This window comes from Pan paniscus, chromosome 9 (assembly GCF_029289425.2).
Source record: "Pan paniscus chromosome 9, NHGRI_mPanPan1-v2.0_pri, whole genome shotgun sequence".
In the NCBI taxonomy this organism is placed as follows: Eukaryota; Metazoa; Chordata; class Mammalia; order Primates; family Hominidae; genus Pan; species Pan paniscus.
The window spans coordinates 83,903,757-84,047,935 of record NC_073258.2 but is presented as its reverse complement, the minus strand read 5'-3'; the positions used below and the strand labels follow the sequence as shown (position 1 = coordinate 84,047,935).

Here is a 144,179-nt window from a genome sequence, read left to right as displayed (position 1 = left end):
TAAGCCCAAAGGTTGAGTCTAAATTGATAGACTCACCTCCCCACTGTTCTTCCATTGGCTGACTCATGCTTTCAGAGAAGCTGGGAAATTAGGGGAGACCAATCAAAGAGTGCCTTTCTTGCAGATTCAGGAAACTAAATGTTGCTTTAAGCACTGTTCTAGAAAATTCCCAGTAACTTTAGAGTGTCCTTTAAGAGCTCTTAATGCTCTGGAAAGTCTCTCAATACCAGTTTTCCAGAGGCTGGACGCTTTGCCGTTGAGTGTAGTGTTTGCAGCACATCGCAGAGGCAGGTCACTAGAGCTAGTGGGGACACATACATCACTGACATGTGATGGGAATCCTCCAGGGGGCAAACAGGCGGGGGCCAGCTTCTGCTCTGAGCAGTCTAAATGGAGCTAGAAACAAGAGCCATCTAGTAAAACATTTCACAGGATAAAGTGCAGAGTCTGTTTCACACTTAGCTGTGTCAGTTCTGTGGAGAGGCAAGTGTTTGTAGAAAGTTTTGAATTCTTCTCTCATGCCCTGGAAAACCAAACACCATCAAAGAAAACAGCCTGCTTCTAAATTCTGCGGCTATAGTTTTTACACTCACCATCCTGTTTTTTCTTTCTTAAATTGCTTCGTGTGATGAGGACACAAATCAAAATAGTCTACCTTTTAGAAAAGATGGCAGATTGTGGCATTTACATCTCATAAGTATCTGATTGCTTAAAGAAAATCATCTAACTGTTCAAGTCAATAAACTTTTACTGAACACTTGTCATGCGCTAGTCATTGTGATAGTGGTGATGATGAAGTGATGTATGGTTCTTCTTTTCAAGAAGCTTTCAGTCTGGTGGTGAAAGAGCACAGACATGAATGATACTTGGAATACAATGGGATCTCTTTTACAGCTGAGATACTTTCCAGGCAGGCTGCAGGGAGTTGGTGCCAGATAGTCCTGGATTCATAATCCCTATTGCTTCTAACAATACAAGGATCTCAACCAGATACTCAATCTCATCCATCATCAATTTGCCTCTCTGTTAGAGATAAACAATGTCACCTCATAGGACTGTTTTGAGATGCGATAGACATCAGAATTGATATATGAGATTTACCAGACTCATACCATCAAGGTGATCTGCCATGACTTGCTTAACCATTGCTCTGTGCCTGATGAAAAAACTTTGCCAGAGTAGTCTCTCTACCACTCTGAATCCCTTGTCCCTTGCTCACCTCCTCAATAGCAACCACTCCCCTTAACCCCTGTATATCACTCCAGAGATATTTTAATATTTAATATATATGTATATATTTTTAAAAATTTTATAAAAATTATACTACATACACTGCTCTGCACTTCACTTTTAAACTTTATTTCAGAGATCTTTCCGTATCAGTACACGCACATCACTTTTTTTTTTTTTTTGAGACAGTTTCCGTCTGATGCCCAGGCTGGAGTGCAGTGGCGTGATCTCGGCTCACTGCAATCTCCATCATTTGGACTCAAGTGAGTCTTGCGCCTCAGACTCCTGAGTAGCTGGGATCACAGGTGTGCATCACCACATCCAGCTAATTTTTGTATTTTTAGTAGAGACAGGGTTTCACCATATTGCCCAGGCTGTTCTTGGAACTCCTGGCTTCAAGTGATCTGCCTGCCTCGGCCTCCCAAAGTGCTGGGATTACAGATGTGAACCAGTGCACCCAGCCTGCATTATTCTTTTTAATGGCTCTGTAGGATTACATTTTATGGATACACTGCAGTTTACATAACCATTACCCTGTTGATAGACATTTTGGCTATTTCCCATCTTTTGGGATGCTTATGTTATGATACTGCAATGAATATTCTTTGTATATATCTTTGCATGTGTATTTCTGTAGGATAAATTAAAAATGCTGGGTCAAACTTTTGGTCATTCTTGATAAATATTAAGAAGTTATTCTCTAGGCCAAACTTGGTGGCTCATGCCTATAATCCCAGCACTTTGGGAGGCTGAAGCGAGGGCAGATGGCTTGAGGCCAGGGGTTTGAGACCAGTCTGGCCAACATGGCAAAACCTTGTCTCTACTAAAAATACAAAAATTAGCCAGGCGTGGTGGTATACACATGTGATTCCAGCTACTCGGGAGGCTGAAGCACGAGAATTGCTTGAAACTGGGAGGCAGAAGTTGCCGTGAGGTGAGATCAGGCCATTGCACTATAGCCTGGGTGACAGAGTGAGACCCTGTCTCAAAAAAAAAAAAAAAAAATCTGTTATCTAAAATGATGGTTCCAATTTGTCCTCCTATAAACTTTGAGAATGTTTCCCCACATCCTGGCCAAAATAATTTATGGTCAAACTTGTTGATCTTTGCCAAACTGATGAAAGCTAATATCTTAGTTTTAATTTGCACATCTCTTATTTTAAGTGAACATCTTTTTCATGTGTTTTAAAGTCAGTTATAGACTGGGCACGGTGGCACACGCCTGTAATCCCAGCACTTTGGGAGAGCAAGGTGAGTGAATCACCTAAGGTCAGGAGTTCAAAACCAGCCTGGCCAACATGGTGAAACCCCGTCTCTACTAAAAATATAAAAATTAGCCAGGCGTGGTGGCACACACCTGTAATCCCAGCTACTTGGGAAGCTGAGGCACGAGAATCTCTTAAACCCGGGAGGTGGAGGCTGCAGCGAGCCAATATTGTGCCACTGCACTCCAGCCTGGGTGACAGTGCAAGACTTCGTCTCAAATTAAATAAAAAGTCAGTTATAGATCTTATGTTCAGAAAGTTTGCTATAACCTAATCCAATCACAGAAAACGTCAGAAGCTGATAGAACGGGGTGGTAAACATGGAACATGCTGTTTGACTACGGAGATGCAAGATGAAGGAGACAAGATCCCTGCAATATAAAGATTGGCCATTAAAATTATTTAGGCAAGAAATGTTGACTCATAATCAGAACTGTGTTTTGAGAAGCTCTGGACAGTGTGGAAGATGGAATGGAAGTGGCAAGACTAGAGGGAGTGAAAAAAATTAGTTAAAAGGTCGTTGCAATCCTGAACTGAGGATTCAGGAAAGAATGAAAATTATGAAACCAATTGGAAAAGCATTGCAGAAGCCAAATCAAAAGAACTTGATGACATAATAAATGTCGGGTAAGGAGAGAGAGAAATTACTTAGGCAAATGAATGGCTTAAAAAGAAAGCAAATACATGGTAGGGAATTTGCTCTCTGACATTACTAAACACCTACTAAGTAAGGGTTTATGTTAGTTATATATACATTTATGTATATGGAAATCAAATGAGTGAAAAAAAACACATTGCATTTATCCAATTTCACACCATCTTTATTAGGGAAATATTATAATCTATTTAAGTATGAAAAAATTAGAAAAGTAACATGTGCAAGATAAAAAAAACTATTAGATTTCTCCAAAACATTCATATCAGAATGCAAAGTCAGACATCTCTAATAGGATAACCAATGATTTTTATTTTATTTTATTTTATTTTAGAGGCAGGGTCTCACTATGTTGCCCAGGCTGGTCTTGAATTCCTGGGCTCAAGTGATCCTCTCACCTCAGCCTCCTAAAGTGCTGAGATAATAGGTATGAGCCACCACACCTGGCCACCAATGCTGTTTATACTAGTTCAAATTACCTAGATTTAAAGAAAACATTCAGGGAGAAAAATTATCTTACATCATGCAGGATGCAAAATGCCCACAACACTTGCACCAGGAATTATTCCCCGAGCTATCAGATCATCAGTTTAATTTAAACATGGCAATTCTCAGAGGAACCCATCATAACTCACAGCTGTCTCTAATTCTGAATTGACCAGGGTTACCCTCTTTATAGAAAAATCACTCTTCTCCTCTTGTCATTTTTCTGTAACTCATTTGGGAAAACACAGCAAATTGTATTAAGACTTTTGATACTGTAAATTTAGTCCTATTCAAATGCTGCATTAAAATGCCTTATCAAGAAGATAATATCTTCATTAAATATATTGATGGTTAAATAGGATGAGGATTTTGAACACATGATTAACATAACTATTAATACTTTGGAAGAGTAGTGGACTGTTGCCCATTTTAAAAAAAGGTTGATTATTTGGAAATGGATATTATAATCGTGTCTGTAAAAGCAGACTTTGTATCATCGCCTATCTTGGATAAATAAAATATTTCTATTTCACTTGTAACATTTATCAACATTTATCAACTTCCTTCCATATGTGTTATTAGTTTTATTCCCAGGCTTTTCAGTCGACAAATACTTTTGTAATGGTAATCAGCTAGTGTTTGCTGAGCCTAGCAAGGTAATTGATTACATAGTTGTTTAGTATATTGTTTCCAAAGCTAGTCATACACTTGATATAATAAATTCCTAAAAAGACAGGTTTTTTTTTTGTTTGTTTTTTTTTTGGGTTGAGCCTGGTGGCTAATGCCTGTAATCCTAGCACTTTGGGAAGCTGAGATGGGAAGACTGCTTGAGCCCAGGAGTTCTGTGCTGCAGAAGGCCATGATCCCACCACTGCACTTCAGTGGGAACAGAGCGAGACCTTGTCTCTAATAATAAAGAAAAAAGTACACATTAAACCAAAATGAAAGTATGAATTGATACCATCATTGCTTGGCCACTTTCTGGCAGACTGGAGTTGAAGGCTGTGAGTCAGTCATTAAGGCACATGAAGAAATTAATGAAGACCATGCAGTGGAAATTCATGAATATTTGTCAATGCTTGAGAATTACACTGGTGCTGTGGATAATATGCTAAAGACCATGATGTCTGTTTCTTGAAATGAGTTGTTGCAGAAGTTGGACCCACTTAAACAAGTGAAAGTGGATTTAGTTTCTATGTACACATTAAATTTAAAGTTTTGAGTTTATTTGGCAACTCAAGGAGTTAATACTAAGAAACAGCTAGTAAAGCAGGAAGGAATGGGAAAGAATCAGAATATATATGAACACAGTCAAGGAAATAACAGAAAAAGGCTGGCAAGCTGGACAGAGGTACATCTTCAACATTTGTAAAAAATGACCTCTGGGAACTGAAACCTAAAAATGCATCATAAAACTGTAGGGACTAAACTCTCCGGTTACTTAATAAGTTAGTAAAAGCTGGGTGCAGTGGATCATACCCGTAATCCTAGCATTTTGGGAGGCTGTGATCCCAGCACTTTGGGATTGCTTGAGCCTAGGAGTTTGAGACCATCCTGATTAACATGATGAGACTCTGTCTCTACAAAAATTAGCTGGGTGTGGTGGTGCACGCCTGTAATTCCAGCTATTTGGGAGGCTGAGGCACAACAGTTGCTTGAACCTGGAGGTTGCAGTGAGTGGAGACTGTGCCACTACACTCTAGCCTGGGTAACAGGGTGAGACCCTGTCTCAAAAAACAAAAAAAAAGTTGTCAGTAGAGGCCTAGCACAGTGGCTCACGCATGTAATCCCAGCCTTTGGGAGGCTGAGGCAGGAGAATCACTTGAACCCAGGAGTTCAAGACTGGCCTGGACAACATAAGGAGACCCTGTCTCTACAAAAAATGGAGAAAATTAGCCAGACATGATGGCACGTGCCTGTAGTCCCAGCTGCTGGAGAGGCTGAGGCAGGAGGATCAGTTGAGCCTTGGAAATCAAGGCTGCAGTGAGCTTTGATGGTGCCATTGCACTCCAGCCTGGGAAACAGAGTGAGACCCTGTCTCAAAAGACAAAACAAAAAACAAGAAACAAACAAAAAGCTGTCAATAAACAAAAAAGTAAACATTTAATTTTTGGTTTTGATGTATACATATTCAAAAAGTATGTCATTTTTTCACAAAATAAATAATTATGTGGCAGTGCAAGGTTTAAATGTCTACTGTATTGAATTCATATGTAAATTTGCTGTTTAAATTTTTGTTTGTTTGTTTTTGAGACAGGGTCTGGTTCTGTCACCCAGACTGGAGGGCAGTGGCATGAGCATGGCTCACTGCAACCTCGACCTCCTTGGTTTAATTAATCCTCCTATGTCAGCCTCCCAGATAGCTTGGGCTAAAGGCACATGCCACCATGCCCAGCTAATTTTTGTATTTATGTGTTTAATTTTTTTGTAGAGATGCGGGTTTCACCATATATTGCCCAGGCTGGTCTCCAACTCCTGGGCTCAAGCGATCCGCCTGCGTTGGCCTCCCAAAGTGCTAGGATTACAGGCATGAGCCACTGGTCCCAGCTACTTGAGAGGCTGAAGTGGAAGGATCTCTTGACCCCAGGAGGTTTAAGGCTGCATTCAGCCATGTTTGTGCCACTGCACTTCAGTCTGGGCAACAGAGTCAGATTCTGTCTCAAAAAAGAAAAAACAAAACAAAAGCAAAAACAAAAACAAACCAAAACAAACAAACAAAAAACCCAAAATTAACTCACAGAAACGTTAATAAGCAACATTCAAGCTAACAATGACCAGTTTGGAAACATAATGAAGAAAATAACTTTATCAACAATACCAACAAAAAAGATAAATGTCTAGAAATACATTGATAAGAAGTACACAAGATCTATATTAAAGTATTAAGTGACACAAACAATTTAAACCATTAGAAAGGTTGCTAAGCCTGAGCCACATTGCCCAGCCAGGAAAGAGACTTTCCAAAAGAGTTGTCCATTTCTATGAGCTTCTCCAGAGAAGGGAGTGAATCTTCATTACTTCCCCAGAGACGGGAGTGGATCTTCATTATCCATGTTTTCTAGGGTCCCTCACAGTACCTGACAAAGAGCAGGGTTTGTGGAGTGAATTGAATAAATTGAATGGCTGACATGGGAGGTAGTGAGTTCTCTACCACTGGAAGTAGCCAGGAAATTGTAGTGAAACTGAGAATGCAACGGGTTAGAGACTCTTGATTATATTTACGGTCTCTTCTAATAAACTATGATTCTTATATTCTAAGATTTCCAAGAAGTTTCCAAATCTTTAGAATAATATGATTAACCTTTCTCTGCCACATATTTGACCTCCAAAATATATCTCCCATCTCCCTACTTCTCTCTACCTCTACTGCCACTCTCTTAGCTCAAGATACCATCTTTTGTTACTGGACACCTAAATGATTTTCTTGATTCCACCTTTGCAGCCAATGTAATCTTTTGATGTTGTAATCAGATTAGATTTAAGCAGGAGGGCTCTCCTGCTTAAAATCTCTTAATAGAAATCAGTGAAATAAAAAACAGGCAGGAAGAAGTAAATTACATGCTGTTTAAAAATTATATAAATTGCTTACCTGAGAAAAACAAGAGAATCAACTGAAAAACTATTATAAACAAGAAGAGAATTTAGTTCAGTGGTTGGATTACACAATTAACTCACAGAATGACTGGTCTCAGTGGCTCATGCCTGTAATCCCAGCACTTTGGGAGGCCAAGGCAAGAGGATTGCTTAAGACCAGGAATTTGAGACTAGCCTGAGCAATATAGTGAGATCTCATCTTTATAAAAATTAAAACAAAAAAATTTGCTAGGCATGGTGGTGCACGCCTGTGGTCCCAGCTACTTGGGAGGCTGAAGTGTGAGGATCTCTTAAGCCCAGGAGGTTAAGGCTACATTCAGCCATGTTTGTACCACTATACTTCAGTCTGGGCAATAGAGTGAGATCCTGTCTCAAAAAAAAAAAAAAAAAGCAAAAGCAAAAACAAAATAAACCAAAACAAACAAAAAACCCAAAATTAACTCACAGAAAGGTTAATAAGCAACATTCAAGCAAACAATGACCAGTTTGGAAACATAATGAAGAAAATAGCTTTATTAACAATACCAACAAAAAAGATAAATGTCTAGAAATAAATTGATATATGCACAAGATCTATATTAAAGTATTAAGTGACACAAACAATTTGAACCATTAGAAAGGTAGCCCTTGGACAGGTGCAGTGGCTCACTTTGGGAGGCCGAGACGGGCAGATCACCTGAGGTCCAGAGTTCGAGACCAGCTTGCCCAACATAGCAAAATTGTCTCTACTAAAAATGCAAAAATTAGTGGGACGTGGTAGTGCATGCCTATAGTCCCAGCTACTCAGGAGGCTGAGGCAGGAGAATCACTTGAACCTGGGAGGCGGAGGTTGCAGTGAGCTGAGATTGTACCACTGCACTCCGGCCTGGGTAACAGAGTGAGACTCTGCCAAAAAAGAAAAGAAAAGAAAAGAAAAGAAAAGAAAAGAAAAGAAAAGAAAAGAAACAGAGAAAAAGATAGGAAGGCTCAACTTTTTTTTTTCTGAGGCAGGGTCTCACTTTGTCACCCAGGCTGGAGTGCAATGGCACAATCTCAGTTCACTGCAGCCTTGACCTCCTGCCTCAGCCTCCCAAAGTGCTAGGATTACAGACAGGTGTGAGTCACTGCACCTATCCGGAAAGCTCAACTTTATAAATAGAATCTATAACTTAAGCTCTCCTAATAAAAATCTAAATAGAATTTTGTCTTGGAATTAGATAAGCTGATTCCCAAATTTATATGAAAAATTAAATAAGAATAGAAATATATATTCCAAAAAGAAATAAGAAGATCTACCAAATATTAAAACATTTTAAAGTTACAATAACTAAAAGAGAAAAGAGTTCAGTGATCCAAAAAAACCCACAAAAATGAAATCAAATACACATAGGAATTTAATCTATTATAAAGGTCTCATTTCAAATTATTGAGGAAAGATGGTTTATTTAATAACTGTTACATAAAAATCAGGATATCCATCTGGGAAAAAAAATTAGCTTAGAGCCGCACTGCATACTCAATGCTCAAAATAAACTCCAGATAAATAAATTATTTAATCATTATTTTTAAAGTACTTATAGAAAAGAGGAGACATTTTAGAATGTCAGAGTGAGGAAGAGGAAGAAATAAGCTGGCATTATTTACAAATGATATAGTTACATACATAGAAAATCCAAAAGAATCTACAGATAAATTATTAGAATTAAAAAGTGAATTTAAGAAGGTTGCTGGATAAAGGACCAATATGCAAATCAGATATATTTCTACATACCAACAACAAACAGTTAGAAAACTTTTTTTAAAAGATACAATTTCCACAGCATCTGAAGTTTCAAATAGGAATAAGTTCACACAAAGAAAAAGTACACAACCTGTACATAGAAAACTATAAATCTTACTGAGAGAAATTAAGGAAGAACTCAAGTTGTCTCTGCAGCCTGTTCCCAGAAGTGCTGCTGCTTGTCGTGAGCATATGGCTTCGAGGTTATGCCACAGAGTTGGAGTGCTGCCCTTGCAGACTCTGAGGGCCCATGGTTCCAGTGGGTGGCCTTGATGTGCTCCATGGCATCTGAAGGTGGTGTTCCTATTGATGATGATGTGTCTGGACTGGAGATGTAGGTCATAATGGCTGCATGAAAGGGACTGGACCCATAGAATACACTACTCCAAAAGGAAGCTTCTGGCACCAAAGAAGACCCTAATTTAGTCTCCTCCATCACCAACAAGTGAATAGTGGGCTGCATCTGTGAAGAGTACAACAGTGCTGTCCTCTAGTTTTTGGCTGCACAAAGGTGAGACCCAGCAATGCCCTAACTGTGAAATCCATTACCATCTGGTGCCCCGCCAGTTGACCCACTGAGACTCTGCACTAAATTGCTCAAAATGTGCTGTAAAGTTTCTTCTTTCCAATAAAGACTAGACATTGAATTGGCTCCTTCTCCCCCAACCCACCTGAAAAAAAAGAAGAACAACTAAATTAAGGAAAGGCTGTACCATATTCATGGATTGGAAGACCCAATGACACTAAAGATACTGCTTCATCTCAGATTATCTACAGATTCAATGCAATTCCAATCCAAATTCCAAGAGGACTTGGTTTATAAGACTCCATAAAGTGATTCTCAAATTTATAGAAACATGAAAAGGACCCAGAATGGAAAATAAACTTTTGAAAAGAAACAAGGTAGGAGTAATTGTCCCATTGAATATCAAGACTTATAAAGCTATAGCAATTAAGTCAGTATGGTAATGTTGCAAGGATAGAAAATACTAAGCCCAGAAATGAACTTCCATAAGGACATCTAATTTATGACAAAAATGACACTTCAGAACAGTAGGAAAAAGTTTTTCAATAAATGATGCTGAGTTATTAGATATCCAAGTGCTAAAAATGAAAAGATAATACAAAAACTCCAGGTGTACTATATTCCTAAATATGAAGGATAGAACAACACACCTTATAGGAGATAACACAGGAGCGTATCCACCTTGAGACGATGAAAAGTTCCTATACATAACCCAAAAAAGCACAATAAAGGAAAAGACTGATAACTTGATTACATGAAAATGAAGAGCTTTATTCATCAAGAGATAGCATTAGGAAAATGAAAAAGCAAACCAGAGTGAGAGAAGATATATGTAACACATATAATCTACTAGGACTCATATCCCTAGTATACAAGAAAAACAGCTACAAATCATAAGAAAAAGTCTAAAAAATCTAATTTTATAAGTGGGCAAACGTCTTGAACAGGCACTTTATAAAAGAAGATATCCAAATGGCCAATGAATGTCAGTATTCAGGGAAATGTTAATTAAAACAACAATGAAATATGACTGTGCACCCACTCAAGAGGACAGACAATCCCAATTGTTGGTGAAGACATGGAACAACAGCTCTCATACATTGCTAATGGGAAGGTAAATTGGTATAACCAATCAGGAAAACTCTCTGTATTAGCTATGGAAGTTGAATATATACATTCCTACAACCCAGCAATTCTACTCCTAGGAATGTACTGGATAAGAATGCATGAATATGTGCATCAGGAGACATAAACAAGCATATTTATAGCAGCACTCAGCATTATTCATAGCAGCAAAAAACTGGAAACAACTAACATCATTATAAACAGTAGAATGAATAAATAAAAGCTGGCATATTTTTACAACAGAACACTACAGTGGAACAATAAACACACAACAACATATTAAGCTAAAGAAGTCAAATATAAAATAATATTACTACATAAATGATTTGATTCTTAAAGTTCAAAAACAAGCAAAAATTAAACTATCATGTTTAGAAACTTATGTGGTAAAATTAGAAAGAAAAGCAAGAAGTTATTACCATAAATTCAGGATGGCGGTTATGTGTTGATGGGAGTGAGGGGGCACAAGGGGACTATGAGGATGCTACCTTTTTTTTTTTTTTTTTTTTAACAAACCCCTGTGTTGAGGGCTGACTGAATAGATCACAGCGAGGGAGCTGCTCGGCTATGTACGAAACCCCAACCCAAAAGCACATTTCTTGATATTGGTGGTGGTTACATGTGCTTGTTTTTGATCATTTATTGAGTTATATATTTTTGTCTGGTCAATTTTTCTGTATATGCATTACACTTAGCAATTTGAAAAAAATTTTTAAAATCCTCTCTCTAGAGAGACAGCAAATATGGCAAAATGTCAACAATTGCTGCAATAAGATGAAGGGAATATGAGTATTCTACTATTCTCCAACTTTTCTGTACATTTGAACATTTTTTTTAAAGTTGGAGAAAAACCTCTTTTGATCTAAATTCTCCTGTGGCCGGTGACCCATTTCAAATCCCTTACCCTTACAGCAAATTCCTTGAAAGTGTTGTCTACACTCTGAATCTCCAGTTTCTTTTCTCCAACTCTCTCCTGAACATATTCCTACCCAGGTTTCATCTCTACTATAGCAGTGAAACTGCTCTTCTCAAGGTCATCGATAACTTCCCCATGGCTAAATCAAATGAACATGTGTTGGGCCGGGCACTGTGGCTCGTTCCTGTAATCCCAGCAGTTTGGGAGGCTGAGGTGGGCGGATCACTGGAGGTCAGGAGTTGGAGACCAGCCTGGCCAACATGTCAAAACCCCATCTCAACTAAAAATACAAAAATTAGCTGTGTGGGGGGGCACACGCCTGTAATCCCAGCTACCCGGGAAGCTGAGGCAAGAGAATTGCTTGAACCTGGTAGGTGGAGTTTGCAGTGAGCTGAGATCATGACACTGCACTCCAGCCTGGGTGACAGAGTGAGACTCTGTCTCAAAAAACAAACAAATAAAAAACAGATGATCATGTTTCAGTCCTCATCTTTATTTACCATCTGCAGCATTTTACATGGTTGCTTTCTCTTCTCCCTGAAATATTTTCCAGCTTTCAGGACATGTGCCTAATTTTTCTTTTACTTTTCCCAATGGTCCTTGTCATTCTCCTTTCCTGGTCTTCTCCCTGACCTTTAAATATTAAAGTGGCCCAGGATTTTGTTCCTGGGCAGCACATGGACACCTCAAACCTTTACTTAAATGTAAGTTTTTCAGTGAAGCCTTATCTGGCCACTCTTACCTAAAATTACAGTCCTACACTTCTTAACTCCTTTCCTTGGTTTGTTATAGTCTCCTTAGCACTATCTAAAATTACTATTTTACTTATTTATTTTGTTTATTTCCTATCTTCCCCACTAGAATATAACTTTCAAGAGGGAAAGATTGTTATGTTTTGTTACTGCTCCATGTCCAGCATCTAGAATAGTGCCTGGCACATATTAGGCACTCAATTAGTGTTTGTCGAATGCATAATGAGTTGTACTTAAAGTAAAATCTATAGTCCTAGTTTACAAAACCCTGCTTAACTTGTCTTCTGCCAACCTCTCTACTCTCCTTTCATTTCTCTAAACCTATCAAGCTCTTCTCCAACTCAGAGGCCTTGCATTTAACCTTTCCCCTGCTGAGAAACCTTTCCTGGCTCTTCACATAACTGGCTTCTCATTCTTCAGGACTCAGTTTAAATATTCTCTCCTCAGAAAGGTCCACTCTGACCACCCCATCTCTCTTTGCATCCCTCTCTGACCAATTACACTATCCAGATACAGTTTCTTTATAGTACTTGTCACAATTTTCTTGTTCCTTATTTGATGACATGTTTTTTGGTCTGCCTATCCTGGTGGAATGTAAGTCTGCCGGTCTTTCTCAGCGATATATCCCCAAGATCTAACACAGGCCTGGAACATAGTTGTTGCTCAATAAATGGCTATTAAATGAATGAATAAAGGCATATGTAAATAAATGAGCAAAACAACTTTCTCAGTGCTTAGGGCAGGGTTTGAATATACATAAAGAACCAATGCCATCACTCTGTATCCAGAAGAAGACAAAGGGGATTTGTTCTGATGCATCAAGAGCTCAAGAATGAAATATTCAGCATTCCTTTAGAGCCAACTGCCTTGCAAGATTCTTTTTCCCTCTAAATAGTCTGACCAGTTACTGAGGTATAAAGAGCAAATGTGGAAATAGTCCACCTGCACCAAATGGATGCATTTGATGTACTAATCAGAGATGGCCTGAAATGGTTGGTTATGGACAATTAAGGACAGCTGGCCTTTGAGATCCTTTAATGTGTGCTTGAAGCAATAATGGCTGTGTGGGAAGAGAAGTGGGAAGGTGGCTTCCTAGTTAGGGACAAAGTACATGGTGTATTCTACCCACTTCTCCATTTATTATTATTATTATTATTATTATTATGTGTACAAGAGCAGGTTTTACAGCAAATTAAGGTCAAGCTTAAAGGAAAAAGAAGACACAAAAGATAAAAATGCAATGTGGAGGCCAGGCACGGTGGCTCACGCCTGTAATTCCAGCACTTTCGGAAGCCAAGGTGGGCAGATCACCTGAGGTCAGGAGTTCGAGACCACCCTGACCAAAATGGAGAAACCCCGCCTCTACTAAAAATACAAAATTAGCTGGGCGTGGCGGTGCATGCCTGTAATCCCAGCTACTTGGGAGGCTGAAGCAGGAGAATCGCTTGAACCCAGAAAGTGGAGGTTACGGTGAGCCAAGATCGCAGCATTGAACTCCAGCCTAGGCAGGAGTTAAACTCTGCCTCAAAAAAACAAACAAAAAAGCAATGTGGAGTGCAGAAGTTGTAGAGGCAGAGCACCCCTATATTGCTTTTGTGAGAAGGAGGATCCATTAGGGGCCAGGCATTTCACTTACATGAACCCACTGAATCTTTGTAATAACCCATCATAGAATGTATGTGTGTCATTCCCATTTAACAGATGAGGGAATGGAGGTTTAGAGATGTGAAGGATCTGTTCAAGTTCACACAGAAAGTGAGTAGCAACCTCTTTGAAATCCTGATCTCTCTGATGCCAGAGCTTGTGCTTTTTCCACCATACCTGATACTCTGCCCCCTCTTCCTCCCAATGAACAGCCCAGAACCCCCATACTATGAAGCCTAAGATGATTGCCACAGTTTCCTCTGCAATGCCACCTTGTGACATATTTCTTTCCATACTAGCATAGTGCCTGGAACATAGCTGGCTCTTCAATAAAAGAATCTATTGAATAAAATAATGAAAGAATGAACATATGAACAAAGAAGATATTTTAAACAATGTGACTTTCCTTGTGAATCACATACTGAGAGTCAAAACACTTAGTTCCTAGGGGTCTTTCTCCCCACTGCAGTTCACCAGGAATGGACATTTCTTCAAGAATAGCACAAAGACCTGGCAAAAGAAGGCTATAGTCATTCTGGTGTTGTGTCTCCTCTGTCCTGCTTTGGGGAGCACTCTGGTTGTAAAGCCCACAGGGTTATCTTCTGATGGTGTAGTAGTTGTCAATAGCAATAGCTAGCACTTATTGAACACATGCCATGGGCTAAGCACAGTGGTGAACCCTTTTAAAAATTTTTATTTAATTCTCTCTCTCTTTTTTTTTTTTTTTTTTTGAGACGGAGTCTTGCTCTGTCGCCCAGGCTGGAATGCAGTGACATGATCTTGGCTCACTGCAACCTTCGCCTGCCAGGTTCAAGCAATTCTCTTGCCTCAGCCTCCCAAGTAGCTGGGACTACGGGTGCACACCACCACGCCCGGCTAATTTTTTGTATTTTAGTAGAGACAAGGTTTCACCGTGTTGCCCAGGCTGGTCTCGAACTCCTGAGCTCAGGCAATCCACCTGCCTCTGCCTCCCAAAGTGCTGGGATTACAGTCGTGAGCCACTGCGCCTGGCTAATTCTCTTTTTTCTTTACTTTATTTAATCCTCCAAAGCCTGAGAGAGAGGCACGTCTATTGTCTCAGTTTCACAGGTAAGAGAAGGGAGGTTTTGGCTTGTCTAAAAATAGCAACTGCCAATTTGTAAGACAAATACTGTAAAGTCTCCTCTCTTTTTTCTCTTCTTTCCTTTCTTTCTTAAGATGTAAAAATATAATCCCTACACAAACTCATTCTTTGAAAATAGAGGCACCAGCAAAAGGTTTGTGCAGTCATCCAAAATTCAGGAATCCATAAGACATTGTATTTTCCCTGGTGAATGTGGTAGGACAGGACTGCTCTCAGAAAGAAATATTGCTTTTATAGATGAGAATGCATTGAATTTTATATCAAAGAGCCTAGTTTGAGTCCTAGCTCCATGAGTGAGTGTGGGTACTGGCCGGCATTAACCTTGAAGAGCCTTAGCTTTCTCGCATATGAAATGGAGATAATACAAATTCTTTCCCCATAAGATTCTACTAAGGGTCAAAAGAAATAATATGATTTGGATAGAGTGAACCAGTCTACAAATGCGGTCTATTCTTCTTCTGTTTGGAGAACTCTCTAAGATCAGGGTCCACCATGCAGCCCCAGTAGAGTGTTCCTTGCCATCCCCGCTACTAAAAGTAACCTTGTGTCCAGGACTGGATACAACAGTGCTGAGATTAACAGCAGCTGTTTCTGAACAGTTTTTAGTTCTTCCTTTTTTTTTTTTTTTTTTTTTTTTTGAGATGGAGTCTCGCTCAGGCTGGAGTGCAGTGGCGCGATCTCAGCTCGCTGCAAGCTCCGCCTCCTGGGTTCCCGCCATTCTCCTGCCTCAGCCTCCCGAGTAGCTGGGACTACAGGCGCCCACCACCATGCCCGGCTAATTTTTGTATTTTTAGTAGAGACGGGGTTTCACCGTGTTAGCCAGGATGGTCTCGATTTCCTGACCTCGTGATCCGCCCGCCTCAGCCTCCCAAAGTGCTGGGATTACAAGATTGAGCCACCGAGTTCTTCCTTCTTATACTGACATTTGTTTGTAGCTGACTGATCCTCCACGTGGAAGAACTGGAGGCAGGAAGTTTTCTGAAGCACAGGACTTGGGTTCCAGGTAGGATACTATATCCAGAGCAATAAAAAGTAGGGTGAAGGAGACAGTGAGTCTGAACATGGCATATTTCTCCATTGACTTATGTCTTGTTTAATGTCTCTGAACAAAGTTTCAGTCTTCCCTCTAGAGATATATACATCTTTTGTTAGAGTCCTAGGTACTTGATATTTTTAATGCTATGATAAATTTTCTATCTTTAAAACTTTAAAAAACTATTTGTAGCGGATATATAAAAATGCAATTGATTTTTCCATATTTCCTTGTATTCAATAAACTTTCTAAGTTTCTAATAAGTCTAATAATGTATATATAGTGGTTTTTAGATTTTGTTTCTTCCTTTTCAATCCTTAATACTTTTTATTTATATGAATTTTGTTTGACTGAGCTGGCTAGGACCTCCAGGACAATGGTAAATAAAGAAGTCTCTTATTCTTGGTCTCAAAAGGATTTTTTTTTCTTTTTTTTTTTTTTTTGAGACGGAGTCTCGCTGTGTCGCCCAGGCTGGAGTGAAGAGGCGCAATCTCAGCTCACTGCAACCTCCACCTCTTGAGTTCAAGTGATTCTCGTGCCTCAGCTTCCCGAGTAGCCGGGGGTACAGGCATGCACCACTACGCCTGGCTAAGTTTTGTATCAAAAGGAAATTTTTCATTCTTTATTAAGTATAATGATATACTTTTAAGAGATACTCTTTATCAATTAAAAAAGCTCTGCTTTTTTAGCCGTATTTTTATAGATACCCATTATCAGTTTAAGAAATCTACACTCAATTTGCCAAGAGTTTTATTTTTAATGAATAAATGTCAAACAATTTTTTTTCTATATCTATTGAAATGACCCTATGTGTTTATGCCTTCAACCAGTTAAGGTGTAAATTACAGTTTTGTTTTTTTTTTTTTTTTTGAGGCAGAGTCTCGCTCTGTCGCCCAGGCTGGAATGCAGTGGCACGATCTTGGCTCCCTGCAACCTCCTCCTCTCCGGGTTCCAGCGATTCTCATGCCTCAGCCACCCGATTAGCTGGGACTACAGGCGCCCGCCACCACGTCCGGCTAATTTTTTATATTTTCAGTAGAGACGGGGTTTCGCCATGTTGGCCAGGCTGGTCTCCAACTCCTGACCCCAGGTGATCTGCCCGCCTCGACCTCGCAAAGTGCTGGGATTACAGGCGTGAGCCACAGTGCCTGGCTGTAAATTACATTTTTAATTTTTAAAAATATTAAATGAAACTTGTATTTCTGATATACTTGGTTATGATATATACTTTGAATTTGGTTTGCTAGTATTTTATTTATGATCTTTGTACCCAGGTTCAAAAGTGACAACAGTCTATATATCTCATTTACTTTGCAAAGTGAGTTTTACCATCTCCATTGTATTTGTGACGTCAAAGAGGTTGAATAACTTGCCAAGGTCATGTATACCTAATTGGTGGCTACGCCAGGCCTGGAAGTCAGGTCTGTCTAAACATGAAGTTGGCTTGTGTCCTCTTAATGAATAAATGTCAAACAATTTTTTCTCTGCATCTATTGAAATGACCCTATGTGTTTATGCCTTTAATCAGTTAGGGTATAAATTACATTTTTTGTTGTTGTTGTTGAGGTGAAGTCTCACTCTGTCACCCAGGCTGGAGTGCAGTGGCACCATCTTGGCTCCCTGCAACCTCCACATAGCTTCCATGAACATTTATATTTATTAAGTCTTCAAAACTCACTGCCCGGCTCCTGAATGTTTCCAAAGCATAGGACTGTGGCTGTGGGTGGTGGCTAACACCTCTAATCCCAGCACTTTTGGAGGCCAAGGCAGGTGGATTGCTTAAGGCCAGGAGTTCAAGAGCAGCCTGGGCAACATAGTGAAACCCTGTCTCAAAAAAAAAAAAAAAAAAGTCATAGGATTGAGGGAAGTAGCATGATAAGCATGATAGCAACAGATAGTCTGGAGAGGCTGTGTTGATGATCTGATTCATCAAAGTCAACAATAAATAATTCATCCGCATTTGAGCAAAAAATATGAACCAAGAGCCTAATTAGCTATCCAGGCAATTCCATAGAAATCAATTTTGCAAGTAAGTATGAAAAAGAGAAAAACATAGTAATATATTCTAGTTGAAAAATATGCCATGAGATCATTTAGTTTACCAAGGGTAATCCAAATAACAGGAATATAATGAGTCAAGCTAAAAATATGGCTCCAGCTAAGTACTGTATGTCCTGAAAATTTGTTAGAGTAAAGGAAACTATGGGTTACATTCAGGCCGACTTGAGGAAAAAATCTTAAAAACACTTCAGCTCTTTGATCTGAATAAACAGAAAACATTGTTAAGGTAGAAGAAGGATTCCCAAGGCAGTGTAAAAAAATGCATTCATACTTGTTATTCTTTTTTTTTTTTTTTAACTCAGAGGAATGTGTTGAACTGATTTAGTAGGCTGTAGAGCATGAGATACTAAAGGGGTCATGTCTCCATTCATTGAGGAGTCCCCAGTGGTGTCTGCAAAAAGCTTTGGAAAGCAGAGTGTAAATCTGTGATTCTTGACATTTTTCACACTTTACCCAAAGGACTTTTACAGACACTTGCTCATAAGTTATCTCATGAAGGTAATCTTCATCTTCCTTAAGTTAATGATGCTTATCGCCCGTTTTATTTTCCGTTATCTAGCAGACACTGTAAACAATTTATCTCTCCCTTTTCTGGGTTCTTGTCAAACCTTGCTGTATTAGTCAGGGTACGCTAACTCTTGCAACAAACAATTCTCACATCTTAATGATTTAACACAATAAGAGTTTATTTCTGGCTCACATCACAGTTCAATGCACGTTGGAAGTAGTGGGAGGAGAGAAGAGCTCTGTGCACCTAATGGTTCTGCTGAATCCTCCGGCAGATGAAGGAAGAATGAGAGCACGAAGAATGGAAAGGAAAGTTTTATGGGCCAGGGCTGGAGGTGGTATTGATCATTTCTTTCCATATTTCAATGGCTAGAACACAGTAATGTGGCTGCACCTAACTGCAAAGGAGGCCAGGAAATATAGTCCTGTGTGCTAAGGAGGAAAAGGAAAATGCTTTGGTAAACTGCTTAGCCTCTAGTCACTGGTATATTGAGGATTAAACAAACGCTTGTAAAGAGTTTAGCTCAGCATCTCTATGCACATAGTGAGGGGTCAATATGACCATGATACACTCTTCTTCTCAGTGAAGTAGGTATAGCATTAATCATTCTCACTTTGGAGATGGGAAACAGGCTCCAATAGGTTGTTACTTTCCCAAAATTGCACGGTTAGCAAATAGCAGAGCTGGAATTAAATCTAAGTCAATTTTCTTAAAAAGTAGAATGTATTTTGTGTGTGTGTGATTTTTTAAAAATAAAATTTTAAAGGCCGGGTGCGGTGGCTCACGCCTGTAATCCCAGCACTTTGGGAGGCCGAGGCGGGTGGATCACGAGGTCAGGAGATCGAGACCATCCTGGCTAACACGGTGAAACCCCGTCTCTACTAAAAATACAAAAAAAAAAAAAAAAAAAAAATTAGCCGGGCGTGGTGGTGGGCGCCTGTAGTCCCAGCTACTCGGGAGGCTGAGGCAGGAGAATGGCGTGAACCTGGGAGGCGGAGCTTGCAGTGAGCCGAGATCGCGCCACTGCACTCCAACCCGGGGGACAGAGCGAGACTCCATCTCAAAAAAATAAAATAAAATTTTAAAATCTTTTTTTTCTCTTTTTCTTACTTTTGTGGAGGTGCATATCTTGGTAGAATGTTTCTTGAAGGCACTTGACAAATGTAGATTCTGCCTTTGTATGGACAGGCCATACTCTCAAAGGTTCAGATATACTTAGCTCTTCTGATTTCCTGGAATATCATGTTGTACCTTTCTCATGTCACTCATAAGTGAATCTGGGCCAAGCATTGCTAAAAATTGTATTGTTTATTCCCACTTTATGGCCACAGGTCTTGTTGCTGAGACTACTGATCTCCAAAGTGGAATGTGCTCACTCTAGAGGTATACAAGATAATTCACTGAAGTGTGATAAGAATTTTCATAGCTTCTACTTACGTTTATCATGAGAAAATTAAGCCCTACTAATCCATATGGATTGAGGTTGGCATCCCCACATTGTCTCTATATTTGACGCTCACATCAGATGAGATACAAATGGAGTTTCTTTCTTTGAGCATTAGTGACATATTGTGGTTCAAAAGGGGATTTACGGATTTTTAAAAACTAACTTTAACAAAATGAAATATTACAAAGTGAATAATTGGTTTTAAAAAATTGCTGGGAAAAAGAAAACCCTGTGAATTGAAGATGATACATAGGATCCCCCACTCTCAAATGGCAGAACCGACACTTTTACTTAGTATGATCCCTTCATCAGTCACATTATGAAGTTAAATACAATGATTAACAAAATCTGACCAGCTGACTCAAAACATCCAAAACTATTAAAAAATCTATTTGAAATACAGTATTAATTTGTATCCACTTAATAACAAGATACAGAAACCTAAGTATATATTTTCCCTGAGATAAAAGTTTATTCATTTTCATTGTATTCCTTCAAAATTTTTGTTTACATTTCATAATGTATATTTTTATATTAGCCCAATAGTGGATGTGTATAACTTATAAAGTAATATACATATATTGGGGGTATATGCTCAAATTAAGTGTACTTAATTTGAGATTATTGATTTAGACAAACAACTCTACCTTTCTCCAGTTGAGAGTTCTAGCCTGTGAACACAGCAGTGATTAGTACCTAATGATCATGCAGTTAAGAATTGGTTGCTATTATTACTATTAGGTTTGGTTCTAAAGCCCAAGAAGGTACAGATGATTCGGATGCAGACATATCATTTATATAGAACCCCCACCATTTTGCCTCAAGTAAACAACATAATCTGTCTCTCTGGAGACAGTTTCTTTGTTTGCAGCTATAAAATTTGCTGCAGTTGTAATGCTGGATCTAAGAGGCTGTCATATTGACTTGAGGAATTCCAGAAAGGCCTCCCTGTAACCCTTTTCTTCTAGTGTGACTTAGGGAAACCCAGAAAGAACTCCCTTAACTCCTCCACCAGCAAAGGCTTCCTTCCTCATTCTCACCTGAAGCCCCATTATTAGCATTTATTCCTGTGAAGGGGACTACCTTCGCTCACGCCCAGAGTTCACCTATTCCATTCTGTTCTCCCAAGCACCTAGTGTAAAACTCAACAACAGCACTTTGACTGTAGGTACAGTCCTTCCTCCATAACTGTGGGGAGTTGGTTCCAGGACTCCCCTCTTTTTTTTTTTTTTTGAGACAGTCTCTGGCTCTGTTGCCCAGGCTGGAGTAGAGCGGTGCTATCATAGCTGACTGTAACCTCAAACTCTTTCCCCTTGAAATCTGCAGATGTTCAAGTCCCTTATATAAAATGGCATAACAGCCTGGGCACCACAGTGAGACCCCATCTCTACAAAAAAAATTAAAAATTAAAAATTAGCTGGATGTGATGGCACATGCCTGTAGTCTCAGCTACTTGGGAGGCTGAAGCAGGAAGATCACTCAAGTTCAGGAAAGAGTTCGAGGTTACAGTCAGCTATGATAGCACCACTCTACTCCAGCCTGGGCAACAGAGCAAGAGACTGTCTCAAAAAAAAAAAAAAAAAAAAGGTATAATATTTGCATATAACATATGACATCCTCTTGTATACTTTATTATTATTATTACTTTTGAGACAGGGTCTTACTCTGTCACCCAGGCTGGAGTGCAGTGGCGTGATTACAGCTTACTGCAGCCTCGATCTCTGAGGCTCAAGTGATTCTCCCACCTCACTCTCCCGAGTGAGTAGCTGGGACCACAGGCATGCACCAACACACCTGGCTAATTTTTGTATTTTTTGTAGAGACAGGGTTTCATCTTGTTGCTCAGGCTGGTCTCAAACTCCTGGGCTCAAGGGATCCACCCACCTTGGCCTCCCAAAAAGCTGGGATTACAGGCATAAGCCACTGTGTCCAGACTCTCTTGTATACTTTAAACCATCTCTACATTACTTATAATACCTAATACAACGTAAAAGCTATGTAAGTAGTTGTTATACGATATTTTTAAATTTGTATTTTTTAGTTGTTTTATTATTTGTTTTTCCCCAATATTTTATATCCATTTTTGGTTGAATCCATGGATGCAGAACGTGAGGCTAGATGGGCCAGCTGTACTTGTTTATGTGTCTGCCTGCCTGCTGAATACCATGCTTCCGTGGGGATAAATGCTACCTTATTCATAGGCTTCAGAATTAGACAGTGCTGACTATATGATCTTAGGCATGTTGCTAATCCTCTCTTGGCCCATGATCTCATCTATAACATAGGAAAATACTTCATAGAGCTGTTGTGAGCATAAAATGAGACAATATTTTTTAAAAAGTTTGGCTCATTTTAGGTGTTCAACAAAAATTATTGCTATTTTCTCCATCCATCTACCCAACACAATAATAAATGCCTTTTGAATGCCTGTTAAGTGAAAACATGATGAATCAATTTATTTTGTTTAAGTGCTGAGATTGTCTTATAAAATAGAAGTTTTCAATGAATAATGACTATTGGATAGGAAAGTATTTGAAGGAAAAATTTAAAAAATGAATAATGACTAATGTTTCAAGAGTGTTTACTACATCTCAGGTACTGTGGTTATACATTTTTGTTTAATCCTCACGACAACCATATGAAGTAGGTACTCTATAACTAAAATCCCCATTTCACGAACAAGAAAACTGAGGTCTAGTAATTTATCTACAGCTGAGTGGTGAAGTCAAGATTAGATTTCAGTTCTATCTGACTCTAGGACCCATATACTTAACTGTTGTTGTATTGCAGAATACTTAAGGTTTAAATACTCAGTTTTCAGCCCTGCTTAGGGCTGGCTCTGTGTTTTATTGCCAAACTCATAACAAGCTGTATATATTTGGATTAGAGCAAACATTGCCTAGGGCTTTCACAAACACCTCATGGAGACCATCCTGTTCCCTCCCCCACAAGACTGTGCCTTCGGAAAAGCAATGTGCTTAGTAGCACCAGGAATCAGATCCTTTGAAGTATACAGCCCATGAAATCAACCTGCCTGGACTTTGGCCCATCTGCCAGCTCTGAGTCAGCTGGCAGGAAAAAGGGCCAGAGGCTCAGATGTAATCAGTTCCTAAACAGGCCCAACTACACCACCTCCACCTTCTTCAGCCTCTCTTATCCTTCCAACCTGATTTCACCACAAGAAACCTGTTTGTGAGGGAGGGCACCACATCTCTCAGAAGTGGTCCAGTGTTTCCCCATTAATGCCTCCCTCATTAACTCCCTGCCATGGACAGCCATACTTAGATCATAAACAACAGAAAAGATTAACGCTAATTAATTCTGGAGGCACTGGCAGTCTATTGGAATAGAGTGCAGACTTTGGAGTCAAATCAGCCAGGGTTCAAAGTCCCAGCTTTCCAATAGCGCTGGGCAAATTGTATAATCTCTAAATTTCAGTTTTCTTATTGACAAATTAGGGAACAAGAATATTACCAGTATTTTAAGGAGTTGTTATAAAGATTAAATGAGAAATATGAATGATGTGCATGTAATGCCCTTGGAACAGTGCCTTTGCTTATAGTAAGCATTCAAATGTTAGCTACAAATGGCGTGGCTTGTGGCAAGTGAACAATGGAGATTCTATCACTCTCCATCCAGAAAGTTTATGTAAAAATTTAAGAGCCCCTGGTGTATAGTAAGTACTCAAAACATTAATCCATTTGATCAACGAACTCCCTGTTTCCCACTTTAATAATAATAGTAAACAACTGGAGTTTCTAACATCACAAACCTAGGTGAGAGTCAGTTTTGCAGTCATGTATAAAAGGGAAACCAGTATTGAAGATTAGGCAAGCATCCAAATAGCTGTTCTGGCTAGACTATATTAGGCCTAAAGATTCTATAGCAAGGTAGGCCGGGCGTGGTGGCTCACACCTGTAATCCCAGCACCTTGGGAGGCCGAGGCGGGCAGAATACGAGGTCAGGAGATCAAGACCATCCTGGCTAACATGGGAAAACCCCGTCTCTACTAAAAATAATAATAAAAAAAAAATTAGCTGGGCGTGGTGGTGGGCACCTGTAATCCCAGCTACTCGGGAGGTTGAGGCAGGAGAATGGCATGAACCCAGGAGGCAGAGCTTGCAGTAAGCGGAGCTTGCGCCACTGCACTCCAGCCTGGGCGACAGAGCTAGACTCCGTCTAAAAAAAAAAAAGATTCTATAGCAAGGTAAGGACCAGGTGGATACTTAGACAACTTTGTAATTTACACAGCACTTAGTTTTCCTTTCACCAATTTGACCTTCACAACTTTATGGGGTAGTTCTCATATCATATTTGGAATTTTTAAAGAATACTTGTTTTACATGTCATTCTCCTCCACTAAAAGACAAGAAAATTTTTTTCCTCATCTTATTCTATCCAGATAAAATTTCATATACAAGGACAATGGTCTAGCAGAGTTTAAAGTGAGTTTTTTTTCTTTTTCTTCTTCTTGAAACGGAGTCTCACTCTATTGCCCAGGCTGGAGTGCAGTGGTGTGATCTTGATTCACTGCAACCTCGGCTCACTGCAACCTCTGCCTCCCAGGTTCAAGTGATTCTCATGCTTCAGCCTCCCGAGCAGCTGGAATTACAGGTGTGTGCCACCATGCCAGGCTAATTTTTGTATTTTTAGTAGAGACGGGGTTTGTCATGTTGGCCAGGCTGGTCTCCAACCCCTGACCTCAGGTGATCCACCTGCCTCGGCCTCCCAAAGTGCTGGGATTACAGGCCTGAGCAACCACGCTTGGCCTCAAAGTGAGTTCTGAATGGGGAGAGGTACAAAAAGAAATAGGAATCATTCCACCTAGAAAGCCAGACATATGCTACCCATGAGATAATTTATCTGTAAAATTGCATAATTTGTACTTCAAAAGACTAAAAAAGATAAAGTATATAATGCTGATCTTTTGGTTGTAGTACATATTAATGAACCTAAAAGCAAATTGGATGGAATTTCCACTCATAAAAAGGAAGACTGAACATGACCATTTGTTAATGGTCAAGAGGCATGGTGTGATTTTCTCAAGTCTATAAAGGACCAGTAAAGCATGGCAGAACCATATAGCACTATAAATTAATGGAACTATGCTTTTAGTCTACCTGGATACCCAGAGATGTTTCCAGGGCTGAGTTCTTGGGTCATGTGAATGGATTACAGAGGGGCTGCAAACAGTTTAAAATTATGGGTTTTACACAAATATAGATGTGGGAATGGTTAGAGTGAGGGGAGGGACTTGGCTGTTTCCTTTTGTGTGTGGCAGGGGAGGGAGGTAACATCCTGGATGTAGCCATAGCTTTTATAAAATTTTTATAAGTCCATGGATCCAAAACGTTAAGAAACACTACTATATGCATGATAAAAATCCCTACTTATTCAATAAACATTCACCAAACACTTACTACATAGAGACATTATGCTGTCTTTGTTCTCATAATGGAGGATAACATGCAAAACAAAAATTCTGAATAATTCCAGTGATTTACGACATGAAGTCATTTTTTTCTTCTTGCTATCAATACAAGCAGACTCCCTTTGTGATGTCTTTCTACCTGCTTATCTCAATGATCTAAAGAAGATCCATGTTATAAAGTGTCTAACACATAGTAGATCCTCAAATGTTAGTTCCTTGCCTTTCACTTATCAATTTAAAGCCACATTTATCTTCTCCCCTTCTTCCTCTCTCTAGTGTTTCTTTTAATTTTTATTGAAATGAGATCCTGCTGTAGGAATATGTTATCCAGAGTCAGAGCAGGAGGCATGGTGTGATTTTACCATATCTATGCACCTATAAAGTACAGCAGCAGTACAAAAGCCCTTAAATAACGTAGGTTAAGTATCAAACGTTTTGACATATAAAAGGTACTGAATGAATAGTGGCTAATAAAAATAAACAACAAAAAAATCAAATCAGAAGAACAGCAGCTGCAGACTCAAAGGAAGTGTGAATAGAAAAAACACTGGTAAGTTTTCACAGATTTCATAGTCATGAAATATGAAAACTACAAGGAAGTTTAGAGTATGTAAGTCATTCTATACATGAGAAGACTGGGGGTCATACAGCTCTATCCACTTGAAGCCAATTCAGATCAGGCTTAACTTTGCTATGCAGCTTCTGACATCAAACTACATGAAATCTGAAGAGATCATAATGCTTGCTATAATTCGGTTATTAATATCCCAAATGTGTCTCTCTAGTTAAAACGAGAGGACAAAACCTTAGGGGAAAAAAACTAACACATACACACAAGGGTTTTGCTTCTAGCTGGAGAACTCTGAAATGGACCTTGGTATATACTCAGTCCAACCTTACTATTTTACAGATTATGAAATTGAGGCCCAGAAAGGGGTAGTGACTTTTTTTTTTTTTCTTTAGATGGAGTTTTTGCATTTGTCGCCCAGGCTGGAGTGCAATGGCACCATCTCGGCTCACTGCGACCTCTGCCTCCTGGTTTCAAGCAATTCTCCTGCCTCAGCCTCCCGAGTAGCTGGGATTACAGGCACCCACCACCATGCCTGGCTAATTTTTTTTTATTTTTAGTAGAGACGGGGTTTCACCTCAGGTGATCCACCTGCCTCAGCCTTCCAAAGTGTTGGGATTACAGCCATGAGCCACTGCGCCCAGCTGGGGAAGCGACTTTTGAAGAGTAAATTACTTATTCTGTATAAGTTCAGTACAGAATCCCAGGTCTGTGGCTCCCAATTAAGATAGATCATTTTTTACATGAAGGTCACCCCTCTACAGGACTCATCTCTTTCTTTGGTGCCCTCTATCTTTGAGAATCTAGGTCTCTTATATTACTCAGAACACACTACCCATATCTATCCTTCCATGCGCATTGTTCCATCTCAGGCCCTAATCTCCTCCTTAAGCCTTCAATCCCATCCTCTATCTAATCAAACACACACACCCTTTACCTTTTCTGAGTCCTAATTCTTTTTCTTTTATTTTTTGAGACAAGATCTCGCTATGTGCTTAGTCTGGTCTTGAACTCCTGAGCTCAGGCCTCAGCCTCCTGGGTAGCTGGGACTACTGGCTTATGCCACAATGCCAGGTGGAGTCCTAATTCTCTTCAACAGTTTAAACTACAAGCTAAGGTACTAATGATCAATAATGGTATAATTTAGCATTTCCTTGCTTATATTTCTACAAGGCTATTTGAAATGGCACTGTCTTAACCCAAAAAGGCATACTTTTTGAATAAGGAATAACTATATGAAACATTTAAAGTGTTTGTTTTTGTTTTTAGACAGAGTGTCACTCTGTAGCCCACTCACAGGGTGGAGTGCAGTGGTGTGATCTCGGCTGATTGCAATCGTCACCTCCTGGGTTCAAGCAATTCTCTTGCCTCAGCCTCCCTAGTAGCTGGGACTACTGGTGCACTCCAGGCGCACTGGCCCAAACGTTACTTTTTGAAAAATAACCATTTTTAATCACAAAAATTATAAATGAGACAGCTCAAGAGGATTTTTTTTGAGGTGATAGAATTGTTTAGTATCTCAATTATGGTGGTGGTTATATGATTCTTTGCATTTGTCAAAACTCATAGAATTGTATACCAAAATATGTAAATTTAAAAATTAACAATATTTTTTTAAAAGAGGAAGAAAGTAATTGCATAGTCTACTGATGCCCCTTAGTTTTCCTGCCCAGAGGCAATCACAATGCAATACTGGTCTTCTAAAGAATCAGCTGGGTGTGGTGGCTCACACCTGTAATCCCAGTGCTTTGGGAAGCCAAGCCAGGAAGACTGCTGGAGCTCAGAAGTTTGAGACCAGCCTGGACAACATGGCAAAACCCTGTCTCTACAAAAACTTAGCCAGGCATGGTGGTACGCATCTGTAGTCCCAACTACTCAGGAGGCTGAGGTGGGAGGATCACTTCAGCCTGGGAGGCAGGGGCTGCAGTGAGCCAAGATTGCACCACTGCACTCCAGCCTGGATGACAGAGCCAGGCCCTGTCTCAAAAAGAAAAGAATTCTTTTTAACGGGAGAAAAAGCATACAAAAATTTTTTTTATTGATACATACATAATAGATGTATATAATTTGGGGTACATGTGACAATTTTATACATTTATGTAATTTGTAAAGATCAAATCAGTGTACTAAGAATGACATTGTAATGCTAGAAAGGTAGTCACTGAGGCAGACTTATTGGACAGATGTTTTTGGAAATGACGACTTTTTAGTCCTTGTAAGCTGATAAATCCACTATTCTTTTCAAGGTAAGGTTGGCACTTATTGGGGCAAATGAAAATGAGAAAATTAGGGAGTAAGGTCTGGAGAAGATAAGTGAGAATTAACACTGACACTAAAATTTTAACATTCAGGGACTAGAGCCAAAACAATAAATACATTTAAAAACAAAGATTGCATAAGAACAAAAATGTGATTGTTTTCAAAGGTTACAGATTTTACTCCAAGGCTGTGCTGAAAAAGCATCCTGCTTGATAGCCTACCTGGAATCAAATATTCTCTCCCCTTCCTACTAATATTACTCATATGTCTAATTCAATTTCTATACAGTTCTTAGTGTTTTTTCAGTTATATGTCATTCATGCCAACATATCCATTTTACCCATTTAATTGATACTGAATGATTACTAAATGTAAAATTAATAGTTCTGGTATTTTATTGCCATTACAATATTTATATTATTCTACTGTAGCTTTTTTGGCTTGCAGATCTATTTTCCACCTCTCCCCGCCAAAACTGTCAGACTCATATTGGCATATCTGTGTTTATTTATCTTGGAATCCCTAGAACCTACCTTGTATATTATCTGACACCTAGTGGATACTGAATGAATATTTGCTGAAGAAACAAAAGCCCTGTTTTAAGCAGAAGGAAATGTGAATACAAATATGGTTGAGCTCCTGCTTTTAAAAGAACTTACAACTTGCTGGTCATGTACAGTCAATATAATTAGTAGGCCACACACATAGGTGGGTAAATAGAGGACAGAGGGTAGAGAAAGACTGAATTTAGTCCGATTACATGGAAACAACTTATCTTAACATTCTATTACAAACATTAGTGCTAGGGTATGTAACAGGAGACCCTTTACTGTCCTTTCATAGACCTGTGCTGATGATAGAAAACCTTACTGGGTGACAGGAAAATAGATTGGATAGATATAGCATATCTAAAAATGTTCTAATTGTATTTTATTTTTAAAGAAACTGAGGATGAAACAGCCATTGACAAGACTGCATATTCTTGGAATCTGTTATCATAAAGAATAAGGTCCTAAAGGAAAACAATTTATTTCACTAAAAAACAAGTCTGACTGGGCGTGGTGGCCAGCACTTTGGGCCGAGGTGGGCGGAACACTTGAGGCCAGGAGTTCAAGACCAGCCTGGCCAACATGGGGAAACCCTGTCTGCACCAAAAATACAAAATTAGCTGGGTGTGGTGGCGCAGTGCATAGTCCTGGCTACTCCAGAGGCTGAGGCAGGAGAATGACTTGAACCTGGGAGGCAGAGGTTGCAGTGAGCCGAGATCGCACCACTGCACTCCAGCCTGAGCAACAGAGCAAACTCCATCTCAAACAAACAAACAAACAGAAGAAAATCCCCTAGTCTTTCTGGAGATATTTCATAGGCTTCTTTCAGAAGATAAACTTAAGTGTTAACAGTAATGGCTTTATGGTCATAGCATTAACTACACGATGACATAAAGCTCAACCATCAACACATAATGTTTTATTCTCCAATACTATGGTCCTCTCCTGATCCTTTCACACACTAGTTCTGATGTACTGAGAATTGAGGACTCCAATTCAGTTTCCTGTTGAGGCGAGGTAGGATTTCATCAAGAAATGTTTTATTTCCTTGATTGTCTGAAACAGTGCACTTTGCTAGTGCAAAATCTGTCACAAAAGAATTGGATAAGTGGGAGGGGGGTGTAAATTGTTAAAGGTAAGCAATCTATCAGAGTTTTATAATTTAACAACTTACTTATCCATTAAGCAATTATTTCATGCCTACTGCTTACGTGCCAAGCAGAAGAAAACAGCATATTACCTACTGGTAACAATAACATGTGGCTGCCAAGGCAGCTTAGTGGTTTATGAGCCAGTCATTTTGCAGCATTGTGCTAAAAGGGAGGGAGAGTTAGAAGGTAAAATGAAGTCGCTTCTTACATGTTATCATCAGCTTTTGGGGAGCATCGTGAATTTTTTTTATTTTTTATTTTTAGTTGAGAGACAAGGTCTTGCTCTGTAGCCCAAGTTGGAGTGCAGTGGCATGATCATGGCTCACTGCAGACTCAACCTCTTGGGCTCAAGCGATCCTCTCACCTTAGCCTCCCCAGTAGCTAGGACACCAGCACGTGCCACCACAACCAGCTAATTTTTAAATTTATTGTCGAGATAAGGTCTCCCTATGTTGTCCAAGCTGGTCACAAGCTCCTGGGCTTAAGCAATCCTCCTGCCTTGGCTTCTCAAAAGTGCTAGGATTACAGGCATGAAAATGTTCATTCATTTGTTCTGTTGTGTACCAACTGTAGTGGATATAGTCAAGCTTGGATATTAAAACCTATACATTCAGGTATTAATAAAGGAGCTACATCCTCCCCCAACCTCATCCCTGATGAAACAAATGAAAATTTAGTAATTTTGAAAAAGTATCTTAGTCTTCACCATGAGAAAAATGAGATCTTCCTTAAATTCACCTTATAGTGTAAATATTTTGATTTTAAATTATATAGGGTAAGGCATCAAATTTTTCACTGCTTAGGTGTCTACAGATTTCAGTCAGGCTTTGGATACAACAGTGAAGAAGACAAGCTCCTATTAAAAAATTTTAACCAGGGTTCTTAATTAGGAGTTTATAGATTAATTAAAGGGGTCCATTACATCTCTCTTTTATTTTGAGACAGGGTCGGGCTCTGTTGCCCAGGCTGGAGTGCAGTGGCGTGATCTCAGCTCACAGCAATCTTCGCCTCCCTGGTTCAAGTGATTCTTCTGCCTCAGCCTTGTGAGTAGCTGGGACTACAGCAGGCCACCATGCCAGGCTAATTTTTTTTTTTATTTTTAGTAGAGACAGGGCTTCATCATGTTGGCCAGGCTGGTCTCGAACTCATGGGCTCAAATGATCTGCCCACTTTGGCCTCCCAAAGTGCTAGGATTACAGGCATGAGCCACCATGGCTGGCATCTATTTTCAATAACTTCTAATAAAATGTAAACATAGCCAACCAATCACAGTAGTTAGCAGTAAATGTGACTGTCACAATTAAACTGATTATTTCCATATCACATTACAATTGTTGCAGATAAGTTGAAATATTTATGCTCACCACACTACTGTGTTGAAATTATAGTAGGGCCACTGCTAGATCTTATTTATTAATAAACCACATATATTTCTATATCAAATTTTTTTGGTAACGATTTCAATATTCTTGGATCCTTTTGTAATTCAATGTACTGTACTTTATATGTTTAAAGGCTTTTTTAAAAAAAAGCGGTCCATAGACTTCACTAGATTGACAAAGAGGTCCATGACACTAAAAAAGTTAAGAGTAAAATGGTTTAGACGGCCATAGCCATCTGTACCTCTAGGGGCCTTATACTTCATATTTACTCAACACATACTTACAGAATGAAATAATTTAAAGTTGGTTGAAATTGTGCCCCCCAAATATTAATACTTTGGTTGTCTATAATAGAGTACTGTAGAGTTGCTTCTTATTCAAAAGCTTCCTTTTTTTTTTTTTTTTTTTTTTGAGACAGTCTTGCTCTGTCACCAGGCTGGAGTACAGTGGCACGATCTTGGCTCACTGTACTGCAACCTCCGCCTCCTGGGTTCATGCGATTCCCCTGCCTCAGCCTCCCGAGTAGCTGGGACTACAAGCGCATGCCAGCATGCCTGGCTAAGTTTTTGTATTTTAGTAGAGATGGAGTTTCACCATGTTGGCCAGGATGGTCTCGATCTCCTGATCTCGTGATCCGCCTGCCTCGGCCTCCCAAAGTGCTGGGATTACAGGTGTGAGCCACCACACCTGGCCATTCAAAAACTTTTCTTAAAAAATCAAATACTTTAGATCAAGTTTTTTCCACCTTGCGGCCCAGGACAGCTTTGAATGCAGCCCAACACAAATTCATAAACTTTGCTAAAACATTGCTTTTGTGATTCTTTTTAAAAACTCATCAGCTATCATTAGTGTTAGTGTATTTTATGTGTGGCCCAAGATAATTCTTCCAATGTGGCCCAAGGAAGCCAGAAGATTGGCTGCCCCTGATTTAGATGAAACATAGAATGGATCATAGTTTATTTCCCCAAAAGAACTTTATTATATGTCTTTCTAGATAAGCAATACTTGCTCATGTGGCTGGACTATATTCTTTACCAAATATCATTTTAAAACCATTTTAAAATATATTTTTTGAGACAGGGTCTAACTCTGACACCAAGGCTGGAATGCAGTGGTGTGATCTTGGCTTACTCCAACCTCCACCTCCTAGGCTCAAGCGATCCTCCCACTTCAGACTTCCCAGTAGCCAGGACCACAGGCACATACCACGATGCCTCTACTTTTTTTTATTTTTGGTAGAGACAGGGTTTCACCATGTTGCCCAGGCTGATCTCGAACTCCTGAGCTCAAGCAATCCACTCACCTCAGCCTCCCAGAGTGTTGGGATTACAGGCGTGAGGTGCCACACCTGGCTCCCCAAAACATATATTTTTAAGAGACAGGCTCTCACAATGTTGCCCAGGCTGGTCTCGAACTCCTGGGCTCAGGCAACCCTCCCACATTGGCCTCCCAAAGTGTTGGCATTATAGGCGTGAGCCACCACACCTGGCCTCTTTGTTGAATAACTATGTACATGCAAACATTAAAAATTTTGGCAGGCCGGGCGCGGTGGCTCACACCTGTAATCCCAGCACTTTGGGAGGCCGAGGCGGGTGGATCACGAGGTCAGGAGATCGATACTATCCTGTCTAACATGGTGAAAACCCGTCTCCAGTAAAAATACAAAAAATTAGCCAGGCGTGGTGGCAGGCACCTGTAGTCCCAGGTACTCCGGACGCTGAGGCAGGAGAATGGCGAGAGCCCGGGAGGCGGAGCATGCAGCATGCACCCCGTCTCTACTAAAAAAAAAAAATACAAAAAATTAGCCGGGTGTGGTGGCACATGCCTGTAATCCCAGCTACTCAGGAGGCTGAGGCAGGAGAACGGCGTGAACCCGGGAGGCGGAGCTTGCAGTGAGCCAAGATCGAGCCACTGCACTCCAGCCTGGGGGACACAGCGAGACTCTGTCTCAAAAAAACAAAACATAGAAAAAAAAATTTTTGTTATCTCTGTCTTGGAATTGCAGCAAGAATAAGGGGTACTGGAGCACAATTTAAATAACAGTGATTTAGGAACTATTTACCTTGGTGCTTTCAAATAAAATTAGGAATTGGATTAGGTGGAAAAATAAACTAGTAGCTTATTAAAAATGCAGATTTTAAAAATCATACATTGTGATGGTTAATACTAAGTGTCAACTTGATTGAAGGATGCAAAATACTGATCCTGGGTTTGTCTCTAAGGGTGTTGCCAAACGAGATTAACATTTGAGTTAGTGGGCTGGGGAAGGCCCACCCACTCTCAATCTGGCGGGCACAGTCTAATCAGCTACCAGCATAGGTAGAATATAAGCACGCAGAAAAACGTGAAGAGGAGAGACTGGCCTAGCCTCCCAGCTTCCATCCTTCTCCCACGCTGGATGCTTCCTGCCCTCAGACACTGGACCCCCAAGTTCTTCAGTTTTCAGACTCAGACTCTGGCTCTCTCTTTTCCTCAAGCTTGCAGCCAGCCTACTGTGGGACCTTGTGATCGTGTAAGTTAATACTCAATAAACTTAATATATGTGTGTGTATATATGTATCTCCTATTAGTTCTGTCCCTCCAGGGAACCCTAATACATACATTGTATAGAAAAAAATGCAGATTCCTAGAACCCACCCTCAGATTTTTAAGCAGTATATTCTGGTTGGGAAACCAGAATCTGCATTTAGCATATATCCCAGGAGATTCTGTTGTTGGAAGTTTGCAGACCACGCTATGGAACTAATATTACAGAAAACCTTGCATTTGGTGCTCTGTTAAATGTTACCTCCTTTTAAAGATATGGAAGGCTTCAAAACCTAAATTTGCCAAAGTAGACATAGTTGCTAACTATCAGAGCAAGAATTCAGAACCCACAACTGACTCTAAAGCAATTCTTAGCTATGCCTTTGGACTTCTTACAGTTCTAACACTCTTTAACTGGGCCACAGTGCTTGTACTTACTTCAGGTATTTGCAGATCAAATCTTGAAAATGGTTATATTGGCTGAGTGTGGTGGCTCACGCCTGTAATCCCAGCACTTTGGGGGGCCGAGGCGGGCAGACCACAAGGTCAGGAGTTCGAGACCAGCCTGGCCAACATAGTGAAACCCCGTCTCTGCTACTCAGGAGGGTGGGGTGGGGGAACTGCCTGAATCCAGGAGGCGGAGGTTGCAGTGAGCTGAGACCGAGCCATTGCACTCCAGCCTGGGTGACAGAGTGAGACTGTCTCTAAATAAATAAATAAATAAATAAATAAATAAATAGAAAATGGTTATATTACTCAGATAATACTTACCTTATCTCAATTTTTAAACTGTCAGTGATAGAAGTAGACAGTTGAAGTTTATATACACATATGCAATATTTGGTATATATAGTATCATTTACTAAGACAGGTATTTTGGTAAAGTTAAAACTGAGGGGATATTGGTTTATAACACCTAAGGTACAGAAAATCATACTTCTCATGATTAAGAGTGGCTTTTTTATAGATGTATTTTCAGTGAATCCTAGTTAAATTTTTTTAGCCTCAAATAAAGTGATCTCACATGTGATAGTACTTAATATATCCATTTAATTCTTATAGCAACCTAGCGAGGAAGATTTTCTCCCTACTTCACAGACAAAACTGAGGCAGAGTTAAATAACTTGCTTATAGTCAACAGTGGTTGGCCGAAGTGTCATTTTAATCCTAGCTGACTGGCTCTGAAGTCTACATTCTAAGTTGCTACACCATACTACCTTTTGGGTACTTATTAAGCATTTTTCATATATTTCCTTAATTTTTATTTAATCTCAGAATGATGAACATGCTTAAAATCATGTAATGTGTTTAGATTCAAACGCAAGATTTTTGTTGCTAAACCCGAACTCTTAATGACTAACAACTTCCCATGATCATGGAGTAACGACCTTAGGTGGCTTTATTAATCATAATGCATAGTAGTATAAATACCGTGTGATAGGCTGTATTTCTATTTTGACTTTAACTAGTACACAAATATTTTAATATAATGTCCCTACCAGGGTTCTAAGATGAATGAATTACTTTCCAGTTATCTGTAAATTGTTAAATGCATTTTAAGTGAACTCTGTCTACCACAGTACCAAGCTATTCTCTAAAAATTTAGTGTTATCTCAAACAAGGGACTATACATAGCTTTTGTGTTTCTACTTAGGTTTAGGCACGTTAAATGGACCTCTATGAAGTTGCATCTCTTACTTGACTGAGCAGATATTAAGTTAAAATTAACATTAGGTTACAGGTGTGTCAAATAGCTCTCTAAATCTGGGTATAATATGGGCCCATGACAATAAACAATTACCATTAAACATTATTTTCATACCTCTCCCTCCCTCCAGCGATAGAAGATTGCTGGACCCAAAGTTTTACATTCAGCAGGAACAGGCAGGTAATGGCTTGGACACAAAATTAGGTTTTAGCCTAAATTTTTGAGATTTGGGGAGTCACACTGGATGTATGGGACTCTGCACTTAAGTTCAAAATGTGTTAACTTGTGGCAGAGTAACAGAACTAGCAGGTCACATTTTGTTTTTTCTTTGAAATGCCTCAGGTTATTTCTTCTGGTGCACATCTTGAGAGCAAATTAAATCACGTTTGGACATACCAGGTTACAGTGCCAGGCTCTAGTAATAAACAACGTCTTTTGACTTTTATTATACTGAATCCCTACCTGTCTTGGTTACTCCCTTCTTTTAACTGAAACAGGGCCTTACTCTTACCCAGGCTGGAACGCAATGGCATCACTGCAACCTACGACTCCTGGGCTCAAGTGATCCTCCTGCCTCAGCCTCCTGAGTAGCTAAGACTACAGGCACATGCCGCCATGCTCAGCTTTTTCTTTTTTTTTTCCCTGAGATGGAGCCTCATCCTGTTGCCCAGGATGGGGTACAGTGGCACGATCTCAGCTCACTGCCTCTGCCTCCTGGGTTTTAAGTGATTCTCCTGCCTCAGCCTCCTGAGTAGCTGGGATTACAAGCACCTGCCACCAAGCCCAGCTAATTTTTGCATTTTTAGTAGAGATGGGTTTTCACCATGTTGGCCAGGTTGGTTTTGAACTTCTGACCTCAAGTGATTCACCTGCCTCAGCCTCCCAAAGTGCTGGGGTTATTGGTGTGAGACACCATGCTTATTCAACTGCTCCCTTTTTACTGACTTCTTTCCATTTATTCTGCCAGTTAAATTTCTCAAGACATAAAGCAGCTTATTTACTGAATTTGATTTATGTTACTGGGTAATGGAATGAGAAGGACTTCAGGTAATGGACGTTAGTTCGTAACTCTCAGAATTCGGTTACTTTTTATGGAGGGCTTTGTTGCCTTAAGGTGTCAGTTTCTTTCCTTGTGCATTTTTCTGTATTGATACAATTAAACCATCTTCATGTAAGTAATCTAATCAACTCAGTTATCTCAGATTTCTCTTCCTCCAGGTAATGTGTATTGATAAACATAGCTGGGCAACAACACAGACAAATCCTGTTCACATTTAACATTCTGGTTCAACTGAGCATCAGTTTTCTCTAACAGTGGTGGTGAGGATCCTAGTTAGGTTTGGCAAGGAAGTATTTATGATACAGGTGTGAAAAGCAAACACCATCTTTCAGAACCAAGTTAATTTATCAAAAGAAGCAGAGACATTATCATTGCCATGTGTTTTTGGAATTAAGAATCATAAATATGCACTATTCTTGGGAGTACAAGTTTGGTTAAATAGGCAGCTATGAAAAACCTGGCAAACAGGGGCTATAGGAAAGAAAAATAATCAAACAAAAATCAATTATTATGTAGAAGAAAACTACAAAAGTACTTCAGAGCTCTTCTCCCTTCCTCCTGACTGGATTTCAGGGCAGGGCAGAATTTTGTGTCCTTGAATTCCTTTAAAAAGTTATCAGACTGAGGTACAGTATGATTTTGGCCCTTAAGTAGGGAAATTTAAATATGCTTATGCCTCTTCTCCTATCTTAAATCCTTACAATCCTGCCCTCTCTAACCCATTATTTCTTGCCTTTTCCACAGCCAAACTTCTTAAAAGTTTAAGTACCTACTTCTTTTCTCATTCCCATTCGTTCACTTGTCAAACCTCTGAAATCTGGCTTCTCCTCACTACTACATTAATTCAGTTTATCTGGAAAATGAGACAATCCAGCAACTCTTCATAGGGAAATACACGGCCAGTTGAAAAGTAACAAAATTTGCCCATAAATTGTCTCAAGAGCAGCAAGAAACAGAAGCAAAACAATTTTAGAAAGACACATAAACATGAATACTGAAAATGGAACAGTCATAGGACTGAAACTCAAGAAAGAGGCATAATGCCCAACATTAAAGATATGCAGAGTAAACAGCTGAAATGGAGACTCTTGCATTTAGACTGCCAAATATAAAAACAAATAAATGTAAACAGTTTATCACCAAAATAACACTTTAAACTGTTGAGAATGCATAAATGTACCATACTACTGTTAGTATTCCATAGAAATAGCACATGACCAGTATGTCATTTAGATTACACATATGGAACATGCTAGTTAGCTGCAGTATTTTAATTGCAATGAAAGCACTCTGTAAGTATCTCTGCAATAGTATACTTTATACATTACCACTTAAAGGCAAATACAAAATTCTTCAGTTGTTTTATTTCAGGATATTTAAAAACTTAAGTTTTCCTGGTTTTCCTATATAAAATACAAAACATTCACAAGGAAATGGCAGAATATGCTAATAATTGAGCCAAGAGAATACACACTGTGCAGTTTTACAGGGACAAGTACTAAGTAACTATAGAAGCTGTCACTTAATACCATATAAATAGCTAGAAGCCCCAGTATACGCCTGTAGTCCTAGTTACTTGAGTGGCTGAGGCAGGATTGCTCGAACCCAGGAGTCTGTGGCTGTCATTTGCTATGATCATGCTTGTGAATAGCCACTGCACTCCACATGGCTAGACCCCATCTCAAATAAATAAATAAATAAAATGGCTAAAAGTTTGGTCGGAGAGGGTAGGGAAGGAGGAAAGCTGTTTTATTTTGGCTCAGTCTTAAAAAAAATGTATCACTTAGGTACCTCAAGGATTACAGTTACTGAATTTTATCTTATGGTGCTGGAGCAGCTCGTCTCCAAGGTATTCAGTTTGATAAGCACCTATGTGTTATATTCATGAAATCAGGAGTTAGGTGTAAGAAAGTGACTTTGATGAACATTCCTTAAGTTTTAACCTTTAAGCAAGTTTATGTATAGGCAGCACCCTTAGATTCTACATCAAATAAGGCTTCATGAATACATGAATACTTCATGAATACATAACTGCATACAGCTGAACATCTCTGCATGTTTGAATTTCCTTAAGTGGCTATATTCATGAACATATTTACGCTCGGCAAGTTTATCTTCATATATTTATCCTTGCAAAGAAACATTTTCGGCTGGGCACAGCGGCTCACACCTGTAATCCCAGCACTTTGGGAGGCAGAGGCGGGTGGATCACGAGGTCAGGAGTTTGAGACCAGCCTGACCAACATGATGAAACCCGTCTCTAATAAAAATACAAAAATTAGCTGGGCATGGTGGCATGCGCCTGTAAATCCCAGCTAGTCAGGAGACTGAGGCAAGAGAAATCACTTGAACCCAGGAGCGGAGATTGCAGTGAGTCGAGATCGTACCACTGTACTTCAGCCTGGGCAACAGACTCCATCTCAAAAAAAAAACAAAAAACAAAAGTTTTCTAGTGCTCCCTTAATTATCCAAACCTGTAAAAAATTGAGAAATAAAGTTAACAGAGGACTCTCTTTTCCTGTTAATCATTACTATGGACATTTGGATTTCAAATCTTGACCTTGGGATATTTACTGCATTTATCTTCAGCAGCATATTAAGCAGCTAAAATTATGTAAATTTGTTTCAAACTCAAGTTGGGTTACTAAGATTAAAACACACTTTTTATTTTCCTGAGTATTGTTAACTAAAAGTAAAAATAAAAGTTTTCTCATTGTCCAGAATGAATTAAAGATTTTCCCTAGAGGACAGGCATAGTGGCTCACTCCTATAATCCCAGCACTTTGGGAGGCAGAGGCAGACGGATCACTTGAGGTCAAGAGTTCCAGACCAGCCTGGCCAACATGGTGAAACCCCGTCTCTACTAAACATACAAAAATTAGCTGGGTGTGGTAGTGCCTGCCTGTAGTCCCAGCTACTTGGGAGGCCGAGGCAGAAGAATTGCTTGAACCTGGGAGGCGGAGGTTACAGTGAGTTGAGATCACGCCACTGCACTCCAGCCTGGGTGACAGAGCAAGGCTCTGTCTCAAAAAAAAAAAAAAAAAAAAAAAAAAAAATGTAATCTGTTAGATCTGTTAGCAAGATTATATGATTATATAATGGTACACTTGATGGGAATTAGGAACATACCGATATATTCCTGTATGAACTCAAGTCACTTAACCAGACCACTTCCTAAGCTGTAAAGAGGAAGCTTTGAATATTAAATGCTTATCTGAAACCATTTGGAAAAGCAAAGTTTATTAATACCACTCTGAAGTATCTGAAGCTCATACTCAATTATTTAAATTAGGAACTTAAGCTCCTCTATTAAAAGGAAAATCTGTATTTTCTTGTTGAAACATAAAATATAAAGCACATTTCATGTGTACTACTGTCTTAAAAATTGAGAGTCCAACATTAAAATTAAACAAGTATTGAACTGCATTATACAAGAAATCAAAATCCTAGAGTATCATGACAAAAAAAATCCACTGTTTAAAGAGTAAAGAGAAACAGTGGTGAGCTTGCTGTATCATTAAAGACACTGAACAGGTAAGATAACTGGATTCTAATTCTGCCCTGCCTTTTGCCATCAATGTACAGTGTGACCACTGGCAATTTTTAATTTCACTGTGTGCATGCCCATTTCCTTATCTGTAAAACATGGGCTGAGGAATTTGTAAGATTTCTCAGCTCTAAAAAGGGGTCTCTGTGACCTAAAAGATACTCTATTATAATATCATTTGTTCAAAGATCATGAATATTAACATCAATAACTTAAAAATTCAAGACTTAGGGCAAGAAAATTTTTATTTTCAGAAAATTCTAAACAATATATTGTCTCTAGATACTTCAGCTTTTAAGTTTCTGCATAACTATCATAATTTTACCACAGCATTGAGCTCTTACTAGGTGTCTCTTAACGTTAGACTTTCTTAATATTAGGTTAAACTCTCATTCTAAGAAATATACAGGTTAGTCAGGATATCATGGTTGGTCCCTTTTTTTTTTTTTTAAAACGGGAGTTTTGCTCTTATTGCCCGGGCTAGAGTGCATTAGCACAATCTCGGATCACTGCAACCTCCGCCTTCCAGTTTCAAGCAATTCTCCTGCCTCAGCCTCCCAAGTCGCTGGGATTACAGGCACCCGCCACCACACCCAGTTAACTTTTTGTATGTTTCGTAGAGACGGGGTTTCACCATGTTGGTCAGGCTGGTCTCAAACTGCTGACCTCGTGATCCACCCACCTCGGCCCCAAAGTGCTGGGATTACAGGCGTGAGCCACCGTGCTTGGCCCAGTTGGTCCTCTTAAGGCTAAAACTGATCTCATCTCCTCTCACTCCCCTCTCCCTCCCACAGTTGCCATGTGTAAACAGTTCACCAGGTAAATTCCTTATCTACACATTTTCAGAATTCATTCATGGGTATAATTAGCAATAAACCTAAAATCTTTCTCAAAGCTTTTGTTATTGTGTGACTTACTGCAAAAATACAAACACAGGATGTAGAGGACTACTCCACCCAACTCTTGTAGACTCACCTATAGTTTTAAAAACACAATACTTGGTTCTAACCCTGGAGATTTCAACAGGGATGGGAAGGTAACAGCCATATACTTTTAGAGCTGTATAGGTTATCCTGACACCTCTACTGAAAAAAACCCTTGCTCTAACAGCAATTGGCTTCATACTCTTAAATGAGCTACCTATAATTTTAATACAAATCAATGTCCTAATTCTCTTTATTATTTTTTTGAGATAGGGTCTTGCTCTGTTGCCCAGGCTGGAGTACAGTGGCTCAATCTCTGCTCACTGCCACCTCCACCTCCCCAGTTCAAGCGATTCTCCTGCCTCAGCCACCCTAGTAGCTGGTATTACAGGTGCACGCCACCATACCTGGCTAACTTTTCTATTTCTTGGAGATGAGATTTCGCCATGTTGGCCAGGCTGGTCTTGAACTCCTGGCCCCAAGTGATGTGCCCATCTCGGCCTCCCAAAGTGCTAGGATTACAGGTGTCAGCCACGTGCCTGGCCCTAATTCTTTTTTGAGAGATGAAAAGCTTTACCTCCTCTAGATATTCCTAATTCCACTTTAACAATATTTTCCTAAGCTGTGGTGTTTCTATGGGACACTGTTATTTTTTCAGAAGCTGGCCTCCCCAACTCCTCAAATATCAATTTTATAAATAAAATTTATAATGAGTGCAGGATTTTTTCATCTTTATGGTCAGATGTCCATTAGATACAAGGATAGAAGAACTTCAAACTACCCAAACACATGACAATTTATAGAAATCACTGTATTCTACAGGTATCACTTTTCAAACACAAGCTTTCTTTCTTTTTTAAAAACAGACATAGTCTCACTGTTGTCCAGATTGGAGTACAGTGACACAATCATAGCTCACTGCAGCCTCAAACTAATGGGATCAAGTGATCCTCCTGCCTCAGCCTCCCAAGTAGCTAAGTCTACAGGCATGCACTACCATGCCCAGCTCACACAGAAGGTTTCTGAGTAATCTGTTGCTCTTTTTCCCTACAATTTGTCTTCCATATAACTCAAACTGACAAGGCTATGGCTTATATAAAGAAATATATTATAAATCAACAAGACTCATGATAAGTTTACATAAGACATGAGAATACACCTGAATCACCAACCGGGAAAAATGATTGAAGAGCTTGAAATTAAGCCTAAGTGTAAATCTCTGTTAAGCTTACAACATTACAATAGTTAAATCGAAGGTTAGAAAGAAAATGGTAGACATTGTTCCTTTTCCTGTACTTACCACCATTACTTAGAGAAGTTTCTGAATAACAACAACTTTGAGGCTTTTTCACTGGTGTATTCATGGATGACACCAACACATACTACTTCTGCTTAAAAATCAAACTCATTCATCTTGACTTGTTCCCAGAAACATGACACAGAAGATCATTTTTCGAAAAAGTATTTTTGTAATTACCATCTGCATACACCTGAGAGACTGTTTCTAACATGTTTTGGTCATTTTTAATCATTCTATCTGCCTTTCTTTGCTATAAGGATCTATTTTTAATTTTATTCACTCCTAACATAGAGGGGAAGTGCATACCTTCAATGACGCAAAGTAACTAGTTAATGTTGTTTCAGAATAATGTGCAAAAGGGAAGGGAGGAAACAGCACAAAGTATATCAGTATTTTTACACATCAGACACCTTCAGGAAGAAAGGACATTTCTCATCTTAGTGTGACACTCTGAAAAAGAACACACAGCACTGTTTCAGTGACACAAGAAAAAAAGTACAGTTCATTTTGAGATACTGTGCAAAATCACTCAAAAGACAATTAACTTTGGTTTCAGTCACTTAGTTAAAAAAAAAATTTATCCATGACCGATGTTACTCTGTAATCTATTGCCAGACGTCAGAAGGCCTATCATCAATAATATCCCACCCCTCCCGCCTTTTCTGAGACACGGGCTTGCTGTCGCCCAGGCTGGAGCACAGTGGTATGATCGAGGCTCACTGCAGCCTCAACATCCCGGGCTCAGAGATCCTCCCACCTCAGCCTCTAGTGTAGCTGCAACTACAGGGGTACACCACCATGCCCAGCTAATTTTTTTGTTTAATGTTTTTGTAGAGACGGTACGGGGTCTCCGCATGTTGCCCAGGCCGGGGTTGGACTCCTAGAATCACGCTATCTCCCCGCGTCTGCCCCCAAAGTGCTGGGATTAAAGGCGTGAGCGACCGCACCTGGCCAATATCCCCTTTGAACATCTGCTTTCGCTGGTTGGTAAAAAAGTGTCATTTTAAATTTAGTGTTACTCCTTCAGGCTATTCCTTCTCTCTTCTTACTTGCAGGGCCAAAGCAACCTCTCTTTCCACTTTGGCCACCTTCCAACAACGATTTCTTCGGACGCCTTTGTTAATCATTCCTGTATGAAAAATCAGTGAATCTGAAGCTTTGGGGAGAGTGAAAGGGGGTTGGAAAACAAACGGCAAAACAAAAATGCATTTCGGAGGACTACCCCAACTCTGTGGGTGGAAGTGGGCTTCTCCGAATAAAGGCGAGGGTCGCCGCCTCGGGTCCTCGCACCTCAACAAAAGACACCAACTCTCTCAACTGTACTGTTAACAGATCTAAATGATACTCCAAGCCCAAAAGTAAACCGACTCTCTCAATCTCTTAGCTAAAAAATGGAGAAGGAAGCGTAGGGCCTCATGCAACCCCTTCAGATGCTGAGACCGAGGCTCACTGGGCCTCTGGATGCCGCTTCCAGTCGGTCCCGCCCTACATCAGTCCCCAGCATGGCCTCCACCCTCTGGTTCCCAGGTTCGTGCCCGCGGCTATCCGACCAGGTCGTCCTCCACCTCACCGTCCCCACTGAACCACCACTTGACTCCTGCGCACCCCTAAAACCTCTGCCCGGCTCCGCGGAATCGTCCCAGTACTCCTAACATGGCGGCCGAGTCCCCTTTGCTCCTTCACTCTGGGCGCTTCCCACTTGGAGCATTTTGGGCATTGTAGTTTCGGGGATTGCCTGGGTATCCCTCCAGGACGTAAGAAGACTACAGTTCCCAGAAAGCACCGCTCCCGAGCATGGCTATTGGGGACGTTTGGACAGAGGGATGATGTCATTGCAAAAGCCCCACTGCATTCATTGTGCTACGGTCTCTCCACCCCCTGCTGCTGCTGGGCTTGCGATTGCCGCTCGCTCCAGCTGAGCTAAGTGTAGCAGCAGCACCAGGGCAGGGACTGACTCCAGCCCTTGGACTCAGGACATCGCAGACCTTCCCTTGCGTGCGTGACTCATTCGCACATCCATTTCTGTTTATGCCTGGGGTGGGGAGAAAAATCCCAAACCAGGTGAGTTGAAGTGATTTATTCAAATGCTTCTACCAAGTTATTCCTCCCGCTTAGTTCTCAAGGCTTTCTTTTGGGAAGCTGTGAGCGGTGGGGAGGTGGGGGGGATTGGGGAGAGGCTTGCAGGCACTGCTGAGGGGAAAAGCTCTGTGCCATTTGGGTCACTGCAAAGAACAACTCCAGCAACCTTCCCCCGCCAGAGGACGGGTGCCTGCCAATTCCCTAGTCGCAACTCCTCTCAACCTTTTTGAGGCGGAGAGAGGGGGCTGGGCTGGGAAGGATGTTGGGGAGTGCTCTTGGAAAATCTGAGGAAGGCAGAGGTGGGGGACTGCAGTCCTGTCACACACGGCCCTAGAGCTGAGGTTTGAGTGGGAAGGGGTGATGCGTGGGGAGAAATGGAGACAGTGATTTAATGTGGTCGCACTACTTTAGAACATTTGAATGTCGCTTGGACGAGCACTAGTTATTAATTTTTAAGATGAACGTGCTTAAGTTTTGTAGGGCTTTATTTTATGTGTGTATGTCTATGTGGTTTGTCTCGCCTTTTCTGCTGATTTGAGGTGACAGTGTCCTTTAATGGTGCACTCCGTGCCAGTCAGAAACATTTCACGTGTCTGGCGAAGGTTCTTTGAGGCTGCTGGAAGCAGCGTTTTTGTTAAATGTTTTCCGTTCTCCGACTGCTGGATTCAAGATTGTTTGGAAGTGGAGCCGACAGATTTGTGCTTGTGTGTTTTAAATTACATTGCATAGGCTCTTTGCCACTGACAATGGTACCATAATGAGCTGCTGTTTCCTGAGGCATAGTCACTACTCACAAATAACGGTTTGAAGAGATCGATTAGGGAAGAGGGGTTCATTTTAACACATTAGAGAAAGGGAAAGTTAGAAGCGCTGTTAACCTTCATTTGCCATTACTGAAAGGTGCCCATGGAAGAGTGATTTTGGTTGTTTTGTTATTGTTTTTTTAAACGAACTGACATTTAACAGGAGAGAAAGCATTCTGACTTACATGATGCTCTTGTAAGAGTTATAGGGATGATTAGGGCAATAGATATGTTACTTTGAGATAAACAGCTGGCTGGCTCCACAACAGACGGGGCCAGTCTTGGCTGAGAGATCTACACCCTTGGAAATGAATGGGCCTGGGGTCAACCACACCCCCTCTCGGAATGTCAAAAGAAGGAGAAATGCCAGAGTATTTGCTTAACTCTAGAATGCTAAACCGTTTCCTAGCTGAGTCAGACATGGGGGAAAGTCTTTACTGGCTGTCTTCTGCTGCTAAGCCAATTTTGTTCATTTTAAATTCAGATCCTTAGGTCTCCAAAGTTGTAGCTGTGTGATATTTCATTAAATGCTGCTTGATGCTGAATGCAAAGGACAGTCCATTGTATGGGCTTTGTAGTAGAGTGATTTATTGGGATGCCAATGAGCAGCTTTTGGATTTGGGAAAAGATCAACAGTTAGCCTTTGCCTCTACGTCTCTCTGTTGATGACGCTCTGCTCTTCTGGACACCCTACCCTTCTCTCCTGTACTTTCATTTCTTCCCCCCACCCCACCCCATCCCACCCACATCTCTTGAAATTCTGTTTATTTCCTTATGTCTCCATTTGCAGTTTACATTTTTCCTTTCTGTTTCAAAACCTCTCCTTTATCACCAGCATATCACATCTCTTTCTCTTCAATCTTAGAACACACTCCCTGGTCCTCCACTTCACCTAGGAACTCCTGGGTGGATGTAGACTATGTGAATATTTTTGCAGAATCCTCTTTGAAGAGAATTTCTTTGCCTTTTCTTTTTCTTGCAGTCTGTGCTTGGCAGGATGAGCAGCAATGAGCCTGACCCCTGGTCTGGTTTGTAGTTCCTGTGACAGACATAATTTAGCCCCAGCAGCATGTGAACAATGAAATGCTGCAGTTGGGCTCATGCCACTTTTCCTTTCACTGGCACCTGCCTATGGATTAGCAAGGTTTTTAAATGCTCTACATGAAATGTTCTCATAATTCCCAAGGAATAAGTAGTCTTCAAGTGGCTTGCCTTATATAATAATTTTTTTTTTCCTTATCCTTGCTGCAGCTGGTGGTGGGAAGGCTGATCTTTCCCCTCTCTTTCTTCCTGTTCCCTGTGGATTGCTGAGTAGCAATCCAGGTGGCCAAACTGCCCATTTGGTTTTTTGAAGATACTTGGAGGACAACAGTTCCCCACCCACCCTGGTTGTTTCTTCTCTGTGCAGGAAAGAAGTTTGTTATTTTATACTCTTCTCTTAATGGGAAGAGTGTGATAGTGGCTATATTTGTTTATGTAACAGCAGTGCTCCTCTAGGTGTGGAAAGTCTAACTGCTATCCATCTGGAGGCAACTAGTGTAACAGGCAGATTCAGAAGCTGTCCTCTTAGACCTTTTATGCACCATCTTCTCATTCCTAATTTTCTTCTTCTGAAATACTTCCTTACTCACCAAAGTTTCTTTTATTGTCCTAGGGAGGAGAAATGGGCTGAATGTAGTGTTAGATTTGGCCTCATCACTGCTGTCTCTGGCACCTTAAATAACTATTCATTTCTTTCTGCTTCGGTTTACTTATTTGCAAAGGGATAATGATCCTTGCTCTTTGGTTTACTGATGTTATAGCCCTCTATAATCTGGCCCCAACCTATAATTCTGACAATTTATATTGATTGAGCAGCTACCATGTGCTAAGCACTGTGGATACATCAGTGAAAACAAATGCTTTCCCTGACCTCATGGAGCTTATATTCTAATAGGGGATATACTTAATAAATAATTGCAAGTGTGATGAATGCCATTTCCAAAAGGGTTGGGTAGGAGTGCCTGACATGGTACTTTCCCCTTGTCTAGGGTTATCAGGAAAGGTTTCCTATAGGAAGTGACACTTCAAGAGACTTGGAGGATAAACGGAAGTAGTAATTCAGGATGGCAGTGGGAGATGCTTATAGTGGGACAAAGGTTTCTGGCAGAGGCAACTTCGTGTTCAAAGTTCAAAGGGAAGAGTGGTGAACCTGAGGATTTGAAAGGAAGTTAGAGACAGAGCAAGAGGAGAAAGACTAGAATGAAGAATGAGGCTGGAGAGGTGGGCAGAGGCTAGAGAGTAGGCAGTTCTTTGAGCTACAGGTGTATTTTGGTCTTTATCCTAAGGGTAATGAGAACCTAGCCTGGCTTTAAAAAACTAGATGAATGGCATATGTAGGATGATATTAAAATATTATCCTGGCTGTTAAGTAGAGGAGATTGAAGGAAAGACTTGGTCAGAGTGAATGTGTAGAGACTAAGTAGCAAATAATTTTTGTCGTCTGTATGAGGGATGATGGTGCTTAGATCTAGGGTGGTGACAGAGGGTTTAGAGAGACACTAAGTTTTTTTGTTTGTTTGTTTGTTTGTTTTGAGACAGAGTTTTGCTCTTGTTGCCCTTGCTGGAGTACAATGGCACAATCTCGGCTCATTGCAACCTCCGCCTCCCAGGTTCAAGCAATTCTCCTGCCTCAGCCTCCCTAATGTCTGGGATTACAGGTGCCCACCACCATGCTCAGCTAACTTTTGTATTTTTTTTTTTTTTTTTTGAGACAGAGTCTCACTCTGTCGCCCAGGCTGAAGTGCAGTGGCATGATCACAGCTCACTGCAGCCTCCATCTCTGGATTCAAGCGATTCTCCTGCCTCAGCCTCCCAAGTAGTTGGGATTACAGGCACCCACCACTCCCAGCTAATTTTTATATATTTAGTAGAGATAGGGTCTCACCATGTCGGCCAGGCTGGTCTCTCAAACTCCTGACCTCAAATGATCCACCCACCTCAGCCTCCCAAAGTGCTGGGACTACAGGCGTGAGCCACCGCACCTGGCAACTTTTGTATTTTTAGTAGAGACGGGGTTTCACCATGTTGGCCAGGCTGGTCTCGAACTCCTGACCTCAGGTGATCCACCTGCCTCTGCCTCCCAAAGTTCTGGGATTACAAGCATGAGCCACCATGCCCGGCCGACACTAACTTTGAAAATTGTAATTGATAAGATTTGTTGATTGATTGGATGGGGGGATAGGGAGAAAAGGGAGTCATGAAATGACTTGAGTTTTTTTCTTGAGCAACTGGGGATGACGTTTTCAGAGAAAGAGAACACTGAATGGGAACCAGGTCTTTTTGTTTTCCGAAGGGAGGACCTTTGGACATGCTGAGTTTGAGGTTCCTGGAAGACATCTAAGATCTTTCACTCTTGCTGTCCATGTGTAGGATGTGGCATGATGGAGTAGAAGAGAGCTCTGGACGAGGCTTTCTCATACTGGGCACTACTTATTTATTAGCTGTATGATGTTGGACATATCACATTTTTTTTTCTGAGCTTTAGTTTCCTCATCTGTACAATGTATTTATTCCAATAATTTATACTTATCCCCGGCATGGAAAACAACAGTATACTCAATTTACTTATTTGTTATAACAGTTTTCCATGCACCATGCTAGGAAAACAACATTGAATAAGATACTGTTTACTTTGGAGGAATTCACTCAGGTGAGGGAGACAAATGTAAATAATCACGTACAAAGAGGTACTTTGGCAATACTAGGCTGGGGGGTAGGGGTGATGGGTGCGGGAGGCATCCACACCTTTGATCCTAGACATGAAGGCAAGCAAAAGCGCTCCAGACTGTGTTTCCAGGCACCCAACAGAATGCCTCACACAAATTAGGGACTCTAAATGTTGGTAGAGTGAGTGAATTAACCTAAGTCACTAAGGGCCTATTCGAAAGCAGGAAATATCAACACATTGGAAGAGGACTGTATTAGTAATAATACAGATGCCAAATGTAAAATGCTTTTAAGAGACCCATTAAAATGTATTCTAGGCCAGGCACAGTGGCTCACGCCTGTAATCCCCACACTTTGGGTGGCTGAGGTGGGTGGATCACCTGAGGTCAGGAGTTCAAGGCCAGCGTGGCCAACATGGTGAAACCCCGTCTCTACTAAAAATACAAATTAGGCGGGGGTGTAGTGGTGTATGCCTGTAGTCCCAGCTACTCAGGAGGCTGAGGCAGGAGAATCACTTCAACCCAGGAGGCGGAAGCTGCTGTGAGCCGAGATTGTGCCATTGCACTCTACTCTGGGCCACAGAGTGAGACTCTCTCAAAACAAAAAAAGTATTCTTGACACTTTCAGCTTTTGAGATATTTTGTGATCACTTTTAGGGAAATTCAGAAATATTTCAGATCTGGTTTCTTTTTGGGCTGAACTTCCTTTATTCAAGTCAGTTTCTCAAAAAAATCATTCTAATTCCACAGAGTTCCCTGAATCAATGGGTCTCAGACTTTTGAATTATATAGATTAGTAAAATTACAAAAAATAAAATTGAATGTACTGTGAACAATAGTTATTCTTCTGTAGTAAATTGAAAATGCCTCCTCACTTTTATCTCATAGAAAATATATTTAGCTTTATGAAAAATTCTCTACATTGGGTTTTCTCATTTTGTTGCAGAAATGAAACATCAGAATAGTATAATAATTTAGGGAACCATTGCCCTATTTTCTTGGCTGTGGTGGAAATGTGATCCATCTCCAAATAAGGGCATTTCCAAGTATGGAGGAATTTAATATGGACCACAGTTAATTTATTTTTAGTTTTTTCCCTATAGGAAGCCAACTTTCGAGAACTAGGTAGGCCTCCTCAAGATTAGCCTAACATAGCAGTTAGCCTTTCATGCCTGAAAGGTCCTCAGGAAGACCATGAACCTTTGAGATCATGTTAAATTGTATACGTATACATATTTATGTGCTGGAGTTCGTATGTACATGCACATATTTTTGTATCAGTACGCGTGTGTCCTTGAGCAAATTACTTAATCTCTTTGAGCCTCTGTTTCTTTGTAAGGTTGTTGTGAGGTTCACATGATGAGATCATGTGTTTTAAATGTCTGACACTATGCTTGGTATAGCTGGTGCTCATGGTAGCTGTTTTTAACATTATTTATCCTTTTAAACATTTTATTTATTGGGTGGTGCTTGTTTAGTATCCACAGTGACAAAATGAGGAAAAAGATAATTCAGTGTAACTACACAACCTGATTCAATGGGAAGTACACGACATCACTGATGTAGAATTTTTGCCGGAAATGCTTAACTTAAATCTAACCATGGGGCTGGGCATAGTAGCTCACATCTGGAATCCTAGCACTTTGGGAGGCCACGGCAGGAAGATTACTTGAGCCCAGGAGTTCAAGACCACCCTGGGCAACATAGGGAGACTCTGTCTTTTCCTTTCCTTTCCTTTCCATTCCTTTCCTTTTCTCTCTTTCCTTTCTCTCTTTCTTTCCAGAGCCTCACTCTGTTGCCTAGGCTAGAGTGCAGTGGTGTGATCACAGCTCACTGCAACCTCTACCTCCTAGGCTCAAGGGATCCTCCCATCTCAGCCTCCTGAGTAGTGGGGACCACAGGTGTGCACCACCATGCCTGACTAAATTAAAATTTTTTTTTGTAGAGACAAACTGTCACTATGTTGCCCAGGCTAGTCTTGAACTCCTGGGCTCAAGTGGTCCTCCCATTTTAGCCTCCCAAAGTGTGAGCCACTGTGCCCAGCTCTTGTCTCTATTAAAAGAAAAAAAAAATCTAACCGTAATAAATAATCAGACAAATCCAGATTGTGGGACATACTGCAAAATAACTGGCTTATGATCTTCAAAAATGTCACGCATGAAAGACAACAAAAATGGAAGGTATGAGGGACGATCTATATTAAGGGAGACTAAAGAGATATGACAACCAAATGGAACATGTAATCCTAGATTGGATCCTGGACTTAAAAAAAAAGCTAGAAAAGACATTTTCAGGATAATTGGGGAAATTTGAATGGGAGCTACATATTAGATAATCAGTAACAATGTTAGTTTTCTTGGATGTGATAATGATTCCATTTGTTTAACCTGACACGTTGTAGATATTGGTATATGATCAGCTGGCATTCCTGAACGTCTTCAGGAATGTCATAGCAAAGCTAGAACACATCAAGGGCTGCTTCAGGAGGTAGTGATTTTCCTAGTCATTTCAAGTATTTAATCAGCCTATGGGCTGGGATACCACTTTTTGGGACATTGTAAGTGTTGTTTTATATCCTTTCTAAATACAATCCTGTATTCTGTGACTGGAAACTTCTACAGCTGGTACTCTATGTGTGACATTACTAGAGGGAGCAATGCAGGAGGAACATTAGCTGTTCCCAAATCGAAGGGAAAAGGTACCTAAATATATATCTCAAATTTGTTTTTTGATTCTAGAATTGACATAAGATTGGCTGGGCGCAGTGGCTTATGCTTGTAATCCCAACACTTTGGGAGGCTGAGACAGGTGAATTGCTTGAGTCCAGGACTTTGAGACCAGCCTGGGCAACATGGTGAAACTCTGTCTCTACAAAAAATATGAAGATATTTTTGTATTTTTTAGCTAGGTGTGGTGGCGCACACCTGTGTCCCAGCTACGGGGAAGGGTGCGGCTGAGGCAGGAGGATCCCTTAAGCCCCAGAGGTCAAGGCTGCAGTGAGCCCTGATCATGAGACCTTGTCTTAAAAAAAGAAAAGAAAAGAAAGAAATAACATAAGATTAATTAAAATTCATTACAGAAAAACACATGGACTGTATAGGGAAAGTTCTCTTTAATTCTACCCACAAAGATAATCAACTGTTAGATTTTGATGTGTATTCTTCTGTCATTTTTCCCCATATGTGTACTAGCAATATTATTATAACACATGTAATTCTGCTTGTTCTCTTTTGCTTAATATATTTTGGGCATTTCCCCCATGTATTTGCATATTGCTCCAACTTACCTGTTTTAATGGTTGTTGGGAACTGTGCTACAGTGAGCCTTTGAGTACCTCATTTTATTATGAATTTGTGGGAATATTTCTGTAAGATATCTTTCAGGGGGCAGAAATGCTGAGTCCAAGGGCACTAGCATTGCCCCCTGATTTAAATTCTTGTCAGCAATGTTGAGAGGGCTAACTCTACATACCTTTGCCAAGTCCATTAGCCACTTGGGCTGAACTCTTTTACTAAGGGAAGCTAGTTGCGAAGGGTGAACAGAACGGGGGCAAAAATTGAACTACGGAGTTCCTGCTGGTATTTGTGATGGTGGTAATAAAGGTTGATGTGTAAATAATGTAGAAATCCCTGGAAGAGAGAAATACTTTATCCCTGCCTGCAACACAGTACAGTGTTTAAAAAGCGAACTGAAACAATAAAGCAGTCAAGAGTTTTCCCCAGAGAATTCTGCAGAAAAATTTTATTTTCTAGTTACGGTTAGTTAACTTCACTAAAATGTGGACGTCATCAACCTTGAAATGAAAATATCTTCTGCTCACTTCCTCTACATCTCAGTCATGCAACCACATTGCAAAGAGAATTTAAGCTCCACTTTTAAAATATCTGAAGCAGGTGGTTAAAAGGCCCGAGTGTTCATTTTTCTGAATTTCAGTAGAAGCAATCAAAGGGCAGATTTTTGGCATTTTTCTTTAGAGAAGCAGGTGTGAGCTTAGGAGTGGCCATCAGTGAGTCACTTTGCCCTAACAGGAACCCTGGGGAAGAGATTGTGAGGATCGCAGCCATGAATTATTTTCACTCTTTAGCCACTGTGGCTGGGTGAAGCAAACAAAAAATTTGAGCTGTTTGCTACGTGGACAACTTATCTTTTTTTTTTTTTTTTTTGAGACGGAGTCCCACTCTGTCACCCAGGCTGGAGTGCAGTGGCGCAATCTTGGCTCACTGCAACCTCCAACTCCTGGGTTCAAGCGATTCTCTTGCCTCAGCCTACCGAGCAGCTGGGATTACAGGTGCCCACCACCATGCCTGGCTAATTTTTTTTGTATTTTTAGTAGAGATGGGGTTCCGCCTTGTTGGCCAGGCTGGTCTCAAACTCCTGACCTCAGGCGATCCGCCCACTTCAGCCTCTCAAAGTGCTGGGATTACAGGTGTGAGCCACCATGCCTGGCCGAGCCTCAGTTTCTTTATCTATAAAATGGGGATTATTGTGGGGCTCAAAGGAGATGTTGTGTATAAAAGGACTTTGGCAAATTTATGTGCACATAAATATATGCTGTTGTCAAAGGGTTCATGTCTCAAACTCTCAAACTGAGCAAGTTCATACTAGTCTTTCCTTTAACTCCAGTGGCCTTTGTAGGCTGAATGACTTTTTAAAAGGAATTCTGTCTCATGTTGTCTAATTGTTACTTCTTCAGCCAGTGTTTGTGTGCTAAATGCAAGGTCCTGTGCTGGGTATTCTGATAGGAAAACAAAGGTGGAACCATCTGAGTGCTTTCCTTGTTCACCACTTTTATTGTAGGAAACTAATATCTTTTAATGAGAGTCTTCATTAAAAGGTGCTCTACAAAGTTGTATTGTGGATGCTGTCTTATTATCTCAATTCTAGGCAGTAGAATTTAGCTCAATTTTTTACATACAAATGAGGAACCAATTTTCAGTAAGGTTAAGTAAACTTGTTTTGTTTTTCGACATGACCTAGCCCTCCCCTCCCACTCTGAAAAATGCAGATGTAGACCCTAGGTAGGCTTTCTGAAACCAAAACTGTACTGTTTCTGTAGCTGCTTCCTGTTCTTGCCTTGCCTTCTGATTGAAAATATAAGCTTCATGAAGCCAGGACCGTCTGGTGGCATTTACTTTCATATGGTTCATGTTATTTTCAGGCACGGGGGAAGAGTTTTCTGTAGACCTTTTGTTCACTGGAGCCATAATGTGAACTGTCATAGCATCTACTGGGTGCCAGGTGGTTTATGTTTTATTTGATTCTTTTTCCAACTTAATTCGAAACCTTTCAAACCTTTAGAGCAATTGCAAAAATAGTACAGTGAAGCCAGGCACAGTGGTGCACACTGGTAGTCCCAGCTACTCAGGAACAGGAAGAATGCTTGAGCCCAGGAATTCAAGAGCAGCCTGGGCAACGTTGTAAGACCCCATCTTTAAAAAAAAAAAAAGAAAGAAAGAAAAGAAAAGAAAGAAAAAAATCCCACCTAAAAAAACAAAAAACAAACGAAAAACATTCCATGTACCTTTTATCTGGATTAATTTGCTTTTGTCTTTACACACATACACACACACGTGCACACACACAGATACTTTTTCTACACCACTTGAAAGTAAGTTGCAGATATCGCCATGCTTTGTCTCTAGGCCCTTAAGCATATATCCCCTAAGAACAAGGACATTCTCCCATGTAATCACAATACCATTACATGGAAACAATCATATTTTTCTGATTTCGTCAGTCATTCCAATGTCCTTTATAACTTTAAAAAAATGTTTCTGATCCAGAATCTTATCAAGACTACTTACACAATACAGTTGTGTTCTTTAGTTTCCTTTAATGTAGCATATTACCTGTATTAGTGTTCTCCAGAGACAGAACCAATAGGATGGATGGATGGATTGATGGATGGATAGACAGAGAGAGAGGGAGAGAGAGAGAGAGAGAGAGAGAGAGAGAGAGAGAGAGAGAGGTGGGAAGAGATTTGTTAGGGCAATAGGCTCGTGTGATTATGGAGGTTGAGAAGTCCCATGACAGGCTGTCTATGAGCTGGAGACCCTGGGATGCTGGTAGCTTAGTTCAGTCCAAGTTGAAAGTCCTTGGAACTGGGGAAGCTGACAGTGGAACTCTCAGTCTGAGGCTGAAGACCCAGAGACTGGGGGGCTGCTGGTGTTAAGTCCTGGAGTCCAAAGGCCAGGTAGCCTGGAGTTGTTGTCCGAGGACAGGAGAGGAAGAGTGTAGTGTATTTCAGCTCCAGCAGACAGCTTGACATATTCGCCTTTTCTCTGCTTTTGTTTTCTCCAGGCCCCCAGCAGACTGAATGGTGCCCACCAACATTGGTGGTGGATCTTCCACACCTGGTCCACTGAGACATGCTTATCTCCTCTGGAAACAGTCTTGCAGACACACCCCCAAATAATGCTTTACTAGGTTTCTAGGTATTTCTTAATCTAATCAAGTTGACACCTAAAATTAACCACCACAGTACCCTTGCCTTTTTTGCCTTTTATGATATTGAAATTTTTGAAGATTCCAAGTTTGTTGTCTGTGAATTGGATTTGTCTGATTGTTTTCTCATTATTAGATTCAAGTTAAACACTTGTGGTGAGAATTCTTCATAGGCAATGTTCTATCCCTCCCCGTGCATCATAGGTGACACCTAATGTCAGTTTGTAACATCACTGGTGACATGAGGTTTGATCATTTGGTTGAGGTGGTATTGCCAGATCTCTCCATTGAAAGGGCACCCTTTTCCCTTTGTAATTAATAAAATTATCTGTGAGGTGATATCTTGAGATTGTTTGAGTATCCTGTTCCTCAATAACTTTAATTCAAAAGTTTTAACATCTATCGATAATCCTGGCCTCGGTCAATTGGTATTCATGAAGGGATGATTTTCTAATTCTCTTTCCTTCTGTATTTATCATATGATAGATTAGCTTTCAGCCCCCAACCCCCCTGCCGCCCTGCTTTTTTTTTTTTATGAGACGGAGTTTTGCTTTTGTTGCCCAGGTTGGATGGAGTGCAGTGGCGCAATCTCGGCTCACGGCAACCTCCGCCTCCCGGGTTCAAGCAATTCTCCTGCCTCAGCCTCCGGAGTAGCTGGGATTACAGGTGTGTACCATCATGTCCGGCTAATTTTTGTAAAGATGGGGTTTCACAATGTTGGTCAGGCTGGTCTCCAATTCCTGACTTCAAGCGATCTGCCCGTCTCGGCCTCCCAAAGTGCTGGGATTACAGGCATGAGCCACTGTGTCTGGCCCCAACCACCCCGCCCCCGCTTTTTTGTTAATATCACTTGGACCCATGATTTCTTTTTCTCACAATGTGTTATAATCTATTACTAATCTTCTTGCCTTTTTTCCCCCTCAACCTTATGCTTTCTGATATTCAAATTGTCCCAAATGTAGCTATTGTGAGCCTATCTTATTTATTTGGCCCCAAAAGCAATCTGATAAAGTAGGCGAGATTTTGCACTTACAAGTGAGTAAATGAAGGCTCAGAAACTACAGGTAACTTTCCCAGGGTCATATACCTTGTTAGCAGAGGTGGCCAGATGAAAACCCAGTTTTGATTAACTCAAGCTGGTCCTGCTACTTGGTTCCTGCTACTCCACACTGCATCCTGTTGGACCATGAACAGAATGTCACTTGCTGAAACCAATTTAAAAAGAAAGCACAATCCTTGCATCATTGTTGCTAATAGCAAATAATTGGAAACCACCTTAAATGTGTATCAGTAGGGAACTGGTTAAATAAATGGGTATGTATACACAAGGGAAAACTATGAAACTGCAAACAAGAATTAGGGTGTTCTCTAAGTACAGATATGGAAAAATCTCCAAGGATATATTAAAAGAAAGAAGGAAGGTGCAGAACAGTATATATTTGTGAACTAAATTGAGGATAAGAAAATATATTCGATTTTGCACACAGAAACCCTGGAAAGAGGCCAGGCACGGTGACTCACACCTGTAATCCCAGCATTTTGGGAGGTCAAGGCAGGCAGGTCATTTGAGCCCAGGAGTTTGAGACCAGTTTAGGCATCATGGCAAAATCCCAGATCTACAAAAATACAAAAATTAGCCAGGCATGGTGTCATGTGCCTGTAGTCCCAGCTACTTGGGAGGCTGAGGCAGGAGGATCACTTGAGCCTGGAAGGCAGAGGTTGCAGTGAGCCAAGATCGTGCCATTGCACTCCAACCTGGGCGACAGAGTGAAACTGTCTCAAAAAGACATTAGAGAAGGCTGCTTTAGCCATTGGTGGCTGGTCAGGAGACAGAGGGATGCTTTAAAAAGATCCCAAGTGTGGGAGCCTACAAACTGGAGTTTGAATTTGTGTTATGGCATTTTCATGCTACACGATCTTGGGCAAGTCATAACTGCTCTGAGACTCAGGTTCTTCATCTATAATAGGGGATGTCTAGTCTCAAAATGTTTCTTCACAAGGTACTTATTACAAGGAAAATAGTTACAAGGAAATTACAAGTTACAAGGAAAATAGTAACTTCACAGTGGAGAAACATGGCAGACACCACTTTAAGTGATCAAAGTTTACACCAGTGATGGGACAAATCAACATCTGAGAAGTTCACAGTATCACTCGTGTGGCATTCCTGCCAAAAATACAGAACCTGATCTAATCAGAAATAGCTAAGGAAATATCTGATAAACCAAAATTGAGAAACATTCTACATAATATTTTTTTTCTGTATTTTTCAAAAAAGTAAAGGTCATGAAAAACAAAGACTGAGGAATGGTTCTAGATTAAAAGTGACTAAAGACACATTAAAAACTAAATGTAACATATGATCCTGGACTGGATATTAGAGAAATTTTACTTTATTTTTTGCCATAAAGGCCATTATTTGGTCAATTGGTGAAGTTTGAATAAGGGTTGAGATTAGATAATAGTATAGGATGAATGTTAATTTCCTGATTTTGATAATTATACCGTGGAAACACAAGGACTGTCCTTGTTTTCTAGGAAATACTAAGTATTTCAGGGTAAAGAAATGTCCATTACAGAGGGAGAATGATAAAGAAAATGTAAAGCATTTGAGTAATCTGGGTGAAGGGTAATTAGTAGTTTTCTTGAAGCTTTTTGTAAGTCTGAAATTAATTAAAAATAAAGAGGTAAAGATGGTGAGAGGGGAGATGCCAATACTTAGAGCACAGGGTTTGTTGCAAGGGTAAAACAAGGCTCAGGTCTCAGCGTGGTGCCTGTCACCTGGTGTGCTTCCCAGTACAGGCTGGCATTGTAGGATGGGCAAAGCCGACAGTAGCTCTTAGCCATCATGTGGGAGCCAAATTAAAATTGGCCTGTGGCATATGGTGACAGTATTGTTCTGAATCCACAATTGGAATTCATGGTCTGACGAATACTTTTCTCTCTTATTTATAAATTCATTTAATTGCAAAGTTTCTAAAAGTACACACATCAAATCACATTTAGTTATCCACTTAACAAATCATCTCAGTATAGTGTTAAATTTATATGAAGTTGTGATTGTCCTAGGAAAGCTAGGGGTAATGGTCCCTTTCCATCTGGGCCATTTTGGGGCCACTACTAGCATTTGGGCAACTATCTCTTACCTTTTCTTCCCTTTCCTCTCCCTCAACCCAACGCCCAGTTTCTGATTTTGTTGCAGAGAGCTATTTTAATTAGCCATGTTAAATGTTAATTGTTTTGGCAGACAAAAGAAACTTGAATAAGCTTTTCCTTCCAAAACTCAAGAACTTTGCTTTCTAAGAGTTAACATTGGCAAGAATGTTTCTGGCCTGGAAAATTTAGGTAGCAACCTGAAAAGGAATTCATGTCCTACAGGAATTGGAAGTTGGGTAGAGAGCTCAATTTCTTTTGAGAGAGATTAAAATATATACTTCTGTCTGAAATAGTAATAAAAATCTATTTTTTCATCTTTTTGCTAACAGCCTCAAAATATGAATGATTAAATTCAAAATAGATTTAGCACTAAAAAGAAAAAAACCCTCAAGCGATCCGGATTTTAAAACATTTCTGAGATATCAGACAATTTTGCTGAGTAAGAAGATCCTTAGTGTAACATTTAAGCCTGTCCCTTTGAAGTGACAAAATTTCTACCTTCTGAGGAGCTATAGCTGTATAACTCAAGATTCCAAATTCAATGATACAAATCTGTACTTACTGTTACTGCTGTGGAACTGTCCTTTTTTGATTATTGCCTGCCACAGATTGTTTGGTCTTAGAATTCTGCATGCTTTTTGCTTTTAAAATTATGGTCAGGAAGCAAAATGGCATGTTTGCAAGTATAGTAAGTTATTTTCATTCTGTAACTTTATAATAATAATATTGGCAAACTTTTTTTTAGTTGATGACCTGCCAAGCACTGTGTTAACATGTTATATCATTTAATTTTGGCAAAAATCACATGAGAAAACTGAATCTCTGAAAACTTAAGTAGCATGCCTAAGATCGTATGACTAGCTAAGAGGCAGATCCAGGACCAGAAATCAAGACTGTCTTACTGCAGAGTCTGTGCTGTGTGATTTTTCTGCTGGACAATTTGCAATTTTATGTGGAAGATGATTCATTTTTTCACCTTATAATCTTGAAAGCTGAGTCCTTTTTTACTTGATAAGTATTTATTGAGAGCCCATCACATGTCAGGCACCTTGAGAACGATTAAGGCGTTCACCTAGCAGCATTATTCACCATAGCCAAAAGATGGAAGCAACCCAAGTGCCCATTGATGGATGAATGGATAAACAAAATGTGGTATTTACATACAGTGGAATATTACTCAGCTTTAAAAAGGAAGGAAGTTGTGACACATGCCACCACATGGATGACCTTGAAGACTTATGCTAAGTGAAATAAAAGCCAGTCACAAAAAAACACATTTTGTATGATTTCAATTATATGAGATATTTAGAGTAGTCAGATACAAAGAAATATAAAGTAAAATGGTGGTTACCAGGAGCTGGGGGCAGGAGAGAAGTGGGAAGCTGTTTAGTGGGTGTAGAGTTTCAGTTTTAGAAGATGAAAAAGTTCTATAGATTGGTTGCACATCAATGTGAATATACTTCATGTTATTGAACTGTATACTTAGAAATTGTTAAGATGGTAAATTTTATGTTATGTATATCTAAAAAACCAAACAGATACACCTTATGTCTTAGTCCATTTGTGCTGCTATAGCAAAATATCTGAGACTGAGTAATTTGTAAACAACAGAAATTTATTTCTTACAGTTCTGGAGGCTGGAAAGTCCAAGATCCAGGCGCCAGCAGGCTTGGTGTCTGCCGAAGGATACTCTCTGCTTTTCTACTCTTGTGCCCTTTGGATGGTGCCTTGTTCCTGCATCCTGCAAAGGATGTGTGGTTACATGGTGGAAGGCACAGAAGGACAACTCACCCCTTCAAGCCCTTTTTGTAAGGTGCTAATCCCTTCATAAGCATGGAGTGCTCATGGCCTAATTACCTCCTAAAGTTCCCACCTCTAAATACAGATGCATTGGGGATTAAATTTCAACATGAATTTTGAAAAGGACACAAACCATTCAAATCATAGCACTCCTTTACTACTTGGTAGAAAGTGATCAGTGAGACAGGAAGGACTGAGAAGTAATAAGTGTTAGGAATGGCTTCCAAGACAGGGTAGATCTGGCTGCGCAGCAGAAGATGGATAAAATTTGTGTGTCAATGAGGAAGGTGAGAAGGGCAACTCAGGGGAAGGGAACAGTGAGCAAAGTTATAGACATGCTTTAAAGTCCAGTCCTTGCAAGGAACAAATCTCCAAGTTCATGGTTCTATAATTGTGGGTGTCCCAGCCATCTTTGCTGTGGTCAGAGACCTGAAAGCAAAGTCTAAACCAGGTTCATGAAGTTGTGGTGTGCTGGACAGGTACTCATTCATGATTCATTTAGTAAACATTTACATAGTGCCAGGTGCTATGCTAGGCACTTTACGTATGGTGGCAGATTTAATAACCCTAACAACTTTGGAGCTATTAATAGCTCCAATTAACAGATGCAGATGCAGATGCAGAAATTGTGACTCAGAGAGAGGAAGTAACCTGTCCAAAATCACATGACGGGTAGGTGGCAGGAGCAAGACTTTTCCTATAGAGCCCATGCTGTGTCCACTAAGCCACACGCTTCTTCTTGCAGGTGAGTGCCAGGTGATGTCTGCTTTTGAACTACAGTCAAAATGGCACCTGGCCGCCACCACTTGCCATCTTCTTGCTGCTTCTGAGGATACCTTACATTTCTGAGGCTCAGCTTTCTTTTCTTTTTTCTTTTTTGTTTTTGAGACAAGGTCTTGTTCTGTTGCCCAGGCTGGAGTGCAGTGGCATGATCACGACTCACTGCAGCCTTAACCTCCCCTGCTCAATCAGTCTGCCCACCTCAGCCTCCTGAGTAGCTGGGGCTACAGGTGCACACCCCCACATCTGGCTGATTTTTGTATTTTTTTTTTTCGTAAACACAGGGTCTCATTCTATTGCCCAGGCTGGTCTCAAACTCTTGGGCTCAAGCGATCCTTCCTCCTTGGCCTCTCCGGTAACTAGGACTACAGAGGTGTGCCACCATGCGTGGCCTCAACTTTCTTTTTTGTTGTTGTTGTTAATGTTGTTTTTCCTAGCCACCTAGATGACCAGGGACAGGCTCAGCTTTCTTGTCTGTGAAATGAAGGCCTGTATTAGACCAGGTTATTTCTAAAGTTTCTCCCAGATCTAAAAACCTAATTTATTCATTCATCAAACACAAGTTTTATATCTATTATATGCCAGATACTGTGCTCATGGGTAGTAGCAATCAAGATTTGACAGCACACTGTTTTTGACTATAAGGAGATTGTAGGCTAAAGAAAGAGACGTAAAAGAGATGATTATCATACAGTATGGTCATATTGCTGGCAGTGTACATAGAGATAACTATTGGAGCATAGAGGAGGGGCACCTGACCCTGTCTAGGATGAGAGGATGTTAAGAGGAAATGACTCCAGGAAGATAATGAAGAAGACCACAAGAACCTCATCCTTCCTGTTGTCCCTATGGTCATAACCATGTTATTTATTTATTTATTTACAGAGTCTCCCTCTGTCTGTCACCCAGGCTGGAGTGTAGTGGAATAGTCTCGGCTCACTGCAACCTCTGCCTCCCAGGTTCAAGCGTTTCTCCTTCCTCAGCCTCCTGAGTAGCTGGGATTACAGGCATATGCTATCACTCCTGGTTAATTTTTGTATTTTTAGTAGAGACGGGGTTTCGTCATGTTGGCCATGCTGATCTCAGGCTCCTGACCTCAAGTGATCCACTCACCTTGGCCTCCCAAAGTGCTGGGATTACAGGCATGAACCATAACACTTGGCCACTTATTTATTAAAGTCATTAAAGCTTTGGCAAACTTTTTATTTTAAGTCTTATGGAAAATTTAGTCATATATGACAGTTAAGTTCCCAGCAATATGTCAAATATCTATAAGGTTTAGAATCTCTTCCAGATTAGAGAAAGATTATAAGGTTAAAAAGGGACCTGTGGGTTAGATTTTTTTTTTTGAAGGCATTTAGGAAGCATAGAGCAGATTAGTAAGAGACTCAAGGGTCCAGAGTTATTGGAGATGCTCACAACTAAAGTCACAGATGGTTATGCTTCAAAAAAGCAAGTGAAATTGCCAAGACACTGGGTAATATATGTGATTTTCTCAAAATTACTAAGTACCGCTGAGTTACTAAGGATTAGAATTACTAAATATACAATTTCAATACTAAGAAATTGAAGTGGAGGTTGAGGGGCAAAAGTTAGGCACTAACCATTAATTGAGCAGCTGTGCTCTGCCCTTTGCATTTATAATTTTATTTGATCCTCCCCACAATCCTGTAATGCAGGTGTTCTTATCCTGGCTTTATAAGTACAAAAACTGAGGCTCAAAGAGGTTGTGACTTGCTTAAGGTCACAGCTGGAAGGAGACTAAACAGTGGTTTAAGGCTCCTTCCTCTACTTCATGCTCCTTCAAAACACTAGAGTTTCTATTTCTGGAGGAACCACCCAGGGTGCAGGGCATAGACGCCTCCCTTCCATCTATGGAGCCCAGGGGATTCATGATAGTTAGGGGAGGCCAGCTCTTCAACTTTTCTAACACACTGAAGGACAGCTCCAGGTCCCTGTGTCTTCTCTCTGAGGTGGTAGATCACCAAGTCACAGGGAAAGTTTTTTTACTAAAACATTAATATATTAATATTGCCTTGCACCTCACTTTCTCTTTTCCCAGTCAATGTATGAGTGTTTGATCTTGGCAATTTGTCTTTTAGAAGTGGCTCATAAAAATCATCTGAGAGAATGCTGATTGAGGTCAGCTAGGTTTGTAGTGGATCCCTTCTCCCTCCCCAACAAAGGAAAACTTCAGCTCATTTGCTCCAGATTCTATCTTTGCAGTTCTGAGAGACCTTGTCAACTGGTTCTTAGAGGCCTTGAACTATAAGATTATGACAGGATCACATGTAAGGCTCAGCACTTCTAATCTGCTGCCTCAGGCTCCTTCTTCTCTCATGGTCCCCTGTGGGCACAGTGTCTTGTCAGGGAATGTTTTCCCAGCTGGCTTTGGAGGCAGGCCAGACATCTCTCTCAGGCCCTTTAGCCCTTGCTGTTAAGTTCCCACACATGGCTGCATGCAACATGGAAAACTAGCTTCCAACATGGGTTGATGAATTATGGCAGTGGGGAAAAGTCTCCTCTAGCCAGGCCATTTCTCTTCCCTGGTATTCCATAGTTTGGGCTATAGCGAAATGGATAGAGGATCCGAGGTCAGGAGATCAGACCTTAAGTCTTGGCTCAAGTCGCAAATCCTGGGGCTGTGAGCACTTGATCTGTTTGAGCCTGTTTTTATTGCTGAAAAGGAAGGACTGATGACAATCCCAGCTTCATGCTGCTGTTCTGAGTCACGTAACTCAATATATAGTATAAATGGGCTTTATAACAAGCCTGTAGCGTGTTTTACAGATGCCAGAGCTTGTTCTTAAAGACCAAATTTGGCTCAAAGAGAAATGTTTCTGGAAATTGAGCAGGAGACCTGCTCTGTCATCACTGGTCTCCAGTTCCTGGCAAACCTGATTATTGCTCAAGGAGGCATTTGTGGCATCATTCTCCTGTTTATTTTTGTAATCTCATTTATAGTATTGTAAATGCTACCAGAAGCTTTGGTGATTGTTGAATATTTATCTTTGAAAACTCTAGCCAGGGTTGTACACTCATACCCAGAACTGTTTACCCCAGAGTAATTATTTGAATTCTTAGAGCTATGTGTGATTCATTTTCCAATAAATTCTGGGACAGCAGAGCTGGCTATGTATGATAAATGAGGTGTATCTCACTTGCTAGATGAGAACTCCTGAGGGTATCTTAGTAGGTAAACCATACGTCAGGGCTATTATAACTTCATACATGCTTCTGAGAATGAAATGAGGGTGGGGAAGAGGGTTTTTTTTTTTTTTTAACTGTAAGTGCTTTATGAGTTTAAAGCTAGAAGCCCTTGTAAAGTGAAAAGGGTCTTTCGTGGACTGTCATCAGTTTGTTGGAATTATTACCCTGTTCTGACAAATTTTCTAGGTGTTCCCAAGACACTTAGGGATCGTTGCTTACTTCCACCTTCTTGCCACTTCAAATGATAGCTCTTCATTCTTCCTGGCTGTGTTAGAACTCTTTAAGTTATGGACGGAAGCAACCCAACTCTAATTGGGGTAAAGAGAGAATGTGTGGGAAGGATACTGAGGTATTTTATGTAACCATGAAAAGAACAGGTACAGCCGGAACCAGGAGGTTTTAGAGCAGGTAACTTCCCTACCAGCCCCCAAATTTCAGTGGCTCAATAAAAATGAAGTTTATTTCTTGTGTGTACAGCAGTTCAACATGGTTATTCCTGGCTAGGCTGCCTTTAATGTTTCGGGCACCCAGGCTCCTTCCATCTTGTGACTCCTCTGTTCTTAGAGCTTTCTCCTTTTAACCTGCAGATGGAGAAGGAGATGGAAGGATCTCACATGGAAGGATTCCATGGGCCAGGTCTGAAAGTGGCTTATATCACTTCTGTCCTCAATCTATTGATTATAATTTAGTTTGTGACCCCATAATTTAGTTGTGACCCAGTAACAACTGAGAAAGGCCTGTTTGCCCAGGAAGAAAACAAAATAGGTTTGGTGAGCACCTAGCTAGTTTGAACCACACAGGGACTCAAAAGCTGTTAAGAGACAGAGTCTCGCTTTGTTGCCCAGGCTGCAGTACAGTGGTGCGATCTCGGTTCACTGCAACCTTTCCAACCCTTATTACCACAGCCACACCAAATGATTGCATTTCATGGAATCTATGTCACCATCATTTCTAACATGTACAACTATTTTATGTACCACTGAGAAAAAGAAAATGAGGTTCCTAATAAACTATCACAAAATGCTAAGATGCCATTATAAAATGCATCCTAGTTTCCAACAAGTCAAAAATGTAAGAAAAAGTATTTTTAGAATTGATGAAGGATCATATTTATCACTTTAAAACAAAGCTCTATAATTTCATGCCTTGGTACCACTGCTCATTTAGTTTTTTCAGTCCATTTAAAAAATACTTGCAGGCCAGGTAACAATGAATAAAACAAATTCAGCTTCTGCCTTCTTAACTCTTACTGCCTCTCCCCTTTTCATTTTCAGCGATCCCCTCTCCTCCTTTTCCATCATCCTGTTGTTATGAAGTACCTGTTGTGTGCCAGACAGTCTGTTGAACAATAGGGCTCAAGAAGGAATATGATGGTTCTTATAGAACCTCAAGGTTCTTACAGTGTGGGTAGTAAGGGGAGCGGGGTGTTGAGAGACGATCATGCAAACAAATGGGTAAATAAAGGGATTCAGGTCCTGTTATTAAAGTCTTTTTTTTTTTTTTTAAGACATGGTCTTGCTCTGTTTCCCAGGTTGGAGTGCAGTGGCTCAATCATGTCTCAGGGCAGCCTCAACCTCCCAGGCTCAAGTAGTCCTCAGCCTCCTAAGTAACTGAGGCTACAGGCATGCACCACCATGCCCAGCTAATTTTAATTTTTTTATTTTTGGTAGAGATGAGGTCTCCCTATGTTGCCCAGAATGGTCTCAAACTCTTAGGCTCAAGTGATCCTCCCACTGTAGCCTCCCAAAGCACTGGGATTATAGGCATGAGCCACCATGCCTGGCCCCATTATTAAAATCTCTATAGGGTACTGTGGGCCCCAAAAGGAAGGGGAATGGCCAATTCTACTTTGAGGAGTGAGAATAGTTGTACCATTCTTATTCTTACTGTTAAAATGATTGTACACTATTAAAAGAGTAATAGTCTCTTTGGATAATTGATGTGTAGTTATTTCCAAAGATGCCTGATAATAATCAATAAGTAGGCCAAGGTGTTTTCCAAAGCCTATTTGAATCACTTCAAATTTTCTATTGAACTTTACCTACAAAAGGCACATGTTCCAGCCTGGGCAACATAGTGAGACCCTGTCTCTACAAAGAATTAAAAAAAAAATTAACCAGGCATGGTGGCGTATACCTTGTAGTCCCAGCTACTTGGGAGGCTGAAATGAGAAGATTGCTTGAGCCCAGCAGGTTGAGGCTGTAGTGAGCTATGATCACGCCACTGTACCCCAGCCTGGGCAACAGAGTGAGACCCTGTCTCAAAAAAAAAACCAAAAACTGCCCCCTGCACCCCCTGCCTCCGCCCCCCAAAAAAACCAGGCACATGTTGGCCTCCTTTTTTTTTTTTGATATGGAGTCTCGCTTTGTTGCCAGGCTGGAGTGCAGTGGCTTAATCTCGGCTCACTGCAACCTCCGCCTCCCGGGTTCAAGCGATTCTCCTGCCTCAACCTCCCGAGAAGCTGGGACTACAGGTGCATGCCATGACACCAAGCTAATTTTTGTATTTTTAGTAGAGACGGGGGTTTCACCATGTTGGCCAGGATGGTCTTGATCTCTTGACCTCATGATCCGCCTGCCTTGGCCTCCCAAAGTGCTGGGATCACAGGTGTGAGCCACCGCGCCCAGCATCTTTTTGCAAACATTAATAAATAGTTTGCAAGGACTTTTATAGTTACAAAACAAGGCGATATCAGATTTATCTTATTGTAGAGGCAGTCTGCCCTTCTTTACATTAATTATCTACCTACTTTAAAAAGTTTCTTTTTAACCATGTGGTTCTTTTTCGAGCTTGAGTGGATGCTCCAGCTCACATGCTCCAGCAGGGAGAAGGGCAGAGCATCTAAGAAAGGTGGAGTACAGCCACTCAGGGCCATGCTGGGGCCCAGCAGCAGGGCTTACAGCAATGGGATTTGGAGAGACGGTGGGTGAGGCTGTTTGGGCCTGGCATCAGCGAGCAGCCACGACAAGACCTTTCCTTAGATGTCGCAGAGCTCAGACAGCATGAACCTAATGCAGGCTCCTTACCTCTCAAACAAGGATGCAGGCTAACATTAAACTCATTTTGATTGGCTAGACAACCCCAAGGTTGGGAAGTAAAGAGATTTTTTTTGAGGTTCATAGAAAGGTCAGCAGAGGGGCCAATGTTTGCCTACCTCCTCTGGCTATTGGAAAAAGAAAAAGCTTACCTACTGAGTCGGGGAAAGAATCCAAATTTAAACTGTCTCTCTTCTGGTTTATGAAGAGCTTAGAAATGAGCATTATAATATTCAGGATTTTTTTTTTTTTTTGAGACAGTGTCTCACTGTTGCCCAGGCTGAGTGCAGTGGTGTTATCACGGCTCACTGCAGCCTTGACTTCCTGGGCTCAAGTGATTCTCCCACCTCAGCCTCCTGGGCAGCTGGGACTACAGGCATGTGCCACCACATTTGGCTAATTTCTTACTTTTTTAGGATTTCACTATGTTGCCCAGGCTGGTCTCGAACTCCTGGTCTTCAGCGATCCTCCTACCTCAGCCTCTAAGTGCTGGGATTAGAGGTGGGATTTTTTTTCTTTTTAAACCTTCTAGGCCAGCATATCTAGAGCAGGGTGCCTGGGGAGAGGGTGAGATTTGTGACTCCATGTCATTACTGGGCATACGGGGCCTTGTGGAGAGAAGTGAGCATCGTTTTATTTTTTGTAGAGACAGGGTCTTGCTATGTTGCTCAGGCCGATCTCAAACTCCTGGCCTCAAGCCATCCTCTTATCTCCCAAAGTGTTGGGATTACAGGTATGAGCCAGCATGCCCAGCCCCAAGTTGCTTCTTTAGAGGAAAGGAGAAAAGGCAGAATCTCTAGATCAACTTTGTGATTTATATGTAACAGTATGACAATGAAGTGTGTGGTTGGAGTGTATTGTACTTGTAAATGGAGATGCTCTACTGAGGGATGGTGGAAAAGCACTCTCAGCCCTTTTCAGAACTCATTGTTAGCAATCAAAAAGAGGAAGACTGAAAGAAAAAAAAAATCCTTTGAATCAGCAAGAGGTTTATACATAGCAGTGATTTATGGGTGAACAGAGGAGGAACATTAAAAGAATAATTGCTGGCTGTTTATTTTGGGAAAGTATGTGTGGTCAAGAGTCGAGGCAGGGAGCTTTATTTTTTCTTTTACCTTGCTCTATCTTCTATTATTGTTAATAGGATCATATATTCAAGACTTTCCTTGGCTTGTTGCCCTGACATAAATATTTGAATTCCTTGTTTTGGTATCATGTATTTTTAACAACAATAGAGGGAAAAAGAAATAATGTTGTGAGCTAAATTATTCTATATGCCTTATTGTGGATGGAATTTATTCTCTTGGGTCCATGGCTATTAAGATGATCAGTTTAGATGGTCTGTGTTTCTGATGGCTCTTTCTAGATAGCTTTATAATTTGCCCAAGGGGTTTGTTCAGGGGATGGCTACATGTATTTTTTTATTTGGTGGAACAAGGTGAGTTTTAATCCTGGTTATCTCAGCTCCAGGCCTTTCCAGGTGCCACCGTCATCCAAAAGGCCAATAGAGTAGATTGTTCCTCTCATTGTGGCGTCCACCCTGGGGGCATTTATTAGGCAGTCACTGGATACACATTGACCCAACTTGCCCCCTTGGTAGAGGATTTAGTTCTTAGGGTTGCTGCTGCAGAATTCATTTATTCAGTTAGCAAATTGTAGTTGAGTTCCTGTTGTGCCTTTGGTATTGTTTCAGACTTGGTACTGCTCTGCGTGAAGAGCCGGAATCACACAATTCAAGGAAACCCAGCAGAATTAGAATGTTAAAATGTCAGGGTTTAAAGGGACTTTAGAGATAATCTAATCCAGAGGCAGCAAGCTGTTTCTATTAAAAGGTCCAGAAAGTAAATATATTAGGCTTTGGGGGCCACATATGATCTCTGATGCATATTGTTCTTTGTTTTTGCAATCATTAAAAAATGTAAAAATTGTTTGGGTGCTGTGACTCACAGCTGTAATCCCAGCACTTTGGCAGGCCAAGTGGGGAGGTTCACTTGAAGCCAGGAGTTCGAGACCAGCTTGGGCAACAAAGTGAGACCCCTGTCTCTACAAAATAAAAATAAATTAGCTGGGTATGGTGGTACACACCTGTAGTTGTAGCTACTCAGGAGACTAAGGTGGGGAGATGGCTTGAACCCAGGAGTTCAGGGATGCAGTGAGCTATGATCACGCCACTGCACTGAAGCCTGGGCAATAGAGTGAGAACCTGTCTCTTAAAAAAAAAAAAAAGTAAAAATTATTCTAAGCTGGGGGTAGAGATATAGGCTGGATTTGGCCTATGAGCCATAGTTTGCCAACCCCTGATCTAATAGATTCCCTTCATTTTACCAATGAGGAAACTGAAGGCCAAAGGGTGGAATACCCCTCCAGCCCTTTTTCTAAGTGGTGACACTTAGAAAAGGATCCCTAGAGGTCAGGCCTACACCTCAGAGTGTCCACTCACCTTGCATATGTATAGCTTTGGTCCCGAGGGAAGTATGAATCTTAATTTTAAGACACTGGGTGCCTATCACTTTCCAGGACGGTGTTTGGGATTAAGGATGCACAATTTGGTACACAAAGCCTTAGCTCTCAGTCAGCTTAGTATATCCCATATATGCCTGGGTAAGTAATGAGGTTAAAGGAAGTAAAATGAAAGATTCAGACAACTACTGAGGAAAGGTGATTTATTTGGCAGTTGCTTTGTTTCACCAGTTTATCTGAGCAGTGTCATTGAGACATATATGAAACCATGTAAGATCAATCATAGAGCCTTTTAATATTCCAGAGCTTGAAGAGATTTTAGGATCACTTAGCTATAACCTCTCATTTAACAAATGACGAGCATGAAACCCAGAGATTTTAAATTACTTACTCTGGGTCACACAGCTAATTATTAGAATCTCAGGGTGGATTTTAGATACCTAGTATAACCACTCAGATAATAACAAAGATTAATAATTATAGCCAACATTTACCTAAAGTTACTATAATATGTATAGTCATATACGTAATCTCAGTTCTGACAGTAACTCAATGTAATAGGTTTACCATACCCATTTTACAGCTGAGGAGACAAAACTTGTACAGGTTAAGTCAATTTTGTCCAAAGCCACCAAGCCAATAAGTGGTAGAGTCAGGATCTAGGCTCAAGTGCTTAACCGTGGCAAGGCTGTTTATTGCAGTTTGACTAAGTGCTTGGATTGTGCTTCTCCATTCATTTGCGACTTCCTGGTGGGCAGTGGGTATGCCCTTTTAATCTGTGTTTTCCTACTCTGGGCTTGGCGTATACAATTTGTTCAATAAATGTTTACAGAGCTGGGTGTGGTAGCTCATGCCTGTAATCCCAGCACTTTGGGAGGTCAAGGCAGGAGGGTCGTTTTAGCTCAGGAGTTCGAGATCAGCTTGGGCAAGATGGCAAGATCTTATCTCTAGGAAAAAATATATATATATGGGCACAGTTGTGGACGCCTGTAGTTTCAGTTGCTTGGGAGGCTGGGTGACAAAGCGAGACCTCGTCTCTATAAAAAAAAAATGTTTACAGAATAAATGAGTAAATGAGTAATCCACCCTTCTTTAAACAGTTGACACTTCCGGTGATGAGTCAATGGGAGTTCAGTGTCTGTGTTAGACCATGTCTAGGTCTGCTGACGGCTAGTCCTTTCATGAGATAGGCTAATGTGCAGATTTGGGCTAGGAAAGCCTATTGCCCTGCAGTTGTTTTTACAGTGCCCCTGAACATTTTTGAGAATTAATGTGTACAGTAAAATTCTCTTTGAACATCAAAGATTCCTTGAAGACCTGATAGCCTGCTTGGTTTCTCTGAATCTGATGAAGTTTGTAGAGATAACTGGAAAATTCTCTCTGTATGTGGTACCTGCCTTTTGCACAGCCATTTTAATTTAAAGCTATAGTTTCAAACTATATTCTGAAGCATCCTGGGGTTTGTGCGCTAAAAAATCCAGGAAATCTGTAAGAAAAATGAGGCGTGGATTTGGCTTTGAGCCCAATGATGCCTAAAACAAATTCTTTGCTGCATTTATTTTTCAGTTCTGATGAACGAGAACAACCAACTCATTAAATGTACAGTATTACATTTTCTTCTCTTTCTTCTCTTTCTTTTATAAGTTGAATGTTTTCTTCTCTTTCTTATATAAGTTGAATGTTTTTCTCATCTGACAATGGTAATACATGGGATTGCTCTACTGGACTTTTTCGAAGTCAAAGATCTTTGAACAGACTTGCAGTGATATTTCTAAAAAAAAAATCTTCCTACCTGGATTACTGTTTTTTATATAGAGAATGGGCTTTGTTTGCCATTCACTCTAAGTGGAATTTTTCTATATGGCATAATAAAGCTGAAGTCCTTAGATTTTATTTCAGAAAGCCATATCCTTTGAATGTAGGCCTCTGGGTTTGTTCACATAAGTCAATATACAGCGTTAATAATTGCTGCATATCACTTGAGGGAAAATCCAAATTAAAGAAGGCTTTCATTAGGTTGTGAATAAACAGATTTTGGTTATATTGGTAAGATTCTTTAGGGATTTTCAGGGGGTAGAGATGAATACAAGATACCCTTCTCATTTGCAGGTGTTTGAGAAATCTCTTAAAATAGAGAAACACAGGAATATTTGTTTTCCAACAAAAAATAATTCAAAGACCTGCCCATGTTTCTTGCCAAAGCTTTGTTCTTTTCAAGTCCCATCCAACCCTACACAAATTTTTCTTCTGATTATATTAGGAAGAAAACCTTAATGGCTGCTTGCTGTTAACATCTACCTTTAAACATTTCTTAACTATTAATGAGTCTTTCATTTAACTATATCATAATATAACCCTGGTTTACTGCACTTTATATCTACTTCCCTCCCCACTCAGCAGTAGTAGTGTTTCCTCCAGTAAAAAGGGTCAGGGGGTGGGAGATGGAAAGGATCTGTTCACTGCACGGTAGCTTGCTGTGTTATGGGGTAAATAGAGGTGTGTGGTTTTTTTTCTATCTAATTTTTTATTTTGAAAAATTTAAAACAAACATATTAATACAAAGGACAACCAAAAAACCCTTTACTTAGGTTTACCAATTGCTAACATTTTGCCACATGTGATTTATCTTTCTTTATAAATGCATATTTACACTAGGGGGTAGGGCAGACATCATGATCCTTTATCTCTAAATATATCAGTATTCTCCTAAGTGTAAGGGGGATATTCTTCACAATACCATTATCATGCCTTAGAAATTTAACATTGATTCCATTATGTCATCTAATAGAGTCCATATTTAAATTTTGCCTTTGATCAGCTAGCTGATAAACAAATCATGTCAAAACTTAGTGGCTTAAAACAACCACAGTTTATTAGTGCTCATAATTCCACGGGCCAGTTGGGTGGTTCTTCTAATGTGGATTAGGCTCAGCTGATCAACTGGGCTCCTTTATACCTCTGGAGTCAGCTGCTGGACTGACTAGGAGCTGGCTGGTCTAAGTCGGCCTCAGTTTGGATGGCTTTTCTTTGCTCTAGAGGGGTCTAGAACAGGCTAGAACAGGCTTGTTTCCATGGCTTATGGGAAGGTTCTAAGAGAGTGGAAGAGTGCAAAGCCTTTTAAGGCCTAGGCTTGGAATTGGCACAGCATCACTTCTGCAATCTTTTGGTCAAAGCAAGTCACACACTCCTCTTGATGGGAATAACTGCAAAGTCATATTGCTCAAGGGCATGGATACAGGGGCATGAACAATCACAGCCATTTTTGCAATCTATCATACCCCTATTGTCCAAATACCGTTAATAATAATGTTAATGTTGTAATGTTAATCATTATAACTGTCGGTTTGTTTTTAATCCAGGATCCAAACAAGATTACACATTAAATGTAGTTGTTTTACCTCTTTAGTCTCTAAATCTATAGGAGTCTCCCTGCTTATTTGTGTTTTATGATATTTTTAAGATTCCAGGTCTGTTTTCTTAACAATATCTCACAATCTGAATTTGTATAATTATTTCTGCATGATTATATACAGGTTAAATATTTTGGGCAAGAATTCTAAAGCTGAGGTTGTATATTTCCCATACCATCACAAAAGGAGGCACATAATTTTAGTTTGTCCAGATCATTAGTGATGCTAAGTGGAATCACTGCCTAAAGTGGGGGCTGCCAGATTTTGCAGTCATGAAGTTGCCATTTCCTAGAGAAAGATTTGTGGGTTTTTTTGTTTTTGTTTTTTGTTTTTGTTTTTTTTGGAGATGGAGTCTCGCTCTGTCACCCAGGCTGGAGTGCAGTGGTGCGATCTTGGCTCACTGCAACCTCTGCCTCCTGGGTTCAAACAATTCTCCTGCCTCAGCCTCCCGAGTAGCTAGGATTACAGGTGTGTGCCGCCACACCCAGCTAATTTTTTGTATGTTTTTTTAGTAGAGATTGGGTTTCACCGTATTGCCCAGGCTGGTCTTGAACTCCTGAGCTCAGGCAATCCACCCACCTTGGCCTCCCAAAGTGCTAGGATTACAGGCATGAGCCACTGCAACTGGCCTAGATTTGTTTTAAGTCTCGACATTTGGTGTTAGCATCCTTCCAATCACATCAACATATATTCATTAGATACCTATTGTATATCTAGTCTGATTTAGTGCTATGGGGATCTAAAAGAATGGTAAGGCGTGTTCCCTGCCTGAAGGAATTTATAGTTTTCTTGAGTTACTCTTTAAAAACTGAACAAATAGTAGAGGAGTGGTGATTCGAAGTTAAAAACTAATTTTTTTTTTTTTTTTGAGACAGAGTCTCACTCTGTTGCCCAGGCTGGAGTGCAGTGGTCACTGCAACCTCCACCTCCCGGGTTCAAGCGATTCTCCTGCCTCAGCCTCCTGAGTAGCTGAGATTACAGGCATGTGCCACCACACCTGTCTAATTTTTGTATTTTTACTAGAGACAGTGTTTCACCATGTTGGCCAGGCTGGTCTCACACCTCTAGCCTCAAGTGAAATCTACCCAGCTCAGCTTCCTAAAGTGCTGGGATTATAGGCATGAGCCACTGCACATAGCCTAGGTTAAAAACTTTTTTTAAAAAGTTTTAAAGTTAAAAAGTTTATAAAAACTTTTTTTTTTTTAGCTTAATAAAGTTCACAAACTGAACACGTCAGGGTAACCAGTATCCAGATTAAGAAACAGAACATAACCAACATCTCAGTAAGACTGATTTTTCTGCAGCCAATTAAGCCGACCTAGTTTCTTTCCTCTTTGGGGCCTGATGTTCAATAGCTGCAAACAGCAGCTTCCTTGGTAGTGTATGCAGCCTGTTTCTTGTATGGGTTGCTCTAAGGGACCTTGGAGACAGCCCTTTCTAATATATGTTTATGTCTCTGACCTTGTACTGTCCCCAGTGTAGGCTCCAGACAGTGGAGGTGCCTTTGGAAAGCCTCAAGGAGCCTTGATCAGGGTTCATACTGGCCAAGTTGTCTTGTCTATCCACATCAAGCTATAGAACCAGGAGCGTGTGATTGAGGCCCTCCACAAGGCCAAGTTCAAGTTCCCTGGTCACCAGAAGATCCACATCTGAAAGAAGTGGGGCGTTTCAAAGTTCGATGCAGATGATGTTTTTTTTTTTTTTTGAGACAGTTTCACTCTGTCTCCCAGGCTGGAGTACAGTGGTGTGATCTCAGCTCACTGCAACCTCCACCTCCTGGGTTCAAGCAATACTCCTGCCTCAGCCTCCTGAGTAGCTGGGACTACAGGCACATGCAACCACGCCCAGCTAATTTTTGTATTTTTTTGGTAGAGATGCGGTTTCACCATGCTGGCCAGGGTCGTCTCAAACTCCTGGCCTCAAGTCATTTGCCCACTTTGGCCTCCCAAAGTACTGGGATTACAGGTGTGAGCCACCGTGCCCAGCCAGTGCAGATGAATTTGAAGACATGGTGGCTCTGGTATGAGAAGTGGCTCATCCCAGATGGCTGTGGGGTCAAATACATCTCCAGTCTGGGCAAGTGGCAGGCCCTGCATTCACAAAGGCTTCCACTGTGCTGCTCCCTCCTAATGCCCACCAATAAATCCTACTTCCTGTCCAGAAAAAGAAGATTCTGATTTTTAACTGTATAGAACTTACATCCAAATGGTGGTTGTCCTTTTCAATGCCAAGTTAGGAGTGATCCAAGAAAATCAATATTATTTTAAGTTCAAAATAGTGTTATTCAATTTTTTTTTTTTTTTTGAGACAGAGTTTCGCTCTTGTTGCCCAGGCTGGAGTGCCAATGGCGCACTCTCGGCTCACTGCAACCTCTGCCTCCCAGGTTCAAGCGATTCTCCTGCCTCAGCCTCCTGAGTAGCTGGAATTACAGGTGTCCACCACCACACCCAGCTAAGTTTGTATTTTTAGTAGAGATGGGCTTTCTCCATGTTGATCAGGCTAGTCTCGAACTCCCGACCTCATCAGGTGATCCACCCAACTTGGCCTCCCAAAGTGCTGGGATTACAGGCCTGAGCCACTGCACCCAGCCCAAAATAGTGTTATTCAATGTGATCACTCTCTGTACTGTATTCAAGGTTGATTCAGAGTAACTTTTCACCATGTCCATTTGTCAAAATCTCTTTTCTTTCATTTCTGTCTTAGAGCAGAAGGTGACTTATTTCCCAAGGGTAGCCTTTCACTTGTGTGTTGTATCCTATTCCCTCTTGACGTGCTGGAGTCTGGTCCTCCTGTTTCTTTCTTACATCTTCTCCATGTATCTTCTGTCTTCAACTTTTCCTTTTCTTTTGGCTCCTGCTCCTCACCTTATACTCTTATTAACAGTCTTGCTGCTTCTCCTCATCAGACTACTTACTTTTCTTACCCTTTCCCTCCTTTTACTGCCAAACTTTTTAAAAGACTGCCTCCTCTTCCTCTTTAACCCATTCATCCAGTTGCCCTTTGAAACTTGGTTTCTTTCCCCACAGTTCCAGAGAAGTCCATTGACAAACTCCTACTTATTAAGTCGGCCATTTTTTCAGCCTTTCTTCTTTTTGATTTCTGCTTCCTGTGGAAGTCTTACTCATCTTTTCTTTGAGACCGCCTCCTTTCTCAGCTTCCATTGTTGTGTGCTCTTGGTTATCTGCCTACTGCTCAGAGCTCTCCTCTAAGAGTTTTGACTTCCCCGAGAATTTTGACTTCCCCAGGCTGGAGTACAGTGGTGTGATCTCGGCTAGCTGAAGCCTCAACATTCCAGGCTCAAGTGAGCCTCCCACCTCAGCCTCCCAAGTAGCTGGGAACACAGACACACGCCACCACACCCAGCTAATTTTTGTATTTTTTGAAGAGATGGAGTTTTGCCATGTTGCCCAGGCTGGTCTAAAACTCCTGAGCTCAAGTTATCTGCCTGCCTTGGCATCCCAATGTGCTGGGACTACAGTCAGGAGCCACTGCGCTTAGCTGAGAATGGCATTTCTTAGGACTTTTTATCGTGGACTAAGTGTTGTTATGTTGGCAGTTTATTTGCAGTTTGAAGATTGTGGTGTTAATGGCAAACTCTCAATTAAATTGATGGACATTTTCTGTAACCCTAGCTTCTTGATGTTGTGCCTAGCAGGAACTCAAGAAATATTCATTGGAATCATTCATTCATTTAGTTATTTATTTATATATTCAATAAATATTTACTAAATGACTAGTTGGTAAAATGAATTGTTTGTTAATTCAACAGTAGGTAACTTTCCTTCAAATTATCTAAATATGGTTTTCTTTGTCTTTTTCTTTCAACTTCGTCGAAGTTTGTTTTTTCCTAATTTGCGCAATTACTAATTATATGACTCTTGGATAAGTTACTTTACCTTTAGAAATCAATTTTCTGATTTTTACAATGGAATAATAATAGTGGCTACTTTCTGGGTTGTTGTAAGGATTGGATTTTTTTAAATGCACATAGCACATGCGTAGCATATAGTTATGGATCTGTAGTAATAGATGTTAGCTATTTTTCTTCTTCTTCTTTTTTTTTTTTATTTTTTTTGAGATAGAGTTTCTCTCTTGTCTCCCAGGCTGGAATGCAGTGGTGCGATCTTGGCTCACTGCAACCTCTGCCTCCCAGGTTCAAGTGATTCTCCTGCCTTAGCCTCTCAAGTAGCTGGGATTATAGGCGCCTGCCACCATGCCTGGCTAATTTTTGTATTTTTAGTAGAGACAGGGTTTCACCGTGTTGGCCAGGCTGGTCTTGATCTCCCGACCTCAGGTGATCTGCCTGAGGCCTCCCAAAGTGCTGGGATTACAGGTGTGCGCCACTGCACCCAGCCTCATTATTTTTCTTAATAGAATGTATCAGGCATAAGGCTTTGGTCCTCACAGTAAACATCTTGAGGTAGGCATTGCTTTCCCCCTGTTTCAAAGAAATGAACTGAGATTCAGAGGATTTAAATAATTTGCCAGAGGACACAGCGCTAATCAATTGCAGATATGGGATATCCAGTTCCATAGCATATGCCTTTCACCTACACCAAAAAGCCTTTCAGCATCTTGTTTGACACTTAGAAATGAACTAGGAGTCACTTTATAGTGACTAAAATTAGCTAACGTTGTTCTCATTTGCCTTCTGAGAGGTAGGACATACCAAGGGAGTTCTGCCCTGTTGGAGAAACTCCAGTCCTGAAGGTTAGATTAATTAAGATTTTATCTTAAAACCACAGAATTCCAGAGTTTAGAAGGATTTTATGTAGCATTTTCCCTATTCAATTACTGAATTCTCTCTCTAACCCTCTAGTCAAGGAGTCATCTGTTTTTTTCTTTAACCCTTCCAATGACAGAGAAGTCATCATTCACCCTCTCCCACTCCCAAGGCAGCTTATTTCACTCTGACCACGAGACAGCCTTCCTTATGTCAGACTGAATTCCTTTCCTGTCTGTCTTCCGCACGTTGGTCCCAGTTTGGCAGTGATGGCCACATGAAGTAAGTGGAACCCCTGTTTCCTAAGGCATCCTTTCAGATTCTTGCACTTTACTCTCTATCATAACCCCCAAACACTTTATCTTCACCAGAGTAGCAGCTTCAGGCCTTTAATTCCTAGCTTCCCCTTGAACAAACACAACTGGGGTCCACTTTTTTTTTCTTCTTAGTGTGATATAGTTGGCTATCTCACGAGCATTTTGCTTCTCCTCCAGTCTCTCTTAATACGTGGTACCACTCTCTACCCAGTTGTTCAAGCTAGAAACCCAGGAGTTTGTTCCCTTCACTATTCACATACCGTTCATCAGCAAGTATTTTCATTATTTTTTTAAAAATTCATTCGGCTGGGTCCAGTGGCTCACACCTGTAATCCCAGCACTTTGGGAGGCCGAGGTGAGTGGATCACATGAGGTCAGGAGTTCAAGACCAGCCCGGCCAACATGGCGAAACCCTGTCTCTACCAAAAATACAAAAATTGGCCAGGCATGGTGGTGGGCGCCTGTAATCCCAGCTACTAGGGAGGCTGAGGCAGGAGAATTGCTTGAACCCTGGAGGCAGAGGTTGCAGTGAGCCGAGATCACACCACTGTAGTCCAGCCTGGGTGACAGAATAAGACTTTGTCTCAAAAAAAAAAAAAAAATTCGTTTGTCTTTTTATTTTTTTAAATTGTAATTAAATTTCAAAGTTTTTATTTATTTATTTTTTAAAAAACACTTAGTATCACCTCAAGTATTTTCTTTCTTATTCCCAAATATAAAATCCTCTCCCCTACCATTATCTTGGTCCAGGCCACCATTATCTCTCCCCTATTCTTAAGTCTTGCCCACTCCCTACACTCACTTCTCCACACAGCAACCAGAATTATCTCTTTAAAGCGCAAATCAGATTACACTATTTCCCTGATTAAAACTCTTCTTTGATCTCCCATTGCCCTTTGGACAAAATTCAAAGTGTTTTCCATGGTCAACAAGGCCCTGTGTCATCTCAACCGTTCTTTTTTCCCTGTTGCTTACCCAGCCTTGGTCCCTGTTCTCCTTTATGTTCCTTGGACACGCCAAGCCTTTTCTGGTAGCCAACCCTTGCACTTCTTGTATCTATTGCCTGCACTCTTTTCCTAGCTTTGCAAATGCCTGGCTCATTCTCATCTTTCAGGTCTCAGCTCACATCTCACTTTCTCAGAGAGGCCTGATCCCATCAGTCCTCTAAGGCCCCATCTCATCATTCTGTAATTATCTATCTGCATTGTCATCTATCCTCATGAGAACAGTAGTTCTTTGGTAACTGGACCTACCTTACGTTAACAGTTGTATCCTCTGTAGGTGTCACAGTAGCTGGCTCATAGAAGGTGCTCAATAACTATCTGAGGAATAAATGAATGGACTCATAATTGACTGAAAGGGTGTTGGAGTCATATTAAAAATGAATTTGAGGCCAGGCCTGGTGGCTCATGCCTGTAATCCCAGCACTTTGGGAGGCCGAGGCAGGAAGATCACTTGAGGTCAGGAGTTCGAGACCAGCTCTGGCCAACATAATAAAACCTTGTCTCCATTAAAAATACAAAAATTAGCTGGGCATGGTGGTGCCTGCCTATATTCCCAACTACTGTGGAGGCTGAAGCAGGAGAATTGTGTGAACCTGGGAGGTGGAGGTTGCAGTGAGCCAAGATCGCGCCACTGCACTCCAGCCTGGGAGGTGGAGTGAGACTCCATCTCAAAAAAAAAAAAAAAAAGAATTTGAACCTGAGCTTTGCCACTTCCTGTGTGACTTTGGGCAAATTATGCTATCTTTCTGGGCTTTAGTTGCCTCATCTGTATAACAGCAATTCTATCTACCTTACAGAATGTTGTGCGGGTCAGTTAAGATATTGGCTGTGAATGTACCCACCACAGTACCTGATACATATTAAGTATTCAGTCCACCACCAGTCAAAGCCTGGCACTTAATTCTGAACATGCATAGAAGAGTTCTATCAAGTTTCAGCCTCATTAATGGAACTGTTTGTGTGTTGTGCCTGTGTGTGTGTGATCCATAAGATGCCTGTGACTTCCCGCAAGTAACACTTGCCTGGCTGGATAGACAGTTCTAACCCAGGGTGTCAGCTGCTGCACTGAGTGATACTCAATCTGATTACCCAGGGGTGCCAAGCACAGAGGCTTCACTGGAGAGCTGAACACAGACCCTAAAATTAAATTATCAAACCTAACATCGTGTGGCCCAGTCTGGTTGTCAAGATAGATGCTGTGTCTAGACAGTCATCTCCCTTGGGAAATCACAGTTGCTTAAAAAGGAGGCACGTGGTCTCCTGTTAAGAATACAAAACAGGCCTGTGAGCTGTTGAGGAAGAGGTTGCTGCTTGAGGTTGCATGGGCCTATGGAGCAGGGCCTGGGGAAAGATGCTGTCTGCTTCTATACTCATGTGAGTCTCTGGATCATGGTGGTGGCCTTCTCCTTCACTCATGTCGGGACAACTGAGTCCATGGTGCATGGGAAGGTAGAGACATAGCTATCACCTTCCCCAGAGCCAGCGATACTGTGCCTCCACTGAAGATTGCTGGGAGGAATTGAAAGGCAAGTCTGGAATATGCATTACCTGCTGGGGAGGGGAGCAGAAATCTTGCTGCAGCTTGCGTGCTTGGCATGATGATCTAGGTGGCTCCCTTCTGAATGCTGTTAGGATGAGTGTTTTAAGGTGAACACTCTAGAATTAGATAGACCTGGGTTCCAATCGTGGTGATGCAGTGACCTTGATCAAATTATTGAATGTCTGAGCCATAGTTTGCTCATTATTAAATGGAGGTAATAATGACCTGTATCTTATCTAGTTGCTGTGAGGATTAGATGATACGGCGCATGTAAAAATATTAGCTTAGTGCCTGGCACATAGCCAGTGGTCAATAAATGACCATTCTTTTTATTAGTCAGGATTTTGAGTTTAGTATTTCTTTTTCTTTCTTTTCATTTTTTTCTGCTCTCTGTGAACAAAAAGTTTGATACTTCTGATGAGCCTCACCCACACTGAACTTTCAGTCTTGCTTCCCCTCTTGCTAACTGTGTTCCTTGGACAAGTTATGGAACCTCTCTGAGTCAATGTTCTTATCTGTTACATGCAGTTTACAATTCCCATCTCACAGTGAGGATGAAATGAGATCAGAGCACCTGATACATAGTAAGTGCTCAAAATACTTATTTCCTCCCACCTTGGTTCTGGAGTATCTGAAATACGGCCCCTTTAAGCTTGTTAAGATTCCTCACTAGCCTTGTATGCAGCTGTGGGCAGAGAGCTTTGGCAGAAGGAAAGACTTTTTGTTTTTTTTTAAATGACTGTTTCATAATCTGTTGGCTCAAATCTGCTGCTGCCACACCCTGTGCCTCTCAGGGTCCCTGGGTCCTGTTGCAGTTATCATATGCCTCACCTTTAACCTAAATGACTCTGCGAAGTGGCTGCTGTGGAAGGATTTACTGAGTGCAAAATGGATTTTCTTCCCTGCTCTTTGGGGCAAAGCTGGCTCAGAGATTCTTAGCTGCAGGGGGAGGGGCTGGCAGGCCTGAACTGCAGTTGGATTTAGCAGCCAGGGGTTTTCTGGTTTTCATTAAAATTCTCTGGCTGTCTTTCGGGATAGCTCCATTGGATATGACTGTGCACTGGAGCCGGTTGTGCTGTTCTCTCAGCTGTACACACCCATCAAATCACAGTGCCCCTGAGGACGAGAGAAAATTGAAGGTAGGCAATAGCCTGGCTGAGGGGTCTTGCTCAGCAATCTTTGTGGTAAGTGGCCTCCGTTTATAACTGCAGAGCTTGAGTTTTGCAAAGTCTTAAATACAGATGGGGAGGCATACATGGCTGAGCTGGGAATGGGTTGCAGAGAGAATCCTGTTACAGCTTGCTTTTGAGGATGGACTTGCTCTTGAGGACAGATGGAGGTTTCCTGGCAGCTGTCGAGGTCCCCAAGTGTTACATTAATGAAAATGGCCTGATCTGATTATTCTTTTTTGTTTTTGTTTGTTTGTTTTTTTTTCATTTGATCTGATCATTCTTTGGAGGTACTTGATACCCTCATATGCCCAAGGGTCTTGAGGTTGGGTGATGCAGTTTTCTGAGGGTGACAGGCTGAATTAAAGAGGATTGAGATTTTTATTTATTTATTTATTATTGTTTTCTTAATTCCCAATGTGATAGCAGAGGATTCAGTTTTGAATGTTAATTTCTGGTGGCTGAAGGAATCTCACTTGAGACTGAAACTTGAGCCTGCAAACCTAGGTTCAAATCATGACTCTGTTATTAACTTGCCTTATGACCTTGGGCAAGTTACTTTCCTGGATTTCAGCTTCACAGTGTGGTTGTAGGGATTAAGTGAGATAAATTATGTAAAGCTCTTGGCATATCGAGTGTTCACAACAAATGGGAGATGTTATTAGTAATTGGCCTAAATTTGACCTGTCACTCCAACTTGCCAAGATATATTTTAATTCTGTAATATAAAACATTTGTTCCACATCCCTCCCAGCTTTGTGTCATTTAAGAACTTGAGGCAGGCCGGGCTCAGTGGCTGACACCTGTAATCCCAGCACTTTGGGAAGCCAAGGTGAGCAGATCACCTGAGGTCAGGAGTTCGAGACCAGCCTGACCAACATGGTGAAACCCCGTCTCTACTAAAAATACAAAAATTAGCTGGGTGTGGTAGCATGTGCCTGTAATCCTAGCTACTCCGGAGGCTGAGGCAGGAGAATCACTTGAACCCGGAAAGCAGAGGTTGTAGTGAGCTGAGGTCATGCCGTTGCATTCCAGCCTGAGTGACAGAGTGAGACTCTGTCTCAAAAAAAAAAAAAAAAAAAAAAGAATATGAGGCAAACATGTTCCCTAGGGCAAGCTGAAACTCCTCTCCCTGGAAAAATACATCAAAACCATATTATTATGTTCCCCAGTGAGATGCTTAAGATGTCGGGTATTTCATATCTAGGTAACTTAGAAAAAATGGATTTTTCCTATCATTCTTGATAGATAGATTATGAGAAAGCCATTTTAATTAATATTGGGTATAAATGTTCCCTGATGTTACTCCCAAGAGAGCATGATTAAGGTTCCTATTTGCCTTTAGAGTAAACTCTTTTTCCATTCTTTTCTCCTTTTACTCTACTCTTCAAACCCTGTGTTCTAGCTATGGTGGACTGCTTACATAAAAATAATTAATGCGAAACATACAATGCATATGAAAGAATGTTTTAAATACATATTTACAGTTTAAAGAAGAACATAAAAATTGTGGCCAGATGCAGTAGCACATGTTTGCAATTCCAGCTACTCAGGTGGTTGGGGTTGGAGGATTGCTTGAGGCCAGGAGTTCAAGACCAGCCTGGGCAAAATAGTGAGATGCTGTCTCAAAAAATAAAAGAAAGAAAATTGTGAATTTGCCATCCAATTTATCAGATGGAACATTATTTGTATCCTAGAAGCTGTTTGTCTACTCTCTGCCCTGAAATCATACCCCCTTTCCTCCTCACCAGACATAATGATTATCCTGACTTTTGTGTTCATCGTTCTCTTACTTTTCTGTACAGTTTAACCACCTGTGTTTGTATTACTAAAACAAATGTTGTTTTTTAAAAAACCAAGAAGCAAGCACAAACCAAGCAAGCTTTGTTACTGTTAGATCTAAACTCTGGGTCATAATATAGCTTTAGATTCCCAGAGGGTTTAAAAGGTTCTAATGGGGAAGTCAGTGGGCAAGGATGTGAGTGAGTCCTAGGAAATAAGGATCACTACTATTGAGACATCTGACAGGGTTGTAGTGTGGGCACACACTGGACATGTGGAATATGGTCACAAAGAGTGGACGGCTCTGTCTTTTCTACTTCCAGTCTTTCTTTGGCCTCCTTTCAGCTCTCAAGGGGTAGGTCAAAGCAAAACTCTTCTGTAGGATGAAGTGAACGTCACCAACTAACCCAAACAAATAGTGTGGACATGAGCAGGTACTTCATCAGCACATGGTCAAGACAAATAGAGGCAGAAAAGAACCTCGACCAAGTTTACCTATGCATTTTTTGTCAGGTTAAAAAGAGAATATGCAGGCCGGGCCTGGTGGCTCACACCTGTAATCCCAGCACTTTGGGAGGCCAAGGCAGGCGGACCACCTGAAGTTGGGAGTTCGAGACCAGTCTGACCAACATGGAGAAACCCCATCTCTCCTAAAAATACAAAATTAGCCAGGTGTGGTGGCACATGCCTATAATCCCAGCTACTCTGGAGGCTGAGGCAGGAGAATCGCTTGAACCCGGGAAACGGAGGTTGCGGTGTGCCGAGATTGCACCATTGCACTCCAGCCTGGCCAAGAAGAGCGAAACTCCATCTCAAAAAAAAGAAAAAGAAAAAAAAAAAAAGAATACGCAGCACCACTTACGGAATATTCTTACCCAAATGTTGACTCCTAAAATCTCATCAAGTCTCTAGTGCTAACTTTAATATATTGGAAAGATGGGGGTAAGGATGACAAGTTGAATTACACTCTAAGGAAACAAACAGAAAAATTTAGAATGTAGAACATTCTGTCAGACAACTGACTTGGCTTCCACAACAAGTCAATGACATGAAAAAAATAATAAAGTGACTTAAGAATTATAACCAGATGTCATGTGTGAACCTTGTTTTGATTCGGATAGTCTATGTGTTAGTTTGCTAGGCCTGCCATAACAAAATACCACACACTGGGTGGCTTAAGCAACAGAAATTAGTATTTTCACAGTTCTGGAGGCTAGGAGTCCAAGATCAAGGTGCTGGCAGGATTGGTTTCCTCTGAGGCCTCTCTCCTTGGCTTGCAGATGGCTGCCCTCTTGCCACCTCCTTGTATGGTCATTTCTCTATATATGCACACTCCCAGTGTCCTGCTACATGTCCTATTCTCCTCTTTCTATAAGAACACCAGTTAGATTGGATTAAGGCCCACCCTAACAATCTCATTTTAACTTAATTACCTCTTTAATGGCTCTATCTCCAAATACATGAACAGTCACATTCGAAGGTACTGGGAATTAGGGCTTCAACATGTGTATGAACTTGTGGGGGGACATAATTTAGTTTAATTGCAAAGAGACTTTTTTTTTTTGAGGTGGAGTCTTGCTGTGTTGCCCAGGCTGAAGTGCAATGGCACGATCTCAGCTCACTGCAACCTCTGCCTCCCAGGTTCAAGCAATTCTCCTGCCTCAGCCTCCTGAGTAGCTGGGATTACAGGTGCGTGCCACCATGCCTAGCTAACTTTTGTTTTTTAGTGGAGATGGGGTTTCACCATGTTGGCCAGGCTAGTCTCGAACTCCTGGCCTCAGGTGTTCTGCCCACTTCGGCCTCCTAAAGTGCTGGGATTATAGGCATGAGCTACCACACGCAGCCAAAAAAAGACTTTTTTTGGGGACAGGGTCTTGCTTTGTCTCTCAGGCTGGAGTACAGTGGCATGAACACGGCTCAACATAGCCTTGACCTCCTGAGATCAAGCAGTCCTCCCACCTCAGGCTCCCAAGAAGCTGGGACTACAGGCATATACCACCACACCCAACTAACTTTTTTTTTTTTTTTTGAAGAGATGAGGTCTCACCATGTTACCCAGGCTGCTCTTGAACTCCTGGTCTCAAGCGATCCTCCTGCTTTGGCCTCCCAAAATGCTGGGATTATAAGCATGAGCCACCACACCTGGCATTGAAAAGACATTAAAAAAATTTTTTAAAATGGCTTTTGGGTTATAAGTGGTTTTTGGTTACATGGATAAATTCTACAGTGGTGAATTCTGAGATTTTAGTGCACCTGTCAACCAAACAGTGTACACCCTACTCAGTATGTAGTCTTTTATCCCTCACTCCCCTTGCCCCCTCCTTCCCCAGGTCACAAATTTCATTATATTGCTCTGTATTGTTTTTGTGTCCTCATAGCTTAGTTCCCACTTAAGTAAGAAAACAAGGTATCTGGTTTTCCATTCCTGAGTTACTTCACTTAGAATAATGGCTTCCAGCTCAATCCAAGTTGCTGCAAAAGACATTATTCTATTCCTTTTCATGGCTGAGTAGTATTCTATGGTGGATATATACCACATTTTTCTTTATCCACTCATTGGTTGATGGGCACTTAGGTCAGTTCCATATCTTTGCAATTGTGAATTGTGCTGCTACAAGTATGCATGTAGATGTGTGTAAAAAGACATTTTTGAGATGATATCAAGGAATTACTGTTACTTTTTTTCAGGTGTGATAATAGTAGTATAATGTAAGAAGATGAATAATATAGAGATGAGTTCTGAGGTACATAGGAATAAAATGATATGATGTAGAATTTGTTTAAAAATATTTAAACAGCCTGGATGCTAAGGTTCATACCTGTAATCCCAGCACTTTGGGAGACTGAGGCAGGTGGTTTGCTGCATCCCAGAGGTTGAGGCTGCAGTGAGCCATGATGACACCACTGCACTCCAGCCTGGGCAACAGAGCAAGACCCTGTCTCAAAATAATAATAATAATAATAATAAAATATTTAAGCAAAGAAAAAAATGGGAAAGGGATAGATTAAGTTAATGTGTCAAAATCTTGGTAGGTGTTGAACTTTGGTAATGGGTGTTGGGGGGTCTGCTTTTATGTATATTTGAAAACTTTATAATCATATATTTAAAATATTTGAACACAACACAAAAGAGGGTTTAATGGCAGTGGGGTTGTTGGTGATGGCTGTCTTCAATGTGTCTGTCTCTTGAGTTACACTTCTTTATTCTGGTTGGCTACTTCCTGTGGTAGTCATGTTGGCGTCCTCTGTTGCTTGTCTTTGGACTAGATCTCTTGATGTTTCTTGTATACCACTTAGTGAAGGACATCCTCCAGGAGCTTTTTTTTGTTTGTTTTTGAGAAAGGGTCTCACTCAGTTGCCCAGGCTGGAGTGCAGTGAAGTGAAACAGCTCATTGTAGCCTCGAACTCTTGGGCTCAAGTGATCCTCTCAAGTACCTGGGACCACAGGTGCATGCCACCATGCCTGGCTAACTTTTTCACTTTTTGTGGAGATAGGGTCTCGCCATGTTGGTCAGGCTGCTCCCAAACTGCTGCGCTTAAGCAATCTTGCTGTCTTAGCCTCCCAAAGTAGGAGCTTCTTATAAAACGGTGCATGGAATATGAATTTCTGGGTCTTGTATACTTTAAAGTATCTTTCTTCTATTCTCATGCTTTATTGGTAGTTTATTTGGGTATTGCATTCTAAGTTGAAAATCATTTTCCTTCAGATTTTAAAGGCATTGCTTTATTGTCTTTTTATTGTTGCTGTAGAGAAGTTGGAAGGGTTCTGATTTCTGATTCTTTATATATAACCTATTTGTCTTTCCCTCCACTCTGACAGTTTGTAAAATCTTATCTTTGTCTGCAGTTTTCTGAAGTTTCACAGTGTGCTTCGTGTGCTGGGCCCTTTCAACCTGGCAACCTGCATCCTTCAGTTCTCTGAAATTTTATTGAATTATATTGTTATGATTTTTCTTTTTTCTGCTCTTTCCTGGGAATTTCTCTTATTTGGACTGGACCTTTAGAATATTCTTAACTTCTCTCTGCTGTTTCCATATCTTTGTCTTTTGATTTTATTCTTTAGAAGATTTCGATTTTATCATTCAATCCTTTTATTGAAGATTTAAAAAAAGTCTGCTATTATGTTGTCAATGTCTAAGAGCTCTTTTTGTTCTCTGTGTTTCCTTTATATAGCATCCTATTTTTGTTTCATGGATGTAGTTTTATTTCATTTTTGTGAGAATATTAATGGTATTTCTGCCCTTGCATATTATCTGTTTCCTTCAAGTCACTTTTTTTTTGTGTTTGCCATGGTCTGTATCTTTATTAGAGGCTTTCCCAAGATGTCACTCTAAAATGTGATCCTTGGCTGTGTTGCTCCTGATTAAGAGGGGGAGGAAAAAAGCTGTCAAGACCTTGACATTATGCTAAGTGAAAGAAGTCACTCACAAAAGACCACAGAGTGTAGGATTTCATTTATATGAAATGGCCAGAATGGACAAATCTATAGAGACAAAAAAATAGATTAGTAGTTACTTGCGGCTGGGGAGTTGGGGGAATGCAGAGTGACTACTAATGTGTGTAGGATTTTCATTGGGGGAATGGAAAATGTTCTAAAATTGATTGTAGTGATGGTTGTACAACTCTGTAAATATGCTAAAAACCATTGAAATGTACATTTTATTTTTTTCATTTAGTTCCTAGAGAAAATTGTATATTTTAAAAGGGTGAATTATATGGTATGTGACATAAAGCTCTTTTTAAAAAGTACCGTCAGGAAACTCTGAATACAGAATGGAGATAATTAGCTCTGAGCCTCACGGTAGGGTGATCTGGATGGGCTGTTTGTTGGGCTCCTCTGATTTTACCATCTTCAGGTTTTCCCTTGGGTACATTCACCAGCAAAGAGTCTTTCACTCTTCTTCGGATGGTGGGGTTCTATCTGACTATGTTTTGGTACTCAGGAGAAGAAACATGGGAACCTTTGCACTCTACCTTCTGTAGACATAGTGCCTTATCTATGATATGTTTCCCCCTCATCCACGCTGGATACTGCCAGGCCAAAGACACTCTTACTTTTTATTATGGGGAATGCTAAAGATTTACAAAAGTAGGGAGGGCAATACAGTGAATTCCCATGTACCCATCATTCAGGTTCACTAGTTTTCACTTGATGGATATTTTAGTTTGCTTTGTATCCTGCAATCCCCTTCCTCAGATTATTTCAAGCAAATACTGGATATTTCTGTTTTGTGCTCCCCAGAGACAGGCCTTTGGAGTTTTGTTAATGAGGAGGGGGAATCTAGGTATCTAACTCCTTGAGTAGCCTTCTCTCTTGTGTTCTTTATTCTAGCTTCCTATACACCTGCTCTAGGAGTACAAGGTACTGTCAGTTCCTGTGTTTTTTAAGGATTCTGTGGTTTAAATCAGCTGAATTCCACATTTTCTGAGTATGCTAAGTCAATTACTACTTGTTCATCTGCTTCCCAAGCTTCCAAAATTTGACACCATTGTCTTCTCTTATCTTCTCTGTACTTATAAGGTTTTTTTTAATAAAAAGAAAGCACTTTACTGAATTTTTGTGGGGTTTTTGGAATAAGTGAAATTAGATGCAGTAGTTCAGTGTGACACCTTCTCCAGATTGGCTGCTCTTTTTATTCTTTTCAATCTTGCCCTATCCTATTGTTAGTCCATTTTTGCATTACTACAAAGAAATACTTGAAGCTGGGAAAATTATAAAGAAAGGAAATCTAACTGGCTCACAGTTTTACAGGTTTACAGGAAGCATGGTGCTGGCCTCTGCTTCTAGTGAGACCTCAGAAAGCTTACAGTCATGACAGAAGGTGACCGGGAGCCAGAATGTTACATGTGAGAGTGGAAACAAGAGAGAGTGAGGACAGAGGTGCCATACTCTTAACCAGATCTCACATGAACTACCGGAGCCAGAATTCACTCATCACCAAGGGGATGGTGCTAACCATTCATGATGGATCTATCCCATGATCCAAACACCTCACACCAGGCCACACCTCCAACACTGAGAATTACATTTCAACATGAGATTTGAAGGGGACAGATATCCAAATCATATCACGTATCCTATTCTACTCAGCCCTATGGCCTTATTTTTTTTTATGTATGTGTGTATGTGTATCTATATCTATGTCTTTTTTTTGAGACAGGGTCTTGCTGTGTAGCCTAGGTGGGAGTGCAGTGGCATGATCAGAGGTCACTGTGGCCTCAACCTCCCAGGCTCAAGTGATCCTCCCATCTCAGTCTCCCTTGTAGCTAGGGCTACAGATACACACCACCACACCTGGCTAATTTTTTAATTTTCTTGAGGAGATGGGGGTCTCACTATGTTTCCTAGGCTGGTCTCAAACTCCTGGGCTCAAGCAATCCTCCCACCTTGGCTTCCCAAAGTGCTGGGATTATAGATGTGAGTCACCATGCCTGGCCTTGTATCTATATCTATATCATCTATCTATATCTGTTTATCTATACCTATGTATATATTTTATTTGCCTGGAAAACTCCTTTTCAATTTTTTTAAGAACAAAGAGGAATTTTTCCTTATTTTAACATGCTTCTCTTTTGACCTTAAGCCCAGGCAAAGGTAAGGAGTCCCAGCTTCTGTGTACTCCCCTCTTATTATAGAAGTGTTTGCTTGCACTTTGCTGCATTACAGTTTGTTTACCTATCTGTCCTGGCTTGTGAAGTAACAACTATACATTATTTTTCTTTGTATCATGAGCACAGTGCCTCACTCCCAGTAAACATGTTAACTCTCAGACTGGATAATTCAGCATTGTAATTTCAGGAGTGGGGATGAGCTGCAGTGCCCCTTTCCTTCTTGTCTTTTACAAGCACAACTGTTTGGTAAATATAAAGGAGCAAAACATGCCCTGAGGGCTTGTTGTTATGCAATGTTGTTCCCTTTGCTTTCAAGTCTGGTGTTTTTTACACAGTCAGCAGGTTGCAGAGGGAGTGAGGGCAGCTATAACAGTGTAAACATCCTAACAAAGAATGAATGGACTCAGTCAGAGATGTGTTGTTTCCTTCGTTTGATTAAAAGGCTTATGGTCTACACTGTGCTTCACAATGAGAAACTTCTTAGTTCTGCAGCATCTTCCATTGCTTTTTCTCTTCTGACAAAATGTCAGGAGAATTTTTAAAAATTGCTGATTTTGTTGTTAAAAAATCAGATATGAAGGTATTATCAATGTGAAGTCCTGGTAAAATACAAATGGATAGCTTTGAAAGGGTAACATTTAACCTGTTGTTTCTTAAAGTGTGTTCTCCAAGTTGCTATACATCTTCCTCCAGGAGAAAAGAAATAGGGAACTTACTAGCGTTCAAACAAACTTGGGATGCTCGGTTAAACGGAGTTAAATAGGGTTTCCTACTTCAAGACACCTCAGATCTTGAAAGATGCTATAACTCTCTCCTCCAGGAGGAAAGAAATAGGGAATTAACTAGTAGTCAAACAAACTTGGGATGCTGAGTTCAACACAGTTAAGTAGGGTTCTTTACTTCACGCTTGTTACTGTGCATTGCAGATCTCTTAGAGGGGTACATGGTAGGCAGCATTTTCTAAATTTACTTTTCGTCTGAGTAACAGTAGCATTTCAGTGTTGTGTTTTGTGGAACACACACAATTCTGGAAACAGCCTCTTAGCTTAAATCCATCCTTTGTGGTCTTGTTCAAATGCCACTTCCTCTAAGGCTTTTCTGTCTAACCCCAGAGATATACAATGTTTTCCTTCTTTGAATTGTACTGCCTTCACTTGTCTAATTGTCTCCTCACCCTTCCCCTACCCTATAAGAGGTCATACATTTTTTGTACATGTTATATCACTTTCCACTGCATCAGGGACATTGCCTTCCATAAAACTGCTCAAGAAATGTTTGCAGTACTGCATTGGTTCCTTAGTTGAGTCATCCTAGAGTCCAGAGGGCACTGGCAGGGTGGGGAAGCCTGAGGCAGATCTGGAGTTTGAGACCCTCACTATTTTGGCATGTAGATGGGTGGGGAGCTTACTCGCTGTGTCCTTGCTGGACAAGGGCCAGTGTAAGAAGTTGGTCCTGAAGGGCAGAATTGGAAAGCGAAAAACAAGAGATGCTGACATTATCAATCAAATGTGCTGAAGGCCTATTGTATGCCTGTGGTAAGCTTTGAATACTTAAACTTAACGCTAACCTTTCAAGTTGGTGATATTCTTCTGATTCTCTAGATGAGAAAATGGGGCATCAGAAAGGCAAAGCAGAAGTAAGTACTGGGGCTACAAAGATGAATAAAATCCAGTCCTTCACCAAGAGGCCCCGGGATATGGAGTAGATAGTCTTATAAGTAAATAATTGTGAGCAGTGGGGTAACTGCACGGATTAAACTCTGTCGAGGTATTGTGGGAGAACCAAATAGGAGACTCTGACCTCTGTATGGGAGATGGGAGGGAAGGCATGGCAGGTGGTGAATCCAAGAAAGCTTTCAGAAGGAGAGTGATGCCTGAGCAAGGTGGAATAAGAATGCATGGGCTGAAGCATGGAGGTGAGACGTATCACGGGGAATTCACTGTTACTGGGCTATAAAATGTGAGTTTGGTGAGAATTGAGGCTGGCAAAATTGAGAGGATATTATAAACAGATTGAAGAGTTCTGGACTTGATTTTGAAATGGGAAGCCATTGTAGGGTTTTCAGTAGAAGAGCAACAAGCCAGCACGTGTTTTGGATATGTATTAGCCAAGGTGGAAGTGAATCTGAGCTGGGTAGGACCTGAGGCAGGGCCATCAGCTGGGGCTCTCAGCACTGGTGCAGGGGAGATAGGATGAAGTCTGACCCACGGCAGTAGCACAAGTAGAAGAGAGGAGGAGACTGGTTTGATAAATATTTAGCAGGTAAATCAGCAAGACAGGAGCAGACAAGAGTCAAGTACAACCCTCAGGCTTTGTGCTTGTGCATGCCTCTTCTTCCCTTAACCAACATTTCAAGTCTGCCCTTATCTGAGCGCTGACCTTAAGCAAATCCTATGTGAAATGTAGGTTTATGAACAATTAATTAGGAGACAGTGTTTTATGGGGAGATTGTGACATGAGATTTCTTTAAATACTGTTGCTTTCAGAGCATTTATATGTTGTGTATCTCAGAATTCATATTTTTCTAACTTCAGGAACAAATCTATTGGGTAAAGCAGTGGTTCCCAAGCTAGATTATCACCAGAATCAACTGAGAATATTTTCCCCCAACTATTAGAAAAATTTTAATCATACTAAGAATTTGAAAGAGTAACAAATTGAACACCCAAATACCCACCAACTAAATTAAACAATTGTTAACATTTTGTCTTATTTCTCATGTTTGTGTGTATGTGTATATATACATATATATATATACACATACATACATATGCATATATACATATATGCTGGACCATTTGAAAGTTGCAGATGTTATAACACCTCACCTGAAACTCTCATTTCAGCATGTGTATTCTAAGAATAAAGACATTTGATACAACATAAAATTGTATCTAAAACAAAAAACAAAGTGATCATCTGATATCAGGCCATGTTCATATTTTCCCAGTTGTGACCAGGGGGTATTTTTACTTCATTATTATTATTTTTTAAATTGCCCATTACTAATGAAAGAAACATTTTGTAGTACTCTAGATTTCACTTCTGATTCTGGTCAGTTATTCTTTTTTTTATTTAAAAGTTGTCTTTATTTTAAAATTATAAAATAAAGGATACTTATTTAAAAATTCAAGCAATGCAAAAATATCTAATAAAAATATCTAAAGTAAAAATTGGAAGACCTTTCTCCATTATTGGAAGTTAATGGAACAGACTTTCTTAATCAGAATATCTAGGGAAGGGATCTAGCAGTTTTATTTTTAAGAAGCTCTTTGGACCAAGTGCAGTGGCTCACACCTGTAATACCAACACTTTGGGAAGCTGAGGCAGGAGGATCACTTGAGGCCAGGAGTTCAAGACCAGCCTGGGCAATATAGTGAGACCATGTCTCTAGAAAAATTTAAAAATTAGCTGAGTGTGGTGGCATGTGCTTGTAGTCCCAGCTACAAGGGAGGCTGAGGTGGGACAATCACCTGAGCCTGGCAGGTCCAGGCTTCACTGGCCATGTGATTGTGCCACTGGATTCCAGCCTGGGCAACAGAGCAAGGCCCTGTTCCCTGTCTCCCCCACCCCTTCACCCCCACCCCTAATAAGAACAAGCTCTTTGGATGAGTTTAATGCAATTCAACTGGTACCAGCATTTAGGAAACACTGGCCTATTGTAAGGCATACCTACAGCCGTGATTTTCACTTGTGATCAAACCAAGAAGTACTTAATTAAGTGCCTATGATGCATTGAGCTATGTTCTAGGAATGTGAATGATCTAATGAAATACATAAAATATATGATCTGTCTTCAAGAACATCTTGTTGGAGAGATAAAACTGACATTCACAAAGTCATTAGGAGGAAGGGAATTAATATTTATAGAGCACTTCCAATAGGCCAGGTACTGTGACAGATGCTTTACAAAAATATCTCATTTAAATCTCACAACAGCCCTTGAGGTAGTGACATGGGATCTTTGAGGCGTTGCTTTTCTGGCTGGAAACCTGTGGCCGGTGGCGCCTTTGCCCTAGTTTTGCTCAGGCCTTCTGGGCTTGTTCCGCCCACTCGGCCTGGCAGGCTGTGCTCAGCTCATGCTACCGGGCTGGATCCCATGCCTCCAAGGGAGACTGGAGTCAGGCGTGGAGCAGAGAGAGGTGTGTGAGTGAGCATGGAGTCTGGCCTCTGCACAACCAGACATCCCAGCTGCTGCTGCCAGGCGGGCAGCTCAAGGTGCTTGCATGGGCGCTAGCTCTCTGTGAGGCTGCAGCTGGACCAGGTGCGCCGCAAGCAGCTTTCCCAGCTGGCACTGGGGAATGAGGTGGTGCCCGGAAGCTTGGAGGCGCCAGGAACCATAGGGCCCGGAAGAGGGAGTCACAGCCCTGGATCAGGGAGCTCCCAGGTCTGGGCTTCCTGGAGGGCCACAGCTCGTCTCTCCTCTTCACTCATAACCTGGCGAGCAAGGGACATGTTTCAATCCTGTTTGTGTTACAGCAACTCTTTTAGCCTCACCATTCAGTGAGTCTCAAGTTCTTGTCCTATGACCAGGAAGAATGAGGTACACAGACAGGCGGAAGGGTAAGCAAGACAGAGAGTAGCTTTATTGAGCAATAGAACAGCTCAGAGAAGACCCGTAGTGAGCAGCTCCTCTCCATGGCCAGGATGTCCTGATGAGTGTTTAACTCCTAGCGGAGAGGATAGCTCCTCTCTGCAGGCAGGTTGTCCCAACAAGTGTTCAGTTCTCAGCAGAGAGGGTAGCTCCTGCTATCAGCAGAGAAGGTAACTCCTCTCTGCAGCTGGTCATCCTGTCATCTGCAGCTCTTGGCAGAGAGGAAGTGGCTCCTCTCTGCGGGCAGGTCATCCCATTGTCTGCAGCTCTCAGCAGAGAGGAGCCCCTAGAGTTGGTGGCTCCTCTCTGTAGCTCTCAGCAGAGAGGAGGCCATAAAGTGAGTGGCTCCACTCTACAAGCAGGTTGTCCCATTGTCTGCAGCTCTCAGCAGAGAAGGTAGCTCCTCTCCACAACTGGTTGTCCCATCCTCCCTCTGTTCCGTGGTCTGACTGAGCCCAGGGCTTTTATGAGTCTTAGAGGGGAAGAAGTGCATGCAATTGGTCCATGGGTGGCCATGGGCAGGCTGAAAAAGGCACCACAAATCTCCAACCTGGTTTGTGGGACTCACAGCCCAACTCCCAGGCTTCAGGCTCCCCTGGCCTGAAGGTGGGGTCTCAACAGGGACTCGCCCCCTTCTGTCCAGGAGCTTGTCTGCCTCCTGCCTCAGTTGTGGCAACAGGCACAACAGGCTGCTCATGCCAACGGGCAAGTGCAGGCCAGCGCAGAGCCGCCCTCAGCCCCCACCTTGGCTTTTTCCCATGTTTGTCGGTGCCTAAAGTCCGGAGGGGGCTGAGGCAACAGAGTCCTAGCATGAGCACACCCAGCCAGGCTGTGACAGTGCCCGAGCTTGGCCCCAACCCTGCTCTGAGATTAGAGCAGGCATAAGGAGTGGGGGAGAGGCCAGGCAGTGGGAGCAGGCACCTCTGAGCCTGCACAGGCAAGCGGGGGCCTTCCTGGACCCCCAAGAGTACAGGGATGCCTGGGTCTGGAGCCGTGGTTTGAGTGGCTGTAGCTGTGCCCAAGAGGGTGGGGCTTCTACCTGCTCCATGGAGTGGGAGGCCTGGGTCTGCAGCCATGGTTTGTGTAGCTGCAGTGGCACCTGGGTAGCTCCCTCCCCAGTTCAGAAGGGGTGGAGCTCCTGCTTGTCCCTGGCTCTCGCTAGCTCCATGGAACATGCAGTCCTGGCCACGCCTTCCAGCTGTAGCCAGCATGATGGCAGTGGCTGCTCCAGACAGCTCACCACTGTCATCAGTAGGCAGTATTATTCCCATTTTCTAGTTAGGGGAACTGAGTCTCAGGGAATGACTTGCCCAAAGTCATTCAGCCTGTAAGAGATGGAACAGAGCCATAATTTTAACCCAAATCTATCTGAATCATTCCATTAAGCTACCTCTCATGGTAACAATAGCCAACAATTGTATTGAATTTCCTACTGAAAAAAAGTACTCTTGCTCCCACTCTGATATTTGAATCAGAGAATGATTATAAGACCAAATATGATCAAGAGCTAAATTTGTGTGTACTAGTAACTTAGTGTTCTAAAGGTTCAGAGATGGAGAGATGAGGGAGGACTTCGTGGGGGAGATGGCATGTCTGCTGCCCTGAAGGAAGAAGCAAACTAGAACAGTTAATGGGAAGCTAGGTGAGAGAAAGATGGGGCAGGGGAGTGGGGGTTTGTGTTGCCACATGGTAAAACAGGGTAGGCATGGAAAACAGGTGACAAGAGGCCACTTCCTAGCCACTTGCTTCCTGAGATAGCCAGGCAAAAGGGAAAGAAACAAAATTACCTGTACCTTAATTTCCATCTTCACTTTTGCTGAGCATAAATACATAGTTGTTATTTTTTAAAAAAACCTTTTGGCCTGGTGTGGTGGCTCATGCCTGTAATCCCAGCACTTTGGGAGGCTGAGGTGGATGGATCACTTGAGGTCAGGAGTTCGAGACCAGCCTGGCCAATGGGCAAAACCCCCATCTCTACTAAAAATACAAAAATTACTGGGCATGGTGGCACATGCCTGTAATTCCAGCTACTCAGGAGGCTGAGGCATGAGAATCACTTGAACCTGGGAGGTGGATGTTGCAGTGAGCCGAGATCGTGCCACTGCATTCCAGCCTGGGTGATGGAGTGAGACTCTGTCTCAAAACAAAACAAAACAAAACAAAAAGCACAAAAGAACTTTTTACACTCAAATAAAGCCAAATACTTACAGCCAACTGATCTTCAACAAAGCAAACAAAATATAAAGTGGGGAAAGGACACCTTGACAAATGGTGCTGGGATAATTGGCCAGCGAAATGTAGAAGAATGAAACTGGATCTTATACAAAAATCAACTCAAGATGGATCAAAGACTTAAGTCTAAGACCTGAAATCATTAAAATTCTAGACAATATCATCAGTAAAACTCTTCTAGATGTTGGCTTAGGCAAAGAGTTCATAGCCAAGAACCCAAAAGCAAATGTAACAAAAACAAAATAAATAGATGGGACCTAATTAAACTAAAAAGCTTCTGCACAGCAAAAGAAATTATCAGCAGAGTAAACGAACAACCCACAGAGTGGGAGAAAATACTCACAAACTATGCATCTGACAAAAGACTAATATCCAGAATCTACAAGGAACTCAAACAAATCAGCAAGAAAAAGAACAAATTAATCTTATCAAAAAGTGGTTAAAGGACATAAATAGACAATTCTCAAAAGAAGATATACAAATGGTCAATAAACATGAAAAAGTGCTCAACATCAGTAATTATCAGGGAAATGCAAATTAAAACCACAATGAGATACCACCTTACTCCTCCGAGAATGGCCATAATTAAAAAATCAAAAAATAGTAAATGTTGGTGCAGATGTGGTGAAAGGAAACACTTTTTTTTTTTTTTTTGAGATGGAGTCTTGCTCTGCAGCCAGCCTAGAGTGCAGTGGCACAATCTTGGCTCACTGCAACCTCCGCCTCCCAGGTTCAAGTGATTCTCCTGCCTCAGCCTCCCGAGTAGCTGGGACTACAGGCGCATGCCACCATGCCCAGCTAATTTTTGTATTTTTAGTACAGACAGGGTTTCACTATGTTGGCCAGGATGGTCTCAATCTCCTGACCTTGTGATCCACCTGCCTTGGCCTCCCAAAGTTCTGGGATTACAGGCGTGAGCCACCATGCCCAGTGGAAAATGAAACACTTTTACACTGCTGGTAAGAATGTAAACTAGTACAACCACTATGGAAAACTGTACAGAGATTCCTTAAAGAACTAAAAGTAGAACTACCATTTGATCCAGCAATGCCACTACTGGGTATCTACCCAGAGGAAAGTAAGTCATTATATGAAAAAGACACTTGCACACACATGTTTATAGCAGCACAATTCACACTTGTAAAAACATGGAACCAGCTTAAATGCCCATCAACCAATGAGCAGATAAAGAAAATATGCGATATATACACCATGATATACTACTTAGTCATAAAAAGCAATGAAATAATGGCATTTGCAGCAAGCTGGATGGAGTTGGAGATCATTATTCTAAGTAAAATAATTCAGGAATGGAAAATTAAATATCGTATGTTCTCACTTGTAAGTGGGAGCTAAGCTATGAGGATGCAAAGGCATAAGAATGACATGGACTTTGGGGACTTGGGGGGAAAGGTGGGAGGGGGCTGAGGGATAAAAGACTACACATTGGGTACAGTGTACACTGCCTTTGGTACACTGCACCAAAATCTCAGAAATTATCACTAAAGATCTTAGCCATGTAACAAAAAACCACCTGTTCCCCAAAAACTATTTAAATAAAAAATTTAAAAAAGAAATAAAAATCTCTTTGCTACATTATTATTATTATTTTGATACAGGGTCTCACTCCTGTTGCCCAGGCTGGAGTGCACTGGAACTATCATGGCTCACTGCACCCTCTACTTCCCAGGCTCAAATGATATTCCCACTTCACCCTCTAGTAGCTGGGACTACAGGAGCACACCAACATGCCCAGCTAATTTTTGTATTTTTTGTGGGGACGTAGTTTTGCCATGTTACTCAGGCTGTTCTCGAACTCCTGGGCTGAAGTAATCTGCCCAACTCAGCCTCCCAAAGTGCTAGGATTACAGGTGTGAGCCACCGTGCCCAGCTTCTATACCTTATTAAGTCACTGAAGAGTTTAGCCCCTCAAGTTTTTCCACTTACATTGCACTGTGATTTTTCCATGTCCCCATCCTCCCCTCCAACTCATTCTGAACATGAAAGGGCAACCATTGGGGGTCCTGCAGCTAGTAGGACCCCAGCCAGATGTGCACACATAAATGACATTTGAGTGAAAATGCAATAATAGAAGTCTGTATGAGGAACAGAGTTTGCTTACATCGAAGTGAGAAGGGGGTGTGTGTTTGCATTGGTGCTCCCAAGTTCTCTGAAGCTTCCTTCCGACTCTGTTATGATTATCTTCAGAGCCTGGAGTTGGGACCTTTTGCAAATGCTGTTGTATATATTACGGTCAATTGTGTAGAAAGAGAATGCACTTGCAAGTCAAAACACCTGGATTAGTGTCCTGGCTTCACTGCCTACCAATGTATTTGTTAGCCTTGGGCACATTTTTAACTTTTTAAGATTAAGTCTTATAGATCTTTGTAATTTGTAATTAGGCCCCCTGTCTCTGCCATCATTAAATTTATCTAATCACTGGATTATTTTCAGTAACAAATAAATATGCTGTAGTATTTCTTATCTGAAAAGAAACCAACCTTCCCAAATTCCCACAACCTTTTAAAATTTTGTCTCTTAAATATTGCAAAATAAATTTATTTTTTAACTTAAAAATCTGTTGACATTAGATCCCCTGTAGCTATCTCCTAGTTTCTCTGTTTCTTTTCTCAGAAACACTTACATAAGTTGTCCATAGTTTTGGTCTGACTTTCTCCTCCACTCCCCCAATTCTAATCTCTTTTTCTCATTTCATCAGGACCGTCCTTGTCTCTGTCAACCAGTGGCCTTCATGTTGCCAAATCTAAGGCCACTTCGTTGTTTTTTTGTTTGTTTGTTTTATTTTGTTTTGAGACAGAGTCTCACTCTGTTGCCCAGGCTGGAGTACAGTGGCATGATCAGAGCTCATTGCATCCTCAACCTCCCTGGCTCAAGCAATCCTCCTGCCTCAGCCTCCTCAGTAGCTGGGACTACAGACACGTGCCACCATGACCAGCTAATTTTTGTATTTTTTGTAGAGATAGGGTTTCGTCATGTTGCCCAAGCTGGTCTCAAACTGCTGGTCTCAAGGGATCTGCCTGCCTCATTCTCCCAAAGTGTTGAGATTACAGGCATGAGCTACCATGCCCAACCCATCTCTTTGTTTTAATCTTAGTTATTCTCTTAGCAGCATTTGACAAGACTGATCACCATTTTCTTTGACACTCTACTTCTTGATTCTCTTCCTACCTCTCTGAGCTTTCTTCAGTCACCTTCTTCCCTCAATCTCTAAATGGTGATATGCCCAGGTTCTGAAATGGCCCTCTTCTCTATTTATCCACTCTCCATAGATATCCTCTGATAATTCAATGGCTTTAAATAACATCCATTTGCTAGTGACCCTCATGTTTGTATCTTTAGCCTCAGACTCTCTCTCTGGAACTTCAGATTCATGTCCACATAGATGTCTGAGAGTCCTTACATTTCCTAACATGGCCAAAAGAGGACTCTTGATTTCAGCTCCACTCCAATCTCGCTGTTTTCCCAATCTTCCCAACTTCACAAAGTGGTGCCATTATCCCCCCATGTGCTCAAGTCAAATATCTAGGTATTACTTTTCATTTCTTTCTTTCTTTCCCATCCTCTTTCCAATCCTTTAGCAAGTTCTATCTTCTCTATCTTCAAAAACACTCCAAAATTTATACCCTTCTCTCCATCTCCACTACCAGCACCCTGGTCCAAGCCATATGATCTCTCACCTAGACTATTTGCAGTAGCCTCCTAACTAGTCTGTTTGTTTCTACTGGTATCCACACCATCATACCCTCCATTATAGAGACTAGAAAAAAATTTTAAAAATGTTAATTGGTTTGTGTCACATTTCTTAAAAGCCTCTACGTGGCCTTACATTGAACTCAGAATGAAATCCAAACTCCTTGCCCTGGCTTTCCAAGCTCTATGTGACCTGTCCCACAGCAGTCTCCCAGTTCTCTTCTTGTTGACCATGTGCTCAGCCTCAGTGTCCCTTCTTTCAGTTCCTTGAACATGCCAAGCTCATTGTCACATAGGGCCCCTGTACTTGCTGATCTCTATGCCTGAAATGTACTTCTTCCATTCTTCATGTGCTTGACTCGCCCCTTCCTTCCTTCCTCTTTCTTTTCTTCCTTTCCTTTCCTTTCCCTTCTCTCTTCCTTCCTTCCTGCCTCCCTCCCTCCCCTTCTCTTTCTTTCTTTCTCTTTCTCTCTTTCTCATTCTTTCTCTTTCTCTCTTTCTTCTTTTTCTCCTTGCCTCCCTCCTTCCTTCCTTCCTTCCTCTTTCTTTTTTCTTTCTTTCTTTCTTTTCTTTCTTTCTTTCTTTGTCTCTCTCTCTCTCTCTGCCTCTGCCTCTCTCTTTCTTTTCTTCTGTCTCCCCCTGTCTATCTTTCCTTTCAAAAGGAAAGAGGTCTTAGTCCGTTGCCTTGATTGGAGTGCACTGGCATCATCAAAGCTCACTGCAGACCTCCTGGGCACAAGGGACCCATCTGCCTCAGCCTCTGAGTAGCTGGGACTACAGCTGTGTACCACCACATCCAGCTAATTTTTAAATTTTTTGTAGAGATGAGGTCTCACTGTGTTGTCCAGTCTGGTCTTAAACTCCTGGTCTCAAGTGTTCCTTCTGCCTCAGCCTCCCAGAGTGCTGGGATTACAGGTGTGAACCACCAAGCCTGGTCTGGCTCTTTCTTATTCAATTCTCATCTTAAATATACCCACTTCAGAGAGAACTTCTGTGACAGCTATCCAGTCTTTTCCTCCTGTTTTAATTCTCTACTAGCACTTATCACTGTCTGATACTTTTCTTGTTTATTTATGTATATGCTTATTTTCCCATTCATTCATTCATTGCTCTATTTTTATGCTGTATGAGAGGGGGACCTTGTCTTCTTGTTCATCATGGTATCCCCTGCTTCTGGGTATGTGACTTGCACATAGTAGATGCTCAGTACAAATGTATGAAATGAGTGAATGTTTTTCTCACCTGTAAAATGTAGAGGCCAACACTTATGTCTCAGAGTTGTTGAGGACTTGCATTATCTAATTTGATAATGCAGGTAAAGTGGATAGGTCTGTGTCTAGCACATTGTTTTTATAGAAACTATTATTTTCTAAGTATCTGGCTTATTGTAGACATTCAATAAAGGTTAGTTCTCTTTCTTTATTTGTTGCAGTCTGGATCTCCTGCAGTATTTTATATTTAATTGACCTGCACTTTGGGTCCTCCAATGCACACAGAGACACTGCATTGTAGCAAGGTTTGACTTTCTCTTGGGAAATTATAGTTTTCTTCTCTTTGGTTATATGATCTTTGCCAATTAACTCTCCTTAAGATCAAATTGCTTTGGGGTTTGATTTCCTCATCGTAGTGTTTAGTTTCTCTGGAAAGCACTCTCAGCTTTTGTGTGTACTGATCAGTTTTTCTTTTGCATTTATTTAATATTTAGTCTACTGAAGTGTCAGGCAATGAGAATACAGATAGGAATTTGCAGGAGCCTCTGTCCTTAAGGCCTAGTGGAGGAAACAGGATACATAAACCAACAAGAATAATAAAGTGTCTGGCCAGGCGCAGTGGCTTATGCCTGTAATCCCAGCACTTTGGGAGGCCGAGGCAGGCGAATCACTTGAGGTCAGGAGTTTGAGACCAGCCTGGCCAACGTGGTGAAACCCCTGTCTCTACTAAAAATACAAAAATTAGCCAGGCATGGTAGTGCATGCCTATAATTCCAACTACTAGGGAGGCTGAGGCAGGAGAATTTCTTGAACCCAGGAGGCGGAGGTTGCAGTGAGCCGAAATCACACCATTGCACTCCAGCCTGGGCAACAGAGTGAGACTCTGTCTCAAAATAATAAAAATAAAAATGAAAATAAATTTTAAAAAAAGTGTCTATGGAGAAACTCTGCAGAACATAGAGGAGGCACAAAGTAGAGAGTGACCAATTCACAGGGAGGGTGGGGGTATGGTTTGAGAGATAATTGGTTGTTTACCACCCAATAAAGAGAGATGAGCCCTGTGAGTAAAGGTGTGAAGGGATGAACCTGTCTAGGGGCCCACGCTCTGGGAACTTGGCAAGACTGCGTGATCATAGCGGTAGTCATAGTGGTAACAGGTCATGAGAAGCAAAGCCTGAAAGATACGAGGTGCTGGGCTGTGGAGGGCTCTGCATGCCCTGCTGGAGAATTTGAACTTTCGCCCAACAATAACAATAACAGTAGCAGCACCTAACATTTACTGAGCACTTCCTCTTTGCCAGGCCCTCTTCTTTGTACTTTATTGTATTAATTCCTTTAATCTGCACAACGGTCCTATGGGGTAAGTACCGTTATTATCCCCATTTGTAAATAAATACACATAGGATAGGTATTGAATTTGTTCTTAAAAATAATAATAAATAAATAAATGTAGGCACCAAGAGGACAAGGAACTTGCCCAGGGTCACCCAACTCATAAAGAGCATTCAGAGCATTCAGAAAGAGCAGTCTGAGGATTCAGACTCAGGCAGTGTGGCTCCAAAGTTTGCCCTCTTAACCAGGGCACTGTACTACTTCTTACAGACAACTATGTGGGGGCAGCCAGAGCCCTGGAAGAGTTTTAAGTGTGGGAATGACATGATTAGATTAGTTCTTTGGAGAGGCTGCAGTGGAGTCGCATTGCATCTTGTACAAGTGTTCATTTCTAAAAGCATTGGAGGCAAAAAATGTCAAGTTCCATTTCTTCTTGCCTCTGAGTGAGGTTTGCTATGCTAGTGGTGGCATACCACATCTTAGGCAGTCCAACACAGCAGCTTTTTTCCTCTATCCTTAGAACAGAGGACAGAGTCTTTGGAAGACATGCATATAATAGATGAATCATCAGTTTGTGTTGAGGGACTCTGTTGTTTGAAAAGCACAAAAGTATCACACTCCTGCAGAAACTGAGCCCCTCAGTGGTGACAACAGACTCAGCCTCCCCTCATTTAGTGCATGTCCAAGCCTGTGCATTGCTTAGATAATGTTTTTCCCTGCCCTTGTTTCTCTCTCTAGAGAAGTCCATAGTGATATGGGTGCGTGTTAGGCCTGTGATGGTCTGCATTGCATTTGGCAGCAGAATGGAAGAAGGACAGCCTGCAAGTGGGGAGGCAGGAAGAAGGCAGGGAAAACAAGCAGAACACAGCAGCTGCTGCCCAGCTACCAGAGTCTGGCCTTGGTGAAGGGCAGGGCAGGAGGCCAGGAGAGTAAGGGTATGAGAAATGTAAAGAAAGTTAAATATTCTGGACCTAATGACCAATTTAATTGGTTTCCTTCAACTTTCTTCTGATCTGAAAACTTAGTACATCATTGTATCATTTTGTTTTCAGTCTGTTAAATGCCTTTCTAATTCCAACTACATTATTCAGTCTTCCAGCTTTAATATACAGTACTCACCATGTTCTTGGCTTATGGCTACTGAAATAGACCTAAGAGTCATCTACAGGTGTTAGGAACCTTGATTGGTCCATTTATTTTGTCATAGTGGTACAATATTCTCTTTTTTACTTACAAACTGACATTATGTGGGGTCTCTTGATAGCCACCATTATGTTATAGTACAAGATTTATATTAAGTTCTCTGGTTTCTCAAAATTGAAATGATTTTGTAACTGCTTTAAAGAAATGTTGATGTGATTACAACAACGATCAAAACAAAACCAAACCAGCCAGTACATAGGAAAAAGAAACTAGGAGAAACACATCAAAATGTTGACAGTGATTGCATTTGTATTGGCAATTTTATTTTTCCCTTTTCTGTATTTCTAAAGTTCTGAAAATGTGTCTATGGTACATACAAAATGTTAACAACTTGTTTTTTAAAAAATAACAAACATCAAAAATAAAAGGTCTCTGTAATCTCATAATTCTAGCATAACACATTTTTACTTTTGAAATGCCCTTGTTGATATACATGTGTATTTTTCATAGCTGCAGTCCTGACAAATGCAGCTTTGCAAATTCTTTTCATTTTACAGCCTATTGTCAACATTATTTCATTTTTCTACACAGTTTTCATAATTGGCATTTCTAATGGCTGCCTTGCATTCCATGGTGTTGATGTTCTATATGGAACTTTCCTTTGGACATTTTGATTGTTTCTAGTTCTTTACTGTTTTAGATAAGAGGTAATGAGTATTTTTGTTCATTTGGCATTTTGGGTTCGTTCAGTTATTTCCCTAAAGTGAATTCTCAGCAGTGAGCTAACTGCATGAAAGGTTTGGATTCTTTTATGGCTTTTCGTATGTGCCAAGTAAGACCCTGCCTTCTGGAAGAGCCCATTGAATGTGGATGGTCACTGGCTTCATATATGTGTACCTGTCCCATGTTTCCCTCCCCACTATTGAGCCCCTAAGATATTTTAATAATGTGCATTGGAAAAGATATAAATATAAAAAAAAGGAAATAAGCTATTCATAATCTCACCACCCAGAGGTAAGAATTTTAAAAATTTATTTCCTTCTAAGTATTTATTTATTTATTTATTTATTTATTTTAGAGACAGGATTTCACTCTGTCTGGAGTGCAATGGCGTGATCACAGTTCACAGTAATGCCTAACTTCTAGGCTCAAGAGATCTTCCCACATCAGCCTCCTGAGTAGCTAGGAGCATAGACATATGACACCACACCTGGCTAATTTTTAAATTTCTTGTAGAGGTTGGGTCTTGCTGTGTTGCCTGGGCTGGTCTCAAACTCCTGGCCTCAAGCGATCCTTCCTTCTTGCCCTCCCAAAGCACTGGGATAACAGGCACAAGCCACCACGCCCAGTCCAAGTATTTATTTCATAATGCTGTATCATGTGGCTTCTCTGTTAGCCCTTCTCTATTGGTATATAGAGGTTTTACTTCTCCCTCCATCTTGGGGGTCATCTTAGCCAGATGTGGTGGCCCACACCTGTAATCCCAGCACTTTGAAAGTCCAAGGCAGGAGGATCACTTGAGGGCAGGAGTTCAAGACCAGCCTGGACAACATAGTGAGACCACATCTCTACAGAAAGTAAAAGTAAGTAAATAAGTAAATCTTTGTGCACATTTAGGAAGCATTCTGTAGGAAAATTCCCAGGAGCAGAATTTTCCTCTTGCTGGGTTGAAGTGTGTGGACCTTGTGAAGGCTTTTGATGAGTATTGAAAGGCTTTTGATGAGTATTGAAAAGTTGCTATTGAGGAAAGTTGTGCCTCTTTCTACTTCACCTGTTAATGTTTGGATGCCATTCCTGCCTTCAGTAGGTTAACACCAGTGGCCATTTATTTATCTGTTTATCTTGAAATAAGTTTGGACCTCTCTGGTCTTTTGTTATTTGTTTTTATTTTATTTTATTTTATTTTATTTTATTTTATTTATTTTTGGTGTTTTTGGCTCCCTGGGCATGTTGTTCCTGGGATTAAAATCCCAGAATTTATATTTTCTTTAGGATTTCCCTCAGGTTCCATCTGTTGCTAAATTTTACACATCCACATCTTCCATCCTGTACCCTGCAGCATGGTTACAGAATTCTTGATTTCATAGACTTTTTGAAATCTGGAACTCTTTGAAAGAGACTACTTATTTTGGCTTAAAAATTTCCCTGTTTTTGGCCAGGCGCGGTGGCTCACGCCTGTAATTCCAGCACTTTGGGAGGCCGAGGCGGGCGGATTGCCTGAGGTCAGAAGTTTGAGAACAGCCTGGCCAACATGGTGAAACCCAGTCTCTACTAAAAATATGAAAATTAGCCAGGCATGGTGGCGGGTACCTGTAATCCCAGCTACGTGGGAGGCTGAGACAGAATTGCTTGAACCTGGGGCATGGAGGTTGCAGTGAGCTGGGATCTCACCATTGTACTTCAGCCTGGGTGATGAGAAACTCTGCTCAAAAAAAAAAAAAAAAAAAAAAAAAAAAACAAGTTTCCTGCTTTTTGGCCATTTCTTTAATAAATACTTGTTGAATTCAAGTTTGAGGAGCTCAGGATTCATTGTTATGTGATGGAGTCTAACGTATATGGGAATTGAAGAGAGGTGAATTTGGGCCAGATTATGAAGAGCCTTGTTACACCATCCTACCTAAGGAGTTGAACTGCATCCTCAAGGCTGATAATTAGTTGGCACTTTTGGGAAAACACTTTGTAGACTGGCCGCAGGGAACCTGGTTAGAAGTCCACAGTAGGCTGGGTGGGGGAGAGCTGACTAGTCCCTGAGCCATGTTGGTGCAGTAGGGACAGGGTAAGCAGGGGTGTATTCAAGCAGGCCTTGGTGACAGATAGGTTATGGTATGCTGTGTGAGTGTGTGTGCATGTGTGTGCGTCCATCCCTGTTGAGGGAAAATTTGTACCCTATCTTCTGCATAAGAATTTGCCATGATACAGGAATTTGCCAAGATAATGCACTGGAAAACACTTAGGAAACTAAAAGTGCTCTATAGATGTAAAAACATTGATAGTAACAGTATGTAAGAAATTCTGCCCAATGGGGTTGATTCAAGGATGCAATAATGGCCTGGTGTGTGTAAAGCTCTAGACAAGTAGTCATTCTTTTGCTTGACACAGGACCTGTCACAAACTTGGGAGAGTTCTTTTTTTGTCTTCATCTATTCAGGTTGCTGAGCATGTGGACACTTGCTTCCCTCTCACTTTTTCTCCTGCTTCCAGTGAGGAGGGAATATGAACAGCTGAGGGAGGGGTCCAGCCTGGTGTGACAGTCTTCCAACAGGGAGAAGACATCTCTGTTCCTGGTAGGCCTCTGATCTCCGGGGCAGAGGACCATCAGGGGAAAGACTTGAGCCCAGTTCTGAGCCGTGGCCCTGACCTCTGGCTGCCTGGCCAGGCTGCTTTGTGTGTTCAGCCCGGTGGGAGGAGACTGAATAAGCCGATAAGAAGGTTCTTCCGGTCCAGCCAAGCAGGCGCAGGGAAGCTTCTGCAGAGGAAAGATTAGACACGGTCCCTGATTTAGAGAATACAAGGGGGAAGGCAATGGGGCAAAGCCCAGAGCTCTTTGCAGTGGTGTTGTTTATTGTTGGAGGAGGACAACAGAGGGAGCCCCACCTGCTTGTGCAGAAGACAGAAACAGCAAGTTGGGTCTGCAGGTGCCTTTTTAAGGGCAGTTTAACAAACATGTTTTGCAGACAGAAGTCTCCAACTTGGAAGGGGGTCGATGAGTGGGAAGGGTATCCTTTTTCTTCCCCCAGGAAACAAAGCAGGAGTATTTCCAGGCACATCTGAGCCTCTTTGTCAAGCACCTGCTCCCAGGTGCTGTGGTACGAAACAAATTAGCCCCGCCTGGGGAGTTAACTGAGTGGGTCCTAAGCGGTGGCCTCTTCCCTTCTCTTCTCACCTATATGTGGAAAACCAAATCTGTGCTTAGTGTAGGGATGCTCCCCATGGCCAGCTTCTCACTATGGCAGAAAGAGCACCAGAAGATAATTCAGGTGTTTGCTTGGGTTAATGCTGATGAAATGCTGCTTTGTGGAATCATTCTCATGTTTGGAATCCCAAATCCGTTTTGTATTTCTAGGAATTAGGAAAATATCAAACATAATATATGAAGAATAAAATAAAATATTTGATTGTCTTGATTTTTGAAAATAGTATTATGGAGGTCTCAGGCCTGCTTTATTTTTCATTTTCATTTTTACTTTTTGCATATCTTAAAAAGTATTCTAAGGGCTGCTTCTGAGCTGCTTCCTCCTAACTCCACCCCCAATCCATGGCATGTGTTCATGCCAGCCACCCCTGACAGTTTTGTCTGTGGCCTTGCCCAATGGAGATTTATATTTGCAGATCTTATTTGTCCTGGAAGCAGCTCTGATTTGGAGTCAGGGGACCTGTGTTTGCTCTTCTGGCTCTGTTGCTTACATGCTGCGTGGCCTGAGGCAAGTCACTATCTTGGTTTCAAATCTCATTTCTGTAAAATGGGGAGAAAAAGATGAGCTCCTTCTGCTTCCTCAGAAATGTTCTGTGTCAGAGTGAAGTGAGAGTAATTTCTAAGCTGTAAGAATGTGTGAGAGTTTTGTTTTTATTCATGACACAAGCAAGCTATTGTTTGATCCATTGGTTTTGGCTGCCATACTGTGGATACTTGGTTTTGAGGGAAGTTGGTCTGAAAGAATGAATCCTCCTTGTAGAGACTCACTATGCTGAGACATGGTTTAGAGAAAGCAGTGATACACACAATGAACTGGAAAAGCAACTCCAGAGTCTGGGTGGGACATTCCTTCCTGGGGTCCCTGTCCCATGAAGGGGTGCAGCTGGGCAAAGAGAAAGACACAAAGATTGAAACAGAGTACCCCAAATAGATTTTTTTTAAAACAGGGCCTTTCTCCCTGTATTAGGAAAACTGTCTTGCTTTTGAAGCACTACTATAGACTGAATAAAAAGGCAGAGTATAATTTAAGAGTTGGAGGTTATCTTCTTTCCTAGAAAGAGCTAAATATTATAGCCTCCCCAGGGGCAACTACTGTTGCCAGTTTCTTTTGTGTCATTCCAAAAATATCTTGTGCCTATACAGATATAGAATCACATGCCCCCGCCCTTTCTTCATACTGTAAACACACCATTCTTTGCCTTGCTTCTTTCATTTAATACATCTTGCAGATATCCATAGCAGGCTGTGTGCTGGTCCATTGTTGTATGGCTACCTTAATCTATATAACCATTTTCTGCTAATGGACTTTTAGGTTGTTTTTATAATTGCTATTCCAAATACCGTTGTAATAAATATCCTACTACATGTGCCTTTGTGAGTATAAATGTGATAGATTCCTAGAAGTGCAATTGCTGGGTCAGAGGGTTTGTAATAGCGTTTTTAGCTTTAAATCAATAGTGCTCTCCATAGAGGTTGCATTGATTTACCTCCCACCAGTAGTATACAAGTGCCCCATTTCTCCATAGTGTCACCAGTACAGGATAAACTTGGCCAATCTGAGATGAATGGCCTCTTATTATAACTACATATAGTTAAAATTATAATTTATAAGTATAAATTTACTATAGTTTGAATTTACTTTTGTGAGTAAGGTTGATCAGTTTTTTAAAAAAAATATGTAAGTGCTATTTTTATTCCTTTCCTGTGAATTATCTGCTCATGTCCTTAGCCTATTTTTTCTAGTCGGTTATTGAATTTTTCTTATTCATTTTGTAGGAACTTCTTATGCATGTAATCAATTAGACCTTAATAATATATATTGCAGTCAGTTCTTCATTTTTATTGTTTTGCCATACAGAATTTTTGAAACATTTAGTGAAATTTCTCAGCCTTTTTACTTTATAGCCTTGATTTTGAGTAATTCTTAGAAAGCCTTCTCTACTTTAAGATTTTATATATATATATATATATATATATAATGTTTTCTTCTAGTACTTTTATGCCTTCAGTTTTTTAGATCCAAACTTTGAATCCATCCAGAATTTATTTTAGTATAAGGAGTGAGACAGATCTCCAACTTAATTTTTTTCCACAAAGACCTGGGTTTTGAATCCAGGCACTTTTACTCATTAGCTGTTTGATTTTTGAACTAATTAATCTCTCTGAACCTCAGTTTTCTTATCTGTATAATGGGAATATTAATACCCATTTGATGGCCTACTGAAAAGATTAAATAAGATTACATGTGGAAAACATTTAGCACCGTTCCTAGCACACAGTGTGTTCAAATCACGGTCCAAGTGGCCAGGAACCTGGGGACACAGTGTGTGTTCTGGCAGAGGAGAAATTCTAGGTAGCCAGGATACAGAGGCCACCTTGTGACTCACTAGTGTGTCAGAGTATAAGTCACTTCATTACCTAAACCCTCAGTTTCCTCACTTGCAGAATGAATGATTAGAGCTTTCTCTTGAGGTTGTTGGGAGGTCCAGATTAGATAATGTCTGTGAAAGAATTTTGTAAACTATAAAGGGCAACGTAAAAATGCTGGAGTTTACAGTCTGGTGAATAAGGAGCAGCCACAGCACAGGTGCGTGTTTGACATTTGTGGCCAAGGAGAATAATTAACTTGCAATAACATGAAATTAGCAGCTGATGTAAAGCAAGTGAGCTTGTAGCAGTTGATTATAGTAATGGTTAGTAATTGCCTCCTAGTGATTAAGCAATAATGAGCTTCCAGGGACAGAACCTTGTTAGGCGGAAAGATGGATGAAAGGCTTTCAATTCAGTGTGCACTTACTGAACACAGCAGTGGGACAAGCAGAGACAGGTGTCTTGTTGAGGTACAGTCTTTGTCCTTAAGGATAGTAGGGGGTGAGAGACACATAAAGCATGGCTCCTTCCATGGGCCTGACACACATGCGGGGATATACTTGGAGGAAGGTCCACAGTGCTCTGGGATCATCAAAGAGGGTGAGACTCACCTGCTGAGCCCCCTGTGCCAGTCTGAACCCACCTTCCAGAGTCTGACCCAGATTCTAAAGAACCCCTATGATGCCTTCTTGAAATTTTACTTGCCCTTTTTTATTCCTCTGGTTGTTTTGGATTTATCAGGGATATCTTGTTTCTCATGCCCTGCCCATCGCCCTCCACAGCTTCTGGGCAAGCATGGTGTTATGCCTAGGGCCTCTATTTCTACTGTGACCTGAGTACTCAGATGGGATGTCCAGTTCATTTTGAATTTCAGGTAAACAACAAACTTTAAAATATGTCTCATGCAATATTTGGAACAAATTTATATTAAAGTGTATTTGTTGCCATCTGACCATCTGAAACTGAAATTTGACATGGTCAGGGTGATATGACCTGGATTTCTTATTATTTATTTTTAAAAAACTATATCTGGCAACCCTACCTGGGCAGCTCTTATTTCAAATGCTATAAAATATAATAGTGTTTACTACACTAATGTTTCATGGAGCCCTAGTAGCAAGGCATATATAAAAGGTGTTTTATATGAGAAAAGAATTCTCAGCTAAAATCATGTTTGGTAAATCCTGTATTAAATGAAGTTAACTGGCCTTCGTTATGGGAATTTTCAGAACATTTTAAACCTCCAAGATTGGGTGATAGTATTTAGTATTTCTCAAAGTTATGTTACTGTGAAGCTATCCTCTACATCCCCCACTTACTGAGTATCTAGGGTCATATGACCAAATGTTGAATGAATTTTGAGGGTCTCTGGTAATCGGTTCTATTTGCAGACCATGAGTTCTGATTTTGGGTTTTGGGAAAATACCATTCTATAGAAAAAAATTTATATAATTCTATTTTTTTTAAATTAACAAATTTGTAATAAAATATACACATAGACACGAGTGTATATAAAGAAAAAGACTAGAGCCAGGTGTGGTGGCTCATGCCTATAATCCCAGCACTTTGGGAGGCTGAGGTGCGTGGATCACCTGAGGCTGGGAGTTTGAGACCAGTCTGACCAACATGGAGAAACCCCGTCTCTACTAAAAACACAAATTACCCAGGCATGGTGGCGCATGCCTGTAATCCCAGCTACTGGGGAGTCTGAGGCAGGAGAATCGCTTGAACCCAGGAGGCAGAGGTTGCGGTGAGCCGAGATCACGCCATTGCACTCCAGCCTGGGCAACAGGAGCAAAATTCCGTCTAAAAAAAAGAAAAAAGAAAAAGACTAGGAGGATATATACCAGAATGCTAACTGTAATTATTCCCCAGAGAAGGTCTGGGTAGGGAAAGAGATGATAGATGATTTTCTTTTCCTTTTCGCTTGTCTGTATTTTCTGCAGTCAGTATATATGACTTTTGTCAGAATGGTGGGAAAAACCATTTATATATTTTTAAAAGGAGTACCTTTCCATATATTATCTTATTTGCCTCTCATGCAACTCACTGGTATAGATTCTAATATCATCCCCATTTTATGGATAAGGAAACCACACAGTGCTCTTTAACAGATCCAGGCCCTCTTGCTTCATCGCCTATGCTGCCTCTTTGATATGGAAGCATAACCACACTTGCTGTTGTGGGAAGGGGCCTTGTTGCCTGTTTACCCAGCCCCTCCATTTACAGACCAAGTCAAGGCCCAAAGGACCTGCCTGAGACACACAGTTTTTGAATAAGGACAAGTCACCAAAATATTTTAGGGGACTAGGGTTTGGAGGTGTGTCAGAAAGTTGGGGAGAAGACCTGGCCTCTGACTTTATCTGTTATATTGAGCCCCAAAGGGAAAGAGGAAAAATGCACAGGTGTGCAACAGTGAATACAGGCTTTTTTAAGGCCACTTATTCATTTATTTATTGACAGAGTCCCACTCTGTTGCTCAGGGTGGAATGCAGCAGTGTGATCATGAGTCACTGCAACCTTGAACTCCTGGGCTCAAATGATCCTCCTGCCTCAGCCTCCCAAAGTCCTAGGGTTACAGGCGTGAGCCACCACGCCTGGTAAAGGCCACTTTTAAAGAATGGTTTAAATGTTGCCAAATTCACATTGCTTAGAGTGGTTTTTGTTTTTCTTTTTAAGCTTTTCATACTAGATTTCTTTTCCTGTATCTTTTTAAAATTCATTTTTTCATCTTGCTTATCTATTTTTCCAGTTTGAATCTTATCCATATATCCATTTATTTACAACTATTGTGGTGACGATGATATTGGGCATTTTGCTTGCTCATCTGTGCTCCTGTTTATATTCCCTATGCCTGGTACTTACTTACAGGGATGAATGATGACTGAATTGTGAGAGTGATGCAGCTAAAGTGTGACTTCAGGTCCTGAAAGAATCCTGGGCTGGAGGGCACGGTGAGGAGCAGCGCTTGTGTAATCTGAAGTCAGTGTCTGGCTCCATCAGTGTGGGTGTGTTGCTTCCGGAGCAGGGAGATTCTAGAACACTGTAGTTCAAAGGGCCTGGGGACTCATTCAACTGAGCCTCTAGCCCTCATGACAGAGAGACAATGTCAATTACAAGGCAGGGGGTAGCAGCATCCTGTTGCAGAAAGAACTAGGCTTTGGGGTCAGATGGATCTAGGTTTGAATCCTGTTCCTGAGACTAACTAGCTGTGTGATTTTAGGATGATATCTCTGTCTCAGCTTCCTCTTCTGCAAGTTAGGGATAATAATATGAGTACTTACATCATAGAGTTATGAGGATTAAATGAGCAAATACATGTAGGAGAGTACCCAGGACATAAAAAGCACTGAATAAGTGCCAGCTGTTATCAATGTTAACAATAATAGAATATAAAATACTGCAGTAGTGTTTGGTAGTAGCATATCTTGTGGCGTGTCTACTCCCCAGATGAGGCATGACTTTTGTTGTCAATTTAGGGCTGGGTGTAAATGCTTCTGAATGGGTTTCCCTTATTCAGGGGGAAACGCTGTCTCATCACATGGGGATTGGTGATGCCTGGGCTGTTACTTTATGTACCAAACAGAAGGGCTTCGTCAAAGAGTAGAAGTTTGCAGATAATCTTGTGATCTTTTCATTCAGTAATGTGTTTTCCACTAGAAGCAAAACAGTAACTACAACAGATAACCTGGAGTTTACAGTCCAGCTTTACCCATAGACAGCCTGCATTATTAAAGACCAATTGTTACCCAGAGGTCCATTTAAAAAACATGCCACGTCTTGGCGTGGTGGCTCATGCCTGTAATCCCAGCACTTTGGAAGGCTGAGTGGAAGGATTGATTGAGGCCAGGAGTTCAGGACAAGCCCTGGGTAACATAGTGAGACCCTGTCTCTACAAAAAAATTTAAAAAATTAGCTGGGCACAGTGGCTTGTGTCTGTAATCCCAGCTACTTGGGAGGCTGAGGCAGGAGGATCACTTGATCCATGATCGCGCCACTGCACTCTAGTGTGGGCAACAGAGCAAGATCCTGTCTCAAAAACAAAAGAAAGCAAAACAAACAAACAAAAACACATTCAACAGAGCATTAGAGTAATTTCTTATAGAAAGGGGTAGTGTCTTAACTTATGCTGTAGCTTGCTCCAGGTGGTAACCACATGAGATAATGTTCACCATGACAAAGCCTTTTTTTCACCTTCTTTTTCTAAAGGTGCATAATTTGGGCACCGTTAACTTTCTTTAAGAGCCCTGTTTCTAAAGTCTTTACTTTTGACATTCTCCTCTGGATTTCCTGCTTTGGTTCTTTGACCTCCAGCAAAGATGTAGAAATGAGTGTGTGTCAAACAATCTAGGCACAGAAAAAGAATGCAGTCCAGTCCTGTGTTTCCTGTTTCTTATGGGCTTATGAAAGCAGAGAGTTGTGGTCCACAGAGCCTCATGCCTTCCTGCTGTCTGTGTGCCTTTCCGTGAGTTTTATTATTTTTCTTTCTAATAGCGTTATTGAATTTTAGTTTACATATCATGTCCCTGAGTGTTTATCAGGAGTTTGACTTTGATTCTTATTTAAACTTCCACAGGGTGGTACAGTTTTATATTTGAAGCCAGAGGGGAAGAGGAAAGGGTGATCACATTGATTAAGTGCTTGCCTTCATCATGTAATTCATCCATCTTTCTTGAGCTTTTGCTCTGAGCCAGCATTGTGAAAGGCACTTGGGTAGTGGTTCAAGGACATGAATGTGACAGCTAGATTATCTGGGTATGAATCTCAGCTCCACTAGTTATCAGCTGTGGGACCTTACGACTGCTTTTTTAACTTCTCTTGTGTCTCAGCAGCCCCCTCTACCAAATTAGGATACTAATAGTATAGCGTCCCCCTCATAGGGTTGTTTTGAGATTAAATGACTTAATAATATAGAATGAGATGATGATGATGATGGGGAGGGGTTAGGATCTGGACTCAACCTGACACCTCATTGCTCTCATGCTGCTCACAGTCATGAGTGTACATGTGTGTAGGGCTGAGGTGCTGAGGGATGGGGCCAGAGTGTGAGATATGTGAATAATTAATTACAGGTAGCATGGTGAGTTTACAGCAGGAAAGGAGGAGGGCATTGTGGGAGCCTAGAGCAGGGAGGCCCAGGACCTTCATAGGTCAGAGGAGCAGACTGGAGGAAGTCATGTTGAAGCTGAGATCTCGGGGAGGCTTGGGGTGGTGGGGGAGGGTGCGAGGTTCAGTTGTGTTTTGTGTTCTAGGCAGATGGAACAATATATGTGAAGGTCTAAGGAGAAAAGCAATCCCATGGTATTTAAGTAACTGAGGAAATCCAGTGAGCCTAGAATGTGGATTGTGAGGAGAGTGGTAGGAGACAGAGCTGGCAGTGACAGCAGGAACCAGATCATGGAAAATTTGAGAATCCTTTTAAGGAGTTTGGGTGACAAAGAGCCAGGTACTGTCCTTAGGGGCTCCCATTCATTCTTTCATGCATCACAGTTCTGTGGTATAGGTGTTATTGGCCCCATTTTGTTGATGGGGAAGCTGAGGCTTTGAAAAATTGTCATTTGCCCAAAGGCACAGGCTTAGAAGGTCAGTGCAGCCAGGGTATGAACCTTGGTCTCTCTGGCTCCATTTTTCATGATACCATATGCCTTTGGAACATGAAATCTGGTGCTTAGCTTTATGATTTCAGGCCACCCTCTTAATTTCCTTTAACCTCAGTTCACTAATCTGTAAAACAGATAATGTGTTAGTAAATACAAACCTTATATACTTGTAGAAACAAATGGAAATACACATAAAGGGCCAAGTATAATGCTACCACTGCTTATGGACCCAGATTCTTGTACAGAGAAATGTTTTTCCTTCACAGGCCCAATGAACTGGGATGGAACCCCATGAGCTACCTACATGTTGGCTTGGTTGTCAGTCATTTTTCCAAGGATTAATTGAAATCTACACAGACATTATCTTTGCACACAGGGAATTTACTCCCCTGGCTACTTGACAGGTTCAGCTAATTGGGCTCTCCTCTCTGCCCTACAAGCCTGCAGGCATTTGAGCTCCAGGTCTGCTGGTAGGAGTGACCCTGACGCTTTCCCATCTCCCAGCACCCTTCCCCTCATGAGCTCCCTAACTGCCCATTTCCTCTCTCTCCAGAGTCTATTGGGTCTGTTCTGCCTACATCTTAAGAAAAGAGCTCCACTGTTGCACTGTTGGCGCAAATTGTTATTTAGCTTTTTTTTTTTCATTATTTAACTTTTCTCATGTTGGTCTTGAGGGCAGACATTGTCTCTTCTCTGTATTTCCTGTGGTGATAACAGAATACTATAGTAGGCACCCAGTAGATTACAATTGCTTTTACCAGGATAGGGCTTTATGTGTATCAAGGTTGGTTTTTTTTTTTTTAGACAGAGTCTCACTCTGTCACCCAGGCTGGAGTGCGGTGGTGATCTCGGCTCACTGCAACCTCTGCCTCCCAGGTTCAAGCAATTCTTGTGCCTCAGCCTCCTGAGTAGCTGGGATTACAGGGGCACGCCACCACACCTGGGTAATTTTTGTATAAGGTTCTTTTGTAAGTTTTTAAAAATCTTCACAGCAGTCCACTGAAGTAGACAGAGCATTCTTTTAGTTGCCCTTTTAGTCACAGTCTTTCTAGCGCAGTTGGAGAAACTAAGGCCTACACATAAGCAACATGCCCATTAATTAATTTTTTATTTCTATAGGATAGACATTTACAAAGTGTAACTCTGTCCCAGGGGCTAGGAAATAGAGCTGACAGGCATAATCCCATCCCTTAAGGATGAGGCAGATATTTGAACAAACAATTGTATACGGCAAGTGAAGTTTTAGGACAGAGGAGTGTTGAAAGTGTTTAACTTTATTTGGGGAAGATCAGTGAAAGATTCAAAGAGAAAGAGTTGCTGGCATTGGACCTTCAAGGACTTCAAGGTGCAGAAGGGGTGGAAGGGAGGGCATCCCAGGCAGAAGAAATGGCACATACCAAAGCCCAGAGGAGTGAACAGACAGGCACTTTGGGAGGCCCTGTAGCATCAGCATGGCTGGCAGGAGATGTATAGGAGGTAGAGGGGAAAGATGGCTATGACTACCATTTGTAAGACCCTAAGACTTCCAGAAGCAGGAGACTAAAAGGGCCCTTTATAGTTCCTTTCTCTTCATTCAGTCTCCGCATCACTAGCACTTCTTTCCAGAGTCATACACATTCCATAAACGTCCTTTAAGCTCTGGATGGGCTCGCTATTGTCCTTGCTTTTTTGCACCCCAGCTTGCCTACACAGAGGTTTGTCATCTCCTTTTCATGCTGAAAGAAAACAGATTTATCACAGGAGGAAACTGCGACATGATAGCTTGGAGGAATAAAGGTTACCAGGTGAAAGGATATCTGCGTCATTTATTCTCTGTGGCATGAGGTAGCTGAGAAGGAATAAAGTCCGTCTGTGACCAAACACCTGTGTTTCTGTCTAGCTGGCAGGGTCACCGGAGGGGAGCTTTAAATTGCTCTTTAAATGAGTCAGACCTGTTCCCCCGGAGAGAAGGCTGGTGCAGCTTGAGCTCTGTGGGCAAGTCTGACTGGGCCTTTCTCACTTTTGCCTGTGTTTGCCTTGCAGCTGTGTAAATGAGTATGGAAGATTATGATTTCCTGTTCAAAATTGTTTTAATTGGCAACGCTGGTGTGGGGAAGACGTGCCTCGTCCGAAGATTCACTCAGGTAAGGGAACTCGTAAGCCCAGGGTTGGGTTTGTCAGTCTAGCCTGAGGGGTTGGGGGAATCTGTCGAGATGGATGACCAGTTTCAATGCCAGGGTCTTAGCTGTGAGTTCCTGATGCACCCTTTGAAAGCTGCATCTGCTTTGTAGCCAAGGGGTTTTTAAACCACCTCACAGGAGCATGGCCCTGGGAGTCTCCACCAACCCTCCCATGCCTCTTCTTGCTTCCTTTAATGACAAAGGCAAGTGGTTTTGCTGTCAGTGTGCAGTATCAAAACTAAATTATTGGATAAAAGGAAGTTACTAATTAATAATCCCCAGGTGGAAACAAATGAATCTGGATGTCAAACTGAACCTAAATTTTTTAAAACTCTAATACAAATTAAACCAATGAAACTCTGCCTATGCCCCCTTACATCCTCCCAGGAAACCTGAGTGAATCATTTTCATTTAGGACCAAATAGGCCAATTTTCTAAACCTCTTCAGTAGGAATGAAGTGAAAATAGTGAAGAATTATCTGAACTGAATTGAATGGTCTCTCTGGGTTGAATTCAATTCTTATCATATGATCTAAGTACAAGTTCCCTTTGGGACTGCCCTTTTGAGAATCACTGCTGGAGATTATATACTGCTTTTATATAGAAATCATTCCGAAGTTGACCTTTTTTGTGTGTTTTCCCCTGAAAAATATGAATGATACCCTTTGTAGGACCATTACATACATATCTTGAATTTTCATAAAGTACTTGTTCAGCAAGTTGGAACTTGCTCCTCTATCTAAGGCATAGGATAACCTGGTGCTGTGGAAAGAGCACTGGCTTGGGAGTTGAGACATGGGTCTTAGTCCTGGTTCTGCCCCTGGCTTGCTCTGTGAGCCTGGGTAAGTTACCTCCCTTTCTTGGGACTGCCTGTTGCACATCAGGGGCTGGGTGAGCTCCAAGGCCCCTTCCAGCTCTGACAGTCTGTGGTTTTGCGGAAAACGAAAGAGGCAGATTGAATAACAAACAGCTAGAGGGCCCAGAGTCACTTTGGAAATGTCAGAGTTTTTCCCATGATAAGTGAATAGAACCCATGCTTTTTACTAAGCTGTGGCCTGGTGAAATCAAAAGTAACAAGCTAATAGGCATCTGGGCTCAGTCAACCGCCATGGAGATATATTGGAAACTCCAGCTGGTTTTACTTCCACCTAACATTAGTCATATTTTCTGCTTTTGACAAAAGGATAAGACTGCAGAGATGTAGTAAAGTTTTCAGTCCCTTTATCAAAAGTTTCCTTGACCTTGTCTTAGTATTGAAAGGTCGCTTAGAGATTATTCAACCCACCTCTCTCACTTTATAGATGAAAGGTCAGATCTAGAGGGGCTAAATGCCTGCTTAGGATCTTATATTGTGAGATTAGATAGAGTGGCAAGGCTAGGATTAGAACCCGGGTTCCAGGTTCTCAGCCTGATAATTTCTGTCTCCTATACATTCTAACTTCTGAGACCATTCTCTTTAAAAGCACAAACTCTGTCATTAGATGTGAAAATGTCTCCATTTTCAACAGTAATTTTTTGCCAACAAGCTCTTTTTTCTTCTTTCTTATTTGTCTTTTATGTCTACGTTTTACCCCTCCCAGCCCCTCAACTCCAACATAAACTCATATTTCAGAGGCAAGATTATGTTCGTTTTTGTTATTTAGCAGACAGTTAAAATGAACTGGATCTAGCTGTTTTTTAGGCACAGAGGTTGGGGAACAAAATGGTAGGTGAAACATTGGGAAGAATTTGTTTAACTTCTTGGCATTTGTTGAGGTGCAAAACATCTGGAGCTATAAACTTGAAGCTTGACAGCTTTTGTATCTGAGCCAAGCCAAAATAGAAGAAAATTGATTCAATATTTGAAAGTAAAGTTATGAATGTTTATATTTACATCTTTTGCAAACATGCAGTAGAACATTTTCTTTTGGTTTGAAGTTCAGTCTTTTAAGCTAAAACTTTAAATACTTTTTAATTAAAGATATCTGAATCATAGTTGCCAGAACTAATAACGTCCATTTTACTTTAATTTCTGGAAATTCTGGAATATAAGTGAAGAGGGAAGAGAAACTGGGTGAAGAGTTCTTTCTTGACAGAATTTCTTGCTACTCCCAACTCCCTCCCTAAGCGTATAGGAAACATTATGTAATAGTAAATTGCATAAATTATACTTGTACCTTTGTTAAAATCTCATCTTTCTGGTTAAGTTTCCAGTTTGAAGTAAAGCATTTTGTTTATTTGTTTTAAAATGGCTTACATTAGCCTCAAACTCATTGAATTTAAGGCCCAGAGAGGGTGAGTGGTTTGTTTGAGGTTACACAGAGATCCTAAGGCTGCTGCCTCCTGGTTTAGTGCTGTTTCTACCCTACTGTCTCCTTGATGACTTAATTTTCTTAGATTATCTTCCCAGTGTCTTTGGCTTTGATCCCATGTAATTACACATGCATGGTACATTGTACTGAGGAAAACAGTGATCACCCTGGGGCAAAGGAAAATTCAGAAGCTTCAGGAGATCCAAAAAGACAGATCCCAAAACGGTCTTATTCCCGCTTCTCATGCTGAGTTCTTATTTGTTTTTTCATATTGTTGCCCATTCCCGTGGCTGTCCATGCTCAAGACTGATAACTAGTTTTAAGTATCCTTGATTTTATCTTTTAGAAAGAACCTATCCATTTTGCCCTGACCCTTCCAATTCTGATCTCATCCCTGTGGTCGCATGCCCTTCAATCTTATCTTCGTGTCTGATTTTTCTTTTTCATTCTTAAAATCAGGTTCCCCTGCCCTTTCTCAATTTTTTCCTTCACCTGTCTTTATCTCCTTTTCTCTGTCCTCCTGTCTCTTTCCTCTTCTTTCAGCATTTCTCTCTCCCACTGTCTCCCTCCTTTCTCTTTCCCTCAAGACATACATACAGAGTTGCACAGGGCTCCCTTGAGAGTAACCAGAGTTCTCTTTTCTACCAGTCAACTCAGCTGAAGGAAGGACCCCGGTGATGGGTGTTGCTGGGGGAGAGGAGAAATAATTTCATTTAATGGAAATATTTGCTTAGCTGTTCTTTTCTATTATTTCTTCTTCAGGGTCTTTTCCCCCCAGGTCAAGGAGCCACAATTGGAGTTGATTTTATGATTAAGACAGTGGAGATTAATGGTGAAAAAGTAAAGGTAAGGTGCTAAATATTCACTAAGGTTGTCAGGTGCTATGTGAGAGGTTAGGGGAAGTAGTGCTTTCATAACCATTTATTAAATCTCCTAATTGAAACCCACATTGAAACAATGCACTCAGCCATAATGGCTTATTTCCAGAGTTCTTCTAGTCTTTTTTATGGGGGAAGGAAGGAATTTTGGATGATGTGTTTACAGATTAGAAGACAGAAAATGGCTAAGGCAAGTTTGTCCTGTCTCCTGTCATGTCACAAGTGACATAAAGATAAGGAAGAAATTTCTTTTTGGATCTCTTGAGCTGGGCCAATAAGCAGGTGCTACCTCCTCTAAACAGCAGCCCCATGAAAGAGCCTCCCGATTTCTACATTTCATTATGAATCACTTATTTAAATTATCCTGTCTCCTATCATATCCTTGTCTCTAAAAAGGAAAGACACTAAATGAGGTGTATGGGAAAGGATACATGCTCTCTAGCCCCTGCTTCCTGCCCCTCCAGCCTTTGTGGCTTCTGGATGGTTTGGTACTTGGAAGAAGTATGGTGTGTCCAGGAACAGGACAAAGGAGAGAATGTTTATTGAGTACCTACAATCTGTCAGTGCCTCTGCTGGGTGCTTTTACATATGTTATATTTAGTTTAGTCCTTACTGTAAACCTGTGGGGTAAGTGGTATTATCCTCGTTTTACTGGCTTCAGAGAGGTTAAATAACTTACTTATCCATGGCTACACATAGATAAGTATAGGAAGGGGGACAGGCAGGATTTGAACCCATTTCACCAACCAGTACACCCCACTGCCTTTCTGGGGTCTCCTCTGCCATGAAAGAAGAAGGGAAGAAAGGCACACTAGGCCTATCACCTGGAGCAAGGAAAGGAGGAAGGTGATGGAAAGAAATGTGAAGGGAGACTAAATCACCTGGAAGGAGGATAAATATACTGATGTTTGGCACTGTGCTCTACCTGCCGTCAGAGTTACTGAAGTTCCACAGTTGGCTCTTCAGAGCTGGGTTTTATGGAAAGAAGTGATAGCCAAGGCCGGGTACAGTGGCTCACGCCTATAATCCCAATACTTTGGGAGGCCAGGAGTTGAAGACATAGCGAGACTCCATGTCTTCAAAAGATAAAAAATTGTCTGGTCATGGTGGCATGCGCCTGTAGTCCCAGCTACTCGGGAAGCTGAGTGAGAGCATTGTTGGAGCCTGGGAAGTTGAGTCTGCAGTGAGCCATGATTGTGCCATTGCACTCCAGCCTGGGTGACAGAACGAGACCGTGTGTGTGTGTGTGTGTGTGTGTGTGTGTTGGTGACAGAGAGAGAGAAAGAGAGAGAGAAGGCTGGGGGAGGGATGGAAAGAAGGAAGGAAAGGAAGGATAGCCCAGCTATCAGCAGCACAATGAAAACTGGCATTTTAGAGTTCTACCTTGATTCCCAACCTAAGCATCCTATGTTTGGGTCCATTTATTTGCATGCTTCTCCCATACGTACATGCTCTCCTTCCTTTGAGTGCCTTCGGAAGAGCAGAGAAGCTCCATAATGCTCTTCAGCATTTTCTAGATACTTGCCATCACAGAGAAGTGTTTAGGAGGAGGTCCTTGAATGGGGGCCAGAAGCTCTCTCAGTGTCTCTTCCAGCCCTGACTCCTTAAAATAGCTCATACTGCAGAGACATCCACACCAAATACAGCAGTGAATGGGGAGCTGGAGCACTGGAAGATAAAAGCAGGGTATGAAATCCACATAAATGCTAACTAAAAAGTGAACAAAAATAGTGTGGGGGGTGGGAAGAAGGAGCTAGGCTGTGGGGACAGGAAAGAGAGACAGGAGTGTGCTCAGGAGGCATTGATGGGAGGAGCCTTTTGTAGCTTTCTGTTGTCCTAGTGGAGGGGAGGTAGTTACCCAAGGAGTTGGGTAAAGATAACTACTATTTCATGCATTTTACTTCCAGGTATTTGGGTTTTCCATTCATATATATATGAGTTCATTTATTTGATTTAGTGCCTACTACCTTCCAGGCACTGGCCATAAATAAGGGTGAATAAGGAATGGTCCCTGCTGTTAAAGAACAGGATTATTTTTCTTTCCTGAATTCCCAGGCATAAATATTCCATTTATTCTACTTTCTGCAAACCTTATTTTACAAAGTGCTTATTACACTGCAAAAATTGATATTTTTATAACATCTGACTCCACCGTAAGGCCACAGGCTCCCCAAGAGCAAGGTTTGTGTCTTACTCATATTTGTATTCACAGCACACTTTCTGTCCCCAGTACTTCTTCAGGCTTCTAGAACTTTATCTATAAAAAGTGACAGTTGGCTTATCTCCCAAATCCAGTCCAAATCAACTTGCCTGTGATTCTTTCAAGCCCAATATATAAAATAAAGATACAGGGTGGCCCTCTTCAACCACATGAATTTAAGGGCCTCATTAACATGTAGGCATATGAGGAACAACTTCTTTAATCCTTTCTTAGAAGAGGGCAGAACTGCATAGTTGTCTTATTGTCATCTTTTTTTTGAGAAAGGGTCTTGCTCTGTTGCCTAGGCTGGAGTGCAGTGGTGCAATCACAGCTCACTGCAGCCTCGACCTCCTAGGCTCAAGTGATCCTCTCACCTCAGCCTCCCAAGTAGCTGGGACTACAGGTGTGTGCCACCATGCCCAGCTATTCATTTTTATTTTTATTTTTTGTAGAGATGGGGTCTCACTATGTTGCCATGTTGATCACTCCTGGGCTGAAGTAATCCTTCTGCCTCAGCCTCCCAAAGTGCTGGGATTACAGGCATGAGATACCACATCCAGCCTGTCATCTTTCTTCTTTAACATTTACCGAGTATCTTTTCTCAGTGATGTTAAAGTGTCTTTTTGCTAGTAGTTTGCGGGCTTTCCCAGAGCCTCATAAAGTCAGTGGATAAGAGAATCCACCAGTGATTCGTATGGCATCACCCGCTTGGTGAGTGGCAGGACCACTCTCCTGACACCCTCATCAGTGTCCTCTACAAGTATCATTCTTTCCAGGATGGCTCCCAGGATTGAAGGCAGGGAATCCAAGGTATTAGATTCTTGTAGCTATTAAGGCCAAGTAAGCGCCAAATCAGTAAAAACAAAATTAATGAAGAGGCCCTTCTCTTAAAAGGGTCTGCATTATGAAGGTGACCTCTGGTAGAAAATACAATTAAAACATATATAGACCACTGAACTGTATGCTTAAAAGTGGTTAAAATGATAAATTTTATGTATGTTTTAGCAGAATAAAAAAATGGAAAAAAACACAGAACTTTCTCATATATATTTTAGTCTATTATAAATTAATGAGTAATAAGCAAAACTCTAAGCCAAATTTAAACCATTTTAGCCTTAGGAGATTAATCATAATAGAAATAGAAGATTTGCTGTATCTCTTTCCAATCAGATCTATGTTGATAGATAGGAGAGTCATGAAAGTATTTATATGTATTTGTTTCTTCAACCATCTGTCCATCCATTCATTCCTCCATCCTGTGTTGTAGTAAACGTTTTGTGCCAAGCACTGTGGTGGTAAAGCATCCCTGCCCCTTAGGAACTTACTATCATCTAGCTCCATCTGTGAAATCTTCTTTAATACCCTACTAATCTGTTAAGTAGAATTGACCATTTCCTCCCTTGTGTTTCCACAATCCTTTGTTCATTTAGTTAGCCATCATTCAGATGTTTCTACCACGTGCTGTGTGCTGTGTTAGGAAGGTACAGGGGGTGTAAGGTCAAATAAAAGACAGCCTTTGCTCTCAAAGAACTCAGTAGTAGAGTAGTAAACCAATGATTGCAGTACATTATTATGACGGTGAGGCAATGGAGTTTAAGTAGTGGTGCAGAGAAGAGAGTAGACAAACAATGTAGCCACATGCTGAAGGTGAGAGTGGTTAGAAAGCCCGTGGGCTGCAGTATTGAAAACATATTGACAGGCATGAGACTAACAGCAGGAGACGCTCTCTTCCTTTTTAATAGAATATCTTGTATTCTGCTATAGTTAATTAACTGTGTGTGTCCTTTCTATAGACTGTGAGCTGTTTGAAATCAGCGTTGATTTTATTCATCTTTATATCCTCCCCGTGTTTTATTCATCTTTATATACTCCATGTGCCTAGCACAGTACCTTGCATATATTAATGTCCTATAGATGCCGAAAGGCGCAAATGAATTGTAGAGAATGGTGAAACCAAGTTGAGTGACAAAGGCAGTAGAATATGAATATCCTCAATAATCAACTGTCAGCTAGAAACAGGCAGCCCCCTATGAGAAGGTAACATATCTTGGCATGCTCATACAATCGCTGTTCTAGAAAATATTTCAGTGACTTTAACCCTCGAAGCTGTTCTCAAGATGTGGGAACACACTGATTTCTAATACTGAACAGTACCTAAATCGCAATCACAAGTGTTTTAGGGGCTCAGTGCAGCTTTAAAACAATAGCCCATTATTCTAAGACACATCCTGGCAGAGGGGAACCGTGTCCCTAGGTTTGAGGCAGAGAAGAGAAATAGCCTTTGTCCCAGCAAAAACCGTAACATCTGTACAGTGGCCTTTAGCATACACAGGCTTTCATGTGTATCATCGAAGAGCAGCTGCAACTGCAGATCAAAGGAGAGCCTTTGTGTGCTGCTGATTCATGGCAGGGACTACGGGTCACTCAGCAGTCTCTTTAGCTAAGCTAGTATGAGCAGAGGGTGACACCAATGGATTCATCCTCTTTGGATACAGATGCACATTTTAGTTAGTCTTTGGTGGCAACAGCAGCATGGGAGCATGGAATGAGTCCTCAACTGGAAATAGAAGGCCTGGATGCCATGTCCTAGCTTTGTGAATAACCAGTTAGTTAAGGGACAGTTTCCATTAATACGGGGAGATGTACACTTGCCTACCTCACTGGATTGTTGTAAAGATTAAATGAGACCACCAATAAATATTTGAGCACCTCCTATTTGCCAAGTGCTCTATTTGCTCTAAATGGACCCTGACGTCTCCCTCATGAAGCTTTCAGTTTAGTGGGAAAGATGGCTATTAAACAAATTATTACAAATAAATGATTCAGGCATGTCAGGTGCCATGAGGGAGAATGACAGGATGTATCGCAAGAGAGACTGTGTGGGGTTGGGGGGTGGGGAACCTAGCCTAATCTGAAGGTTCTGGAAAGCCTTCCTGAGGAAGCAATCTTATGTCCCTGGACATGAATACACCTGTGACCTGTGAAATTCGTGCAATTAGAAGGAAAGATTATTGTTTTTGTTGATGTTCTTATTTCTCAAGGCCTTGTGTTTTGTTCTACACTTAGCAGCCACTCTGGAGAATAATTCGTTTTCAGTAGTTGTCTACTCTGTGCAGGGAAATTGACAAGTATTGTCTTCTTCTTTGTTATTAGAATTATTAGTTATTAGGACTTAGAACTGGTAGATAACTGCAGAAAAAGTGAACCTTCAGCAGGTTGTGTGTTATTAACCACTTTTTATAAAGATATAATCAAAGCCCAAAGAGATTAAGTGACTTGGCCAAGGTCATAGAACTTAAGAGACCTGAAGGAAAATTATATTGTTGTCTTCCATGGCATGATTCCTGTTTTCTTTAACAAAGATAATACCTTAATACATCCATTTGAATTTTGAACTGGAAAAGTGGTGAGGTTGGCTCTCCCTCCAGTTGCTGATTAAATGCCAACAGTCACAGCTTGCCCTGTATCATGCCTTTTGTAATATGGCATTGTGATTAAGAACGTGGACTCTGGGACCACAATGCTTGGTTGAATTGGTTCTGGGACATATTGGCTATGAGATGCTGAACAAGTTAATTAATCTTACTGTGCCTCAGTTTATTCATGTAAGAAATGGGTATTATGATAGTATCTACCTCATAGGGTTATTGTGAGGAATAAGTGAGTTGCCACAGGTAAAATGCTTAGAATAGAGCTTGGCACATAATAAATGCTTGACGAATTTCCTATATGTATTTTTTTTAATAATGAAAAGGAAACTCTTAACAAAGAAAAAACAAAACAAAACAAAATAAGCCCCCTCCCTAACCAGAAACACACCCAACAAATTTTTTTTTTTAATTTTCAGTGCTTTTTTTTTTTTTTTTTTTTTTTTTTAGGGCAGAAAATAACCATGAAATTGTTTGGGTAAAGGTGTTCCCATTTTCAAACCAAAGCAAGGCAAAGCTTTTTTTTTCTTTTTTTCTCCAACCTGATCCTTCTCCATCTGATTCTTATCTTATGCCTTTATAGCTACAGATCTGGGACACAGCAGGTCAAGAGAGATTTCGGTCCATTACCCAGAGTTACTACCGAAGCGCCAATGCCTTGATCCTCACCTATGACATTACCTGTGAGGAATCCTTCCGTTGCCTTCCTGAGTGGCTGCGGGAGATAGAACAATATGCCAGCAACAAGGTCATCACTGTGTTAGTGGGTAAGTAAGGGCTAACGAGGAGGGAAATTGATTTGTGGGCATTAGAGGATTTATAATCACATAAAGCTTATACATTGGTGCCTTCCAAGAATATAGTCTTTAGCTAATAATTCATGCAGTCAACCTTCAGTTCTTCTGCAATTGAAGAGAAAATGAAATAGGTCCTATCCCATGGTGACGGTTTAGAAAAATAAAGTAGAAAACATTTTCTGTCAATGTAGGCGCTAGGGAAGAAGTTGGATGGCCATGAAAGTTATGTGAGCTGCTAAAAATTTAAAAAGTCTAATTACAAGATGAAAGAAATGGCTGTTCTAGAAGAAAAATGTATCTTTTAAGTTGATAAGGAATTCATTATTGAAGCAATTGTTTATTGCCTAAAAGGTGGATTTTGGTAATTTTTTTTCCCTTCCTAACATTTAGGCTGATTTGAGAAATTCTATGTTTCAGAAAGAATCTGCTAAGGGCAACATTGTAGTTTGTTTCATCTTGTAGGAGAATAAAACCTCTATTTAGTATGGGGGGAAAGCACAAAACAACCCTTGATTTTCTATCATGACTGATATATGCATTGAAATGGACCAGGTCATTAAAAACTTCTCTGTTTGTAGTGGAAAAGTGTTAGTAACCATTTGATCATTAACATATTTTCTTCCTAGAAAGGAACGTTCCTATATAGTCTAGCAATACCTGAATTAGGGAAATTTGAGTAGAGATCCTTAGAAGCATTGTTAAGTTACAAATTATGGTTAATAATAAGCTCAGTAAACACTTTAGAATAGTGTTATAATTGGTATATATGTGCCAGGAATGATACGAGGAACTTTATGTGTCATGATCCCTGATTTACAGATCAGGAAACCACGGCTCAAAGAGGTGAAGTTCTTTTCCCAAGGTCACATAGCATGTAAGATCAACTCCAAGCCCTGTAGTTGTCCAGCGGTAATATGTTACGTTGTAACAAATTGCTGGACTTTTCCTTCAGGCTGCTGGATGAAGCATCTGTGTTTCTATGAGCTAGTGCTCCCTGTAAAACCCTTTTGGACAATGTTGAACCTTTGCCATAAAGCATTTGAGAGGTCTGCATTTGTACCTTCTGTTTTACAGAAAGCCTTTGGGAACTTGAGTCAAAGCATTACTACTTGGGATTTTATCTAAGGAAGGTAAATGAAGATTTGAGGGGAGACAGTTCAATATGAAAGAGGAATTGGCTTAAAAAACAATTTTACTATGGAAAATTTCAGACATAAACAAGAGTAGAGAAACAGTATAGTGAATCCCCTTCTACACATCTCCCAGCTTTCACAGTTACCAACTCATGACCAATCTTATTTTCTCTTCCCTAGCAATGCTGTCCACCTTCTCCCTGAGATTATTTTGAAGCAAATCTCAGAGGTTGTATTAATTCATGTTTCAATATCTGTGTATATCTCTAATAGATTTTTAAAAAGAAAACCTAACCTCAGTGGCATTTTTACACCTAAAATATGTTAACAATTCCTTAGTATCCTTAAAAACTTAGACAGTGTTCAAATTTCCCTGATCGACTCATGATTTTTTTTCGTTTGTTTGTTCAAATTAAGATCCAAATAAGTTCCAGAAGCCGGGCATGGTGGCTCACACCTGTAATCTCAGTGTTCTGGGAAGCTGAGGCAGGAGGATTGCTTGAGCCCAGCAGTTCTGACCAGCCTGGGCAATGTAGCGAGATTAGCCAGGCATGATGGCATCTACCTGTGGTCCCACCTACTCAGGAAGCTGAAGTAGGAGGATCACCTGAGCCCAGAAGTTGAAGGCTGCAGGGAGCTATGATCACACCACTGCATTCAGCCTGGGTGACAGAGCCAGACTCTTGTCAAAAAAAAAAAAAAAAAAAAAAAGCCAAGTAAGGTCCATATGTTGTAATTGACAGCTACGTCTTTTCATCCTTTTTTATGAAGTTTCCACTCTCATTTTTTTTCTCTCTTAGAATTTTTTGCTAATGCATTTGTTTGACCTATAGGCTTTACAAGTCTAAATTTTGTTTTATCGCCCCTAAGGTATCATTTGATATCACCTCCATCACCTATATTTCTTGCAGATTTATAGATAAGTCTAGAGGCCTGATGAGAGTCAGGATTTTTTTGGTTTTCTTTTTAGACAAAACACTACATATATCATACTCTGAGGGGTAGTTCTCATAGAACAGGCAGGAAGAATGCTTGATTCTTTTTTGTTCACCACTTTTCAAGGTAATAAGCTGGTTCTCCAGTATCTTCTAAAAGTTAACTATTGACATCTGTTTATATTTGTAATATTATTATAAATTTATAGATTTAAATACATTTGATGGGCTGGGCATGGTGGCTCATGCCTGTAATCCCAACACTTTGGGAGGCTGAGGCGGGTGGATCACTTGAGGTCGGGAGTTTGAGACCAGCCTGGGCAACATGGTGAAACCCCATCTCTACTAAAATATACAAAAAATTAGCCAAGCATGCCTGTAATCCCAGCGGGAGGCCAAGGCAGGAGAATCTCTTGAACCTGGGAGACACAGGATACAGTGAGCCGAGATTGCACCACTGCACTCCAGCCTGGGCAACAGAGCAAGACTCTGTCTCAAAAACTAACTAAATAAGTAAATTTGATGTATTTCAGTCCCTTGCAATTATTATTATTGATGCTCCCATTGTTCCGACTTTGCCAGTGGGAGCTTCTTCAAATGGGCTCCTGAGTCCTTTTGACATGACCCCAGGAATGTTGGATAATTTTTTTGCTTTCTGGTATGACAAGTGTTCCAGCCACAACTTGTGCATTTCCTGCCCCAGACCTGGAATTAGCCATTTCTTAAAGAAGTGCTTTCTTTTCAATGGGAAGTCGTATTTAGAGGCCACAACCTAGGTGTTAGGAGCCCTCCTGATGGGCCATTGTTTTTAGGCCTTTCAGTGGACAGAGCTTGTGTGTATGTGTGCATGTGTATGGTGGATTCTGTAGTATCCTCAAGAGAGTTTTCCTATTAGGTTCTGCTAGCGTTCCGACTCACAAGACTACCGTAGACCACGCGTGGCATCGTGTTCACTTAGAAGGACACAGGACAGGAAATACAGCTTGACAGCAGATCAGCATCCGGCAACCCTCTTCAGTGGAAGTAATCCCAGTAGCAGTCCACGTAATTTTCCAGGACCTCCTACCCAGTCCGCAACCGCCAGACGATTCTAGTATGAGGGAACAAGGCTCATGTCAAAAAAATGGAGGATCTGCCTTGGCCTAGCAGCCTCAATACCCCATAGGAGACTAAATCTATTATAACAACTCCACAATCATAACTTCCAGGGTCTCTTCAAATGAAGTCACCACATTCAGGGAAGCTCAAAGTTATGGCTTTCCATTAGGTATTTATAATTCTTAGATAGAATTCCCAGGCCAGAAGTCATTTATCAATCAGGGGTCATTTTTACCATAAGCGGTGTTGCCAGATAATACAATTGACACACCTTTGTCAGGTTTCCTGGAGAATTTGAGGTAGGTGGAAAACTTTTTAAAGATAAAATACATCATGAATTATTCATACTGATACTTCTATTTATAATTCAGGACTGCAGAAATTTTACTTAACCACATTAATTTTATATTTATATTTCCTTTTTCCTATGCCAAAAGTCCCAGTTCCCAATGGTACCAGCATAATTACTCATTTGCTTTATCCCATAATACACAGATAGCAACCTCAGAATAATAATACCAACAGTACCACCAAAAAGATGATTACTGAAACAGTTCAAGATTGTTTCCTTCAATTCTTTTTGTCCTTAGGCTATATACCACTGGGGTTGCACTGTTAAATTACTGTATCTTAAGCACCTTGAAATAGTTACTCTGTTGGCCCGGCTCGGTGGCTCAGTTGCGTGTAATCCCAGCACTTCTGGAGGCCGAGGCAGGTGGATCGCTTAAGCTCACAAGTTCAAGACCAGCCTGGACGTGGCGAAACTCTGTCTCTGCAAAAAATTAAAAAAAAAAATTCGCTGGGCATGGTAGTGCCTGCCTGTAGTCCCAGCTACTTGGGAGGCTGAGGTGGGAGAAGATGGCTTGAGCCCAGGAGGTGGAGTTGCAGCAAGTCAGGATCGCGCCACTGCCCTCCAGCCTGGGCAATAGAGCCAGACCTTGTCTCAGTTAAAAGAAAAAAAGGGTTACGGTCTGTGTGGTTATTCCACACATGATGAACATGTTCATTTGTTTAATTTTGCTCTCAGTTTTTAGGGATTGCTTTTTAATTTTGAAATTAATTGTATAATTATATAAAGCATTTTTAAGTTCCTAAAGTAAAATCTACAAAACAAAGTATATTCAGAGAGGTCTGGTTTCTATTCCTTTCACCTCAACCCTGTTCCTTTCATAGGTAACCATTTTCTTTTAAATTAAGATTTTGGTCTATTCTTCTATTAAAAAAATAAATAAAATGTGTGTATAATATATGTATTCATATCCTTCCCCTTTTCTTGGATAGACAGTTGCATATTGTATATGCTTTTTTTTTCTGCTTCGCTTTTTTTTTGGTTAACAGTATATCCCAGTGTTTCCATTACATGGCAGTATATAGAAATACTCCTAATTGATTTTTATAGCAGCAAATACTCCATTGGGTGGATGTGCCATACTTTATTCAGTCAGTGCCCTACCGATGGACATTTGGGTTGTCTCCAGTTCTTGCCATTATGAATGGCACTCATTTTTTATTTATTTATTTATTTTTGAGACAGAATCTCACTCTGTCACCCAAGCTAGAGTGCAGTGGCATGATCTCGACTCACTGCAACCTCTGCCTCTGGGGTTCAAGCGATTCTTCTGCCTCAGCCTCCCAAGTAGCTGGGACTACAGGCGCGTGCCACCACACCCGGCTAATTTTTGTATTTTTAGTAGAGACGGGGTTTCACCATATTGGCCAGGCTAGTCTCGAACTCCTGACCTGGTGATCCACCCGCCTTGGCCTCCTAAAGTGCTGGGATTACAGGTGTGAGCCACTGTGCCCAGCTGGCACTCATATTTTAAAGTAAACATTTCAGTAATCACAGTCACATTTGTTTTGTTTTACTCGCCCATCTGTCTGGCTTGACTTCAGATCTGGAGTTGAATTTTGATGCTTCTCAGCCTGCAAAAAGTCAAATGCTGATTCTTTATTTGATTTTACTACTGTTATAGGCAACAAGATTGACCTGGCTGAAAGGAGAGAGGTTTCCCAGCAGCGAGCTGAAGAATTCTCAGAAGCTCAGGACATGTATTATCTGGAGACCTCAGCCAAGGAATCTGATAATGTGGAGAAACTCTTCCTTGACTTAGCATGCCGACTCATCAGTGAAGCCAGACAGAACACACTTGTGAACAATGTATCCTCACCCTTACCTGGAGAAGGGAAAAGCATCAGCTATTTGACTTGTTGTAATTTCAACTAAAGGCTGAGGCACGAGAAGAAAAGGAATCAGCAACTGCCCTGATGGGCCATGAGATGCTGGGGAGATCTGGCGATGACTGTGGCTCCCGCTCTCTGACCTTCTGACTCCTGTGGGCTCCTGAGCTTACAAAGCATGGCAGGCCAAGGGCCTCGACCACAGGCCAGCATTAGCAGAACATATAATGGTTTCACCCTTTTCCAGTCTGGAGTTGGAGCAAGGAGAAAATTGCACTAGGCACTCCATGATCTGCAGAGCATGTTGCTTTTGTTTTTTTAAAAAGCAAGTAAAAGCGCATTCCTAAACAGGGTCCAGGGGGAAATGTACTGTAGGAATCCCTCCTGCACATCAGTGGGTGCATGTGGGAGCTGTTCTTTAGGGCTTCGGTGGTAATCATCTGGGGGCCCTGGTTTTCTTGCCTACCAGATAAACCAAAACTGGGAAGGCCAAGTACAGTCTCTGTGGTGCGTATTGACGACCCCATGGAGATTTTGAAAAGTGTTATTTCTCTTGTCCACAGGCACTTTCAAGAACTTTGGGATGTAAAAATGAAATGAAACCTTTACCCATGACCAACAGTAACAATCATTGTTTTAATAATATATACAAGCTCCATAACTCCTTTTGGTGCTAATGATTCCGCTATTTCACAGACCAAACGTTTTAGTACATTAATGTCCTTAAATGTGTTATATAGAAATAAAAAAATGGGGGAAGTCCATGAATCAGCACTCTTTCTCACAGTCTCATTACTACCTTTTTAAAGGTGGATTTTTGGGAAAAGAGAATACTTTTCCTTTTATGTTCCCCTCTGAATCTCTACCACTTTCTTCTCTTGTCTCTCCAGCCCTTTATGTAAATGAAAACGTTTGCAAAATGAAAAAAATAAACAAATGGTTGATGACATTCTAATATAAAAACTTAGCTCTAACACATTTTGAGTAGTATGAGGAAACAGACCAGATATGACCAAAATACTGTGGATTAATGGACTGTAGTGCAGGGCTCCTAGCAGAGCACAGTCCTTGATAGTAGGTCACATCTTTTACTTCCTGGTACTCTCCATCTTGGACAGACCAAGGCTTAGGATTTTGTAGATTTTTTAGTATGATAAGTGAGAATAGCAACAGATGAAAAGTCTCACGACCCATTTTTATATCTTCGATGATAACCTTAGAAAAATTCTGCTCCTGGAAGCAGATTGAACTGTCATTTATCCCCTCCTTCTTGTAATAATGTTACCTTCAGACGCTTAACCATACGTTCTTTCTTTTTTCTTTCTCTTTTCCTCTCTATTTTTCTGGTCTCTCCTTTTCTTCTTCCCTCCCTCCCTCCCTCCTTCCCTCCCATCCTTATATGCATGTGTTACTGCAAATCTCCAATTCAAATGGAGGTGTATATGCCTTTACTTAGCCAATTTAAAAACAGGACTCAAAATGGGAGATGTGCTGCTGAATATGTGTTTCTTTTTCTTCAGTGCCATACTTTGATAGCTTCCAATTTGTTCACTGATATAAATGCAAATTGGGAAAATAATTAAACCTGTATGCTGTTGATGCTGTCAGATGTTTCTGTAGCTTGCTGCTTAGCATAACTGAGGGATGAGTAATGGAATACGGATATGATGTGTAATTCCACTGTTGCTGTAGATGGTGACAATCTCAGTTCTGATATGTTGATGTTTGAAAGCTATTTAATTGTAAAGAAATGAGTCATGTAGAGACATGATGTGGATAAAGCATTTCTGGCATTTCTCTAGCAGGTTCTAGATTGACCAGTGTCTTGCACATGAGATTATGCATATTTTTTAAGGGGCTGATACTTTTGGTTGGCCTCACTGTGTTTTTCCTGATCCTGTGGGAAAGAGAAAGGCATCCCAGAAGTTTGACTTGTTTTTCTTTTAGAATCTGTCTCTGCAGGAAAGAAAAGTCATTTTAATAAAAACCAAAATAATTTATAATAATTGTTGCCTTTCCCTCCCCATCCTCTCCACTAAGCCAGCAACTAAATGTATTCAGAAAACAAGTTAATCAAGGAGGGCAGAAGAATTTTTTTTTAACTGTAAGGAAATGTTCCTAAGTTTAGATTTATTACCTGTCATTTAGGGCAAAAATCCAGTGTCCCCAGCACATGATGACCCAACTTTGTCTCACAGTTGCAAGTGTGTTGAAAATAAAGTTGCTTTGTGAACTTAGAGGAAATGGCTGTGTTAGACTGGACTGATTTAGTTGCAAAATAATACCTTTTAGGGTCACACTTGTATTATTCCCTAGGGTTTAGCCTTCTCTATATACCCTTGGCCAGACTCAGAAGGGGATTAAAAAGCTCTGGTCTTGGCCTCTATCTTCCTTGTTGCTCCTCCCAGCCTTTCCATAACTTACCCATCCACAGCCCATCAGCAGGAACACATGAGAATGTGGGACTTTGTTTCTTTTTTTCTTAGTTGTATGAATTCCAGATTAGGCCTTATGGATACTTGTCTACTAATATATCTGAAGTTTGAAAACAATCCCTGACAATATTGTAGGTGCAATAAATATTAGTCAAATAAACATTTAAGTGCCAAGGTGGGGTGGTGGTGGTCGGGGGAGCTTTTTTTGATTAAACAGAAATTCCTTCAAGTAGAACTTGAGAAAGGACACTAAATACAGTCATCTTAACCCAGGCCAGGACCTAAATTTATTGGTTTGCCTAACAGTCTTATTGTCATGGCAATATTTGCTAAGATGAGCCTTCTTTAGATAAAAATGAACTCTCATTTAGTGGTGGATGAAAAAAGAGAAATTGCTTTATCATATAGTTTAATTTGTCTCGGTCTACTAAGACCACCAGGGTTGATGTATTCCTCCATTTTTGGTGTGATCTTTTTCTTCATTCAATAAAGTTATTAAATATATGGCAAAACTTTTTTCAGTTTCCAATGAAAATGCATGATACTCATGTCATGGAATCAGGCTTGGGAAAATCTATGAAATAATAGTTTGCTGATAATGATATTTTCTTATGGCTTTGTATAGACTACATCCTCAAAGGATTTTGTGCTTCTTTGCCCATAGAAGGCTTTTTCTCCCTTTGTGTGCTTTTATTAAATCTGTTGAATTATATTAATATTTTTTGAATTTACAGGGCCAATTATCTTTTTGGTGGATTACTTAGATTAGGCCATGGGCTCTTCCTGGCCTTTCTTTTTCTCAGTCTTTTAATCATTTCACGTTTTTATCTCTCCCTGAGTAAAGTGGCAAGAAAACTAAAAATGAAAGTTAAATGGGTTGATTTGACAACGTGTCAAGTTCTGATTTAGAGTTTATAAGGAAGGTAGAAACGATTGGCCAAAATAAGATATTTGGATGAGGATTATTTAAGCCATTTAGATTTGGCCAGAGATGCCAGATTTAGCAAAGGACTGGGTTCTTATCTTCTTTCATTCATGAATATATGCCTTGGGAGGACACTGGTGATTCCCACAGAATTAGACCAATGATTTACCACATTACCCTTTAAGCTAGCCCATAATTCCACCAGATCCCACACCAAGTTTCAGTTCATGACTCATACTGAATAAATATCAGTTGTAAATTATGTTTGAATTGGTCTTCCTACTAAAGTGAAACATCTTCTTTTAAGCCAAGCCACATGAATGAAATAGCACAATCAGAAAAAAATGTTTCTTTTTTTTTTTTTTTTTTTGGCATATCAAACCAATGGCCTTCTCCACCAAGCCAGCAACTAAAGGTATTCAGAAAACAAGTTAATCAAGGTGAGCAGAACTTTTTGAACTGTGAGGAAATGTTCCTAAGTTTAGATTTATTACCTGTCATTTAGGGCAAAAATCTAATGTCTTTTTAATTTCTTAATCTTGTAGAACTCTGTATTTCATAGTAATGAGTACTTAGGGATCATTGCTCTATTAGCCTCTGGGAGAGATCTTCTAGAGTTTGCCATTCCTTTTTTCCAAAATTTTTTGTTGTTGTTGTTTTAACTGCAACTGGTTACTTTTCTCAACCATGGTCCTGACATGTTTATACTATGATACTTTTGAGACTTTGCTAAAGAATTAAAAGCTGTGAAACAACATTTGCTTCTCATCCTTCAGACAAAATGTGTTCCATTTAAGCAGCATGGTTAAACACTAATTTTGGGATAAGGGAGGGATATGTTTTCTTTACTTTCTTTTTGGATTTCATTTCTGTGGCATGAGCCTATTTGTGTTTGGAAGGAAAGATGCCTTCCTTTACATTCTTCACACTGGTAATTTTTTCATACTGAATTAAGAAATTATCATCCCTTCAAAACACATATTAATATAGCAACATTAGAGTAAGGGAGATGGCATTTCATCTCCTCTCCTCAGTCCCTTGATGTTGGAATGTTATTATCATTTCCAGGAGCCATACTTTGAAATTAAAAACAAATTGAGGCATTACCAGTCTGATGAAGGAATTTTAAATGCAAGACATTTAAAGAATACTTGAAGGATTTGGGGAGACAGGTTAGGAAAAAGAGGGGAATACAATTAGTGCATTAGAACAAGATGCTCTGTGGTTCAGAGGGGTGGAATGAGGCCTACTGAATGAGGCCGTAGGGACACAGATTTGGGTTCCATGTCAGGGCGACCATTCTCAAGAAGTTGGTTCACTATGGGACAGTCTGCCTCAGGTAATAGCCTCTGTCAAGAGGCAAAGATGTGGAGAGGATCCAATTGGTTGGCGATTGGAGCAGGTGACCTATTAACCTAAATTCCATGTTGTATGTAGTACTTTGCCTCTCATAACATGTTCAATTAAATATCTGTTAATTCATAGCTAATGATTTTTTTAATGGGGCCTCATTCTTCTGCCACAAGTGCATCCCACCTTCATCTTTCAGGGAAGAGGTTGGTTGCACGTTGTTAGGCCAAGAGACTGGCCCTCCATTATGCCCTATGCTGGACTTGCTTTGTCGGTCCATTCATTGATGTCCTGTTGAATCAAAAGGTATTGTTTTAGTAGAAGTTACATGAAGTATATTCATTTATCACTTGCCAAACATAGGCCTTGCTCTGTTTAATAAATAATGGGTGTCTCCTTCAAGATTTTAGGATAGGCCTTTTTAACAGAGCAGAATCTTCTGTTAAAGTTCTCACAAACAGACCAACTCCCAAGAGAGATGGGCTGGTGGGTCACTGACATAAAGCAGTCCACAAGATCTATTTTAGAAAAGTATCAATGACATTTCCTTAGTTGGTTTGATTCTCTTGAGAATACATGAGTTTAAAAGAACTGAGGTCAAATTGCTTTATGTGGAAAGCAATAAAAACAAGTATTTTTGACTTGAAAATTAGAGGTAACTGTAAGCAATTTTTGCTATTGAAGCCTATGGCCCAAATTATTCCACCTGCAAAATAACTTTCACCCTTGCAAGGCTGATAGACGGCTCTTCATTGGTCTTTTTTTTTGTTTGTTTTTGTTTTGTTTTTTTAAGTCATTGGTCTTAAATCTGTATGGTGACAAATCTATTTGAGTTTGATTGAGACTTTCTTGGACTCCTTTGGACAAGAGGTCAGAGCACAAAGGCTAGTCACCACTTCTTTGACTTCTTGAGGTATGAGCCAAAATTTTACTTTTCCATTGATTTAAAGCAGAATTTTTGGAGATGCTGTGTTCTAGTTCCTGACGGAATCGGTGGTGGTTGCTGACTTTGACACTTCAGAGAGTGATGTGGGGAGTTATATAGAAGGGGAAACACTAGTTTAGGTGTGAGGAGTTCTAGTATGCCACAAATTAGCTGAGACTTTAGACGAAGCACAATATTTGAGCATCAATCTTCTCATCTATGAGATAGACCTGTCAGGATTATTGTGAAAATTACATGAGATAAGTTGAAAGTACAGTGCTTGGTAAACAGCACTCAAATATTAGTTCTTTTTCACCTTAATTAAGAGCAGACTTTGAATGGTCTGATGCCAAGTGTAGATCCTTAAGAGACAAAACAAAGAAACTTTCCTGGCTTCAAAGAAAAGAACTCCATTTCTGAAAGGGTGCCTTAAAAGGAATTCATTTGTCTGATCCATCCTTTTGCCTTTGGGCATTACTACTGTCACCCTCCATTTCTTTACAAACTTCAGGCAAGGTGGTCTCTCTCTCTCTCCCAATAGGCAATTCCAGGGTTGTAAACTCATTATCAGGAAGCTTAATCTTAGAACTGAAATACCTCACAGAGCAATTTAAACCTCTTTCTTCTTGTTCCTATTCTTCATGGGAAGAAAACTGGATTGATCCCTATCTTCTTTTTAAGGAGCCACATTTGCCATTTATTATTGCTCTTTTGCCTATTTAAAAAAATAACAGTCAGAAAAAATAATGATTATTAAAATGATAATCATTATTTACTTAGTGAATGTCAGGATAGGTATTTATTACTCTTAGCTTCTTATTGGTATCAGATGTAGATCACGGTCTTACTGTTGATTAACTCTTCAGTTATATATACATACTTTGATTCTTTAGTTACATAATTGATAACAAAGTGTGCTTCTGAAGAATTATTCTGGCTGTATGGCTCTTGTTTCCTCCCCTTGGTAAAAATGGAGTCATGAATCTCAGTTTTGTGATCTGCTTTTAATTTCATATATGACATTATTTGATGTACATAATTACCAACATCCAAAAGCGTTTCTTCCCCTTTCTACGTGTGCACTAAATTCTAAAACAAAAATTGGAATACAAAATGCCTAATAAAGAAAAAATTCATGTACAGAAAAGCAAAAGATAATCTACTTTGTTAAGATAATTTGTCACTAGCTGGTTGAATAATGCACAGTTTTTGTTTAAGGTTACACATTTATGCCTGGATTAAATAACAATAGTAAAACTTGACAAGTCTTTTGAAAAACAGCTGCTAAACATATTGCTTTCTGGAATGTAATCATTAGCAACAAATATTCTCTTATTCTATACAATTGCAGAATGCTAGTGGAACTTTCTTGTAGGTTATTTGACAATGAATGTTAATTGATTTATTTTTTTAAAATGTAAAATCCTCTTATCCCTTTAAGGCCGGTTTAGGCTTTCATGTCCCTGTGGTAGAAAATTTCAAATGCTGGCTTCTAATTTCTACTCACTGAAGTGTCTTCCAGACATACCAGATGGTTGGAGCTCCTTTGATAGTATATAAGGGAGCTACATAAATGTATTTGAACTAACTCGTGAGCAAAATTTCTGTTTTCAGCAAAAAAAAAAAAAAAAAGAAAAAACAAACTCTGCTCAAAATTTCAGATAATACAGGAGTAAAAAGAGGTTTTTGATAATCTGAAGGGAAAAGTGTGCCCCATATATCTTGTACACACTTTTAATGCATGACTTTTAGTATAGAGATGAAATAAAATGCAAAATATATAATTCTGGAGATCTCAGCAGCTAGTTAAAATATTTAGAGAAGCTGCTTTATGAAGACTTAGAGAATCCTTGATCTCCCCCACCTTTCCTATCACTCCGTTGAAACATGGATCTTTAATATTAATACATACATAGTTTTAACTAATAAACAGGTTAATCACTGAGTTTTATGAACTCGATTCTTGATATTTGGCTATTGGTTTTAAGCACAGGATATCAGTATTATTTGTATACAGCGGTATATAAAATCTAACCAACTTCAATATAAGAATAGTACTTGATTTTAAATGTTAATATGCAAATATTAACAGTATACTACATCATATTTTATGTGTTCATATATTGATCTTTTTGCTTAACAAAAAGCCTGTTAGAAATATAACCCACTGATGACCCGAGTCCAATTAGCTGAAAACCTTCTGTAGAAAGGTGATTGTATGAAAAATTCAATCAACATTAAAAAAGGGAAGTGGGGAGGGAATACAAACTTGAACAAAATATTCTTAAATGAAGTTGCATCTCTTTTTAAAATTAAGATATCATTCATGCACCATACGGTTTACCCTATTAAGGTGTAAACTTCAATGTTTTTAATCATATTCACTAAGTTGTGCAACATCACCACTCCCTAACTTCAGAACACTTTCATCACTCCAAAAGAAACCCCATACCATTTGCAATCACTCCTCCTCCTCCTTCCCCCAGCATCCGGCAACCACTAATCTACTTTCTGTCTCTATGAATTTGTCTATCCTGGACATTTCATATAGTCAAACAATATGTGGCCTTTTGTGTCTGGCTTCCCTAAGTAAGCATAATGTTTTCAAAGCTCATCCATGTTGTAGCATAAATCAGTACATTGTTTTCATGTTTAAATAATATTCCATTGCATGTATATGCCACACTTTATTTGTCCATTTATCATTTGATGGACATTTGGGTTTTTTCCACCTTTTGATTATAATAATGCTGCTGTGAACATTTATGTAAAAGTTTTTTGTATGTGTGTATGTTTTCACATCTCTCTTAAAAACAATTAGTCTGACAAATCAAATCAAATCATTTATGTTTATTTAAGTAGAACCTCTTGCAATCCTGTTTGGAGAGTGCAACTTACGATCTTAGTTTAATTGATCAATTAGGAGACCCCTGAATAAAGACTAACTCCCCAATACATCCATAAGAATTCTTCTATAAGCCTGTCATTTAGATGTGATAATCAATCAATTTCATGAAGACTGTTTCAGTCTTGTAGAAATTGAGTTGCCATCACATAGAGGATTTCTTGTCCTCTGCATTGTTTAAAGGACAACTACAAATCATGCTGGATAAGAGTACTCATTCAATCTTTTAGGATTCAATGAAGTAGCATTTTAAATATGTAAGTTATTTTATATATTGTCTGTCTTTTAAAATTGGACTTTGCTTCTTGAAAAAAGTTTGTCAGATCACCAAACCATATGACTGTCCATTCATTGTAGCCTATGTTTTCTATTATTAAGAAATAATTCATATTGAGAGTAAAAGAAAAAGAATGTATTTTGTGTGCAAAGGATGAATGTATTAAAAACTTTTTATTTGTAACAATTTTTTAAAAAAACTAAATGGAAATTGCTTTCCCATGTACTTGTATATAAATAAACATTTCCTGTTGCCCACATTTGGAGAATCATATGCCATCAAAATATGTAAAAAGCAAACAAACTTTAAGTGTACTAATGTCTTTCAGCACGGTGCAAAATGTGCCCTGGATCTGGGGGATCTGGAGACCTGAGTTAAATGTTGATTTTCTAACTGGCTAACTTTGGACAAGTCATTTAACATTTTGCACTATGGTTTTCTACTTTATAAAACAAGGGGCTAGATTAGATAATCTTTAAGGCCTCCTCCGATTATAAACACTAAACGAGACTACTCTGCTATTTCAGGATGTGAAAATTACATGCTAATTATTTCTATTGGTGAGAAAGATCCTTTATCCTATCATATATATTGGAAGGAGTATTATACTGAGAACTAGGAACCACAAATTCTAGTCCCAGTTCTGACATTGAAAAGCCATAAATTCTAGTCCCAGTCAGTGTGACTTTAGGTTAGTCACTTCATTTTAAACTTTATTTTTCCCAACTACCAAAATGTGGACACTAGATTAGATAGCTTCAAGGTCCCTTCCAGCTAAAACACATTACATGATATTACTAGAGATTTTCTACACAATTAGTAATGAGACTACTCATCACTAGCAGGACATTCATTCCTTCACCCATCCATTTATTCACCATTTATTGAACATGTACCATAGGGCAGGCACAAGAGTCTGCCTTCTAGATGCTCCCATCTCCACTGCAGAAGTCATAGATTTGTACCTTTTCTTGAAATTCATTTCCACTCCAATCCTTACCTCTCACCCTCTGCCTTGGGCGTGCATTTCAGAGATGAATGTCCTGGACTAAGAGTACAGTAGGTCATGAAACATGATAGAGTTAACAGGATGACAAAGGGGTCAAACCTTTGACCTTGGGCTCTCTGGCATAGTGTTCTTTAGTTAATTGAACATAGGCAAACTGTAACCCTTTCTGCCACTATTATTTGGTATTTATAAAGTATTGGGCTTTGAAAATCATCTGCTATAATTTTGTTATTGTCCTATGTCAGCTTATCTGCAGTTGGTAGGAGGCTCTTAATTTTGCTATTTTAGCACCTTCACTAAAAGAACGTGTTTGCAGAAATTTCTTTTCTAAATTCACACGTGTCATGGTTTTGACGTGTGCCATTATTAACATTAGTTTGAACCACATGGAATTGGCATTCTTATAAGTCAAAAACAGCCAGATACTTGCAATTTTATATCATTCTCATATTGTGTCTGGAACTGGTGGGTTCTTGGTCTTACTGACTTCAAGAATGAAACCACGGACGCTTGCGGTGAGTGATACAGTTCTTAAAGGCGCCGTGTCCGGAGTTTGTTCCTTCTGGTGGGTTCGTGGTCTAGCTGGCTCAGG

General features: G+C 40.7%; 1 protein-coding gene, 1 long non-coding RNA gene and 1 other non-coding gene across 9 annotated transcripts; 2 read left to right on the top strand and 1 right to left on the bottom strand.

Annotated features, from left to right (window-relative positions):
- Positions 1–27,076: 27,076 nt before the first annotated feature.
- Positions 27,077–44,235, bottom strand: LOC100968154 (uncharacterized). The gene is made up of 3 exons (XR_157360.7): positions 44,133–44,235; positions 43,475–43,656; positions 27,077–42,977 (listed from the first exon to the last, which is right to left on the bottom strand). It is a non-coding gene; the product is annotated as an uncharacterized LOC100968154 (long non-coding RNA).
- Positions 44,236–44,344: 109 nt separating this feature from the next.
- RAB30 (RAB30, member RAS oncogene family) lies at positions 44,345–142,837 on the top strand. Of its 7 annotated transcripts, XM_055093775.2 has the most exons (6): positions 44,376–44,588; positions 56,125–56,226; positions 118,687–118,787; positions 121,877–121,960; positions 128,204–128,387; positions 133,557–142,837. In XM_055093775.2, exons 3-6 carry the CDS (start codon positions 118,695–118,697, stop codon positions 133,805–133,807), a joined length of 612 nt encoding a protein of 203 aa, XP_054949750.1. In that variant the 5' UTR covers positions 44,376–44,588; positions 56,125–56,226; positions 118,687–118,694; the 3' UTR covers positions 133,808–142,837. The 7 variants fall into 7 exon arrangements, with proteins under 7 accessions (XP_003822035.1, XP_034789349.1, XP_054949750.1 ...); XM_003821987.7 differs by lacking the exon at positions 56,125–56,226 and having other exon boundaries at positions 44,345–44,588; XM_034933456.4 differs by lacking the exons at positions 44,376–44,588; positions 56,125–56,226 and adding an exon at positions 44,816–44,947.
- On the top strand, positions 74,710–74,844 carry LOC112441273 (small nucleolar RNA SNORA70). The gene has a single exon (XR_003029210.1). It is a non-coding gene; the product is annotated as a small nucleolar RNA SNORA70 (small nucleolar RNA).
- Positions 142,838–144,179: the final 1,342 nt, after the last annotated feature.

Bases quoted from the DNA above. Each gene is read 5' to 3' on its own strand.
- RAB30 (XM_003821987.7), top strand. From the start codon at position 118,695: ATGAGTATGGAAGATTATGATTTCCTGTTCAAAATTGTTTTAATTGGC. The intron at 118,788-121,876 runs GTAAGGGAACTC...TTTCTTCTTCAG, and splicing joins TCGTCCGAAGATTCACTCAG to GGTCTTTTCCCCCCAGGTCA. The intron at 128,388-133,556 runs GTAAGTAAGGGC...CTACTGTTATAG, and splicing joins GGTCATCACTGTGTTAGTGG to GCAACAAGATTGACCTGGCT.